The sequence below is a fragment of the Populus nigra genome, chromosome 5, assembly GCF_951802175.1.
Source record: "Populus nigra chromosome 5, ddPopNigr1.1, whole genome shotgun sequence".
NCBI classification, from domain to species: Eukaryota; Viridiplantae; Streptophyta; class Magnoliopsida; order Malpighiales; family Salicaceae; genus Populus; species Populus nigra.
The window spans coordinates 15,745,558-15,887,402 of NC_084856.1; the positions used below are offsets into that span (position 1 = coordinate 15,745,558).

The 141,845-nt window shown below is 32.6% G+C and overlaps 15 protein-coding genes across 23 annotated transcripts; 8 read left to right on the forward strand and 7 right to left on the reverse strand.

Annotated features, from left to right (window-relative positions):
* Positions 1–1,389: 1,389 nt before the first annotated feature.
* Positions 1,390–5,877, reverse strand: LOC133694074 (cell cycle checkpoint protein RAD17). 2 transcript variants are annotated; one of them, XM_062115496.1, is made up of 12 exons: positions 5,507–5,875; positions 5,277–5,334; positions 4,879–4,964; positions 4,744–4,791; positions 4,545–4,610; positions 4,051–4,153; positions 3,529–3,839; positions 3,088–3,442; positions 2,796–2,918; positions 2,425–2,623; positions 2,288–2,348; positions 1,390–1,766 (listed from the first exon to the last, which is right to left on the reverse strand). In XM_062115496.1, exons 1-12 carry the CDS (start codon positions 5,711–5,713, stop codon positions 1,533–1,535), a joined length of 1,851 nt encoding a protein of 616 aa, XP_061971480.1. In that variant the 5' UTR covers positions 5,714–5,875; the 3' UTR covers positions 1,390–1,532. The 2 variants fall into 2 exon arrangements, with proteins under 2 accessions (XP_061971480.1, XP_061971481.1); XM_062115497.1 differs by lacking the exon at positions 1,390–1,766 and adding an exon at positions 1,774–2,090 and having other exon boundaries at positions 5,507–5,877.
* Positions 5,878–9,810: 3,933 nt separating this feature from the next.
* On the forward strand, positions 9,811–12,904 carry LOC133694649 (3-dehydroquinate synthase, chloroplastic). Its single transcript, XM_062116270.1, has 7 exons — positions 9,811–10,452; positions 10,803–10,970; positions 11,082–11,308; positions 11,580–11,703; positions 12,200–12,262; positions 12,361–12,504; positions 12,590–12,904. Exons 1-7 carry the CDS (start codon positions 9,979–9,981, stop codon positions 12,719–12,721), a joined length of 1,332 nt encoding a protein of 443 aa, XP_061972254.1. The 5' UTR covers positions 9,811–9,978; the 3' UTR covers positions 12,722–12,904.
* A 3,504-nt stretch (positions 12,905–16,408) lies between these two features.
* Positions 16,409–19,451, forward strand: LOC133693560 (rac-like GTP-binding protein RHO1). The gene is made up of 7 exons (XM_062114794.1): positions 16,409–17,100; positions 17,636–17,723; positions 17,834–17,943; positions 18,069–18,132; positions 18,788–18,852; positions 19,000–19,065; positions 19,145–19,451. Exons 1-7 carry the CDS (start codon positions 17,002–17,004, stop codon positions 19,244–19,246), a joined length of 594 nt encoding a protein of 197 aa, XP_061970778.1. The 5' UTR covers positions 16,409–17,001; the 3' UTR covers positions 19,247–19,451.
* A 1,134-nt stretch (positions 19,452–20,585) lies between these two features.
* Positions 20,586–27,746, reverse strand: LOC133693559 (vacuolar protein sorting-associated protein 35A-like). The gene is made up of 21 exons (XM_062114793.1): positions 27,538–27,746; positions 27,337–27,433; positions 27,111–27,234; positions 26,002–26,187; positions 25,490–25,577; positions 25,244–25,300; positions 25,046–25,135; positions 24,817–24,939; positions 24,553–24,687; positions 24,122–24,238; positions 23,314–23,553; positions 23,172–23,234; positions 22,869–22,958; positions 22,599–22,688; positions 22,256–22,357; positions 22,093–22,161; positions 21,906–21,986; positions 21,698–21,805; positions 21,494–21,597; positions 21,123–21,236; positions 20,586–21,024 (listed from the first exon to the last, which is right to left on the reverse strand). Exons 1-21 carry the CDS (start codon positions 27,628–27,630, stop codon positions 20,814–20,816), a joined length of 2,382 nt encoding a protein of 793 aa, XP_061970777.1. The 5' UTR covers positions 27,631–27,746; the 3' UTR covers positions 20,586–20,813.
* Positions 27,747–34,886: 7,140 nt separating this feature from the next.
* Positions 34,887–44,020, forward strand: LOC133694539 (BRAP2 RING ZnF UBP domain-containing protein 2-like). 4 transcript variants are annotated; one of them, XM_062116081.1, is made up of 13 exons: positions 34,887–35,267; positions 36,088–36,278; positions 36,367–36,482; positions 36,565–36,673; positions 36,786–36,909; positions 39,624–39,721; positions 41,827–41,933; positions 42,040–42,286; positions 42,372–42,425; positions 42,615–42,758; positions 42,944–43,008; positions 43,430–43,484; positions 43,591–44,020. In XM_062116081.1, the coding sequence occupies exons 2-13, from the start codon at positions 36,090–36,092 to the stop codon at positions 43,753–43,755; spliced, it is 1,473 nt and encodes a 490-aa protein (XP_061972065.1). In that variant the 5' UTR covers positions 34,887–35,267; positions 36,088–36,089; the 3' UTR covers positions 43,756–44,020. The 4 variants fall into 4 exon arrangements, 3 of the variants coding, with proteins under 3 accessions (XP_061972065.1, XP_061972064.1, XP_061972066.1); XR_009842304.1 differs by lacking the exon at positions 34,887–35,267 and having other exon boundaries at positions 35,274–36,278; positions 42,615–42,832; positions 43,591–43,655; XM_062116080.1 differs by lacking the exon at positions 34,887–35,267 and having other exon boundaries at positions 35,274–36,278.
* Positions 44,021–44,351: 331 nt separating this feature from the next.
* LOC133693960 (heavy metal-associated isoprenylated plant protein 27) lies at positions 44,352–45,438 on the reverse strand. 2 transcript variants are annotated; one of them, XM_062115350.1, is made up of 2 exons: positions 45,281–45,438; positions 44,352–45,015 (listed from the first exon to the last, which is right to left on the reverse strand). In XM_062115350.1, exons 1-2 carry the CDS (start codon positions 45,359–45,361, stop codon positions 44,638–44,640), a joined length of 459 nt encoding a protein of 152 aa, XP_061971334.1. In that variant the 5' UTR covers positions 45,362–45,438; the 3' UTR covers positions 44,352–44,637. The 2 variants fall into 2 exon arrangements, with proteins under 2 accessions (XP_061971334.1, XP_061971333.1); XM_062115349.1 differs by lacking the exon at positions 45,281–45,438 and adding an exon at positions 45,099–45,259.
* A 3,349-nt stretch (positions 45,439–48,787) lies between these two features.
* LOC133694681 (uncharacterized) lies at positions 48,788–51,997 on the forward strand. Its single transcript, XM_062116321.1, has one exon. The coding sequence runs from the start codon at positions 48,889–48,891 to the stop codon at positions 51,502–51,504; it is 2,616 nt and encodes an 871-aa protein (XP_061972305.1). The 5' UTR covers positions 48,788–48,888; the 3' UTR covers positions 51,505–51,997.
* A 695-nt stretch (positions 51,998–52,692) lies between these two features.
* LOC133693959 (F-box protein At4g35930) lies at positions 52,693–55,681 on the reverse strand. Of its 3 annotated transcripts, none has more exons than XM_062115346.1 (6): positions 55,590–55,681; positions 55,263–55,288; positions 54,628–55,101; positions 53,509–53,583; positions 53,312–53,421; positions 52,693–53,198 (listed from the first exon to the last, which is right to left on the reverse strand). In XM_062115346.1, exons 3-6 carry the CDS (start codon positions 55,045–55,047, stop codon positions 52,937–52,939), a joined length of 867 nt encoding a protein of 288 aa, XP_061971330.1. In that variant the 5' UTR covers positions 55,048–55,101; positions 55,263–55,288; positions 55,590–55,681; the 3' UTR covers positions 52,693–52,936. The 3 variants fall into 3 exon arrangements, with proteins under 3 accessions (XP_061971330.1, XP_061971332.1, XP_061971331.1); XM_062115348.1 differs by having other exon boundaries at positions 54,628–55,074; positions 55,590–55,679; XM_062115347.1 differs by lacking the exon at positions 55,263–55,288 and having other exon boundaries at positions 55,590–55,679.
* Positions 55,682–67,636: 11,955 nt separating this feature from the next.
* Positions 67,637–73,866, forward strand: LOC133694476 (protein MID1-COMPLEMENTING ACTIVITY 1). The gene is made up of 9 exons (XM_062115995.1): positions 67,637–68,035; positions 68,150–68,224; positions 68,951–69,392; positions 70,302–70,717; positions 71,310–71,419; positions 72,066–72,137; positions 72,846–72,952; positions 73,392–73,485; positions 73,592–73,866. The coding sequence occupies exons 3-9, from the start codon at positions 68,985–68,987 to the stop codon at positions 73,642–73,644; spliced, it is 1,260 nt and encodes a 419-aa protein (XP_061971979.1). The 5' UTR covers positions 67,637–68,035; positions 68,150–68,224; positions 68,951–68,984; the 3' UTR covers positions 73,645–73,866.
* A 1,881-nt stretch (positions 73,867–75,747) lies between these two features.
* On the forward strand, positions 75,748–79,748 carry LOC133694452 (SKP1-like protein 1B). Its single transcript, XM_062115959.1, has 2 exons — positions 75,748–76,183; positions 79,338–79,748. The coding sequence occupies exons 1-2, from the start codon at positions 75,881–75,883 to the stop codon at positions 79,509–79,511; spliced, it is 477 nt and encodes a 158-aa protein (XP_061971943.1). The 5' UTR covers positions 75,748–75,880; the 3' UTR covers positions 79,512–79,748.
* A 3,037-nt stretch (positions 79,749–82,785) lies between these two features.
* LOC133693644 (pentatricopeptide repeat-containing protein At3g51320) lies at positions 82,786–85,115 on the reverse strand. The gene has a single exon (XM_062114897.1). The coding sequence runs from the start codon at positions 84,858–84,860 to the stop codon at positions 83,166–83,168; it is 1,695 nt and encodes a 564-aa protein (XP_061970881.1). The 5' UTR covers positions 84,861–85,115; the 3' UTR covers positions 82,786–83,165.
* A 4,783-nt stretch (positions 85,116–89,898) lies between these two features.
* On the forward strand, positions 89,899–93,941 carry LOC133694509 (F-box protein SKIP22-like). 2 transcript variants are annotated; one of them, XR_009842295.1, is made up of 3 exons: positions 89,899–90,055; positions 90,530–92,274; positions 93,182–93,941. XR_009842295.1 is itself a non-coding variant. In XM_062116048.1 (2 exons), exon 2 carries the CDS (start codon positions 90,582–90,584, stop codon positions 92,217–92,219), a length of 1,638 nt encoding a protein of 545 aa, XP_061972032.1. In that variant the 5' UTR covers positions 89,899–90,055; positions 90,530–90,581; the 3' UTR covers positions 92,220–92,431. The 2 variants fall into 2 exon arrangements, 1 of the variants encoding a protein (XP_061972032.1); XM_062116048.1 differs by lacking the exon at positions 93,182–93,941 and having other exon boundaries at positions 90,530–92,431.
* On the forward strand, positions 93,053–93,941 carry LOC133694510 (RING-H2 finger protein ATL57-like). Its single transcript, XM_062116049.1, has 2 exons — positions 93,053–93,533; positions 93,637–93,941. The coding sequence occupies exons 1-2, from the start codon at positions 93,147–93,149 to the stop codon at positions 93,871–93,873; spliced, it is 624 nt and encodes a 207-aa protein (XP_061972033.1). The 5' UTR covers positions 93,053–93,146; the 3' UTR covers positions 93,874–93,941.
* Positions 93,942–102,468: 8,527 nt separating this feature from the next.
* LOC133694164 (protein FD) lies at positions 102,469–104,258 on the reverse strand. The gene is made up of 3 exons (XM_062115625.1): positions 103,392–104,258; positions 103,194–103,270; positions 102,469–103,014 (listed from the first exon to the last, which is right to left on the reverse strand). The coding sequence occupies exons 1-3, from the start codon at positions 104,083–104,085 to the stop codon at positions 102,943–102,945; spliced, it is 843 nt and encodes a 280-aa protein (XP_061971609.1). The 5' UTR covers positions 104,086–104,258; the 3' UTR covers positions 102,469–102,942.
* A 23,489-nt stretch (positions 104,259–127,747) lies between these two features.
* On the reverse strand, positions 127,748–135,896 carry LOC133694256 (la-related protein 1C). The gene is made up of 6 exons (XM_062115749.1): positions 135,127–135,896; positions 133,145–133,682; positions 132,918–133,071; positions 132,716–132,806; positions 129,160–129,231; positions 127,748–128,932 (listed from the first exon to the last, which is right to left on the reverse strand). Exons 1-6 carry the CDS (start codon positions 135,592–135,594, stop codon positions 128,603–128,605), a joined length of 1,653 nt encoding a protein of 550 aa, XP_061971733.1. The 5' UTR covers positions 135,595–135,896; the 3' UTR covers positions 127,748–128,602.
* Between the last annotated feature and the right edge of the window lie 5,949 nt (positions 135,897–141,845).

Below are 141,845 nucleotides of genomic sequence, written 5' to 3' on the forward strand. Positions count from 1 at the left end.
ACAAGGGAAGAAAAACATGGCAATTGATGCTTTATCTAGGAAGATGACAACAGGAAGACAATTAGATTATAAGAGAGAGAATGATGACTTAGCAGCCATTACTACGATTACACCAACTTGGTATGAACAAGTATGTGAACCTTGTGAAAGAAATGAGTTGTTTAAAATTATCGTGGCAGAGCAGGTAATCAATATGGATAAATAGCCAACGTATGCATGTTCAGAAGAAGTCTTGAGGTATAACAGTAGAACATGATTCTCGAGCGGGAGGGCACGCTAGAATCCAAAACTCTTACAAAAGGTTTAAGACCATGTTCTACCAGCCTTCTATAAAAGCTCAAATAAAAAAAATTATAGAGGAATGCGATGTATGTAAATAGACGAAGATGAAAATAATGTCTTATTGCATTCTGCTTCAACCATTGCCTACACTTAAGGGTATTTGAAGAATTATAATAATGAATTTCGTGGAAAGATTGCCAAGATCAAGAGGAAAGAATATCATACTAGTTATTGTGGATAAATGCACATTTCTTGGCTATCACACATTCATTTATTGCTAAAGAAATTACTCACTTATTATTGAAGCATGGTTATAAGTCCCATGGATTACCTTCTTAGAAGGTTTTTACAAACCTGTTATGGAAAGAGGTGTTTAAATTATTGGGGGTGAGATTATTGATGAGCACATCCTTCCATCCAATGTGTGTCCATGCACTGTCCTAGCAAGTGGGATAATTGGCTAGCTCAAGCACTATGTTAGTACAATGCAAGCAAGCTACCATTCAGCTATCAAAACAACTCCCTTTCACAACTCCCTTTAAGGCATTGTATGGCTACCCTCCCCCTAATATTGAGGTTGATTCTACAACAACTCCAGTGGCAGCTATGGAAAGGGTCATTCAAAGAAGATAGCATGAATCAGTGGTTCAGGTTGCAATTGAAAAGCTCTAGAAATAGATGGTTGACAAGGCCATAACAGGAATCTTTAAAGTTGGTGGTTAGGTTTATTTAAAGTTGCTACTATGTAAACAAATGAGTTTAGCATGGAGAAAGAACATGGAGCTTAACCCAAGGTTTTATGAGCCTTACAAAAAGGTTGGGGAGGTTGCTCATACAAAGTTTGATCCCTTGACCTGTAAGTTCAACTGTTAACCGGTATCCCAATCCAGCAAGCTACGACGGAGTCTGGCAACCTATCATTGCAGGCCTGCTTCGGTTGTGTTTGATATTAAAACATTCATCCCATTAGCAATGTTTGGTGCCTGGCATATTTAGATTAACAAATATACACTTGCTTGTCAGTTATCAGTTCCAGCAGCATCAATAGCCAGAGTTTCCCTGACAGATCTATCTGACTAGATATATACCTCGACAAAAATCTCAAAATATGCTGAACCGCCAAAGACAAATTTACATTCCACTTTTTGGGAGGTAAAGTTGGAAAAAATTACAATACGAAGCAATGACTAGAATTTTACAATGGAGTACCAGCCTAAATTACTCTTTCCATCTGATACGCTCGCTATTTCTTACCACTCTTCTATTTCATCATCAGATATATCACTTTCTTTGTCATCTAAACTCATCCTATCGCAACTCTCATCGTCTGTCTTGTTGCAGTACACAAGCGCTTGATTATCTTCAAAACCAGAAGCTCTATGTTCAAGCCATTTCATCACAGGCATGTACTCAGTAGCTACATCTGACACATTACAAGAGCTGGATCCATTATAAGCAGTAAATCTCTGTCTTACTATCTCTTTCTGCAGTGACACATCAAACATAAAATCCTATATAAGTTAAATCCATCACATTAGCTATCAACACCTACCAACATCTATGCATATTGCAACTGACAATGTGATCATAAAACCATTTAAAAGATTTGCTTGAATGTTTGTTAAAATGCTTAAAAGGGCACACCTAAGTGGCAAAAGATAATATTTATGAGCAGTTCACACCTCAAACGATTATACGGTTCACTGCAAAATCAAAGAAAATAGGCTGTCTTCACGTACCCATCCAGAAACTTCGTAATCATGGTGTGTGTTTTAGCAGAATAAACTGCGTTTTTCACTAGATCCATACTGTAGCAAAGTAAATAGAACATGCAATTTCCATAAATAGTTACCAACTGAGAACTGAAAAACCTAACCCAAACTCTTCAAGCCGTACAGCATTGACTTCTTCATTTTCATTAAATTTCAAATGACAGATTGACAATCACAGATGACAGAAGGAAAGAATGCAGCAGCAGGAAGTGTAGAGGACCAGTCCAACCTACCTGATTGTGCAGCATTGATTTTTCAACCTGCCAGAGCTTTGGCTTCCGGATAGCATGCCATCTGCACGATAGAAAGATTTAGGATAACTCCAAGGTGATTTTCCTATAATAAACTGCTTCAAGCCTCTAATAAAAACCTGGGAGGTGAAGGATGAGAATTTCCAAATAGCACCCCACGAACAGCAACTGAAGCAGCAGCTGATTGGAGAACATTTTCTGCCTCATTATATCTAGCCAACATTCCTCGGAATGAAGAGAGAAGCAAGTCGGAATCACTAAAGTATGAAGAAACATGCAAGGCATCATCCATTGCTTCATCACTTATAAAATCCAGCACTGCAAGAAAAATACTATTCAGGAGCTGGTAAAGAACCCAAGGTTTGTCCAAGTTTCCATGAGTGTATATGTCTGCGCATGTGGAGAGAGGGAACGGAGGAGGGAGCAATGATAGGAAGTATCTGAAGAACCAGCACCCAAGGAAGGAGCATATGGTATATAAGATGGTTACCGTTTTCATGCAAGAAATCAGTGACTGGCCTGGCTTGCCCATGTGCTTGACAAAGAACCTTTTCTGGAGCATCCATTTTCAATGGTAACCTGGAGAAATTCTCCTGCACAAGGAATGCATCTCCTGCAACAACAAAAGAATGAACTCAGAAGAGTGCATTGTTGCAGAAGCATTTAGGGCAGAATCATCAAACTGTCTGATACAGGAGAAGTGAATGCCAGATGCACCCACTTTTCACAAGCACGTGCATCCATTAGATTTTAAAAAATAAGTATATTTCATAAATACATACCGGGTGTAATAGCATTGGCAACTTCAGTTTCTCTTTTGTTGTGCAGAAACTTTCCCAGTGCATGAAATAGAGAGAGAGTCTCATCTCTGCCAAATAACAATGAAATTCCACTAACTAAAGCATCAATACCATCTTCTTTTCCATACGAGTAACTTGGAGTAGAATAGGAACCATTGAGCACTAGATCTGGTTTCACACAAAAGAGCTGCAAAGAGGTAATTGCATGTCTTATATCACCTCCACTGCCTTTTGCTATCAGATCAAGTTGTTCATCAGTTACACTACACTGCTCCTGTCTGCATATTCTACTGAGTGTCTTCTTGATGGAGTTATTTGTAATAGGGTTAAAAGAAACCTGAAAATTTTCCCGAGCAGTTTAAACTAAGCATTCAGAAATAAAAGAATCTCAATTTTAACATTGAATTTGTTCTCGAAAGTAACCTTACAAGCCCCAGCATTCTCAAGAGACAACTGAAGTTGTTCCAAACGTCGTGCTGTATGATCTGCTGAATCTGCTTCATCATAATCTGATACCAGTATAGCTGTCGGTAACTGAGTTGATCTCACGAGATGAAGCAAGCAGCTTTGGAGTCTTTCAAAAGCAACTCTTCCATTCGTCGTAGGAAGGTCATCGATTAAGAGTATAACTGACGGTTTTGTGTCCTCAGATGAGGATGATGGGATTAATCCATACTTCCTGATTTTCTCGATGAAATTTACAAATTCATCCAACTTGGATGTATACTGTATTCCTGACCACAAAATGCCAACAGCATAATGCCACCATCAGGTCACAATTTTATAACCATATACAAAGATAGTATAAAATGAAGAATGACTGTATGGTTGGCATCGAATTTGAAGTGTTCTTTCCTGCTGTGGGGAAATAGAAAATTTATCTCAATAACTGACAAGATTAATCACAACGCAAACCATACATTTCACTCTGCAATAAGATTTTACCTGTATTGGTATTGTGCACATGTTCCTGCCAAATTGTGGGAGTAGGTGTGTTCCATTCACATAATCTAGCTCCAAAATGGGATGCAATCACATGGATGGTTGTCTGCAAGGTAGGAAGCAGGGTATCTTGCTTGTCAATGGCCCATGAACGAAATTACTGGTTATTCAGTAATACAGTTGAATATATTAAGAGAATTGTCAATAGTTGAATCTCTCAAGAACTGCAGCTTATCGAGCAAAAATCAAATAACAAAAAAGAAAAAAGAATGATGCTACTCATACGAGAACAAAGTCGCAAGAAATTCACACAGCCACATACGGACATATTTTACAGAGACACTATGTACATGGACACAAACACAAAACAAAAATTAAGCAGCCCATAAACCACATATAGAAGCACCTCGTGTCAAATGACATCACACCCAGAAATCATCCTTTGCCAGACAAACAGCAGGCTGGAAAAAATTAAAAACAGCAGAGCAAAAACTTACAGATTTTCCAACACCAGCTTTTCCATTGATGACAACAACATTATTTATCAAATTGCCCTGCAAATTCTGGAAAAAAAAAAGGGCATTAATTTTCACAATGGTAAATAGCAAAAAGAATGTTAAAAAAAAAAAAAAAACAAGTACAGCTCCTTCAAGGAAATAGAACAAATGGTAATAGCTTTGATAAATATAAATTTACCTTCGTAGTTTTTAATCTTTCTTCAAACCACGATTTAACTTCTTCAACCTGCAAATATCAGGAAAAAGAATAACCTTCTATATAAACATCTAGAAGAGTAGATAAGCTGAAATGAAACAGAGGAAATATACTGACCTTCTTCTTGTGAACAGCAAGTTCTTCCAAGGAATGAGGTTTATGCTTATCAACCCACAATTCCTTTACGTTGCTTCTTCCAGAACCTGGTATACAAATCTCTTTCCAGTTAGCATCAAGACGGCACAAATAAATACAAGAATTAAAATAACGATGGCGGTGCATGCAAAAGCACAGTCCAACAATGTTCAAGTTCAAAGGGAACATCGACAAAGAATATTCCCAACAAAAAAATTACAACCAAAGCTTTATGTATTTATTAAATCCTTAAAAGAAAAGGAGTGGCCACTCTCCATAATTTTGCATGACATAGAAAATTTAATTCAACATAATATCACCAAGAGCTAAAATGCTTGATAATAACAATCTACGCACAGAAAACCACAACCATGGCGTACCAGCAGATACCTTGGACCCAGAAAACAATTCTTCAAAATCTTCTTCAGGAAACCCAACCTGCATTAAAAATCAAAAAATAAATTCACAATACTCCGTAAAGAAATCACAGAATTAATTTACTCCACAACTTCAAGCACCTAATTTGTAAAATCAAGTTAAGTTTATGTGCTACATTTAATAAAAAATAAAGAATTAAGTGGCTAATAAAACAAAATAAAGGCATACATACCTCAAATAAATTAGGGGAGTCTCTGCTAAATCGAGACCGGGAACCTGAAACACGAGGCTTCTTTGGCTGTCTAGGGTTTGTACGAGTAATAAACGATCTAGATTTTGGCTTCTTTGTATAGCTTCGATGTGAGTTCGGTTTGTAATCACAATCGTCTTCATCATCTGATGATAGAATCATCAGATTAGTGTCTCTTGTCTTCCTCATCCCCAAAAATATTTAGGGTTTTGTACGGGTAAATGTGGATTGTATTTGCTTCCTTTCGAGAGAGTGGGAGAGCGGGTTTTTTTTCGCGGGTTTTTGAATACAGCAGTGTGGTATTTATATTTGTTAAAGAGGAGTACAGGAGAAGCTATTGGTGAATACTGGGTTTTTGAATATTTTATAGGCTTGCTCTCATGCCCAAATAAGTTCATCTATAGGTTGTGGTTTTTGTATATTATATAAAATAATTAAAAAAATATGTGAAGGACCTCAAATATTTTTAAAATATCTTTTGGAATTTTTAATCTTTTTCTAAATATTATAATATTATTATGTTATATTATTAATTTATTAAATGAGCTAGACCCGGCCTAGCTATTTGAACTGGGCTGAAACAAGTCTAATCTAGCTGGGTATGGCCGATTGACAGCCCAATAATCCTTTTCTTCTTCTTTTTCTTTGTTGGGCTAAACCTAACCCAACTATCTAGATTGAGTTAAAATGAGCTCAGTCCATATTCACTTGGTCACTCGCTAGGCCCACTGATCATGTGAATTTTTTTGCCTTTTGCATTTAGAACCAACTTTATACTTGCAAATGGCTCCCAAGTCTACAACCAAAGGAAAGGAGAAGAAGGTTACCTATCGTTTCGGGGCGGGGGGGTACTAGGTGGTGTTAGGAGGGTCGACATGTGTTTGGTGGCGATGCTGGCGATAAAGGTGCGGCAAAGGAAAAAGGGGAAGGCTGGCCAAGAAAGGAGAAAAAAATTAGGGAGAAGGGGCTAAATTTTTCCCAATTTTAGCCTCCAATTTCTTCATACTTGATGCCTGGAATCCACCCCTATTATAAGGGGTGGAAGGAGAATATTTTATCTTTATTGAAGACAAATCTTGGCCTTTATTTCAAATCGAAAGGATCTCAATCGTTGATTCAAAGTTGTCATCATGGACTGAAAACGTTGACAATTAAAGGCGCAGAAGTTAACCTATTTGAGTCAGCATCGCGGCGTTTGTAAAGGCAATTGGTCGGTGAAACCTGTTTAAAGGTGTAATACAATATCAGGTTATCATATTGATATATGATTTGCTTGGTTTATTGGGGAGAAAACACATTAAATGCCCCTGAAAATTAGCTACCTGAGCTTGGCCTGCCTTTTTTTATCTTCAAAACAACGTTGTTGTAGCTTTAGGATTTTAATTTAAAGATTTAGCCAAAGTTCAATGTAGTCCTTCGACTTTTGATTATTTCAATTTGTCTTTAATTGGCCTGAAATTTTAATTTTATGCAATTTTGCCTTTGTCACACTTCAACATCAGCCTTAAATTTCAACGTCTTTTTTATTTTGATAATTGATCTTGGATTTATGCAAATTGACCCTCAAATGACAAGTAAACTTTCAATTTTCTTCAATTTCATCCCTGATTTCAAATCAATTAATTCCCTAGAGTTTGATGCCTTTTTCAAAAAGGTTATTAGCTGCGAATTTCTTCAATTTAACCCTTAATTGACCCTAAACTTTGATTTTCTTATAATTTTACCCTTGATTTCAACCTGTGGATTTTGTAAAAATTAAGTTTGGTCCTCTAAAATTCTAATATTCTCAATTAAGCTCAAATTGGGTTTTCAAACTTAATTTTTCACCAATCAAGTCCCTAATAAAATTAATTTGTTCCATTTAAAGTATAATTAAGTCATTACACTTGATTAAATCCTTTAATTTGACCCAAATTAATTCTTAAACATAATTAAACTTTTAATTCAGCCCATGATTAAATCAAATTGGCCTATAAAAAATTTAATAATGACATTAGGCTTAATTTTTATGCAAATTTATCTAATAATCATTTAATATAATTTAGAATCTACATTGCCTCTCCAGTCTTGGGTACAATGGGGCACGATTAAGCTTCTAATTCCATCCAAAATTGTAACTTAATTTTTTTATACATTTGAAATCCTTTTTAATTTGCTTTTGCAAAATCATCAGTCTTCTTGTTATTATTATTATTTATTTATTATTTTTTTAAAAGGTAAATTTCAAGCGAAAACAAAAAATGGGTTATAACACCGTATTCTTGCAACCATCATTAAAATAGTTTCATCAGCACTAGTAATAAAATTTGCATCAAGTTGATGGAGGTCTTTGTGGACAAAGGTTGAAACGCATGTGTGGTCCTTTTAACTTTGTCATCTCAAATGAATCCGATCTTTTATGATATCCATCACGCAAATGCCACTTACATTTTGATGCCTACACACATTGTAATTGAACAAATATAGATTTCGACCGCTGAACTCGGTATTTAACTGAGTGTGCAATATGACACCATTTAACAACATTAACCAATTCATTTTTACTACTAAATGTTTGACCAACCTCCAAATTAGACCCTCTTAACATACGTCTATGACTAAGTGTCTAGTCATATGAAAAAACAAAACTAGACCTAAAAACATCTTTAATTAAGAAACATGAGGAATAAAATCATTATCAACAACATCATCTTTGTTGTCACTAGGCTCAAAATAGTCAAATCTATGTTGATAAGCAAAAGGATTGTCAAACATAGTATCATCTATCATTTGCAGCAAATCATCTGATAATAAACTATTTTTACCTCTACCAACTAAATTTGAAGAACCAGTAAAAGTTAAGACACACACAGATTTTGGTTGACTACTCACACACAACATCATCATTTTCAAACCATTTTGAATGAAATAATCACTCATTGTCTTAAAACTATCACCGCACACAATCGGTACAAGATAATACTAATGTTCACTAATTTGACACCTTCATGTTATTTCAACATTAATATTATTATAATTCCACCCAAGTTCATGACAAATGATTTATTTTGTTTCTATATATGACATGCCTAAATTACCAATTAACAACAAATTGCTCCCCTCATTATATGTGATATTATTGTTCACTTCAAGAACAATATTGTCATTATAATGACATAGTATAAATATGTTATTAGACATTTTGTAAAAAGAAATAATTGGATTCTAGTAAATTTGACATGATTTTAACTAAATTACATTACCTCAACTCTAATTGCAAAATTTATAGCAAATTCAATCAAACTCTCAAAATTTAACGTTAAATCAAACTTTACAAAATATTAAACATGATTAATGATACATTATCAATTGATATTTTCATGCACAATTGCATTAAATCAAATGCAAATTCAGAGAAAATTAATATAATTCAAAGAAAATACTAAATTCATCAATAATTCAACGGAACGTGTAATGCGTCATAATTCAATCGCATTTATGCTCTATTACATGATGTGTGTGCGTATTTAACTACATTATTAGTCGATTTCAACAATACACACGAGATCATTAATTCGGTAACTTAACCTAAATTAATGCAACACATAATTAATTTAACTTATTTTCATGTTCAACTATATCAAATAAATCCTAATTGGTTGTATTCTTAACTAATTTATCATTGATTCAATAAACTCTAAATTCACCATAAACTCTAAATTCAACCTAAACAATTATTTGATTTCAACCAAACTAAATATAATTTAATAATAATGTAGTATGTTTATCTTACTTATAAGACTAAAAGAAGGGTTGGGCGGCAACAGTGGTGGCAGCAAAGAAAACAATGAACTTTCAATACAAAAACTTCAAATGATATTTAGAGACTATGATGAATTTAAATTTTGGTTGTTTTAAAAGCAAAATCTAAGTGATTAATGAGTTTATTTGGAAAGGAATTGAGGGTGTCCATGATTTTATTTTATGAGAGAGAAACAATGTTTGTGTGTTGTTGGTGTTTGATTTGTTTAAATTTCAATTAATGTTGTGTTTGTGAAGCGCATAACATCTTAAGTTATCGTACTTCAAAAATATAACATTTAGATGATATCATGTTTTAAAAATATGATATATAATCATCACGTTTCAAAAATATAACAAGTTAAAACTATACCATTTCATTAAATTTTTTTCATTCCTCAAATTTTTAATTTTATTAAGGTATTTCTTTAAAAAAAAAAAAAAACAATTCATTCAATTATTAGAGGTGGCATGTGACCATTTCCAAGCCACAATCTCCAATCCACCAACCAACATCTCCCTATGGCCTTCGCCTACCTACCCTACTCCTGTCCTCTCTTCTTTCTCTCTTCAAACTCTCACCATGACTCACCAAACCCGCACACTTTCAAGATTCTGCACACCCGCAAACCTCTCTCCCTCTCTAACCCAAACCCGGATCCGCATCCAAACTCATGACTTCCACGGCCAACACCATCTCCCTCTCTCTCCCCACCACCCACAACCCCTCGTCTCTCTCAAAACCCAAGTCCCTCCCCGATTTTTACCTCCGGTTCCGTAACCAAAACCCAAAATTGACCCGGGTCGGAATCTCTGTAACAAACCCGAACAACCGAATTACAACTTTATCAACAATCCGTGCAAGTACAGCTTCAGTGATGGAAGCGAGTTCGAAAGAGAAAGCTTTGCCTACAATAGTGGAAGTTGATTTGGGTAATCGGAGTTACCCGATTTATATTGGATCGGGGCTATTGGATCAACCCGAGTTGCTTCAAAGACATGTCCATGGGAAGAGAGTTCTTGTTGTTACTAACAGTACTGTGGCTCCTTTGTATCTTGATAAAGTTGTTGATGCTCTAACAAGAGGGAATCCTAATGTTTCTGTTGACAGTGTGATTCTACCTGATGGTGAAAAGTACAAGAATATGGTGAGTGTAATTCTTAAGAAACTTAAATAGGCTTTTGGATATTGCAAGTAAAATTTAAATCCTGTTGCATTGATGTCGACTGAGATTTAGCCGATAGGTAGAAGAAGGTAAAAAAAAAAAAGTATCTTTTTTTTTTTTTACTTTTAAGTACTTCGGATTGAATTCATTTAAATGCAAATGCGCAATGAGTAATTCTACTATATTGTGTTTGACTGTGATTTAATCTTTTGTTAAGAAGAAAAGGAAAATTACCTAATTGGTTTTGAACTTTTGTTCCTGTATGTGTCTACATTTTTTTATGGTAGGTGGGATAAAGTTGAAATGTGTTTGTGTTTGTTTTTGTTTGATAGGAAACGCTTATGAAAGTGTTTGATAAAGCAATTGAGTCAAGGTTGGACAGGAGGTGTACGTTTGTTGCGCTTGGAGGTGGTGTGATTGGTGATATGTGTGGATTTGCAGCGGCATCTTTTCTTCGAGGTGTTAACTTTATTCAGATTCCTACAACTGTTATGGCACAGGTTGGCTTTTAATGTTTAAAGGTTTTTTTTGTAACGGGTTCTTTGGGTTGTGTGTGTTAAATGCGGATTAGACTTGTTTTATTTTTTTGTTCTGAATTGTTTATTTCGTAGGTGGACTCTTCTGTTGGAGGCAAAACTGGGATTAACCACCCACTCGGGAAGAACTTGATCGGTGCATTTTATCAACCTCAATGTGTGTTGATAGATACTGACACGCTTAATACCTTGCCGGATAGGGAATTGGCATCAGGGCTTGCAGAGGTTATTAAATATGGGCTTATTAGAGATGCAGTCTTTTTTGAGTGGCAGGAGAAGAATATGGCGGCCTTGATGGCAAGGTATTCAATGCTTATCATAGAACATTGATTAGGTTTTGAGACCCCTGCATTTGAATTCTTGTGTTTGCACTAGCAAGAACAACTTGACATGGAATTCAAACTATTGAGTCTAATTTTTGGTCTTAGGAATGCGTTTAATTAAATCTGAGCTGCCTTAGATATTTAGTGTGCACCATCTTAATAGACCTTTTGAGGTAATTTGAGTAAAAATGTTACATCTCATGAGGCTAAAGTCTTGCATGTTTTTGTTTTCGGACTTTGCCAACTGCAGGGATCCAAGTGCCATGGCCTATGCCATCAAGCGTTCATGTGAAAATAAGGCTGAGGTTGTATCCTTGGATGAGAAGGAAAGTGGACTACGGGCAACTTTGAACCTGGGTCACACATTTGGCCATGTAAGTTCTCGCTTGCGCAATTGACACATTTTGTGATTGCATATCTGATGCATGTTTATGTTTGTGTTTGTGAGTGTGTGAGAGAGAGGTTGCATTACTCACATGCTGGGTGATAAGTGTGGTTTGTCAAATTATTAGTTTTGAGTCGTAAAGAAAATTGCCAAGTTGCTGCCTTGGTGTTGATTTGCAGCTCACTTGTGAAATTGTGAACTAATGCTAGACACTCAATCTATCTAGCAAATTCTCAATAGACTTTTTTAGTCTGTCCATATATTAGCACTCTTCTCTCATCCTGTTTATGCTCTTTCTTTTGTGTTTGTGTGTGTTGGTGGGGGTGTGAGGGGTTTACAATCCTTCCTTCGATTTAAACTGTAAGTTTTGTTTGTGAGCTTGCTGTCATATAGGGGTTCTCTATTATCATAAACTAGTTCGTCCATGTTCATGGCCAAAAAAGCCCTCACTTTTTAATGGTTTCCTGTGGGTCTATTTTTCCCAGGCAATAGAAACAGGATTTGGATATGGTGTGTGGCTCCATGGAGAAGCTGTTGCAGCTGGCATGGTATTGATTTTGCCTGACCGTTTCTTATCTTCCACTATTGTGCACCAATCACTACTTCTCTTTGCTTATGCTTATCTTGTTTGGGTGCATGCTTTCAGGTCATGGCTGTTGACATGTCATACCGCCTTGGTTGGATTGATGATATGCTTGTGAAGCGTGTCCTCAACATTCTACAACAGGCGAAGCTACCCACTGCTCCACCAGATACCATCACCGTGGAAATGTTCAAGTCTGTGATGGCGGTAAGGGAGTTAAATGTCACTGTAAGGACAAGTTCAATTTGGTTTCTCTCATCGCTAAAGTGTCTGTATTCTTATCCTGTGGCAGGTCGATAAGAAGGTAGCAGATGGGTTGCTAAGGCTTATCCTTTTGAAAGGCTCCCTGGGTAATTGTGTGTTCACCGGTGATTATGATAGGAAGGCCCTCGATGATACACTTCGTGCATTTTGCAAATCATAATTCCCGTTCTCGCTGGGTTCTGGGCCCAGCTGCATATGATTGATGTACCACCAGATGTGACGTGTATTTTAAAGGGCTTGCCTGTATGCTTTGCCGTGGTGGCCTTAGTCGGCAGACCGACAAGTTGTAATATTAGAAATCTGTTACCAAGCAATAAAGCTGATTCTTATTTTCTTTCCTTTACCTTCTCTTTTTGTCCTCGCCTGGTTTAACCACAGAGAAGATCATGCCTTGTGTTTTGAAGGCTTGAAACGGGCAGCCAGGCTAACCTGCAAGTGAAAACATGAGGTGACTTGAAGGAGGTCAATCAAATTACTTAACCCAGCAAGGTTTTCTAATGAAATTATGAAAGTGTTCAATGAGTTTTACAAACACCTGGAATGTAAAGAGCTACAAGCCTTGCTGGTCACTGCGTTTGGTTTAGTGAACCTCTGTGGTGTTGAACTGGCACTGGTGACGTCCATGTCAGCGGCCATTAATGACCAAATGCTAGCGGCCATTAATGAGCAAACGTTGGCGGCCACTGTAACTAGTAGTGACGTATCTTTTTGCCATCCTAATGTCGTAACCTCCGTGCATGAATGTCTTCGCAACTCCTTTGGTGGATGGATCATTAAGGGAATGTTTGACATTCTAAAATTACGTAAAATCCCTTGAAGCCATGCTTCGAGGACTTTTTGAGAATTTTGTGTTATTATATTGTGCTTAAAAAATAAAAAATAAAAAAAATACCCCAGGCCTTAGGCAAGTGTTTTTTTAGCCTTTAAGGATATTTAAATAATCTTATTATGAGAAAATATCGAGTTGTCACTTAACAAACAAATGAACTCTATAAAAAAAAAAAACTATTTTACACCTCAATACCAGTTTTAACGAGTTTTTGGTCAAGAATAAAACCATCAATTTATAGTGAATTCAGACATATGTACAGATGATTTTCCTTGGGTTTCAGGTTTTTGTAATGTTGAAAGAAATGAAAAGAAAAAAGAATGGCAGTATTTTATAGGGATGGAGTGCGTGCTGTCATCACCTCCTGTTATCTGCAACAAGTTTCAAATAGGGTATCACTACGAACTACATTTATTTACTGGGCCTGTATCAGTATCCATTTCTCCTTCTTCTTCTCCTCCTCCTCCTCCTCCTCCCTCTCTGCTGTTCTCGAGGCAATCCTTGAAACATTTACAGCGTGACTAGAGACATGATCTCACGATATTGCGAGGTCATTTTTTTAAAATCATCTTTATTTGATTTTGTGGTAATTAGAATGCATATTTACAGGAATTTCAACCATTTAAATTCTCGGAAAAAATGTATTTTTTAGTCAATTTTTTTTTATTCATGCACCTATTTTATTATTTTGAAAAAAAGATTCTATAAGCAGCATGGTTTATTAAATAAATATTTATCACTATTAAATAAACATTTTAAATCATTTAAATTAAAGAGGATAAAATGTGTTTCTTTAGCCAAAACCCTTTTTTTTATTCATATATTTTATTTATAAAAATCTTATAAAGATGAAATAATTGGAATTTTTTTTTTAATATTAGTGTAATATTTTTTTTTTTAATTTAACGTTGGTGTCCGAGCCAGCTTGTGTGCACATCGACTAATTCCACGGGTCTTAAAATTAACGATCATATAAATCTCTGGTAGCCATCTACATATGAGCAATCACATAGCTTTTGAACCAGAATAATTTTATTTATTATACAGAGTTCTTGTTTGGCAGGTATGCACCTTAGTTTTCACCCTACCTGAATCCATGGAGCCAGAACAGAGCTCTTGTATGGCAGGTAATCTCAAAACCATGTACTTTACTAGTTCTTCCTCTTCTTTTTTTTTTGGACAATGAGATCTACGTTATTATCCGCTAGACTTCTGGCATATAATTATCTCAGAAATATTCTTTGACATTGTGATCCAAAGACTGTAATCAACAAATATTCTTTTTTTGTGACTGCAGGGTGGTCGCACAATTCTCGTCTAGCTTGATTACATTCCTACACTACGTATCATCACACAGGCTGGTACTTTTCTCAGACCTCTCCATCTTCTTGACTTATTGTGCTTCCCAATATTTCGATGTCTCGGTTACACATAGGTTGGTTGCAGAAGGGTGCAAGATTCAAGAAAACTGTAGTATCTGAAAATGTAAGGACAACACTACATGGCTGGTAAGGGATGGTGATTGGTGGAGGCCAGGAATAGTTCATCTGCTTCAAACCTTCTGGCTGTTTATCAACTACATCCTTGGATTCTTCTATGTATGTCAGATGGCGATACCAAATTAAGGGTTCTAGCTTGCATGGTAGGTGAGAAAAATCACTGCTGAAAGCATCAAATTGTTAAAAGAAATTAGAATATAGCAAGGCTGTAGACATCAGTTAATTAATGAAACAGGAATCATCACGCCTCAAATTGTTTAGGCCTGTGCAAAGCCGAAAGAGCACGATTTTCTTGCTATTGCTTGCGGTACAGTTACCATCAGTGTAACTAATTCCACAAGCACCAGATAAGATGGATTGGCATAGCTTGCAAAGCAAACCTCCACAATTTCTTTGCTGCTGGTTTCACGTCATCTACAATTGTGCCAATCACAGTACGGTCCATGAAATGAATGTGAAAGAACACAAGGTTGTCCTAAAATGGGAGAGAACTTCTTGTTTCCTCTCTCTTAAAATAAATATAGTGAAATTAAACTCAATGAAGCAGAAAGAATTAAGCAGCAAATAGGAGAGGCATAAGAGCACCTGTCGGAGATGTTGACAAGTTTTTCGTTGTTGTTTGCTAATACTGGCGATTGGGATCATGACTAAAGTCAATAACTGAAATTCGAAATTGGCGGGGCAGTGATTTTCTCTTCTAGTTGGTACAAAAATAGAAGGTGAAGTTAAAAAAAGAAATTATTAAAGCCATTGTTGGTATTTTGCTTACGCATCCCGGTCATCTAAATTAAGAGATCATGAATAATTTTCATTGGTGATGATATATTTCAAAAGGGTTGGGAATGGCCCTAGGATTTGTGGACCACAAGAAGAGGAATGATGCTACTCAAACCACCTGAAAATGAAGGCTTGTGGTTCTTGAAGGGCTGCTGCACAACTGCTCTGACAAAGCAATTTGGTGAAAACTGAAAATGACACAAGTATCAGTTGTGATGATGTAGGTCAAGAGGTTGGATAACTCTTAGTGATAATAAATATAATTAAACTGTTCATGTCATTAACTGCCACACACTTGAGATAAACGCCAATTTTAGTCTTGAATCCATCAACTCTCTCTCAATAAAGAAAAAGCTATTACAAGACGCCTAAATGATAATGTAACTGTCAAGATTCATGCATAGCAGACTCAAACTGTCAGAAACACATGTCCCATTACAAGACGCCTAATTGATAAACTCACTCTGGTTAAGATTAAGATGTTGATTTTATCACTAACGAACGCTGTATCGGGTTAGTCTGTGGCCACATCAACATAAACAAAAAAAAAAAGAGATTATGAGTTGAGGGATTGGACTGCAAGTATAGGATCGAAGGAATCTCAAAAATTGAGAAATTATTACATGTTTCCTCGTAAATGGGGTGGTGTAAGGACACCATACATTATCTTTTTTATTATTATTGCAGGGAGCAAGTAATCAGAAGAATATCGTACATAGATGCTTAAGGGGGGTGATATTGATAAAAAAAAAAGAAAAAGTGAAGTAGTTAATGTCCGAAATTAACTCCATTCTATTATTTCTTCATGTAATGAGTGGCATACCTTACGTACGAGGATAGGTAAGAGAGAGTTCCGTTTTTTAATGCGTATTTTTCTAAGGGAAAAAGGAAAGGAATACACCAAAAGAATCGGGAGGACAGGTTTTTGTTTGTTTTTTGTAGTGTTTGTTGAGTTGGCCAAGATTTTGGTTTATCTCCTCCTCGCCTTCTCAACTTATGAACGCTTCAACTGCATAATTTCTCGGCCACCTAAACATTCCCTCTCATATCACTTTTTTCTCCCTTGTCTTTTGGTAACCCATCCATCCATCAAAACAAAAGAAAAGCTCTTTCGGTCTCTTCATTTCATCTTCTTGTACGTGTCTTGGTTTTACGCTTTTGGGTTTCTTTCTTCTTCTTAATGAACTGATGGTGATGGCGTGGAGGTGCTGGGATTTGTGTGTGTGATCAGGAGGAAGAGGGTGTTTTGTCCTCAGGTGGTGAAGATCTGAGGCTTTTGCTTCTCTTTTAAAGATATTTTAAGATTTTCCATAATCAATCAAAAAAGAAAGAGAAATGAGTGCATCAAGGTTTATAAAGTGTGTGACGGTAGGAGACGGAGCTGTTGGTAAAACTTGTCTCTTGATTTCATACACCAGCAACACCTTCCCTACGGTAATTCAAATTCCCCCTTTCTATTTCTCTGTGTCTTTTGTGTGTCTCTCTCTGTTTTTTTTTTCTGTGAAAAATTGGGATGTGGGTTCTTGAGTTCTGGTGGAAATGATAAATGGGTTTCGTTTTTCATTGTAAGTGTGATGCTGAAGTGGGATGTGGGTTTTCTGAATTTTGGTGGAATGGAATCCATTTCATTTCCATTTAAGGGTAATGTTTTGATTCATTTTGCTGATAAACAATCATGGGAGATTAAGATCACTGTCGTGTTGCTGCTCTGTTTCCAATAATGGATTGATCAAAGCTGGATCTTCCAAAACAAGTGTTATGATTATTATTATGAAAGTTTTGATTTGTCAATAAAGAAATGGGGTTATCTATCCAAATTATTCTTCTTATTTTTCCTCTCCATTTCACGTGGCACAAAATTCCGTTCTTTTGGTTTTATTTTCATGGGATTCAATCAAACCCTTTGCAAGTGGGTATTATTGAATGTAATGCAATTGCCGTATTTTCTTTGCGTTGTTGTGATAAACAGGATTATGTGCCAACGGTTTTTGACAATTTCAGTGCAAATGTGGTCGTCAATGGTGCTACTGTTAACCTGGGGTTGTGGGATACAGCTGGTAAATCTGCATAGATCTTCATATATTTTCATGTACTTCGTGTGTTTCTTACCCCTTTTTTTTTTATGTGTGTTTATGCTTGGACCTGACTTCGTTTTTTGTTGTATCAGGGCAAGAGGATTATAATAGATTAAGACCATTGAGTTATCGTGGGGCAGATGTTTTCATACTGGCATTCTCTCTCATTAGCAAGGCCAGTTACGAAAATGTTTCTAAGAAGGTTGGAAATTAGATGGCACAAGATGCTGTCTTTTTTCTTTTTTCCAATCGTAGATAAACTATTCCTAGTGATTAAAAATTAAAAAAAAAACATGCTGATGATTTCACACTTGGCTTCATTTCCAGTGGATTCCAGAGTTGAAGCATTATGCACCTGGTGTCCCAATAGTTCTTGTTGGAACAAAACTTGGTATATTTTCTTCTCTAATGGGGTTTCTGCTGCTGTTTGCTACTTTTTTAGCATCGTCTCAAGTATAGTTAATAGAAGCTTTTATTGTCTATTGTGCATGATTGCCTGTAATATTGTTTAAGTTGCTGTTCAGTAAGTTCATTACTCAATATCCAATGAGTGTTGTCTGCAGCAACATGTCATTAGAAACTCTATATGGAAAAGGATTTACTTTTGACATGCCATTTTATTTTTTATCCTCTCGCTTTTTATGGGTGGATGATACTTAGAGTTCTGCTTTATGCAATTTGCTTCATGATCAATGGTCGCAGCTTGATTTTGTAAAAAAAATTCACGAGTATGTAATGGGCATGAGTGAATAAATGGATGGGTGTTACTCTACTAAGGGGGGAAGAAGTCAGTTGTCAAGCTGCATATCATTCTTATTGTCCCATAATTTTACTAATTTCTGTGTTCTTTTCTATTCTCTCATATGAGCCTGTATTTCCTTCGATAAAGAGTCATTAATTTGTGATTTGTCATGAGGTAGTCTATCTTTAATTTGTGATTTTCATTTCCTTGCAAATTTGTTTTTCATGGAACACTTTCTGAATATACATCAGAAGTGTATTTCTTAAGTTAGCCTTACTTTTTTTTCTGGTTTTTAATGAGCCAGATCTTCGGGATGATAAGCAGTTCTTCATCGACCACCCCGGTGCTGTGCCTATTACTACAGCTCAGGTAAAAATCCTGACTGATTGTTCATTTGCTCCAGTTTTGAGCATTTACCTGAATTGTTGTCCTCCCAATTTTTTTCTTAAGAAAAGCAAACAAATTCTTCCTATAACCACCCAACAATTAATGTTGTTGCCTTTGAATATCTAAAAGGGAGAGGAGCTGAGGAAGCTGATTGGTGCACCTGCTTATATTGAATGCAGTTCAAAAACGCAGCAGGTGTAAATATTTTCCTGCAGAAATTGTCTTCTAAATTAAATTATAAGGGAGTTTAAATTCGGTTATCTTGCGGGTGCAGAATGTGAAGGCAGTTTTCGACGCAGCCATCAGAGTCGTCCTTCAACCTCCCAAGCAAAAGAAAAAGAAGAGCAAAGCACAAAAGGCCTGTTCTATATTGTGATTGTAATAGGTGTGAAGAGCCTCTGTGCTACCCATGTTCCTTTCCCCACTTCCATTGCTCTCTGTCTGATAAGCTTAATTTATTGTCTTTCCTGACAGTAATTAGGATCTATGAAGCATCAGGTGGTTTGGTATTGGTTTTTTGGATTATTATGAATCTCTAATTGTTGAATTGAATTACATGACGGCGCACCTCCTGTTCTTTACTCCCGGTTTCGATATGTTTTATGTATTAATAGACTGGAACATCCCGACTAGGAAGATACATTGCTGCGCTTGGACTCTATCCAAGACTCTGTGTTGCTGAAAGAGCTTGGTTATGTTGTGTTACCAATCTTGCTTTGGTTTACTATCACATCACATGCTTGTTTCTGGTAAAAATCTATTCCTGTCATCAATATAAGCAGTGCTTGCAACCTTTTACTTGGATGTTGAATAGTAATCAGAAACATCCTCAAGTGAGTGAAAATAGGGGGGGATGGAGCTAGCTAGGCAATAGGCATTGAACGACACGGTTGCTTTGGTCGTTGGGAATTAAAACATGCACGGCGGTTTGTGTGGAAACTCCACATGCTGTCTGCAAACAAGTGCAGCTGAGCCAGATGGGAAAGGATGTGATGAAAGGATGGATATATAAAAACCCATCCATCTATTTGGGAAGGATATGATGGAAGTCAAGACTGCTGAAGTGGATGATACTTGGGTTTCCTTCCATTGTTCCAAACAAGAATTTATCAAAATCCATGCCTTTTCATCCATCCCTCATGACATACGATAGAAGGCATTTTTAAGAAAGAGCTTATGGATGTAGTATCTCCCAGGATCTCATCACCGACTACAATTCCTAGGTTATTTGTTGCAGATTTTTAGCTTGAATTATCTTGCTACTCTTACAGAGGAAACTTAAGGCTGAAACAATAGCTAGCAATACCAAGAGCAGTTGCTCAGATTCTTGCATTGCCTTGCAAATTGCAGTAGAAAGATCTAGCTAGGTTATAACTTAGTCAAGTTCATGCCTGAACCAGGCTTTTTAGCTAAGAGGAGAAGAACATAGGCTGTAGCTCGGATGTGGAAAGCAAATGAAACTTTTAGAAGTCAAAACTGTCTGCTACACTTTTTTCTTCTTTTGGAGGGGGGAGTCTATAATCAGGCATCCGTTCCCAATCTTATTCTCAATGAAATCAAACAATATCCAGAAAGAGGTCCATGGATGTTTACTCTGCGTTCTTAATCATGGAAAGCTTATTAGCAAAAATGTAACTAGACGGACAGGTCATGCAGCCCTGTAAAGATAACGACGGTGTCATTCACCAAAACCTGAAAAAATTGACAGGGTTGACTTTGTGCTAAAGAGTCAATTTCATTGACAATCAATAAATATCAGCAGGTTATGCAACATAATAGACCTTATAAACACACATGGTGTCACCATTGAACTGGTGTTAGACGCATCAAGCTCCTCAGACCACCAGGAATGCCAGATACGCAGCTCACTCCACCAAAATATCAACAGCAGTCACGTTCAAACCAAAAACATGGAAAGTTGTTCGTGGCATCCGGTCATTGTTTCACACCTTGATGGCCTCGTACTTTTCACTAATTGCACCACCTTTCTGTTTCTGGAACTGAAGGTATCTAAGTGTGCTGGCTAAGAATGCATCAGCAGCAGGATCTGGTGGACTGTTGTCACTTTGCATCTCAGTTGTAATCAATTCAATCAGGCTCTGGATTGCAGCCACTGTGATTTGTGGGTTTCCCTTCTCGTAGAAGTAAAGATACCTTCATGTAGAAGGAAGGTTGGCATTTCCATTATCACAGATCATAAGATAAAATACAGAGAAGCAAATTAAATGAGTTGATTGGAGTAGAAGAATTACTTGTTCAGAATCTCAACAAAGAGCAACACTGATCCAGTGTTACCCCGCGCCGCGTTGGACATTTGTTGAGCAGCATTTGCAATTCGCAAAGCACGCTTCAGGCAAATCAGAACCCTGGTTCAAAAGAAGTAGATAGAGAGAAAATTAATCATAAGCCATTAGGAAAAAGATTTAAAATGCACTCAGAAGCAGCCCACTACTCCCACAATTTGTCAAGTTAAATACAGCCATAATACTTCCTCTCCTACTGTATACTACAATAGCATGCAACCAGCCTGTCCAAGGCAACATCATGACAAGATACATAATAGAATATTGCTGTCCCCTTAATCACTATTGGGCTTTACCAATACTAAAAGCATGGCACTCACCTCTCTCCATCTTTCATGTTATCCTGATCGTCAACCCAGAATAGATGTGCACACCCATAAACCGCTCTACACTGATCAGGCTTCTTTAAAAGCTTAGCCGAATACTGCTCAAGCAAGGTGTCATATCAGCATCTTCACACAATTAGCTTCAAAAATGTGATTTGAAAAACTTTAATTATAGCAGAACAATGCTATAGGATTTACCCCAGTGGCCTTGTGGGTTAAAGTATCCCTATTCTCTACACCAAAAACATGCATCCTCTGAAGGGTGCCTACTATTAAATGCAGTGCCGTCACCTGTGCTTTTGAATCCTGTTGCAGCAAATATGCACGAGAAAAAACATGACTGATTTTGCAACTTTAAATAAAGCAATATAAAGGTTGAATATAGATGTGAATCAAATCAACTCACTGAGACTTCTTCCTCGTATAGAATATATGCTTGGGTGAAAAATTCATATGCAACAGGCTCTAGATCACAGTCATTGGCAGCCTGCTCGATTAGAAATCAAAAGTAATAAGTAAGAGAGGCAGCTTCATCAAATGGTCCTTGAGAGTAATTAAAATACCAAGTAAACTGCAGTGCCAAGTTCATGTACCTCAGCACACTGCAAGTACAATCGTAATGCCAATTCAGGTGCTGGAACAATTGACAGAGCCTCAATTGTCTGTAAGAGAATGGATTACATCGTCAGCTATTCTAATGAATGATCATTTAACCAAATCTATGTACATGATAGACAACTTTCAATGAAGCGCTACCTGATTCAAGAGCTGGAAAATTTTCTTAGGTGAAGTTGATGAATCATCTCCAAAAGGGTTTTCCTCCTGATCTTGGCTGCTGCCTTGAAGTCTCCTTACCAACTGTACACCACAAACAAAAGGCTGAGAATAAGTTGGGAATCCAAATTGGCATTTGTAGAAAAAGATAGGGCGGCCATCAAATTATGGATACTGGAAAAGAGATTAAAGCATGATTCACGTGATGTGACCAGCAATTATTCATTTCAGATGCCAAATCTGATGAACAATGACATTCTCATTCCAGAATGTGCAGCAGCAATTTTGCCAACTTCAAGGTTGTTAGCATTGGGCAAAAGCAAACCTTGAGAGACAAAAAAACAAGTGGGGGAACTGTGAAGGGTAGGCGCTTTGGTCCTCCTGTCATGATATGCTTCTTCACCGTACATATGATCTGCAATTTAGGGCGGATATAATATATAAGAAAAGTTCAAAACCAAAATACAAAATTAGGCGGAGGAAATCATTCTACTGATTAATCACCACCCACAATTTGCTTCAGTAAAATAAAATAGGTGCTAGCCATTTAACTCTTGAAAAAAGCTGACATGAAGATTTTGAAACGAACATGTACCTGAAACATTTCCTCTTGATCGTCATTGTACAGCATCTGAATAAGACGTGCAACGGAATTCTGCTCCTCTTTGAAATCATCTTCATCAACCTAAAGATAAAGGAACAAAACAATAATCACATTACACAATTCAAAGGCTTAGTTTCATGAGCACATTAGAGGAGAACAGGTAAATACTGTTAGCTGGATGGCAATAAGAAACAACCATAGCATATGTGGTTATCAGCATTAGAAGTTTTAAGAAAAATCAAACTTCTGCAGCACAAATTTCATAACATGAAAAGTGAAGTAATTTCAAATAACCTCTTCTTCAGCCCCATCCAGATCCTTGATAAGCCCTGTCATTAATTCAAATAACGCCTCAACCTACAGAATAAAATTAAACTAAGATTGAGTATTCAGAGCATGTTAGAAAGATTAGGATGCACAAGGGACAGAAACATACCTTGTCAGCAGTAGAGATGCGTGTGTTATTTTTCATAATACTTTGAATTATAACAGTTGCCATAATTTTATTTGTCTCAATATCAAGGTATTCCATTACACGAGGATAGTTTGAAAGCTTCAATGCAGTGACAATATCATTATATTTCTCTAATGGAGCACTCAAAAGAGCAACAATTTGTTTTGTGGCTTTGCTGTCGTCAAGCTTTCCTTTGCTGGATAGTTTCTTAACACATGCTCCCTGAATAACAAACAAAAGAATCAGCTCGCCTGTTAAAATATACAGCAGAACAAAATAATATAAATAGTTTCTTGTTTTAATAAATTAGTTTCTTGTTTTAATAAATTAGTTTTAAGAGAATCAACCTGTTTCGCATAATTGGAATTTCAATGCACATGATCTTTCTTAATTTCTTTGATGAAATTACTCATTGACTATTTCTAGAAACCTTTCATGCATAAAAATTTGTGTCCCAACCAGTCATGATTTTCCCTGTCAAATTTAATTTCTTACAGTGCTTGACAGTTCTCTTTTCAAATTACTAGGAAAACAAATCCTGCCTTCTCTTGGGTCAAGTAAAAAATTCATCCCAGTTAGAAAGCAAGCCCCATTATATGATGTTACATAGTGCGTGTATAGTTAATTCAATGCATCTTTAACTACTTTCTGAAGGCATAACCAGAAAAACAATAGAGGACAGAACAGAAATGTTAAGTGATTATATCTCTAATTGGTATATGATAAAATAAATTTTACAAAACCATGATGTAAATTGCAATGTAGAAGCATTTTAGGGAGTCATATATACCAGCACTTGATCAGCATAATCCAGCCGGTCAGGGTGAACATGGAGAGTAAATGTAAGAAGAGATGAATATAGAGTTACAGCTCCAAAAATTGGCATATCAACTTGTGCTTCTATCACCTGCATCAACACATTTGTATTACTATATTTCAATTGTTTTAGCATGCGCTATGTAGACTAATCACTGTAACTTAACATATGGAGTCAAAACAAATATAAGTAAGAATAGTCATTTTGAAAGGCAACATCAAAATCTCCTGAAATTTGTAGAGATTTCGAAATGGGAAACTTTTAACAGGAAAACAGCACTTCAACAATGATAAGCACAGAGACAGAGCATCATAAAATCCTGTACTCTTCTCAAAAAATGAAGTTACCAAATTCTGCTCCTTTTCTGGTCTAGCAATCTAAAAGGGCTGGAAGACTAGATTTACCTTTCCTATGGCATTGTTCAATTTAGAGAAGGCTTCTACTTGCAAGAATTCAGGTAAAACTTCTGCGCTTGAAGCAGCGTAATTTGATAGCCTCTCCATCAATCTAGATAACACTGTCTTGATGTCAACAGATGGCTGAGAAACACAAGTTGGAAACAAAGAAGCAGTTTAATCGTTGCATTTAAGCATTTATATCAGAGGAGGAGAATAACAAGCTAACATGTGACCATGTCAAATAGAAACAATGAGCACAAAATTACACACCTGAAGTTGGGGGCAAGCACCCAACAATATCTCAAGAGTTTGCAAATGATATTCATCAGGGAAGACTTGAATTATGCAATCCATCAGATAGAACTGGGCGATTTCATCTTTACAATTGACAACCTATCAAAACAATTGAAAAACAGGGTTCAGTTTGGGATAGTTGGCAAGCATGCATCCCATCCAAGAGCTCAAAATACAAGATTTTATCAAAGTGAAAAGGTCAGGCCTGTTCAAGAACTCTGGGAAGCACAGTATCTTTGTACATGTCAAGGTCAACACCCTCTATCTGGCTGAGGACATGCAGGTTCTTGCCAACCTAATAACATATGAGGGGAACAAATGCTAAGCTTTTTAAAACTGCAACCACATACTTCACAAAGTTGTATTGCAGTGAAATTAACCATTTACAGGTCACGGGCATTACAAGATCACGCAGCTCGCTCCTTTCTTTCTCCCGCTTCTCCTTTTCCCGGGCAGGTCCCTGCAGACCAGAAAGCCCGATACCAAGCCTCAACTCATGATCAGCAAAGAGTATGAATGATTCATAAGCACTATAAGACCTGCATGACCAGAAATCATGCCCTCATGATACATTTTACCTTTATGACATGCAAGCATTGCACATGCATGCTGAACATGAGAGCAGGTAGTCACATATATTTCAACCAACCTGATGTTGCATTCGCACCCATAGCTTGTTCATCTCAGTGAAATTTTGCAGAACAAATTCCACAGCATCCACAACCGTGTCAGCATCTCTGCAGGGTTTCAGGAAGCAACTCATTTAGTCAGTTCCAAAACCAATCCACCAACAGGATCATGGGGAAACAACAAAACTGACAAGAATACTTTCCATCAGCTTATGGTCAGTAACTTGAATTAAAGTGTTTGGATGCCACCATTATAAGAGCAAACAAAAGACTTATATAGCCATTCATTTTGTATAATCTCAATGCAAGTAAAGATGGATGCATATTTCATTGAGGATCTGGTCACCCTGGCTCCAGCCGTCACCTCAGATAGGCAGATACACTTTCAAGTATTAGCTATGACCTGATCAAAGTCAAGCCCAACCAGCCGCAATGGTCTCCAGACCACCAAATTTGCTCTCTATAACCACATAAATAAATGTCTTTCTCCTAAAATTAAATGGAACCCATAACGATCATCTCATATCCTTACCCTTCATACTCTGAACCGATATCAGGTAATTTATCCCTACTGACTTGAGAAAGGTAACTCCTTAAGAAGAGGCCACGTACAGGATGCTGAATGCCGCGACACATTTCAACAAGATCTTTAAGAACATCTTTTGCTGGAGCTTCTTTAGATTTAATGTATACAGATCCTACAGTACATAGGAGATACCTGGAAGGACAAAGGATTGCAGTAAAGCACAAAAAAATGCATACACAAACACTGATAATTTATGTGACTGAATGACATCTCTATAGTGAGAGCAGAAATGAAAAAAAAGTATCCTTGCAGCAGACTCCAAATAGCTTGGCAGAGTTCATTAACAAGAGGACGATCTGGTACGATCAAAGATACTCATTGCTAGCAGAAACCAATAAGCACACAGACGCAAAAGGAGAAATTATAAAGTTACAATTGAGAAGCTTCATTGTCATTTTCAGTCTTCTAAGTTCTCACTTGCAAAATATCTGCTACCTTCATGTTCAAACTTACAAAATACATTTTCTACTTCAAAAATATCAGACACACAAACTAAAGAAACAGCACAGACAGAACAAATGGTCTTCATCTAAAGATATCAATTTACTTGTTAAAGACTTAAAGGAATTGCATAATTTTCTGCTTAAGGACTTCCCCTCCTAACTAAATCGACAATATAACTACATCAGGCAAATCTATCAAATTATAGCTCTCAAGTATTTTCACATTGTGGGGAAGCTATTGATGAGTTTGTTGTTGGCTAATATACTCATTCATGGAGGATAACAGAATAAACCTTAAAGGCATCGAGGAACCTATTAAAAATGCATAACCCTCTGGTTTGAAATTCATGTTGGCATGACACCCATGTATCGAGCACATACTAGCAACAAGCTACTACTGAAACTCCTTGACTTAATGTTTAAACTACATCGCTTCTCTCTGATGGTTTAAGCAACAGATTCAATTCTCTCCGATCGTTTAAGCAACAGATTCAATTTAAAAAGCGTAAATTTAGCAAGTAACATCTGAAACCCTAAGCTTTCAATGGCAGTTCATCAATCAAAAACTAACCAAAAATACAAAAGCAGATCAATTGTGACATTGACACTTACAATCTCGGCAAGATGTTACCAGCATGCTGCACAAGTTCATACAAATCAATAATTGAACACCCACGCCGCGCCTCTTCTTTAAAAAACATCTCCAGCTTCCTCAATTCATCAAATGCTCTCATATCTAAGGAAGTCAATAACAAAAACACACAAATCACGCACAGTTTCTCTCGTTTCCAATCCTTGAAAAATAGATCTCAAGATCTTGAAGATTTGAATTGCTTACATAATTCATAATACTTATGAGGAGAAAGCTTCGAAGTCCGTAACTCCGATAACATCTGCGCTGAGTACTTCAAAGCATCTCTTAAATTATTCGAATCCTGAACCAAAATTCAACAATTAATTCACTCAATTGCACCCTATTTTAGACTAATTTAATCAATTTCTCTCAAGTTTTCATGTAAGTGACAAGTTAGGGTTTTACCAGAGCGCGATGCATGTAAAAAGCGTTTTGTTGAAGGCCAGCGATCCCTGCCGCTAACCATTTCTCTTCGTTTTCCACTCCGTCTGCGATCATTTTCTTTTCTCTCTCCAAGAAACACTCTCTCTCTAAAACGATCTTTATAAATTTTAACGAGGTTTGGTTTTGACTTCTCAAGTCTCAACCGACTGTCAAGTGTTTCATTTTTTCGTTTTTTGGATCTGCGAAATCAATTTAGGTACACGTTTGGCTACCGCTAAATCTAAACCGTCCTTTCTTGAAAGATAAGATCAACGGCTTATGATTCTCCACGTCATTTAAATATTTTCTACAGAGGAACCTCATTTAGTCCCTATCGTATACATTTTTATCGATTGAGTTCCAAAACTATAATATGTATCGATTGGTCCCGTCCTTCTTCGTCCAATTCTCAGAAACCATTCGGGTTCAAAAAAAATTAATATGGTTTGTATATTTTGAATCGTTTAGATGTATTGATATTAAAAATAATTTTTAAAAAATAAAAAAATATCATTGACATATATTTCGACATAAAAAGTTATTTGAAAAACAACCGTTACCATACTGTCAAATATACTATCAATTTAGTGCTTTTGTTTGAAGTTCTTATTCCATTTTTGTGTGACTTTCATTGATTTTATCTAAAATAACTTGTTATTTTTAATGTATTTTATATTAATATATTTTACATGAAAAATGTATTATTTTGGTATATATGAAAAATAATGATAAAAGGAAAAACTATATGATATAATGAAAAAAATATTTTCATCTAGAAATTATTTTTATTTAATTCAACTTTGTTTTTACTTTTACCAAAAAGATTTTTAGTTGATCAATTTTTTTCAAAGTGAGTCAAACATTAGAAGGTGAAGCAAATATTTCACAAAGGTAATTTTTACATACAATAAACATAGCTTAAGGTAATGGACATTTACAAGATAGAAAAATATAATGTTTGGTTAATGGAGATGAGGACAAAATTGAAAATTATATCTGCCTTAGGATCAAAATGAATGAAATTTATGTCTATTTTTAGGGGGCATGTGGGACAAAGAGAAAGATGAAAAATTTAATAATTTTTTTCTCAACTTTATTTTTGTTAAGTTTTTTAAAAAAATCAAACTCCTCCTTTACTGAACAATCTTGGGCAATTTTTACATACAATAAACATAGCTTAAGGTAATGGACATTTACAAGATAGAAAAATATAATGTTTGGTTAATGGAGATGAGGACAAAATTGAAAATTATATCTGCCTTAGGATCAAAATGAATGAAATTTATGTCTATTTTTAGGGGGCATGTGGGACAAAGAGAAAGATGAAAAATTTAATAATTTTGTTCTCAACTTTATTCTTGTTAATTTAAAAAAAAAATCAAACTCCTCATTTACTGAACAATCTTGGGTATTGATTATGTATAAATATTTTTGACCATTAGATTTTCTTAACAAATAAATAAATAAATAAATTTAAAAATATAAATATTTATAGAAAAGAAAAGGAAAAGAAAAGAAAGAAACTTGCCAAAAATTCATATACATCAAATTTCATAACCATTTTATCTTTGGAGTATGACGATTTAAATTTTTAGATCTAAAAGGTGTGTATTTAAATTTCATGTTGATTTTTTTGTTTATTAATGATTTTTTAGCTAAGATTTATGGCTATAAAACCTATAGAATTGTTTAGATGTGTATTTTGATGAAAAAGATGAGAAATTGAAGTTTTTTAACAATTTTACAGAAGCACGCTGAAATTTAATGCAAACACCCTAAAATTTGATGGTAACACGTAAGAAAATGTTTTTGTCGTAGCCCTAAATTTTCATGCTAGGGCTTGGCTTCGAGCCCCATAATTTTTATTTTATTTTTCTTTTGTTTATTATTTTCTAATTTTTTATAATAGTTGCTATTTTTATTTTATTTTCTGTTATTTATCTTATTCAGAAAAAATAAAATAGATATTACATTTTTATGTTTATTATGAGATTTTCTTAAACGATTATAATACATTACTTGTTTTTGTAATCTTTTAATTTGTGTTTATATACTATTATATTATATTATATTGAAGAAAATTATTAAATGAAAATAAGTATAAATTTATTGTGTATTTTTTCATAATTTAATTCAATGAAAAAATATCAGGATACACAAAAATAATAATAAAAAACATATATAATATATACAATTTTCTTAAAAAAAGCTTCATATCAATGTTTTAATTATTGAATAAACAAGAGTGTTTATAAGAATAATTTACCATTTGGAAGTATGGTTGTGATTGCTTTTCAAAGTAAATTTTACTCGAAAATACATTAAAATAATTTTTTTTATTTTTTAAAAATAATTTTTAATATCAGCGCATTAAAATGATTAAAAGATACTAAAAAACTATTGATTTAAAGCAAAGAAAAAAATAAAAAAAATCAAAGTTTTTTAAAAACATTTTTGAAACGCAAAAACAAACAAGACAAACCAGTTTGATCCCCCACACTACACTACAGGATAAAGTAATTTTTTCTCAATTCAAAAAAGCATGTTGGCTTTGTTAACATTTTTTTCCATTAAAAATTGTTGACTACAAACTAAAAAGTTTATATATATGTTCAATAAAATTAATTAAAAATTATATATACCAATTAATAATAATAAATCAATTGATTATAAAAAAACAATTAAGTTGGAAAGTTTAGATAAATATATTAGTTATTAGAAAGAAAAGGTTAAATATTTTTTACATTTTGAAATTGGGCTGGAAAAGTTTTAATTGGTTCGAATGAATATAATTTAAGTAGAGCATTAACTTAATGTTGAAGTTTATAATTAACATTAAGAGAGTATGATATAAACTCAATCGAAACAAAACATCAAACTCAATCTTTAGTCAACTTAATGTAGAAGGTTTAAATTAGAAATAAAAAAAGTTAAGTGATAAAAAGAAAAGGAAATGGAAAATATTAAGAGTAATTATTGCAACCAATTGTGAATTGTGTTTTTCTTCTATGTTTTACTTCTATTATTTTTTTAATATTTCTTCCATCTTGCATTGCCTCTTGTGTTTATAATTTAAAATACCATTTTATGATTTATTGAGTATCAATTTTGTAAACCCACACTATAATTGTTAAATAAAAAGTAAAAGTAACCAGTAGAAAAATACATGATCGAAGAAAAAAGGTTGAAGTTTGTTAAATGGGAAGTAATACGGCACAATTAAAAAGAATACTTGAATTAAAAATACTTGATAAAAAAAATGACTTGAATGAAAACATAGAGTTGAGATTGTTGAAAAAAGGGGTCTAATAAAAAAAAATGACTTGAATGAAAAAAATAGAGCCGAGATGGTTTGCTATATATGAACAATGTTTTTAACAATATAATGTTTTAATTGAATTGATAATTGATTAACATAAATTAAATTGTATGGGAAAAGTATCATAGCAATGAATAATATTTTTTCTAAATTGTCGCCTCACTTACCTAGATATTTATACGAACACATTTATCATTGGCAAATCTATTGAGGTCAAATTTGACTTTTGACTTTTATTATGAACAATGCAATGATTGAATTAACATTAAAACAAAAAAATATTAACTTGCATCAAGGGACCTTTAAGATAATTTTATTTTTTTAAGCATAGTAGAATTACTTAACTGTCAAATTAAATGATATTTCTTTTTAGGAGCCTTTTTGTATTTTTAGTTTGGTAATTTTGTTATACTCATGTTGAATTAAAGCCAATTTAATCTTTTGATAAATATAAAGAATTTATATAAAAAGAAAAGTTGTCGAAGTATGGGAGTGTCATATCATTTGTTCTTCACATCCAATATGGTCATCATTTTTATATAGCTATTTGTTTTTTTATCTCCATCTATTTTTTTAAAAATTTTATCCCTCATCATTAGGTTTCATTTTAATCTTGTATCAAATCTTGTAAACCCTAAAAATTTCAAAATTACATAAAATCCTAAAATAAGATAAAATTAATTGGAAATGAGTAAATGAAAAATAAAAAGGAATCTAAATGAGTAGTAAATGACATATAGATGGTGAACTCTCCGATTCATAAGTATATGAATTTAAAAATAATAGAGAATTTTGCCTAAAGAAAACATAATAAAAAAATTAACAAATAAGTACAGTAAATTAGAAATAAAGTTTTTGGAAAATAAGTTAAAGATACAGATAAAATTAGACAATTTCAATAATAAATTATACAAAAAGTTTAGAGAATCACCTGAAAACAAATAAGAGTACTAGTAAGTAGTGAATTTATAGTTAAACAAAAAAATTATCTTCCCTCCCTATATATATGGCTAACAATAAACTTATAGAAAAAAGAGAGTTTCTTCTTGATTTTCTCTTAAATTTGTCAGAGGTTTTAGGGTTTGAAGGGTTTTAGGATTAATTTATTGTAAAGAGAAACACTTCAATACTAAATTGAAGGAGATTAAGGAAGAGGGAAAATGAGTTCTATAGAGAAAGACAAAACAAATAAGAGGGGAAGAAGATGAGAAGTGTGTGGAAATTTGATTGGAAGCAATTTGAAGCTCAAATAATTGTATGGTAAAGTGCGTGATACTCATTTATACAAATTTGAGCAGGGTTTAGATGATTTTGAATAAATTCATGAATCTTTGAGTTTGGGCTCTTAGTAAAATCATAAAAAATTCAAATTTGTTTGTAATTTAATTAATTGAGTTGGAACAGGTTGTAATAGATGCCAAATCATGGAAAGATTAAGAATAAATCATGGCGGTAAAAAGAACTTAATTGTCGGCCAAGAGATGAAGATTGATTATGAGTTGTTTAATTTGAGTAAATATTGTGAATTGTATACTATTAATGTGTGTTATTATGTGAAAGATGAATTTAAATGAATTGAATTATGCTATCCAATTAGAGTTGAGATTTTAATTATGTAGAATTATTTTTTTTTTAGAAAATTGTTTGGAAATTAGGTTAATTACTTTTAACTCTTGTAAATTAGTATATACTAATGTTGTAGATGTGAGTATGATGATTTGAAAAGAATAAAAATAATATATTTAGAGAAAGTTGAATTTCTAATGTATTTTGATTTAGGATTTGATGATATATTGATGATATGAATAATTCATGGTATGTTTTGGGTTGTATGTGTGTTGAGAGAAAATAAGATTTAGGGTCACTTATGAAAGAATTATAAGAAAAATAGAAAATTGTTGTGGAATATTATAAATGTGATTAACTATGTTTGAGAATTTATTTTTGAACAAATGGTTATATATATATATATATATATATATATATATAATTTAGTAAGATTTATGTTAGAACATGTAAGAATGTGCATAAAAATTGTTTATACAGAGAGTAGTTTTATTTCAATTAAATCACTCTTTATAATTTAAGTTTCATTAAATTTTCATTTCAATTTCTCATTCAATCTTTTTTTTTTAGTTTCATCCTGAAAATAAATAAAAAAACTTTTAAAATACTTGCACATATACATGCATACACAAACTTTATTTTTACAACCTTTACCAATTTGGTCTTACATTAATAACAATTTATAAACAAAGTAAAAACTAGTTAATTTTCAGGTAACTTAATTTAATTATTCAAGAACATTGTTTTTTATTTAAATCATAATTGAGATTATAAAATTTGTTTTTGAACGTCGCTTATTTGCTCAAAAAACTAAAATACAACACTATATTTTTATTGAAGGGAGGGAAGCCCAATTTTACAATTTCCGCACCTGAATTGCCTATTATTGTAACTCGTCAAAACTATCCAGTACAGTTTTCAGTCTGACCTCCCTTCAAAGTTTTATCCATATCTAGAGTTTTAAAATTTCGAATTAAACAAGGTTAGTTTTGGTTGAACACTAACATCTTTGGCTATAATTTCTATAAGGAACCTATCTCAAATTATACTATTTTCATGCTCTAATTCCATTTAGAATTTAAGAGACAAAACTATCCAATTTTCATCTACAAGTTTAATGAACAACCAAACATTTCTAGTTGGCTTCTCACAGCTCAAAACAACAATTGCCATGTAATATATCATATAACATCACTAAATATAACTTTGTAAAACCAATCAATCTAATTCACATTAACAATAACATAATCAAGATAAAATAGCATAATCAAGATAAAATGTACATGTTCCATTACAAGCTTTCATTTATATATTAACACATATCAATTTATTCAAAATCAAAATGCTCTTTAAATTAATCAAACTTTCTTTTTCCAAGCATATTGTGGTTGCCACCTATCATTTCAAATTATTTTTAGTTTTAGGCTATTTCAACTCTACACTGACTTAATTTTATCATTTTATAATTTCTCAATATTCTTAAAATTCACATAAGAACCCTGACACAAAATTCATGATTAAAGCATCAATTATTGATTGAATTCAATTAGGTTTGCATATTCAACAAATATGTGGTTATAATTGTACAACATATAACGAGATGTTACAAACTTGGTTATTATTCGTTTGATTTTTTTTATCCTCTAATTAATTAATTTTTATTTTCAATCTCATCCCTTAACATTACATTTCAATTTATTTTTTATGTTGGATTTGGCTTCTATTCTTTTTTATAGTAGTTTATTTTATTTTGGATCTTTTTTTATTATGTTTCTTTTTTCTATTTCATCACTCTATATTTTTTTTTATTATTATTATACGAGTTTCAAAGGTTAACACAGGTTGACTTTAGTCTTTTTAAGTCTTTTTTTTAATTTCATCATTTAACATTTAATTTTTTTTCAGAATTAGTTCAATGCTTTTGTTTTTTCACTTTTCTTTCTATATGGTTATTTCAATCCAGTGTCCATGGTCGCATGTTAGTGAAGTAACTCGAGTTGACTCAAAATTCTTTTTTTCTTTTCTTTTAGATTAATTAACTTTTTAGTTTTATCATTCACTTTTGAGTTGTATTATAGTTGAAATTCACAATTTGATTTGGTTAGCTTTCGTCAATGGTTTTTTTTTATTTTTTATTAGAATAAATAATACTTTGAATAAATAATAATTTATTCTAAGAAATATAATTATTAAACATAATTGAGTATATGATTTCTATTGTAATATCTTACTTTTAGTTATCTTTTTATCAAATATTAATTTAGCTAATTAGATGTGTGTATAAATATTTTAATTTATGATCGAGTTTTTTTTCTTTTAAAAAAAAACACATTAGAAAAGCACGTGTAATTGTAATACATATTGTTTTAATTTTGTTCAATCTTGCTTTCTAAGAGTAAAGATAAAATTTTTTGTCACGTGTAATTGTAAACCGAACCATATACAAAACGACCTCGCCCTCTACGTGCCGTCTCTTACTATCTCGTCTCCATAGTTCTACCCGTGTTATGTCCCCTCACCGGAGTTAATATTAAAAACCACCGCCATCTGACCCAATCAACAGACACCTTCACCACAACATCACCACCCATCTTCTCTCGCCACCGTCTCCCTCTCCTGCTTTAAGAGATACAACACACGATCACCACCACGCACCTCCATCAATCCGCTGCCATACCATCACCAGCTTCGACATCAACTCTTCCCACAGCCACGATCCAGTACCGGTAGCATCTCCAAACAGATCTCAAGTCTCTTTGGGGTCAAACCAACCTGGTTTCACGAAGGCTGTTGATTTGGTTAAGGCTATCAGAGTCGGTCTTAGGAGGTTATCTCCTTTGCTTAAAATACACGAGTTCATATGTGTCTCTGTTTTGAATGTCCTTGATGTATTTAAATGCATGTTTAGGTTCCGTTTGATACATGATGAGAACTCTTATAGGACTTAGAAGGGTCTGAAATGTTTGCAAAACTATTTTAATGTTTCCCATACATGGTGTGATTTTTCTATTAAATACATGGAACTGGTCCTCGTGGTAGTGAAGGATCGAATTGAGAGGTCGTGTTCTTTGTGCGATTCTGGGTGTCGACAGTTTTTATATATATATATTCTGTTAAGTATATGAAGTTGGGTTTCTGCTAAGGAGCTAAGGGCTGGGACTTTGAGTGGAGGACATGCCTCTGATTTTATTTTATTTTTACAATGCAAAAGGTTTGAGTTTTAATTAGTCTGTGTTAGGCTTTGATAGTGCCTAGGTTGCTTAGCATGGAAACTATGATAGCCAGGGTTTGGGTTCTTGAAGTCTGCTTAGCATGCCAAAATGTGCTGATTTTTTTGTTTTGTTTGGAATAAATCTGCTTATATTGGTGTTTTTTTATGGAAATGGAGGGACATGAGGTTCTGGTTTTCTTCATAGTACCATGATCATTGCTTAAAATACATGAGTTCATGTGGTGAATGTGGAGGCAATGTTGTTTTGAGCCTCTAGTGCCTGATATTTTGGTTAAAATTCGTAAAAAGTTGAGGTTTTTAATTGATTTTGAGCTATGCGCGGCTGCTATATGTTCTTTCTTGGGTAATTTTTTAATGTTTTAGTTTTAGGTTGATGGTTGATGATGACTACTCCTGTTTTTAATGTTTTCAACAGGCATGTCACCTAGTTCAAGCGCTGCTGCAGTCAGCGGGGCCACACTGAATGACCACTTCTGGCAACCAACAGCCGAGGAATCATCATCGTCAACTAATGAGGCATTTCCCTTCTCCTCTGGAAACCCTAGGATCGAAGAGACACGAGGCGTTATGCACCTTTTCTCCAACAATGGCATTTCAGATCTCCCTGTATACCATGCTATCAGTTTATGTTTGTTTGTGTGTTTGATTTTGATGATGTGATTAATGGTTTTCAATTTGGTTGATAATGGTATAGGTCGAAAGGAAACCTCTAGTGGCAGTGGTTGGAGTGCCAAACCACATGACTTATGCTGACTTCTGCCAGTTTTGTGCTTCTTTCATTCACCACATTCTGGAGATGCGAATTGTTAGGTAATATTAATGACTTCAATAATTATTGAAAAAATAATTCTTCTATTGTGTCAAAGTACTGATTTGTTGCAATGAATGCTAGGTTAGATGGAATGGAGGATCGTTATAGTATTCTTATAAGATTTGATACTCAAGACTCCACTGATAAATTCTATCTTCATTTTAATGGTAGACAATTCAATTCTTTGGAGGTAAGCATCGTTTTCTTCAACAATTTCTATCTTGTTGCTCTCCTTATTTATTTATTTCTTGAAATCAGTTATCTCATTGTATCATTACTGAGTCATTTTAATATTTCTACAGGAGGAAGTTTGCCGGGTGCTTTTCACTGTTGATGTCCAGTTCACTGGTTACAGTGGTTCACTTGAACACACAAAGCCATCTCCAACAAGCACAACTGAGCAGCCTTCTTGTCCGGTTTGTCTTGGTATGTTGAGTTATCATTGTAAAGCTATTCTTTGAGAATGCTTCATATTTTGGAATGAAATTTGAAAGAATTATAGAAATTAGATGGATGGTATAGGACATCATAAAGGCATTCTTGATAAGAGATAAGATTGCTAGAAAAGCAGATAAGCTTTACTAAAAGTATCATCTGTCCTTTTTTCTTGTTTATATACTTTGGAAGCGGTAATCTCTTTGCTTAGTGGACCATACATCTATCGAGTGCTGCATGGTCTTTGTTTAATCATGAATACATTTTAAAATTTACCCCATGACCTTTTTCTTAGAGTTCAGTGGCTAAAGGGATTTCTGATAAACATATTCTTCTCTATAAATTAATTCTGATGTTTACTGGGAGAGAATGAGAGAGGGTTGGTGTTAAGTTGTGATGGAGGCATTAATTAGGTTGTGAGAGGTCATGAAAAATTCTGTCCATGTTGCATGGTCCAAATATTTCTCAAGTATTTTTATTTTTGCCACTTGTGTTCTATTTTGATTCCAATTTCTGTAAAACACTGCTCCTAGTGGTGGTCCTAAAAAGAATGTACTAGATCATAAATTGATGTAATCAAGCAGGTAAGGTACATACATAGAAAGCAAGTGGATAAGTCAAAGATAGACCTTCACATGGGTTCTTTCACTTTAGAATTTACTCTTTATCTGCCTTCCAATTTACCTCCACTAAGATAATTAGACAACCTGAACTATTGTTTGCTATGCTACTATGAGTTATACTAGTAATTTGAGATCCAATGGCTGGAAATGGCTTTCTTGCTCATTTTCATGTCTTTTCTTCTTTTCATTCTCCTCAATTCTATCTTGAAATTGCTAAGACATGAAGGTTTATGTTATATAAGCAACTACATTTTCTAGCCTAGCTTTGGATGCTCAAGGAATTTGTGATTCCAAACTTATTATAAGTTCAATGAGACAATGGAGAATATTTTTGTTTTTGCAAAGCTTGTTTGTTATTTTGGATATGCTATCCAAAATGAAACTAACACATGATATTGTAATATTAACAAAAAACTCTGAATCACATGGGAAAAACAATGTATACCTAGACACAAAAAAACTATTCATTGCCATATTGAAATTACTTTTTTGCCCTTAACCAACAAAATTGGATTCACTTATCTTTGGAGGTTAAATGGTCTTTTCATAGGGTCTATATGTTATTCTTGAATTGTTAAGGGGCATCTCAATCTTTCCACAATTTTTTACACAATTAAATTATTTGATTACCCTTAAAAGCAAAAAAAAAAAAAACACTTAACTATGGTCTAGGGGTATTTTTGATATTTTACTTTTTTAAGCACAATGGAATGACTTTATTGCCCTTAAATTCGAAATTCTAAAAGCAGGAATGCAGGGGCTTATTTCATAATGGTTTTTTTTAGTAACAATCACTTGGTCCCAGGAGCAATGTCATATTTTGATAAATAAAATAAATGAAAAAACAAAAAAGCTGCGTATGTGTGTGTTTACTGGTGTTAGTCATTCCGTTGCCTTTAGGCAGCGGGTGCAGCTGTCTCCATTGGTCGAAACTGTTTGTTTCACCACCTCATTAGATTCTTCTCGGGGTCCTTTTCCTCCCTAGGAGATGCATGCATGGTGATTCCATCTAGTTTGACACCATTTTGATTTTTTTTCTCTCTCCTCCACCTCAATCTATGCTGCCCCTCAAAGAATTCACAACAACCATTCAATTTCTTTTCCCTTTAGATGTGGTCATTATTCTCTTAATTGCAATTTTTTATTTGTAAAAAATATTTCAAATTGGAAATTATTTTCAATTTCATTCTCCTTCAATTTTTTCATCTCTCAAATTTGATCTCCTTTCTTTTTATTGCTATTTTTTATTTATTTAAGATGATTTATAAAATTTATTTTATTTTTGCGATTCCATTGTACTTCATTTTTTTTTCTATCAAGTTTGTTCATCATTCTTTTTATTGTTTTTTTTTTCTACCTTGACGAGTTCTTTAGATTGGTTTTTTTTCTTATATTCTATCTTTCAACAGGAAATTGGTTGAGGATTAGGCTTCTTGATTGAGCCCAGTCTGAGATTTCACAGGTTATGATTTTGAAAGATCAACCTAGGTTAAGGAGATTCACCCGGTTTGCTTGGTTTTTCATGTTATTAAATTAAAGTTGCTTTTTTTTTCTTATATTATTAAATTAACCAAATTTATCTTTTGAGAAATTCTAGCATCATCTTAACTTTTTTATTCTTCCGTCCAAAAAAATTTGCCCCGACCAACAATGTTGTGCTGACCACCTATATAGGTTTACTTGAGTCATCTTTTTGGGTCCTTTTTTTAAATTTATTTTTTTCCCACTTTCAACCTTCAATATTTGGTTCATTATAACTAGGCTTCATAATTTGTTTTGACATGAGTTCCATAATTTTATCGCAATCTCATATCCCATATCATGGTTTTCACAGGTTAACCATGGTTGACATGGATTGATTTGATGTGCTTCGACCATTTAAAAAAAAAAAAATGTCATCCAATACGTCAACATTTATGTATTTTAAAAGTGTTTCGACCAGCATGCATCACATTTTTGACTTCCTAATATCCTTGTTTTTTTTTTTTAAGTCTGAAAAAAAAACCCAACCTGCAGCATAGTGCGGGTAGTGTCAACACTAAAATATGTTGTGGGTTATGGTACTAATTCGTCATGATGCAGAGAGGCTAGACCAAGACATGGGTGGAATTCTCACAACTATATGTAATCATTCTTTCCACTGCTCTTGCATTTCAAAATGGACTGATTCTTCTTGTCCGGTGAGTAATTCTGATTTTTCTTGCGCTTTATTTATGTGCTGCTTGTGCACGTGCAAGTTACAGGGCCCAGTTTGAAAGTAAAGTGATATGAGAATATTTTAACATTTAGTATTCAAATCGTTTCAATTCTGTGACTTGAGATGCAACTAACTTGTTCTTATTTGATGAAGTATTCTTGGGTCCTTTTAGTGGACCTCAAAAGGACTTGAAAATCACCCACTCTCTATTGGATACAGTTTGTCAAGATATCCCCTTGATTGTTGATCGATTAATGCCAAAAGCAAATTATTAGATACGTAAAAACTTATGTAAGGTCATTTGGTGCTCCTCTATCTGTGAATGCACTAACTATGGTGATCCCTAAGCTAAAAGTTCCAAATGCTGATTTTTCTTACACTTTATTTATGTGCTGCTTGTGCTTGTGTAAAGTCCATGGCCAGTTTGAAAGTAGAATGATTAGGAAATATTTTAAACCTTTGGTGGGTTCAAATCCTTTTATTCCTATGCCTTGAGAGTAACTAACCTGTTCCTATATGGTGAAGTATTTTGGGTTTTTTTAGTGTACCTCAAGAGTACTTGAAAATCAACCACTTTCTTTAGGATACTTTGTGTCAAGATATCTCATGGATTGTATTTCAACAATTAACGCCTGAAAGCACATTTAAGTTTGACATGTAATGACTTATGTAAGGTCTTTTGCTGTTCCTCTATCATTGCATGCATTGACTATACTTGATGCCTAGGCTAGAAGTTCTTCCAAATCCTACCTAGTTTCTATATTGTTTATGTAGTGTAATTTGTCAGAGTAAATGCTGTTTTCCTGATATGTCTTTTTTATGTGTTGTAGCATGTCATAGTATCCAAATTCTTAGAGATGAATTGCAGATGAGTCTTATAACATCGTTTTATTAATCAATCATCATTTTATGGTTTAATCAGTAACATAGGTTTTGATTTCATGCTCTGAGACCCTTGTATATGCTGTTTGTATATTGTAAATTGTAAATCATTAGATTACATGTTGTCTTACTGGCATTTGTTGTTTGTATGAGTTGTCACCTGCCATACTTTTGTAGTTTAATATAGAAGAACTCGCAAACCTGCAACATAGTACCAATGATTCAAGTGCCCTAAAACTTTTATTTCCTCCTTTTTTTTGTTGTCACTGAAGAGGCAAGCTGGTACTGGATATAATCCAAAATTTTAAAACATCATGCTATGTTTGATCTGGAAACAAATATTTCAATTCCTTTGGCACTGTATTTGGTGGCAGTTGCGAAAGTTACCAGTCATTCATTTTTTACACGCAAATTCATGGATTGGAAAAGTATGAGAAAAAAAGGGTTGTAAAAGTTAGGGCTAAATTTTGATAATTATGAAAAATAATCATGTGATGATTTCTGAGCTCATCATAGTCTAGCTGAAACTTCATTTGGTCACTCACCACCTACCGAATCAAGAAGTTCAACTGATGCTAAGAGCCTTGCCTGGCATCTTTGTTGTTGTTCTTAGGCAATGCTATGGTTGAAGCTGTAGTTTTGGCCACTAATGGCTTAAATCACTTATTAACAGAAATGCATCATTTGCTGAGACTTTGGCAAATTTTGGATTCCAGAAGCTTAAAATCCTAATTACAATGATCTGCTTGGCTTGTACAATTTTCCACAAGTCTTATTGGTTCCTCCAAAATTCTAATCCACGGCTTTTTGCTTCTATGTCCCTTGTTGATTTGATTTTCTAGAATCTTCCTTTTCTTCTTATTCATCTAATATAAGTTTTATTTCTAAGAATTTGGTAATTTTAATTAATTATATGATAGCTGATTTTAGTAAATAATATGATATAGTGGATTCTATAGAAAATGCATAAGCAGATTTGTTTTCCCCATTCTGTATAGCTTTTCTACTACCATTTGCTTATGCTAACTTTAGATTGGGGGGTTAAGCTTGCTTAGCCAGTAGACTTGTGTGGCTGCAGTTCTTTATTGTTAGGATTTGCTTCTGCATTCATTATTGTTTCTGTGGTTTTTATAAAGTTTCCAAATGAAATTAGAAGGAAAAAATACTTCGAAGTTTGCTAACCAGCTATTTACATGTCACTTTCAGGTTTGCCGATATTGCCAGCAACAACCTGAGAAATCAATTTGTTTTGTATGTCAAACTTCTGAGAATCTATGGATTTGTGTTTTATGTGGTTTTGTTGGCTGTGGCAGGTAATGATTTCAGTTTCCTCTTATGTCTGGAGTGATTTATGTTTTTTTTATTCTTTTCACTGTGTCCTTCAGTCTGTCATTCTTTGAACAAGAAAAACTGGTGCAGGTATAAAGGAGGACATGCTATACGACATTGGAAAGAAACACAACACTGTTATTCACTTGAATTGGACACACAGCGTGTTTGGGATTATGTTGGTGACAATTATGTTCACCGACTGATTCAATCAAAAACTGATGGGAAGTTAGTTGAGTTGAATTCCCACTGTGTGCATGCTTATGATGGTTGTGGAGGTTGTGAGTGTGCAGACTCTGGAGTTAGCGAGGCTCTTTTGAAAAGCAAAGTTGAAGCAGTAATGTGTACCATGTTACTTAGAAAACATACTTGTAATTTTTCCCGCTTTTTTGTTCAAATAATCTTATTTAAATTTATTACAGATTGTCAATGAGTACAATGAACTCCTTGCCACCCAGCTTGAGAACCAAAAGCTTGTAAGTGCATTCTTCCGCTTTTCCATATTGAATGAACTATCTTTTTGAGCCTATACTGGAGATTCAACAGAATTTTCATTATGATGTGGCCATTGTGTCTACTTTGACCGTGCCTTTTGGTCTGTTACATATTATGCTTTATGCGGGGCTTTTTTCAGTACTCTGGAATAATATATCTTCTTTTCATAGTATTTTGATACTTTGCTCGAAGAAGTCAAAGAAGAAACTGAAAGAGAAATTTCTGAAGCTGTTAAGAAGGCTATTGCTCAAAAACTGCAGAAGTTGCAGGCCAAGCTGGATAGATGTATAAAAGAGAAGAAGTTTCTTGATGATGTGAGTCAGTATCTGGTGTGCAATTGGGCTTATATAGGATTTTTCTGATCTCTTCAGTTAGGATGATTGGAAATGTAATTTTGTCTCTCTATCATTGTCAGAGATAAATTTCCAATACCAAGTACTAATGCTTTGTTTACTTCTTATGTTTGTTAATTATCACCTTTTTTTCTCTCTTCTTGAAGCTCAATGAGAATCTAGTGAAAAATCAAGAGATATGGAAAGCAAAGATATCAGAAATCGAAGAGAGGTATGTTTGGTTTATAAAAAAAGCCTTCATCCTGTGTCTGGACTTTGCTTTATTGCGTTGTATTCAACTAATGTTCTTTTACATAACGTGTGATGTGAAAGTTAAAATTAGTTAAGTCTCTGCTGTTGGGTTAACAATAGATGTTGTCCATGTTTTTAAAATTCTCTATACATTAGCTCCTATTTTACATTTTTCTATGGTGGCCATATTTGAAACAATGGCAGTGCTGAAATGCTAGGTGGATTGGTAAGGAAAGCTGTAAACTATCAACAGTTATGGCCTTGCTGTAGGTCACCTCAGTCCGTACTCGCTCCATTTCCTACATTTTTTTTTTGCCGGCAATTTAAATATTGAAGCATCTTGAATTCCTATATTCCAATGGAACTATAATTTGCTGGTATCGCCTTCAATTTCTTTTCAGGGAGAAAATGGCTTTGAAAATAAAGGACGATAAAATTCAGGACTTGGAAGAACAGGTGATTATTTTTATTTTTGGACATTCCTCGTATCCTGTTCTTACCATGACAAGGCAGACGGATCTGCAATCTCGATTAACATTTCTATATTTCCATGCACGTGCAGCTTAGGGACTTGATGATGTCCCTCGAAGCAGGGAGGAAAGTGGAGCAGCAGCTATCTATACCAAATGAATTGAAGGATGGAACTGTATTACCAATATCAGTGGAATCGTCTTCAGGGAAGGGTCCCAAGGGACGCAAAAAGGCTAATAACCCAAGAGAGAGCTAAGGATGGGGGAATTTGTAAGTATCAACTTGGCTTTCTATGTTTCATGTCAATCCTCTGATTTTGCTAGTTTAGGGGCTCCACATTGGACCAGGCCTGGCCATTGTAGTGCAAGCCTTCATGTGCAGTCCTGCTGTCCTAATTTGCTATTCGCAGCATAATTACTTGTGGCAAAACTAGAATAAATGGGTTTGTATAGCTTGTGAATGTGGATTTGGAGGTCAAAATATGTGAAATAGTGTTATTAACAGCAATTTTATTTTTTTAAGTCGTCTCTTTCTTCCTCATGAAAATGTTTTGTTTGTGAATGTGGAGTTGTAGATGCAGTGTGTTACATTAATGATTTTTTTTTAGATTGTTAAAGAGTTAATTATAACTTAATCCCTGTAGTTATTAAAATCACATTTAATCTCAATGTTTTTCAATTTAGTCATAACCAAATCTCTCATGTCAATTCTATGTTTCTGTTTTCTTTATTTTTTCTCCTCTTTACTCAAATAATTTTTTTTATGATTGAATTGTTTTGATGTAATATCAAAAATAAATTTTTTAAAAGTAAAAAAATTATTATTTTAATGAATTTTCAAATTAAAAAATAGTTTGAAAAATAAAATATATTTTATTTTATTAAAAGAAAAAATGCCCCGGCACTACAGAAAAATCATCAATTAGACAACCTTATCCTCAAATTTTATCAATTAAACACAATTCACAATTGGCAACCTTGAAAAATAAGAAGGGAAGGTAATTTTTCAAAAAGAAATTTTGGTAGGGTTAACGGTAACATAAACTCTTCCATGAAAATTTTACACCTATTTCACACACACCACACAACACTACTCGTCGATCACAGCCCAGATTGACTATATCACAACATGCAATTAATCACATTATCACACAAGCATTTGGATTATCATCACTGAAAGCTGTAGTGGTCTTCACCTCGAAAGAACTGGAGGCCGGTGGGTCCTCGAGCTGAAGCGGATTTCGGACGTACCCAGGTGGGGCTTTCTTATCATACACTCCAGCGGAGTATGGGAGAGGGACTACCTCAGCCGGCACATACGGCCAGAACTCAGCTTTCTTTCCCGTTCTATACCTCACACGGTGCAAGACCTCGTCCGGGTCCACGTATCCGGTCACCGTCAGTTTCTGTAGTTTGCGGTCCACTTCTACTTGGATCACTCCTTTCATCCCTGTCACTGAGTTTCTCACCTTTGTCTCACACCCTTCACAGTCCATTTTCACTTTAATCTCCACTGTCTGTACCAGCACAAGACAGGATATCACAAGACAGGACATGCATGTTGGTAATTAATCAAAATAATTCTACGTGAAAGCCCTACCGGGACAAGAAAACCTTCTATTAGACATTGCAAAACAGACATTCTAGCCTTTCCTAAGTAAGCAGGCCGTTCAAGCAGTAATAATAAAATTGGAAGTAGACTGGATACAGAAGAAAGACATGAGAAATATGAAGGGGGTATTTCATCATTTCGTATCATAAAGATCTGAGTAGTAAATATACCTCTAATGGCTCGCGTTTTCTGAGTCTCGTGCTATCATGGGGCCAGTGACAGAGTTCGGAGACGCGATCCAGACACCCCATGTGCAAGTGGTCAAATGGCTCCACCTTGCAACGTGTCTTAAAGTAAAAACATAGACGCTGCTAGAACAACGAGGAATGTGCCTGCCCTTTCTTTCTTCTTGTTTTTTCTTTAATAGCTGCCCTGCCTACGCTGCTAAAAATTATTTCTTACGTGTTTCTGTTGTGGATAAACACGTGTAAGTTTGTATAGGTGTGGATGACACAAGTGATTCAATTAAAAACAGGCACGTGAATGAAATGATCACGTGGGACCATACGTAAAATACTAGATTGATGGCTCGGATTCACCGCGCACCAGGATAATTTCTTTGCAGTTCAAAAAAATGATGTCAAATACTATCATTGTATTCAGAGCAAAATAAATCAATGATTCGATATAATAATAAAAAAACTAAAAGAAATAATGATTATCAAACTTTATAAATCAAATTGTAAAAAAATAAAATCAAGAAAAATATTATGAAAAAAATAAAATAAAAAACAAAGCACTAGCAAAACCAAGCAGCTTCGTCAAACCTGACGAGTAGTATCATGTCAAATCTTAAATATAAAAAAATATTGTATTGAAGGATAAAATTGAAAAGAAAAATAAAATTCACAAAAAAATTCAAAACAAAAAAAATAAAGAAAATTAATTTTTAATAAACTCAATGATGATGAATGAATTTTTTAAAAATAATTGAAACAAACCCGGTCCAAAAATTTATAACACAGATCATAAAATCAAATCACAATGTAAAATGCAAATTAAAAAAAAAATATAATTTTAAACCAACCAAAATAATTAGGAATAAACATGAAAAAAACAATTTAAAAAATTGTAGATTTAAAAGAAAAAAAACTAAATTTAACACAAAAAAATCAAATCATAATAGATGAAATTAAAAAATAATTTTAATTAAAAAAAGGATAAAAATAACTAAAAATAACAATTAAAAAATAAAAAATATATTTGATATAAAAATAAAATTTTAATGGTAAGAATCAAGAAAATAATTCAATAAAAGATTCTGTCAGCCGAAAGCGAAAGGAGGCTTAGGATTGCGAAAAATGCATACCATGGATAAAACTTTTATAATGAAGCTTGGATGTGGGTGCTCAATGACTGGATAATTTTATGAAATTCGATTTTAAGAAGGATGTTAGATCAGGTGGAGGTATTTCCCAAGTGCAGGCCAAAAGAACAGACTTGCCTTTATAGAAAGCTAGCAATTTGTAAGGTGTGGCCTTAGGTTACTCAGGGTGTTTCTTGGGCAGTCAGGAATGGTAGAAAGGCGAGGTTCTGGTCAGATGTGTGGCTTGAAGGATATGGTCCTTTAGCTGACCATGCATGCAGTTCAGCCCATTCCAGAGGAGGGAGATTCACAAATTAAAAGTGGCAGACATGGTTACTCCCATTCAACAATGGAGATGGGATATTTTTGCGCATCTTTTACCTAAAACATGGAGATTGATGATGATATAGTGTTTCGGCAATATTCTAGCAGTGGCGTATTCATGGTATTCACGGTTAAATCAGCATACAAGCTGGTTCAATATTGAACCAGCATCATCAATTGGGACCATTATGGAGGTTAGTTTGGGATTGGAAAGGCCTTGAGAGGATAAGAATGCTCATTTGTTTACTCGTTCACAATAGATTGCTCACGAATGGACATATATAGAGTCGACATGTATATGACTATCAATCCTCATTGCCATGCGTGTCCATCTATTGTTGAATCAGCCTTGCATGTGTTGAGGGGTTGTAGACTAGCCCACACGACTTGGTAAAAGCTAGCTAGGTTGTGTGCGCGACAAGCAAGCCATCTTTGTTGATGGTCTGATTTCGTGGTTATTGCATAATTTGAAGAGTACTGAAGTTACCAGTGAGGGATGGCATTGGGCAGTAGTCTCTGGAGGGACTCTTTGGTTTGATGTAGAAGTCTAGAAACAATAGGATTTTTGGCGTGGCTGCATCTGACGAAGCTAGCCCAATAAGGGCGATAAGAAAACTGGTTCGAGGAATTGAGGAAAACGAGGCTGCTGGATGGAACCAGGAGCTTGCATGGTGTCTTGGGTTTCGTAAGATTATTTTGGAATCAGACTCTTTATTGGTTGTGTCATGGACGCTATTTATGCTATGATTACTAGAGCTCGACTCCTAGTACTGAGCAGAAACTGAGAGGTTCATATTCAGCATATCTACAGGGAAGCAAATGCTGCGCAGGTTTTTAAACAAGAATTGACAAGAAGAACTATCACCTTTTTAATGCGGTACTGTGATGGAAAGAAAATGCAGGGGCGGGGGAGGAGGAGTGTCTATAAACTTGGAAAACTCGTCATCTTTCAAAGAATCTGGCTATTGACAAATTAGGACTTCTTCCTCATTCTGTCAATAGCTAGCAAGCTCATCCGCTGGTGCCATTATTATGGCATAAACCTGTGCTATGAGCCTGTGAGAGCTTGGTGGTTTAATTTAGCTAAAACAGCCAGAGACTTGCAGATTCCCATTTGCATTTGCAAGCAGATTTTGTTCCTGTTCATGAAAGCATGATGAAGTCACTTTCATGTTATCCCTTGTACAAGTTACGCACCACACTGTAAACAAATCTGCTTCCTTGACCAAAACACAAAGACAGCGCATCATTTCTATGAGGACATTACACTCCTGGGTTAAGAGGATATCTGGTGCCGCTTATAACGGGACAGTCTTTGCTTCTTCTTGTTTTTTTTTTTTTTTTTTAAAAAAAAAAAAATCACTACTCTAATGTCTAATCTATATTTATGAAACTCGTACTTACCTGTTGTGTTGACTCAAGGCATTCATCGAATTTTAAATCACAAAAACTCATGTTTATAACTAGCACGGTCAAACTCGAGTAATTTATCCGGTTAATCTAAACTTGGAAGACCCAATGGTAGATTTTTTATATAATTTTTTATTTTTTTAATAAATTTTAAAAAAAATACATAATTAATCTATATATACTTAACTTCACAATTTTTTTTATAATCTATATTTATATGAAATTTTTTATTAACTTTTTGATGTAAAATAATTATATATAACCTATGTTTATATATAAAATATTATTTTATAGCGTATATTCATATACATCGATAACTTATTAGTTATTTTTTTTGTAATGTATATTTATATGTATTGTTTCAAAAAAATTTCATATAAATATAGATTATAAAAAAAAATTGTGAAGTTAAGTATATATAGATTAATTATGTATTTTTTTATTTTATGATTATTTTCAGATATAAAAAATAAATTTTAAAAAATAAAAAATATATATATATTATTTCAATATATTTTTAACCTATAAATCCTTTAAAAAATAATATTTACCTGATGACGGTCACTTCTCCCAAAGACTTTTTTATTATAATTGCAATTTATATAGAATTCTATATTTTGAATATTTGTCTTGAAATAATATTTAAATTACACACTCAGTTTCCTCCTCCTCCCAAAGAAGTTGTTTTTCAAGAGAAACAGTCAACACCGCCACTTCAAGAGACCACTAGTCGCCGCCATGGCCGACCACCACCACCATCACCATCAGCACCGTCCTAACCGCCTATCCGTCCCTCCACGAACCGCCACCACTACCTTCACCTCCATCTCCTCAGCCACCCCCACCAAATCCAGACCCTACCCATACACCTCGACGACCCCAATCCCAACACCATCAAAACACCGACTCTCCTCCCTTCCTTCCAAATCCTCTTCAAATTTCTCCTTTTACTTCCTCTTCCTCCTCTTCTCTCTCCGCTCCCTCTACTCTCTCCTCCCTTTCCTTCAATCCTCTCCTTCCTCCTTCAATATCTTCCCTTTCGCTTTCCTTGTCTGTCTCCTCTCCTTTCTTTTATCCCTCTCTTTCTCTTTTTTCTTCTCCCCTTCCTCCTCCTCTAAAACCCCTTTACACTTCAGAACAAACCCTAACCAACCCATCTTTTCTCTCTCCTCAATCTCCCAATCACAACACAGGCTCTTGTTTTCCAAATCTCTCCTCCTTACTGTTGTTTTCCTCATCAGATTCCAAGCGCTTCGATATTGTGGGACTGCTGCCATGATTCTCGCTGAATTATCCGGTAGTGTTGCGGCCGCTCGTTTTGTTACTGATCGGAGGAGAAAGAATAATAATTTTAGTGTAAGCACCCATAAATTACCTGGGTTTATTTCCCTTTTTTTCGGCTTGTTTTTGCTTTCAATAAGTTGGGATCGGATTGATTGTTTCCCATTTTCCATTGGTTTCATTGATAAATATGGGATTTCGGTTTTTCCTAGAGAGACTTGTTTTAGGATTTGGCCAATGGTGTTGCCTTTTGTGTCTGGTTTCTTGGGGTTTTATGAGCGTGTTTCTATGAATTGGGGGACAATTAGAGCATTAGACCAAAAACGGGTTCGATTGATTTCTTTGTTTTATACCACAATTATACTGTTTATTCCTGCTGCTGTAAGCTTTATAGTGTTTGAAAGTGGTAATGGCGATGGAAAAGGTGTTTCTATTGCGAGTTTAGGTTGGCCTCTGGCGAATACTGTGGTTTTTGGGGTTCTTTTGAGTGAGAATTGCAGTGATGATGGGAAGTTAGTGGGTTCTAAAGATTTCCGGAGAGAGTTTTTTGTTACATTTGTTTGCACGGTTGTTTTGGAGCTGTTCTATTTCCCTGAGCTTTCTCTTTGGGGGCTTTTGATATGTGGTTTCTTGCTGTATTTTGGTGTTAAAAATTTGGACTCTATTCATTCACATTATCCTGAATTAGGAATGGATACACCTCCGAAGGTATTTAGTGGTTTTATTATGAAGCCTATCCGCCACATTCTGAGCGAGAGAAAGTCCCGTAAGATTGCACTTTTCCTTTTGATCAATACTGGTTATATGGTTGTCGAATTTGTTGCTGGGTTCATGAGTAATAGTCTTGGATTGATATCAGATGCTTGTCATATGTTGTTTGATTGTGCTGCTTTGACAATTGGTCTATATGCTTCTTATATCTCCCGGTTGCCTGCAAATAATCAGTTTAATTATGGTCGGGGAAGGTTTGAGGTTCTGTCAGGATATGTTAATGCTGTTCTTCTAGTTCTTGTTGGAGCACTAATTGTATTGGAGTCATTTGAGAGGATTCTGGACCCTCAGGAGATATCAACTAATAGTCTTTTAACTGTTTCGATTGGAGGACTTGTTGTGAATTTGGTTGGTTTGGTCTTCTTTCATGAAGAGCATCATCATGCTCATGGTGGCTCTGGATCATGCTCCCACTCTGACTCTCATGCTGACTCACATGCTGACTCTCATTGTCACCACCATCACCACGATTCACATGACCAAGAAAAGCATGATGAACATGCCTCTGTTTCCCATGAATGCCATGAGAAGTCCTTGGCTAGCCATGATGAACATCATGAACACCATCTTTGCGATCACCAGAGCATTATAGACAGCTGTAAAATCGGGAGTTCCAACAGCCATGATCCCCACGATAATGCTCATGACCATGACCATGACCACTCCTCCCATGCTCACCATCAACATGAGCACTGTGATCATTCACCTGATCACAGATGCCATGACCATCATCATCATGCCAATCCTCAAGAACTTCAATATTTGGATTCTAAAAGTGATTCTTCTTTGGGAAAGAGTGGTTCCCAACAAAGGACACCAGTATCTGGACAAGAGGAACCAAAAAAACACCACCATCACCACATTGACCACAACATGGAGGGAATCTTTTTGCATGTTCTGGCAGATACGATGGGAAGTGTTGGTGTTGTTTTGTCTACTCTCCTAATTAAGTACAAAGGATGGCTTGTTGCTGATCCTGCCTGCTCAATATTCATTTCCGTTTTAATCGTATCTTCAGTCATTCCGTTGCTCAGAAACTCTGCTGAGATTTTGCTTCAAAGAATTCCGAGGGCTCATGAGCAGGATCTGAAAGAAGCCATAAATGATACCATGAAGATAAAGGGGCTACGTGGCATTCAGAACTTGCACTTTTGGAGCTTTACTAACACAGATATTGTTGGTACTCTGCATCTTCATGTCTCAGACAAAATTGACACAGAATCTGTGAAGGCACAGGTTTTAAACACTTTTCAGGATGTCGGAATCAAGGATTTGACAGTGCAGGTGGAACGTGGCAAGTAATTACATTGTCAGCTGTCCCCGAGCGCTCATCTTTTTGAAGTATTTAAGAAACGCGTGATTATCTGGCAGTTCATGAATTCCAGATGAGATCTTTTGGGCAGTTCATGTAGTGCCAGCAGCAGGATGCGCTAGTGTTTATTGCCTTTAAGACCAGCATGTCTTCCAATTGTGAAGGATACTGAATTTTGTTGAATTGGTTAGCACACATGTATTCTAATGAGCCTGTGAATTTTATGGTTACGTTTTAGCTAAAATAACTGCAGTGATAATGTTTGAGAACTAACCAGTAGAGGGGCATAAGCGTGCTTGCAGTTGCAAGGAGTCCCTGATCTTTCAAGAAATTGTTGTCGGTCATGAAAGCAAGCTGAAGTTAATCCGGGTGACCCTTTCCTTCCATCGCATACAGTGATGTTATTATTTTACAAAACATTACGAGTGCAGTGTATGTATATCATGCTCAAAGAATCTATATAAACACCTGTTGCTGGTTCAAGAGTCTGCAACTACTTTCATTATCAGTTTATCACTTTCTATCTTTAGTTCCTCGACGACAACCTATATTATCAGTTTATCTGTACTTGTTCATGAAGATGAACTTTTTCTCAGATAAGTTTTATCCTTTAATTCTTTTAAATACCCATTTATATCAAATGAGTTTTATTAACCAGGGTCTATTTCTGGTCGAAATACATGGTTCTTGAACTTCTGGAAGTTTTGTTTTTATTCCATATTTCTCTAAAGAACAAATTTTTTTCTATACCAAGTTAACACATTTTAAAATAAACACTCGTTACTTGATAAGACAATAGAAATAATATCCAAGAGTTACTTTTGTATATCTTATAAACATACATTTATCACATTTTGCCCATGCCTTTTTAGTTATAATATGCTTCATATAAGAATTACATCCTCAAATCTTGATAAGTTTAATATTCTATCTTTTTAAATATTATATGGAATTTTATCAGTAAATTTTATTGAAATCCTATTTAAAAGATAAGAATAAGTGTGCAAGGTAAAGGTATAGCTCTATGAAAAATTTACATAAGAGAAGCATATTCTCTTTGGATATTATTGAAATTTTTAGCTTAAATATTCAGCACCTAAATATTACTGATATTCATTCCAATTTGTTTTCAAATTTAATTTTAAATTATTTGAATATTTTTATAGAAGAAATCCAAATATCATTGCAAACATATATAGGAATATATACAAGTATCCAGTTTCAAATATATTATTCCAACAACCACAACCTAAATCTTTGGACTAGTGCAAATCTGAAGTCCCATATTACCTGTCACCTAATTTGCCCCAGAAAACCTACAAAATTGCATACCCCTCTTTCAAACTATAACTACCTAGCTATAGGATGGAAACAAACTATACAAATGGAACACAAGGCAATGGGAAAGAAACGACAATGAGATCAACGAAGTTTATTCTGAGCAACAGCCTGGCATAACTCCTCCTCATAGAATAGAACCCTGTTAGAAGCCACAGATTTGCAAAGGGGCTTTGGCAGGGTGGACGGCACCATGCATCTTGAAGACAATGTTGAATCTTGGAAAAGAACCGCAGCAATACTCTTCATCTCAGTTATTTTGATGCGAGAAGGTGGCCGGGGACCATGCCTTGGAGCTTTTGGGGTATGTGGAGTTGACATGAAAATGCCCTTACCACTCCCCTTGCTGCAATGTGCAATGGTCATTCAAACATCGCAAGTACAAAACTGGATGAATTAGCAACTTCAAAAATAATTATAAGAGGAAAAAAAAAAAACCTTGTGCTTTTGGATGCCTACCTCATAAAAGGCCAGTGTTCAGTAGGCCGTGGGGTCATTGTCAGTAACATCTCCTGTCGAGAGCGATCTGGTGTTGTGTAATTGAAATGAAATTGCCTTGCAAGCAAAACCTGCTCTCAACAAGCATTAACAGGTTCACTCTTCAATTCAACTCTAACATCAGTGGATTAAACACAGAGAGAGAAAGAGAGACTTACAGCTTTTCTAACTCTCTGAGAAACATGGAAAACAGCCCTCAGTTGGTCATGGTGCAGGTGACAGAGTATTTTAACCTCAAAAGAAACAAACAAACAGGGATCAATATACAAATAATGAGGCGTAAGAAAACATTTGAGAGGAATTAAGGGCAAAGCTGTGTGTTCAGTAGCAGGTATCAAACAAAATAAAGTGATCCATTCTTTCTTGATTTAAGAAGGATTTCACAATTCCTATGCAAAGAACATCCATCCTGTCATCAACATAATTTAAGCATGTCTCAGTCATTGGGTTTTGGCAGAATTCGTTAGTGAATAGCCCAAGGTATCAAAGAGACACAGAGAAACAGAAAAGCTCTCTTGAACTGAGCAACAATTAAGTTACATATATACAACAAACAGATAAAAGACGAACCATGATAAATGACAGGTGGCTGCATAACATTTACAACACTTTGGGAAAATTGATAGTATATCCACTTTCACCCTCATTGAATTTCAATCTATAGCACTGCAATTTAAGATGCCTACCATCCTATTGGCTGATCATTTGAGCATCAAGAGTTGAATTTTTCTTTTTATAAATCAAGAAAATAGAACTTCCATAAACTTGCCTCTCCATTACAGTTTCAGTGACAAAATAACAACGAAGCACATAACAAAATAGAAATTATTCTCTCCAAAGCATCTCTAAACAACTTTATAAGATGCCAAGATGGCACTTCACATATACATGCAGATGCTTTCAACTTACAAATGTATTAGCATTAGCATCTATAAAAAAAAAAAACATCTCGCAAATAAAGAAATATGATGTGAAATTTGATAAGGTTTTATCTTTTTTTTGGAATCTATAAGATCATACCTCCATAGCACATCCAGCTCTCTAAATCAAATATTGAAGTTCCTTCATGTTCCTAAATATTTCCAGGATTTCCAACCTACTTTAATTTAATTTAACTTTCTAAAGGGAAACATGCAGGGTAACATATTCATATCTGTACTATTCTAGATCTTGATTTTCATAGTGTAATTACAGAAGCATATCCAAGGATTAACAAGTCCATAAAAGCTAAACAAATAGAAATTCCTCCATATACCATGCTCAGGAATGAGTATTACCAGCAACTCCATGGGAAGACACTCAAGTCTAGACTCGGTATCACAATCTTCAATCCGAGGGGTCTTTGGTGTCCTCGCTAAATGATTTTGTTTGAGCAAATCCACAGGTGATAGCATCAAGGGGCTTTTATCAATAGTTGGATGATGCTGTTTACACAAACCCACAGGTGATAATAACAAAGGGCTTTTATCCATAGCCCTGTCTTCGACCACCAGCTCATCATCATCCCCCACCTTCTTATTGCCAAACACAGCAACCCTCTTTTTTCCAAGATCGGTACATGACTTCGCTGCTGACGCCTTGCTATACTGAAGCTGAGCAAGCGCACCTGGCTTCAAATACCTACTGCTTGAGCTCCGTAACCGCCTTTTTTGCTTTGGGGTCTTCAAATTTCCATCCTTAGGAGACACTTTACCCATAATAAACCCTCTTTCCCCTTCTCAAATCTGTTTCCAATTGTTCCAATTTATTCCCTTTAATGTTAACATCCAATAATGAAATAAAAATAAATTAGAAATCCATCATTAATCAATGTCTGAAAAGACAATTTGAATTAATCACTTTAATAAGCCCGCAGGATGAGACTAAATACCAAAAGAAACAATTACAAAATGAGCATAGAAACTGAACTCACATAGATTAAAGATTAATTAACCAAACCTGTCAATAAAGCACCATAAACCTCGTTAAAAACCCTGATTGACCAGAAATACATATTCAACACGGACAAAAGCCCAGGAAATGAACAATAAAACCATATATAAATTGCTAAAAATCACATTAATCATGGCAGAATAAAGAAAAAACTTAAACAGAAATATTAACTTAAAACCCTAATTTACTGCAGTCCGTAATAAACAAAACATAAAAGCCAAAAAAGATCAAATGTAAATCTAAAAAGAAAATATCAATCAATAAATCAAGAGAAAAGAAGAAGAAGAAGAAAGAAATGCTAAATAACCTGAAACTCAGAAGAGGTCACAATCCATGGAAATAGAGAGACCAAAGCAGAAATGAGAGAATTAGAGAGAGAGAGGGGGGGGGGAAGGTGAGGGAGAGGGAAAACAATTGGGGCCGCTAGGGTTTTCTTGGTTCTTTATTTGAATTTTATTTTTGATTGCCCGCCAAAATTTTCAAGTGGGAGATGTTAAAGCAACTCGAGTTTCATGAAAAGACTGGTGGTTAAGTGTTAACGTGGCAAGTTATAGTGTTGGGGTGATGGAATATGAGTGTCTTGTCTCTTTGATTTTAGCGGTGTCCTCAAGCGATAATTACGATCTCTTGGATACTCTGATTAGTTGTTCTGTTTTAAGTTTTAAAAAATGGATTTGATGATTAATTTAATATATTAATCTTGACAATTTTGAGAAAGCGGGGCCCACGTAATTTAAGAGATTAAATGCTGTAAAGGACAATTTAAGCCATCCATGTATCCATTAAATCTGCGTGACTGGCGCTCTTCTGACTTGAATGCAGAGGGCGTTGAAGTACTTTGATATTGAAATCTTTTTGAATAAATTAGACGGTGATCTAAAATAATATAGAGTGGGTCAATGCCTCAAGGGCCTATTGACTCTCCAATCTATGGCCCATCAGGCCCAATTCAGTTTCAACAATCTCTTGGATACCCTATAACTCCTTTTATATTATGGGCTTGGTTGTAAGCCTAGACATTGATCATTTTGATTACCACCATGAAAAACATTGCTATTTTCCCATTTAATTAACAATAAGTACATAATTTAGTGTTCCTCTTCTTTGAAAACATAAGTGAGGAAATAGATTTTCTATGGGGAGGAATATTTTGAGTATAATTTAAACCAAATCTTTTAAATAAATTGCATGGGCTTGAGTTTTTAAGTGAATGTACTTGTTTCATGTTTCTATGGTAATATCTACTGGAAGGACAGATTAAAACAAGAGTTACATATTGAAAACAATTAAATTTATAAGAAAAGATTTGGGAACTCGTTGTAAAAACGACGACGGCTAGCTGAGCTGATTTCTCAAAAAAAAAATGCACTACAGGGTCAGGCAAGAAGACATGGTGGGCACTTGAGGGCCTAGCTGCTGTGGTCAATCGTGTGACTTGTTCCATCCCCGTCCCGGGTTCGATCCTTTATATGCACGCCTGTCATCCCCGCGGTGCCTAACCTGCCCCTGGGCTTGCAGGATGTCCAGTGGGCTGTGGGGAATAGTCGTGGTGCGCGTAAGCTGGCCCGGACATCCACGTAAATCAAAAAAAAAAAAAAAAAAAGACATGGTAGTCAGGGGCACGAGTGGGTGGAAGTAAAATGGACCTTATCTTTTCCCTCTAGATGTAGGCTTTATTTTGTGATATCGATTGATCAGCCTCTCCATTCCAGACAGTGACGTGTAAAGGAAACAAGACAAGTAGAATTGAAGTATTTCGTTTTCATAATTAATTAGTTCTTCTAAGAATTGGATTCCTTAATTGGGTCTTCATCGTATAAGAAACAAAATGGTGCTCTTTTTAAAAGATAATTTGTCATTCTTGTTAACAATCCATGATGATTTTGTTTTTCGTTTTCTACAAATTTTAATTAATTTTTTATTAACTTCATATCCTTTTGATTTTGATGTAGTAATATTAAAAATAAATTTAAAAAAATAAAAATATTAATATATTTTTAAATAAAAAATATTTTAAAAATAATCATTGCTATGATCTTAGATATTATTTCAGCCCGGTTTATTCTTTTGTATTAAAAACATTTTAAAAAAAAATTAAATTTTTTTATTTTTTTCTTTCCTTTAAATTAATATTTTTTTAGATATTTTTATATCATTTTGATATGTTGATATAAAAAATTATTTTTAAAAAATAAAAAAATATATTTTTTTAAATAAAAAATAATTATAACTACATCATTATACAATCCCTTCACGGGGAAAAAAAAGATTCCTTGAGATACCTCATTGAGGATTGTCAAATACGAGTACCGGGCCTTTTTCCCGGCCATTGAAGGTGTGGTCCCCGGCAAGGAAAGCTAAAGCTTAACTGCCGGGTGGGGTGGTAGCTTGGAGGCCGGGATTTGCAAGTCAAAGGAACTTGTCAACTCTGTTATGATTAAATGCAACGTTAAGCCAAAACTATCTTCAATTTTAAACAACAGCAACAAGCAATGGTACCAAACAAAATGCTCTCTCCCTCCCCAGCATCATGACAAAGACAACTAATAATATCTCATTCTGTAGTCTTTAGCTTGTGTATTGACACAAGTATAAAACAGTACACTCAATGCTTCGGACAACGATAAATGTACCTTGCATTTCCAATCCGTGAAAATTATGCAAGACCTTCGGGTTCTTACCATCAATAGGATAACCGGTTGACAATGATACCCTACCAAAAAATTATTTAATATAAATAAAAAGGGTTATTGAAAAAATATTTATGTTGATTTGCACAAGGAGAATTCTATGTTCTTTATGAGATCAAGATAAAAATGATAATTTGATCAACTTCTAGTTTCAATAACATGCAAGAAGCTGTAGATAATAATCGTAATCGTTATAAGAGTATGATTATGGATGCAATGAGAATGAATCAAGGTCATGCAGGTAAATCACAGTAAATTATCAGTCGTTGCACATGCGTTCACCATCAAGTTAGATCATAGGCCGAGTGAGGTCAGTTATATTGGAATTGTCGAATGAGCGACAAGCATTTTACCTAAAAGAATTAAGTTTAAAGATAACTTTTATGTTATTAAATCCATGATAAAATTCATTGCCCTAGAATACCAGAAAATTAACATGTGTCCAAACTTTTGCATGTTGTACTACCTTAAAAATGTAGATTCGACTGAGTACATAACTTGTGGGCGTGCTCATTATAAACTCAAAATTGACAAGGAAAAAACTCTTATCACGGATAAAAAACTGAAATACTTTATAATCACACCTAAATTGTAAAGGTTATTCATGTATCCAAATATTGTTGAACACATAACATGGCATCATTCATATTATACGATGGATGAAGTCATGGTGAAGCCTGGAAATAATTTAATAGGATGTATCCTTAATTTTCAATAGAACCACAGAACATACATGTTGGGTTATATACAAATTGATTTAATTTGTTCGGGTCATTTGTTGTATCTTATTCTTGTTAACCAATGATACTCATGGTTTACAAATTTTCACTAGAGATGTGTGTGAGGTTGAAGTTCATGTTCTTATCCACGGTTATACTTGGTCCTAATAATCCAAGTAGAAATATAGGTGTTTATCTTCGACCGTTGATTGATGAATTGAATCAATTGTGGTCATTCAAGACTTTGACATATGATGTCTTAAGGAAATAGAATTTTTAGATGAAGGAAACTTTAATATGGACTATCAATGATTTTCTTGTGTATGCGATGGTTTTTAGTTGGAGAACATATGGAAAATTAGCATATCCATATTGTATGGAAAATAACAAGGCCTTCCCCTTAATAAATGGTGGTAAAATGTCTTTTTTTATTGCTATCAGAGGTTCTTTCCAACTGATTACAAGTAGATAAAGAACATAAATAATTTCTTTATTGGTATAATTAAAAAGGATGTTGCACTATCGGTACCGTCAAGTGAAGAATTGTATGGCATGGTATCATAGTACAAGGGCATTGTGTTTGATTTTTAATTTGGTAAATAGAAGATTCTTGGTTTTGGTGTGACCCATAATTGGGTAAGGAAAAATATTTCCCTAATCTTCTTCCACATAATCTGGTTTCATGCATATAAAAAAAGAATGTGTTTGAAATTTTTTTTAATATGACGATGAACGTTAAAGGAAAGACGAAGAACAACATGAAGGCTAGGTGATATACCATTGTTTTATCAAATAGGTGGGAATGTTAGTGGTAGTTTGAATTTACTATATGTTTGGGTCCTAAAAGAAAGGTCAAGTTTTATAATAAGTATTTTGTCAATGTACATGTCTTTTATATCGAAGAGTATGGTAAGGGTAGAAAGTTCTAATAGTGGAGTTTATGTTAAGATATCAATTTCTAATGAGTTTGAAGTTGATTATCAATGCAAAGTTAGAAAAGTTGACTGAATTGCAATATCATGATGAGCATAATAGAGTTTTTTTATTCAAATGTTATTGATATGATACTACCGATAAAGGAATTAGAGTAGATCTCCACCATGGTTTGGTCAAAATTAAAATAAACAATAGCTGATAATTTTTTAATAATTAATTTACTTGAACAAATAAAATTTCAGGTTTACAAATGCAGAAATTGCTCGCACGATAACATCATCAATGAAATCGGTGATGAAAGTGTGTTTGTTTTAGCGAAGTCAGGTTTCTAAAAATATTGAATGAAGGTTTATGATTGATGCTTGGTTCAGAAAGTTTAAGGTCACAATGTCGTTAGGTTTCCAAAAATACATAAATATTTTTAATATTTAATTCAATTAATTTTTTAATTTTAATAAACTAATAATTTTATGAAATTGACTTGTAAGAAAAAAATTTACTGGGATGAGGTTGACAACGTTGTTGCCAGGAAAGTATGGAAAAATCATAATGTCATTACGTAAGATTGAATTTAAATTGTGATATTTTTTAATGTTAAAATTTTGTTTCTTATAATCTTAACTGATACATTTTTTCTTCGAACCAGGATGTGTGATTTATGGTACAAAACCCAAAAAAAAAAAAGAATTATGCAAAAGAAAAGGGTCTTCTGGACTAGGAAGACGCGACCATGTGGAGGGATTTCAGACCTCTGCACATCTTAAAGGGTATCTATGATACTTATATCCAACACGTGATGTCTGAGCGTTTATTGTAGCGGTCACAGTCCGGTGCAGAGAACCAAACCAAGGAGATTCATGGTTTCATTACCATGCATATCATCGAATCCATTCTGTTAGTTTTGCATGCAAAACAGATGGTAAGATTTTGTTTTATAAGATAATATTTTTAATTGTTGTATTATATAAAAATTTTTAATTAACAATAGCTTTCTTTTGTAGGCTACAGTTCTTGGATGCAATCCAAAACCGTTGTAGCTTTTTGCTAAAAGTCACGTGCGAAAATGAGGATCGTTGGAAAAGGGTACAACAACTTGTGGATAGCCGACCTCAGAAATTCATGGTAAATTGGATTTCAACAAATTTTTTATTAAGTTATTATTTTTAAAAAAAATTGCTAACTTGTTTTTTTGTAGAAAACATATAACATTCATTTACATCGGAGATATGAGGACGATCCCTTAACCCATCTGAAACTTAATCTGAATTTGTGGTTGAAGGTTGGATCATCTTATGGATATAATAGAAATTGGGTTTACGGTATCTCCAATACTATAGTCGAGGATATGCGAATGGTTTATAATGTATCGACCATTGGTTCCTTGCAATCAAGATCGAGCTAGCAATCTTAGGGACCTATTAGCAACCTTCACTATTACATATGGCCAGCCTTTTCGCCCTCCTGGTTCCAGTAAAGATTTGTCTTTGCCTCCTCTTCAGTTTTTGTCCATTGGATAAATTGTATTCAATAATATTTTTAAAATTAATAATATAAATTTGATTTTTTATTTGATTTTATTTCTTTTGTATTTTTTATTTTATTTTATTTTAAAAATATTAAATACAATACTGGTGGAATAACCGATGGAATTATAATAACTGACAGAATGACTAAGTCCCTCGAAGAGTTCTAGAGAGTTGGAAAAAAAATTACAGGACTTTGTTACTATTAGATGTAATTCTATGATGGTTTAATTTTGTCGGTAATATGCATATGATCACTGATGGACTTACCAACGATTTATTTTGTCAGTAATATGCCATAATCACCGATGAATTTACCAACAGAATCAATCCCGATAATTTTTTTGTTTGGTTCAATATTTCTCTCTATAAATATATCGATGGTTATATTACCGATGGAATGACTAGCAGAATATAAATCACCAACGATATGTTTTTTGATGAAATTTGTTCTTATATGATTCCGTCGATTTTTTTTTTTTGACTGAATTAGTATTTAAACACCAACAGAATATTGCACCGGTGTTATATAAAATCCCGGTGGTGAAATTTTAGTAAAATTATGGATAGTAGAATATGAACTCAAGGAACTATATTTTTGTAAATATTATGAGAAATATGTTTTGGTTTCTCAATTTACGCGTCTATACACTAGAAACGTTTGTATATTTCAAAAAAACAAAACACACACAATTATTCGCGCAAGGGAAAGAAAATTGTAGCAATATGTTGTTATATATGTGCAGGAGGATGTGAAGCGAAATAATTTAGGGTTTGATCGCTTGGATGATGTGGAATCACGTTCACAGCACTAATAACAGGTGCCACGAAATGTTTTGCAGAATCATTGCTGCTGCCACAACCTGGATTCTCGAACTGATTAAACACTTTTGTAGCACAGCCTTGTTTTATATATCTCACCAACTGCCGTCCATGGTCTTGACTCCCATGTAAATAATGCAAAGTTTTTAGTGCACAATATTCCATAGTTTTATACTGTCAAATGGTTTTTTGATTTCTGCTTTCCAGCCTTTCATCAGTTTCATGCCCGCACTCGTTTTTGTTTTCTAGCAAGGGAGCTCCCATGAACCTCTAGCAGCTTTCTCCAATCTATAACAAAAACCAAGGAACAACTCTTCATTCATGGATTCCAAGTGCACCAACCTTGTAATATAACTTAAATTGTACCTCCCTTGCATATGCACCAAGAGTTTTAGTTCTATAACGAATTAAATACACGAAGGTTGCCGTGGAGCCAAGTATCGGTCTTTTTTAATTGAAATTATTCCCACAAGACAAGCTTGGGGTTTTGGAACACGGGTTAATTAAGCAATGTGGAATTGGATGGTTCTCGACTGGATAGCAACCAGTGGATTTAACCAAAAAAAAAAAAAAGTTAACGATTTAATACATAGAAAAATGTGAGATCATGCTCGTGAACAAGTACCCGTGATGTTAAGCAAATTGGCCCGCAAATTCTTCCGCTTAAAGAAGTGGAAAGCTTTCCTTTCGTTACATGCATCTATCCATCCACCATCTCAATATGATGTTTTTTTATATCTTTAAAAAAACTATATTTTTAGATAATTTTAATATACTAATATTAAAATTAAATTTTAAAAAATAAAAATATATTTTAATGTATCTTAAAATAAAAAACACTTTACAAATAATTACTATTGCAATATCAGATACCACCACACCTAATAATAGTTTCTATCTCTCTCCTCTCTCATTCTTATACTTAAATGTGATCCATGCGCGTCAATCCAAATCTAGACTAGATGAAAAATGATGAAAAAAAAAGTATTAAAAATAAATTTTAAAAAAATAAAAAATTATTTTTATATATTTTTATATAAAAAATACTTTAAAAATAATCACGCTGTAATAGCACCGAATAACAGTTTTCTCTCTCTCATTTTTATACCTAAACGTGATCCATGAACGTGAATCCAAATCTAGACGAGATGAAAAATGGCGGAAAAAGGGAGGCATACTCATGAACTCACCACATGCAAAGGGAGATAGGCAGTGTAGATCAATGAAAGCATCACTCAAGCTTTCCACGCGAACCATGTAATTTGTATCCTAAGAAATCATTTAGGCGAGGTCATCGCAGGGCTGCTTGCTTTTTCTTGGAGGGGGCCGGTTGAATACAAGAGAAAACCTAATAATTGTTACCCACGTGTGAAAAAGTCACTGTAAGTCGAGGATTACTGTACAAATTCCTGTAAAATAAATTAACCACCCACCCATCGCTTAAATTGATTGATGGGCTATCTTACTGTTTATGCCATCCCCGCTTTTACGCCACTAATCAATCTCACCTAACTGAACCTTTTTGTCTTTTTACTGTATCGGAATTGAAAAGGTAAAAACAGCGGGGATAAAAGAGATGAATACAAAATTATATCTGTCGGTAATGCAAGGGATGAAATGATTGTTTTTTTTTATTTGGTTATGTAGGTAAAATAGAATAAAATATTAAAAAATAATATTTTATTATTTATTTGTATTGTTATTAAATTTATATATTTAAAAAAAATTAGATATTATTATTATTTACTTTAATTTATTTTGAGTGTTGAAATCCAAGTCAAAATCTAAGTCAGCTGGGTTGACCCTCCTGACTCGTGACTTGAACATTGTTTCAAGTCGACTCTCAACTCGGATTTTAAAACTATGAAGATACCTGTTTTTATCTATATGTTGCCTCAGTTAATCCGTGTTGATCCTTCTATCCCGTAATCTAGGCCTCGCCCCGATCGATTCCAGGTCGAATCCTGCTTTAAATTATGATAATAACCATTTTTATTTTATGTCAACCCTCTTGACATATGACATGGGCTTTATTTTGAGTCAACTCTTAAATTGAGTTTTAAAACTATAACAATAATCATTTTTATCCCTGCATCGACCCGGATCAACAATCAACCTTACTCATAACCTATGCCTTGCCCGATTCAACTCTCGAATCGGGTTTTGAAATTATAATAATAATTATTTTTATTTTTATATTGACTCAGGTCAGTCCAGGTCATCCCGAGCCATGACCCAAGCCTTGACTAGTGACCTGGGTTTTACCTCAAATTGACTCATGAGTTGGATTTTAAAACTACGATAATAATCTTTTTTATCATTATATGTTTTAATTATACAATTTTAGAATTAATAGTTTTTTAAAATGATATTTTAGGAGTAAATAATAATAAATATTATTTTTTAATGTACACTAGTAACCAAACATGTTTTTATTTGTGTAACATTTCCACTAGTCTGAACTAATAACGGTGATGATGGCAATCAATAAACAAAAAACGGTAATGATAGTGATAACATAGCAACATACAACTATTTCATTGCATAAAATGGCGGAATGGATATTTCCAAAGCATACAGGTGAGAGAATTTTATTAGGAAAAAAGGTATTTTTGAAAAGAAAAGAAAAACTTACTAAATCGAGGATAGTCAAAGATAGCCAAGGGACAATTTAACTATTTTTTATAATAAACTATAAAGATTAAATTAGAACTCATTAATTTCTTTGATGAAAACATGATATCCTTAGCACGTGGGAGTATCGAGTGAGGTTTGAATATAATTGGATTAGAAAAATAGATTAATATTAATATATATCTTGTCAAACTGCTTAACTAGTCTACTAGAAGAAATTACGTTCGAGAGGCGGTAATCTCAAGGAACATCAAAGCACGTCCTAGAACGAGGCCGTTTAACCTCGAAAGGCATTATGCCATGTTACCAACCTACCCACCACTTTCTGTGTTTTTACTTTTTACCCATTGGGACAGCGAGAGTCACGCAGGGGTTTTTCTTGCCTAGTTGTGTTCTGCTAGGTTTCTGTTTCTTTCTTTTTTGCCCCTGACTTTTAGGTAGATGATGAGCCCTTGACATCTGGCTGTCTGGTTTGGGTCACTTTTCAACTCTGCCACAGTGCCACCCCTTGAAAGGAAGTGGACCCGCTCAGGTCCATCTCCACCTGCTAAACAACAATGAGTGCTCGCAATTACACCCACCTTAATAAAAAATAAAAATAAATAAAAACAAACAATGAGTGAGTGCTCGCAATTGCACCCAGATTAGTATTCGTGTTTTTTAATTACATGTCTTTATTTACTTTTTAAAGCTATAAAAGAGTATGGTACCAGCAAGCTAAATGCCAATTGCTCTGCGCATCGATGTACGGCCACCATCACTTTAGATTTACGAGTTCAACTCACAACAATGAAGATTTTTTTACAATGCTACAAGCCAAATTATCTCATAGCATGACGGTAGACGTGGACCCGCGTTATGATTTGGGGCTTTTTTTTTAAAAAAAAAAATGATGTTAAAAAATTATTTTTTTTACCTTTTAAAAAAGATTAAGTTAATTTAGATTAATTTATCAAATTTATAATATAAGTTATGAAATTAAAATAATCTGGTAAAAAAATAAAAAAAACCATGTAAAAAAACAATATAGAATGATGAAATAAAAAAATAAGTAAAAAAACGACATCAACCAATATTACATTTTCAAACTCGTTACCCTCGTTATTAGATTATAAATATCATATCTAGAAAAACCACAAAGTCCAATTCTCTACCAATCAAATATTAAATGATGAAATTGAAAATAAAAATTCAATCACACAGAAGGATCAAAAACAAAAGAACAACAATTAGATGACGAGGATAAAATTTGAAATAAAAAATAAATTAGAAGACAATTACAAATATTTGATTATAAGGTGAAATTGAAAAGAAAAATCAATTTAACAAAATGATAAAAAAATAAAACAATCAAAAGAATGATGACCAAATTGAAAAAAAACAATAACATGCACAAATTAAAATTGAAGGTTGAAATTAAAAATAAATTTGAATTTTATAAAAAAAACTGCAAACAAAAAATAAAAATCAAATGAATAAAGATCAAGTATAAAATCTCAGTAAATAAGAGGACAAGTCTTAATTTTTACATGATAATAGAATTTTTTGAAGGAGGTGAGAGAAGTGGGAGAAGAAAAAAAAGACCATTGGCATCACATTGCCACCCTAACACTGTCGTGTGTTGCTCTGCTAGAAAAATATCGAAGGATGCTTGTGCTTTTATGTATGATGTTAATGATGATGTTGGCTCCAATCTACCATATGATTAGCCTGTCGAGATGTATTGTCTTATATTTGGATCAATAGTTTTGTAGTGATTTTTGTCATAAAAACAAGTTTCTTGAGAAAAAAATTGGTACATGAAACTTATAAGTTATAAATCCTTCTACTCTCTTAATTGATATGAGATATTGATATCATCACAACTCTCTTCTCATAAGAAGGTTTAGGAGTTGAGAACAAGTAGCTTGTGTTTTTAATAACAATTCCAATAATGATGTTGATCCAAATCCATTACATGATTGAATTCAGAGAAATATTGTTTCATGTTTAATTTTATGGTCATGTAATGACTTTTATCTTAAAAATATAATTTTTGAGAACAAATACGATACTTGATATTTATAAGACTGAAAAATCCATAACTTCTAATTAATACTTGATATTGATATTATCAAGTTCTATAACTTCGCTGTTTATATTTTTGTTTTATTTATGAAAATAGTATTATTAGATTTAGATTGTATCAAAACCAACCAGGAACATTATTCTAATAAATTAAAAAAAAACAGAGAGAATTAGCCACTAGACCGTCCATGTCAATCATGTTCGTGTGATACTTTCGTATACTTAAAACATGTTCCCGTATGTGTCATGCATGGTGATTGAAATTAAATAATCTCGTTTTCAAAACGGAATATATTTTATGCACTAACCTGCACAAATGGCCAATAAATTGATTCTGAAACCGTCAGACCCGCCTCGCATATCTGTATAAAATCCACTAACATCAATAGACATCCAAAAGACAAACAATTATTCATTGATAATGAAATTTGATTTTTATTATATGGTCGCGAATGAAAATGGAGACGAGTGGAAAAAAAACATGGGGGACACGTGTGATGGATGGCATGTGCGCTCTATCATCCTCTTCTACCATAATGGGTCCCACATGGGAGTTGCCAGAGAATGGATGTTGAAACTGAAAGCTGCATTTTTTTTTTGCTGCTCCTATGTTTCTTGTTGGTTACTGTTTTGACGCTAATCCCCCCCTTTTCCTAACTCTGTTAGTTTTTGCAGCTAAATTGTTTCTTAAGAGTTTTTTAATTTTTAATTATTTTTTAGTTTTTTTTAATTTTAATATATTGTTGTTAAAAATAAAATTTAAAAAATATATTATTTTGTTGTATTTTTTTTTAAAATATTTTAAATAATATGATATGATGTTGAAAATCACAGTATAGCAGATTCGAGAAGAGGACACCCTCCATTACAAGGACAACTGCCAGCTGGAGCTCGTTAAATCTCAACAGTCAACAGCCCTGTTCCATTTCCGAAAATAAAAGTGAAATTGCTATTCCCTTCACCCTCCGTCGTCTCAAGAAAGGAAGTGTCCTTTCTAGTAATATAAAATTCTCAACGAGGGCATTTCTGTACTTCAAATACTCCACTATCCAACCCAACTCCTTTCGTACTAGCTAGCTAGCCTGGCGTGCTTGTGTGGTTTGTCTGCGTGCACTCAATACTCACAACCTCACAAGACAAACAACACCGTTACTGTGAGCGATTGAAACATTGACACACACAGAAAATCTCTTCTTTCTCAGAAGAGGCCAAAAACTCATTCACAGGAAGAAGAAAGAAGCTCCTCTTTCTTCTCTTTTCCGCAAAGCAATGCCTGTGATCCCCAGAATTCAATGCTTTCTTTCTTCTTCTCACTGATTTTCACATTTCTCAAAAAGAACTAGCATTTGCATGGAGAGGAAGGTGAGTTTTTCCACTTGCATTTTTTTATGTTTTTTTTCTATGAAAGTGTTTCTTCAAAGGCAAGATTTCAGTTTTTTGCAATGCGATTTTGAAGCCTTTTGTTTTCTCTTGCAGGCTTTGAATTCCCGGTGAAGTTTTTCTTTTTATTTGCGAAAAATTAGAAGAAGAAAAGAGAGAGTTCGAAAAAAGGTGGGTCAATGGAGATTTGAACATTCTTTTTTGTTTTGAAAAAGAAGAAGAAATTGATGTGCTATTGAATTTTTATTTCTTTTTTACTTCCTTTGAAAAGTGACTCAAGAAGCTTAATGTATAATAATGCTCTTTTCTCTCTCTCTGCTTTATCTTTATTTATTTATGTATTTATCTTTGCTGTTTTTGCTTAATTTTGTGGCGGTTGAAACGGTCAGTTACACCGTTACTCTCAGCTTTTAAAGATCTTGAACGGTCATGCTGTTTGTTTCTAAAATGGAAGATCTAGTAAACAAGTCTAGTATTTGATCTTGATCTGGCTCCAAACCAGATACTCTCTGCGTAAGAATTCTTTGGCAGCTTCAATTTGGTATAAAGCTTGAGATTGTAAACGAAAAAGAAGGTGACTAATGTGACTATTTGTACGAGCACGATTAGATTTGGGGTGGTTGAGTGGTGAAAATGAATTTGTTGACCCATTTCGAGGAGATTGATTTCATTTTTCTCATTAGCATTTTCATGTGAAGTTTGGTTTTTTTCTTAAAAAGAAATATTTTAATTTGAAAAAAAAAGGGGTTGAAAGAAAAAACTTTGGTAGCTTCATTTTGGTAATAATGGCGTTGAGAAAATGCAGTCAAGTAATTTCAATTTGGTAACAGTTTTGAGTAATGTAGCTGAAGATTGAAAGAAATATATTTGGAGTGGTGATAGTGAATTTTTCTACAGGTAAGGTAGGATTTAGGTTGCCTGAGTGGTGAAAATGGCAACGTGGGAGCATCTTGGGGAGGTGGCAAATGTGGTCCAGCTGACGGGCATTGATGCAGTGCGGTTAATAGCCATGATAGGTAAAGCTGCAACTACAGCACGGATGCACAAGAAGAATTGCCGGCAGTTTGCACAGCATTTGAAGTTGATTGGGAACTTGTTGGAGCAGTTGAAGATCTCGGAGCTTAAGAGGTATCCGGAAACGCGGGAACCGTTGGAGCAGCTTGAAGATGCTTTGAGAAGAAGTTATCTTTTGGTCAATAGTTGTCAGGATAGGAGCTATCTTTACTTGCTTGCAATGGGGTGGAACATTGTGTATCAATTTAGAAAGGCACAGAATGAGATTGATCGGTACTTGCGGCTTGTTCCTCTCATTACTCTTGTGGATAATTCTCGAGTCCGGGTATCATTTATTGTTCTTATTCTTTTTTTTTTTTTGGCTGCCGTGTTCCTTATTGCTGTGATATCTGTAACTGTCTCCATCTTTTGTTGCTTTGATTATATATGTCTGGCTTGCCTACTCGTCATTCTTCAAACTCCTTGGTTATTTATTTACATCTAGCCTCTAATGATGGGAGAATGAATTCATGAAACTTGCTTGTTCCTTTTCTACCATGCTTGCTTGTGATCCCTAGCTTTAAAGCTCTGTTAATCAATGGACCTATTTATCTGTCTTCTTCCCAGTGCATGTATTTTTGGTTCACTGTACATTGAATCGCTAAAACACGAGTTATTATCTTGTGGCAAATGGTGGGAATTTTGGATTATTGAAATGGCTTCAAAATTTGGAAATCTGTTTTATAGAGATGGAAATTTGAAATTAAATTCACAGTATGTGCTAGTGTTTTCTGGTAAGCTAACCTGCAGTGAGTATTTTATTCATTTTCTGTGGGTATCCATGTTTCTGTTTGGGAATGATTGAGAGAATGAGGATTGGATTTCCACAAAATGGTTCCACTTGTAGGGCGAGGGAGTCTTTGAGTTGAAAATGCAAGACCTTCCTTGTTGAAACTTGGTTGGCATGTAGTTTTCCCGTCTGGCTCTATTTTGACTGGTCCAAACAACACCTTCCCCTGCACCCAATCACATGCACACTGAACAAAAATTCTGTCTCCCTCACAAACACACACAAAAAAAAAAGCAACTGCATTTATTCTTGCTTCCCCTAGAATTTATGATAGTCCACTCTCTGTCTCTTATCCATAAAGGAATGGGTTAATATTTTCATTTGCTCAATGTTTCATGTTCCTTTATAAAATATGCTACAACCACAAAAGCTCTCCTGAGCGGATTTTTTTTCACTTGTATGCAGGAGAGACTGGAAGATATTGAAAGGGATCAACGTGAGTACACATTGGATGAAGAGGACAGAAGGGTGCAGGATGTTATCCTGAAACCAGATTGCTCAGGAGAACACACCACGATGTTGAAAAAGACTCTCTCTTGTTCCTATCCAAACATGTGTTTTAATGAAGCACTAAGAAAGGAAAATGAGAAGCTTCAGCTGGAACTACAAAGATCGCAAGCACATTTGGATGTGAACCAATGTGAAGTAATTCAGCATTTGATTGAGGTCACAGAAGTTGCTGCTGCAAGTTCTCTTCCGGAGAAGAGTCCATCAACAAAAAGTTCTAAGAAACTGGAGCCTGCATATTCAGATGCTAGTGAGAACAAACATTCATTTGATGACAGCTATAGTACAAAAAGTGATTCTCACAAAACTTCAAGGTTAGATATCTTTAAAATTTATGTTTGTGGAGTTTGGGTGAAATTGTTGTTTGTAAACAGTCATGCATTAATGTGTAGCCCCAACCTCTATTCATAAACCAAAACATAATCTAAGCACATTGAGTTGGTTTTTGTTTGGACTTTTCATTTGCGAAAGGCTGATTTGGTTTGAATTGATATTTAAGATAGTTCCATTGCAACAAGCTTTGCATGTTTTTGGTAAAGAGCTTTGCTTATGATGGTTTAATAGAAAGGATTCAATTTGATTGCAACATTATAAATTGATACCATAAATATGTACTGAAATTTATATCAATTTTCAAAATTGTCACCAGGTGTGGTTTTTCCAAGAAAACTGAATTCTCTAAATTCTATAAAGTCCCGAAAGATTGACACTAACAAGTTGGAAATGCTAGAAAGGAATATGGTTTCAGTTTTTCTTTTCCTTTTTTTTTTATATACATCTCCCTTCGTGCCATGGTATTTCCATGGTCATTGTTTGAGTGCTATATGAAATATATAACCTTCACAATTTCTGTAAACCAAGGGTAGTTCAGAGAGTTTGATAGCAATGGCATACTTTTTTATGCAGAAACACTTCCTCAGTTTCATCAAGAGATGATCTGCTGTCAAGTAGAGGTTCACATCAGCATGAAGAATGGCATGCAGATTTACTCGGTTGCTGTTCAGAGCCGTATCTGTGTAAGTCTTATTAGGCATTCTGTTTTCTTTTGTTCTCTGCTAGTGAGTTTCATGCAGTAGTGAATCAATGATATATTACCTTTTTTCTCCTATTCAGTTTGGATGTACTATTTTCATCATGCTGTCTATCCCTCTCTTACTTTTCATATTCATATCAATGCAGACCAACAATTCTGTGCTAGAAAAACCAATCTCTTTATTATATTTTTACTTTCCTTCTGCATGATAAGATAAATTGCAACTAACTTCTTGTTTATTTAATTTTCATTCCTGTTTACTGCGATGTTATATTAAAATCTCTTCCTTTCCTACACGAGTGATCACCAAAAATGAAGAAAATAAATGAAGATTTAAATCCTGATTGTTGTTGATGGAAAAAACTGGTTTTGGTTTCACAAACTGTTAACTATTCAAGACATGTAATCAATTTTCAAGTGTCATTCATGTTTTGGGACACCTTACACCAGGTGTCTAGGTTGCATCTCAAATCTTTCAATTTTACTTATTCAGTTCTTCTGGACTTCATGTTCTCTTGTACTTTTGCTGAAGTCGTCTCAAGGAAATAATTGTCAAAAATTGACTGAGCTTGATAACAACCAAAAGACCTAGCAAATCTTTTACTTACAAGAATCCTTTTCAATTTCAGGTATAAAGACTTTATTCTATCCTTGTGGTACATTTGCAAAGATTGCTACTGTGGCAAAGAACAGGCATATATGTAAGTGGCTTTAATTTTGTATTCAGGATCCTGTTACATTTGCCAAGTTGTATTGGTCACGACCATAGGTTTACTAAGCTATTTTTGCAATGGTTTGGAGAAACACAAAGGATGGCCAATCAAGGGATTTGAGGGGAGACCTTTTGGTAAACTTAAAGAGAGTTGGTTTTCCCTTCTCTCTTCTAATGCTGGAGGGTTCTGCATAACTTCCACATGTTAATTTACTCTGTAGAGTTGTTGTGAACAAAAATCCCAAGTGTTTTCAGAACTTTTGCTTCCAACTCAACTGTAGGGGGAGTTTACAAAGACCATATATGGGAGCTAATGCTCTTGACGTTGATTTTGTAGCCCATATACTTTATGTGACAATTGGTTTTAAGGGAAGAAAATATTGTCCAATATTACTAAGTAGCTTGTGGACTTGCAGACATAAGGTATATTACAATATTACAAAGTAGCTCAGATGTATTAGATTTAAATAGCTTGTGGACTTGCAGACATAAGGTATATTACAATATTACAAAGTAGCTCAGATGTATTAGATTTAAATAGCTTGATGAAATACAGGCTTTGAATGTCAGATTTGAAATGTTTTCCTTGTCTTCTATCAACTTCAATTGCAAAAACTATTGGAAACTTGAAATTCTAAATCATTCTTTGGAAAGTGTTTTGAAGCTTCTCTGGTAATTTTATTTTCATGATCATCAGCCTCAGCGGAAGCTTGTAATGAATTGATGGCATATTCAATGATGTTGTCGTGTTGTTGCTATACTTGCTGCGTTAGAAGGGAGCTTCGCAAAACATTGAATATCACGGTAATTCCTACCTTCCTGCTGCATGGTTATGATATTTTTTCTTTGGGTATCCCATAGTTTACAGAAACATGCACGTTGGATGATGAACATCTCTAGTGTTTGTGTGTATATCGTGTAACAATAGAGTGAAATACAATGCCTTTGTCCAGAATTCTAAATGCAGTTCCTGGCACTGAGCATATTTTGTAAGGTGATGCTGATATTAAGTGGTTCCAAACTGTCCAATTGAAAGTTTATTAAGCCATCACATAACCCTGAAATCATCTGCATAAAAGTAAAAGTAATACGCAAATACCAGATCCATTGACAACCAATGTTTTATGCTATAATTTTCTGTTTGTGAGTATCTCCTGTTGTTCCTACTTCCTAGCCAGTCTTCATCTTGAAAATATAGATCTGTTTAAGAGTTGCCCCTCACTCCTACCAACTTCTTTTGCAGGGAGGGTTTATTGACGATTTCCTCTCGCATTTGATGTGTTGTTGCTGTGCCCTTGTGCAAGAATGGCGAGAAGTGGAGATTCGTGGGGTTTATGGCATGTGTTCTTGGAATCTGTCTTGTTAAACTTCAATTAATAAGATGTGGACTGGTCCTGTGCAATTGTGCTCATGTGATGTTTGTCATGAAATCTACTTTTGCAGGTCCCGAGAAGACAAAAACAAGCCCGCCTCCGTCTCAGTTCATGGAATCTTAAGAGATAATCTGAGAGATTATTTAGCTGGTGGTTGGATATTATATAGGCAATGGGCCATTGCCGCAGCTATATGGAACTTGTATGGGATCGCGTTCTGCCATGAGTGTTATCCAATATGTTGAGTCACCTATATATGTATAGTAGCTTTCATTCCTTCAATATCCACTCGTGATGTGCCATAAGCTATATATTTTAATTGATATATAGTTTTATTTCTGTTAATTAGTTCGCTCAGTCTGTCTTATTTCAGTAACGATTGAATGCATGCTTTTCTCGTATTATTTTTAGTAGGGTGTGAACTCAAAAGGATGTTTTTTTGGACCCAATTAAAGGCCTATTTAGAAGTGGTGTTGTGATAGATTTGTGTTACAAAATGTTTTTTTCAGAAATATATTAAAATATATTTTTTTAATTTCTTAAAAATATTTAAAATAATGTTTTTTTAAAAGATATTTTTAATATCAACATATTGAAATTAAATGATAAAAAACATTAAAATAATTAATGTTAAATAAAAATAAAAATAAATTTTAAGCGAGCAGTATTTTGGCTGCCGTGAAATTGCATGCTAGCTCAAGGAATATTTGAGCAAAAATGGGTCATGGATCTCAACAACGTGTTAATTAGTCTAATTATTCGCGACTAGCCAGCAAATGGGGAGTGCTAGAACTTAGAAGGGACTATTTACATGGCCCAAACTTTGTTATGGGTTGTATCAATAATTTTTTATGGAAAAAAAAGCAACCTGTAAAGTGCTTTTTAAAAGTAATTGGGAATTTAAAACTTGAAGCATGCGTTTAAGAAAATTATTTTGAGGTTTTTATGCATTAATAAATATATGTTAACATTATTATAGTGTTGTTTTTTAATTAAATACTTAGTCGGAAATTAAGAAATAGATATAGATGAAGAATACTGGTTTTGTTTTGCAGGGAATTATCAATTTTATATGATGATATTTTTTTATATATAAAACAACAATAATTTAAAATTTATTCAAACAAAATAATTTACTTATAGTGATATTTTTTATATATAAAAGAGTAATAATTTAGATTTTATTAGAACAAAATAATTTGCTAGTATAACATCTCCTTCTATTATTTATATATATTACCTCTGCAAAAAAATAAAAAAAATTGTGGTTCAGTCATTCAAGTTTATCAAGTTTAATAACATTGTCTTTTAAAATTTATTTATTCCATTAACAATCTAAAAAAATGAGGGAGAGTCTTAATTAAAATTTAAATAGAAAACATGAATACTAAATAAAAATACATGAAAAGAATAATGGTTTGAATTAAAGTTTTTTTTAAAACAAAAACAAATAAAAAAGAAGTCCCGAGTTTTCATGAGTCTAGCTTGACAAGCCCTTGTGAGTGGCAAGATAATCAAAGGTTCAGGCGCGTCTGGGCTGAAAACCTGAAAGCCAGGCATGTGGGTTGATTTTTTTTTTTTTTAATGTATAGTAGTAAATGATATATTATCTGTTTTTTTATAAAAAAAATAAATGATATGTTATTTGAAAACCTGTAACTTTTTGGACCCCAAAAACCCATCATTCAACCAAATCCTCACGCAAAAGTTATTCCTAGAATATCATTAGGCACAAAAGCGAAAGAAAAGATTATCAAGTTGAGCAACTCGTTTGGAATATTAAAAATTGAATTTAATTACCATGTTTGGAATAAACAGCGAAGTAAGGAATTTGAATTTAAATAAATAATATATTTTTTAAAATTTATTTTTAATATCATCTAAAAATATAAGAAAATAAAAAATTTATAAATATTTTTAAAATATAAAAATAAACATGCTCATTCATGATTGAATTGAATTTTTGATGCGGAATTGTTTACAAAAATGTTTCCTTCCCAAGACGGCACCACCTGTTCTGCCGAGTGCAAAACGATTTACCGCCTTCGGTCCCACCTCTAATCCTCTCATGACACATGTCAAAATATCATTAGCTAGAGAAATAACATTACCCAATCAATGCTTGCCACATGCACAATCCTCTCCTCCACCCAAAAATGTTTGACTTCATGAAGCGACAAAACCAAAAGCTATAATACGGATTCCCAATTTATTTTTCAACGGTGACGTTTCACCACATTGAAAAAACAATATAAAAATACCCAACCCAAAGCAGGGTCTCTCTACTCTTGCTGTAACTTCTATTTATTATTGCAGAGAAGAGGGAGAAACAGAAGCCACCACAAACAACTCCAAAACGATGTCGTCTGGAAGGAAGATATCACTCAGGAGCAGCGACGGCGAGTCGTTCGAAGTCGACGAGGCCGTAGCTTTAGAGTCACAGACTATTAAGCACATGATAGAAGACGATTGCGCCGATAACGGAATTCCGTTGCCGAACGTAACAAGCAAGATCTTAGCGAAAGTTATCGAGTACTGCAAGAAACACGTTGAGACTCCGAAATCCGAGGATCGAGGAACTAACAGCGGCGATGATGAGCTTAAGAATTGGGATACTGAGTTTGTTAGAGTTGATCAGGCTACACTTTTTGATCTTATTTTGGTAAGTCTTTTTTTGTCAGATCTGTTATTACTTTTTGTGAGATGCTGAGTTTTTCAAATTGATATCAATTAGGGATTTTAATTGTTGATTAATTCTGAATCCTGCAGCGATTAAGGTTAGTTCTTCTTATGTATTTTAGGTGCTTTAATTAGTATTTTTTTTCTTTTAAGAAAACTTAATTAGGTTTTATTAGAAGTTATGTGAAGCAATTTTTTTTTAAACTGAAGAAAATTAGATTAACTAGGGATTTAATGGTTGATTTTTATTAATTAGGGTTAGTTATTGTTGATTGTTCATGTATTTTAGGTGGTTTAATTTGTTTAGCCTAAATTATACTCTTAGGCAGCATAATTAGGATTGTTATTAAAAGTCTTTTAAGTTAGATGTAAATAAAAAATACATTGACTTTGAGACCAGGGATGGCAAGTCGGGTTTTGGTACTATCCATACCCAAAACTGAATCCATAACTAGTATCCATATCAGACTTATTGCCCGCCAGTTTGAATTTTGGATACCCGAAGACTTGATTGGGTTTTGGGTATCCATTACATGAACACATCTATAATTCTTAAAATTTTCCCTGGTTTTCGACCCAAAAAGAGTTTAAAAAGCATGTGAAATGATGCAAATTCACGTTCTATTTTGTAAGAACTCTATACATAGATCATATTTCTGGAAATCAACTGAGACCCCCAACATCATATGCAAAAAAACCATATCCTGAAGAGATGGTCATCACTGAATAAAAGATGAATTCTTTACTGAAAACAGCCAATTGAAATATAAGTGGCCTCCAAGGAAATTTGGAAAAACAGAAATAATCAATGGCCACCGATATTATAACCCAACAAGTATTCCAACCAGTACATAATTGATTGATACAGAGATTAACAACTGACAATAGTAAGGTACAACGTTGTGGGGAAATCATCCTATTCCCATTCACTCATCGAAGAACCAGGAGGTTCAAGTCGCATCATTTTAATCATCGTACTCTCCCATTCACTCAATTAAGGACCAGAAGGTTCTAGTCGCATCATCACATCACTACCAAAGAATTCAATGAATGTTCATAAATCTGCAAATCCAAATATATGGTTCAGAGAATTAGACAATAGGCAAATGTCCCACCTCTTTATCTTCACCCCCACCAGTTCTTGTAGAGGTTTCCATCTTCTGGTCTTTTGTCAAAATAAAATCCAGATAAGTCAACTGTCCACATAAAACCTATAGTATACAAACATCTGTAATCATATGTGCACAATGAAAACTCATGTTGGAAAAGTTTCAGGTTAAACAAGATGTCCATTAAAAATAATGTAACCACTATGATTTCTTAGAGAGAATCTGGAGCATTTTTGTACTTCTAATGTCAAATAACCAAATGTATATAGTTTTTAACTTGTCCACTGGCCATCACTTTTGAATTTAGCTCTGCCCATTTGATTTAGTAAGATACTACTAAACCCAACAGCTCCAAGTTAAAAAATGAAATCGTGAAAAGTCCTTGCAATGAATGTAACATCTAAAATTCACAAACCTTGTAATGGGACTGCATCTAATATACCAATTTTGTCATTTATCTATATACATAGAGAGGGTCTAGTGAGAATGGGATTTTAATACATTTTAGATTGAGTATACTCAATTGAGAGAACAAATCAATATTATTTATCTTAAAATAAAATGGAATTGGCTCGTCACAACAATCCCCAAATTCAATTAATCTAAGCCCAAAATAGACCAAATGATTAAGAATACAGATCCATGCATTGAAGAAATGAAACCACCTTAGCAAGGAAGTAGTTGGAAGAAAAGCAGAGAGTATTGGATGACATGAGGATCCTCTTCCATGGCTCTTGTTCATGGCTTCTTCTCTGCTTCCCTTTTTACCATTTGTGGTTTCAAAGTAATATGGGATGATGATGAGCTATTGCACTCTATTGCTGTAACTGCTGTACTTATCTATTCAATTGGATTGTTAGTGTTAGGATTCATGATTTCTAATGACTGATATAATCCTCTTGTATTTTTATATGTTCTAATGGGAAAGAGTGGGTTTGGTTTGGTAGGCTTTTTTATTTATGGCCTGACAGTCACTAGTGTGGTCAATGGTCTTTAATCTTTCAAAAAATTCTGGGTGGGGTTTTTAGGTTGGGTAGAGCAGCATCCATTACCTGCCCGAAACTTGGCTGTCCTTACTATCCATACCTGAACCCAACTTTAACCTGAATTATCCATAAAATATCCTACTGATTTGGGACAGTTTAGGTTAGAATCCATTGGTTTCAGGTGAAATCGCCATTCGTAGAATCTAGTGTGAGCTTTTAGGAGCTAATTCATGAAGCTCTGTTTTTGCTCAAAGGCCTTGGATGTGAAAATATTATGTTCCTTTTGTTTTTGTTTTTGGGTTCTTGTGGATGTTTTGGAGTTCAGGTTAAATAGTGTATCGGATGCCATTGGATGGGAGAGAGAGCGACATAAGCAGTTATATTTGGTTTACTGGAATAAGTACTGTATGCTAATTGAGTGGTGCTGTTTATGTTGGATATGAGGTAGTAATTGTTGGAGCAAAATCATGTCTGAACCTTTTTGGTACTCGGTGATTTTATTTAATGTGTTAATTTAGGTTATTGATTTTTAAAATGGGGGTTCATTGTTAATGATGTCTGCGTTGATATTTTGTTGTTTCTTGATTGTTGAATAATTTAGGTGCTGAGATTGTGTATTTTTAAAATGCCATTACAGGAGGTATAGTGACATAGGCAGAGATATTGAATTTAATGGAATAAGTTGCATAGTTTGGGAAATCCTTTGTTCTTCTTGTTTATTTTCAATGTGGTAGAAGTTTCTAATTTTACTTGAATAGTAGCTCGCATTGCAAGGAACTGATTCTTCTTTGAATAAAAATAGAGTAGGCTGCTTCAATCAATAAAATTATCTGTACAGAATCATTATATTGTCTTATATTCTGTTTTCTGGCTTACATGATAGGTACGGCAGTTGAATCTGACAGTAATGTTTTCACTCTTATACTCAGTTGATTGTCTTTTTAATTTGATGCGAAAATGAAATGTCCTCTCTCAAAATTGCTCAGGTTGTGTGGGGAATTAAGGCTAACCAGTAACTTTGTCATTCAATTGTGTTCTGCAGGCAGCCAACTATCTGAACATCAAGGGCTTGCTGGACCTGACATGCCAGACTGTTGCAGACATGATCAAGGGAAAGACTCCAGAGGAAATCAGGAAGACCTTTAACATCAAGAATGACTTTACACCTGAGGAGGAGGAGGAAGTTCGCCGTGAGAACCAGTGGGCATTTGAATGAAGTGCATCTGATGGTTTCATGGAAGGAATGTTGTTCTAATGCCAAATGAATGCTGTGGGTTATCTTAGCGTAGACAAGACTTTATGTTTCTATGACTTTATTGTGAACCTGTGAGCACATTGACTGTAAATAATACTTGTATTCTGGGGAGGGGATTGGTAGTGGTTTCCTGCAATCAATCCTCTGCTTGTGGGCAAATGTTATTTGTTGCAGACTTGCAGTGATCCTTATCTGTTATATCTGTTTTCCCCCCGTGTTCCTGCCAAGTTTGTTTCTTGGACATAATCATCTAGTCTTGGTGTCTCTTTGTTACTTGATCTGCCTGAAACCTGAAGCATGAATTGAATTAGGTACCGTTTTGCTTTATTACCTTGCAAGTTCTTGCTCCTCATTTGGTTTAGCGGTGCCCACTAGTTGTCTCTTCAGGTTGTTGTGTATTGTTGAGAATTTGTTTTTGAGTTTAACGTGGGTGTTTGGGTCAGTTTGTGTATATTTCGACTAATCTTATAGGTTTTGAAGTTAACGATCATATAAGCTTTTAGTGACTATTATATAAGCAATCATAGAACTCGAATATAAAATTATTGAAGGAGTAAACTTCTTGGTTTTAAGTTTTTATTATTGGGATATCATCTAGATGATGGTTGAGAATTTTATTTTGTCGTGTCATGGAATTGCTCGAATGCCTCCCTGGGGTTTATGTAATGGAGATGTACTTCGGGGGTCATCATCTTTTAGTGCAGAGAAGACTTCGATCTGCTGCTATTTTTCCACCTATACGATGCGTGTAACATGTTTCAAAGAATAACTAGCTGTGTAAGGGAGATGTACTTTGACCGTGTTCTGTTACATGCCCTCTTTTTTTTTTTCAATAAAAAAATTAAACATGTAGGTTTTTTTTTACATGCGTTTTAAAATAAAAATATTAAGTATAGTTTGAAAATTTATGCAATTATCAATTTTTCTTTACATAAAAAATATTAAATATAAATTAAAAAATTAATAAAAATATCTAATTAAACAAATTAAGAAACATCCATGTCAATAAAAAAAAGAAGAAATCATTAACAATAATTAAATAAGTATATGAAAAAGTCAAAAAATAGATATAAATCAAGATATTTAATCTCGTAACACGGTTCATTTACTTGATTATATTCGATTACTCTATTTATTAAAATTATTTTTTTTATTTAATCAAACGATAATAGAAATAAATACATTTATAAAATTGATTGAATAAAAAAAATATATCTTGCAAGATTGCACTTGTTAAAAATACTATCCATTTTTTTTATTATTTTAAAAAATAAAGTTTAATTATATAAAACATATAAAATAATTATAGATGAATTAATAGAATCTCTTCAGAAATAAAATATATACAAAATAATTAAAAAAACAACCACTATTTTAAAAAAGCTAAATATAAAAAATAAAGAATCCAAGAGAAGGGGTATAATTTAAATATAAATTAAGAAAATATTTTAAAAAACATATATAAAAACATATATTTTTTTTAAAAAACAAAATCACAAAAAAAAAGAAAAAGAAAGAAAGAAGTTACGCGTTGCTGGGCTTGGTCTATTTGGAAATGACCTATTTTTTTTAAAAAATATAATTGGGATAGTTGACATGTTATTCGCCTCAATAATTTTTGGAAAAAATATTTCAGACGACGCGTTGTCTGATATTCCCTATATTCTAGCCATTGTTGTGGTCGAAAAAATGAGGTCTATGTTTTTTATCCAAAAATCTATTTTTGATCTAAAACACCTGGAAAAGAACATAAACATCTTTTTTTTTAAAAAAAAAAAATCCATAAATGGCCTTAAAAAACAAGAATAAACCACACAAAACTAAAATTAACCCAAAATAAAAAAATCTTCCTGAGCTTAGTAATAATGTTTTAGGCAATTTCAAGATAAAAAAACATCTAAGTGGAACTCTCCTCATTAAATAAAATCTTTTGACATCAAAATCAATCATTTTAGTGGCTAGAATTGGTGTTAACATCGATTTTTTCTCTTTGTCGCTGGAATCCGATAATCTTTTCCTCTCACCCTCAAACTAAAGACTAAAATGTAAAAAAATAAACTTTTATACTAAAAGTGAATTGAAAAAATATTGGGGGACTAAATATGTGTAATTTGTAAAGCTTAAGAACTAAATTAAATGTTTTGTATGAATTTTGAAACCATAACCTATTTGTGTTGCCTTTTCTACTTTGATCTTCTATTTTTCAATTTTATTCTTAGTCAATGAATTCAATTCAATTGTCCTTGAACTTGGCTAAAAATAAATGCAATCATACAAAAAAAGTATGAAAATCAAATCTTTTTAAAAAAGCAAAATTTTAAACAGTGAGTCTATAATGAAACGTGAGAATGTGAACAATGATGTGTGCATAGTGTTCTGACCATAATGTTTAGAGTTTTGTATAATATAAATCATATTTTTATCTTATATTCTAGCATCCCCTCACTTGTAGCTTATCTTCTAAAGTGTATGTCAGATTAAATTAGAGTCTGTTTGAAATTGTGATAGAGATTGCTTTTTAAAATATTTTTTGTTTGGAAATACAATAAAATAATATATTTTTATATATTTTTTAATTTATTTTTAATATCAACATATTAAAACAATATAAAAATATAAAAAATAATTGATTTGAAGCTTTTTTTTTTTCAAATTTTTTTAAAAATACAATTGGACCTCAATCTCAAACAATGACTAAATAGTTGAGTATGAGTTCTTAATTTTCTATATTATTCTATGTTTTTGTAATTATTTCATGTGAGATAGGTTCTCTTACATCTTTTTCCAGTAACATGTAAATTGAGTTGCATGGCTTTTGCTCAAAATAGAGTAGGCAAAAACTTGCATCATAGGTTGTATCTGCGCTCTGTTGAAAGAGATTGAATAAACTGTATTCATGAACAATCCCATGCTCCTGTTTGTGATAAATTCGTGGGGATATTGCAGGGTGGGCAAAGGCTGATTTGAGCGCTGCAAGTTGGCTTGCCTTCCTTTTGATCAAGGCTTGTGTTATACAATAAAGATGTTTGACTCGATTAAACACTGGGAATCGAGTTATGCCTAAGCCGCCTGGCCAATGATAGAGTAATAGTGAGAGAGTATTACTCTTCGAAATAAGCAGATCACCATTCACCACAAGCGCATTGCCTGATTGCAGGCGAGGCGTGCATTTGAATACCCTGACGGCAGCAGACGAATTTCCATTCGTGTAATGAAATTTTTTCTAAAATACCAGTTTCATAAATTTTTTGTTAATACTGCAAAATATGATGATGCACATCTCATAACAAAATGGCATAATACCTCTCATTCAACTTGTTAGCCATAGCCCACTGTCTTCTAAAGTTAAAGACCAGAGTTGGCATCTCTCACCACTCAAAGCAAGAGTAAATATCTTTTCATCCTGTATAAAGAACTGATCCTGCAAAAAAAATGAAAATTGGCAAGCACTTCCTTGCTCAGCTAAGCTCTCACTCTCTTTAAGCAATCCACCTGTCATCTTGTTCTATTAGAACTTACTCCATGAATGTGTAGCAGATGCAGTACCTTTCCTCCTCCCAGACGGTGTCTTGTTTAGTGGATGCTGATCTGAACTAGCAATTCATAAACTGGGTCTCACGGCCATTTCATCAACTGTGTGTTGAGTTCACCAATCCTCTCTGGCAAAAGGCGTCCAACTTCGTAGTTGTGAACAATTTCTTTCAAGTCCACAAGATTACATCCTGGCGTTCTGCCCTTCATCTTTGTTTTCACCAGGTCTTTTACCATAGCAACATCATCCCATCGACCTCCCACAGCATAAACATTCAGTAGCAGCCGGTAATGCAAAATATTCCAAGGTTCCATATCTATCAATGAGTTCGCAATTCTTTCCCCCAAAGCCACATTTCCTTGGAAACGACATGAATTGAGCAAATTAGCCCATACCAAGGATTCTAACGGCATATCCTCCTCCTCCTCCTGTGTGGTTCTTAATATATCCTGCGCCTCTTGAATTAGTCCAGCACGAGCATAAAGATTAGCCATACACCAAAAATGTGCAAAATTTGGCTTTAGACCGTGGTTGTAAATCATTTGGCTGAAAAAACTCTTTCCCTCAGTCAACAGTCCAGCTCGAGCACAAGCACACAGCACCCCTATGAAAGTAACTTCATCTGGATGGACAGAGTCACGTTTCCCCAACCCTGCCCGATCAACCATATCTTTAAATAACTCAAGTCCATCATCTGGATTCCCATGAAGGCAATGCCCCAAAATCATTGCATTCCAGCAACCCAAATTCCTCCTTACCACTTTATCAAAAATTCTCCGTGCCATTTCAACCTTATGGCATCTATTATACATATCTATCAATGTAGTCTCATGAATTACATTCATACTCCAAAACTTCTTAACAATAAACCCATGAACTGAACGTCCTTCCCTCAATCTAGCTGACCTACCACAAGCACTAAGCACGCTGACTATAGTCGAATCGTTACCTCTAATCCCATCATTCATCATTTTCCTAAACAGCATTAGCACGCAACCAGGATTATTACCCTTCAAGTACCCACTAATCAGGATGTTCCAAGAAACCACATTTCTCTCAGGCATTACCTCAAACAATCCATGAGCAATACCCAACTCACCAAGAGTAGCATACCCATCAATAATCGAATTCCACGACACCAAATCTCTATGCGACATTTCATCAAACACCTTCTTAGCTAACCCCATATCCCCACAACAGCCATAACAATGGATCAAGGAATTCTCTACTGGCAATATCCTATCAACCCCATTTTTCACAGCTTGCCCATGATACTTTTTTCCTAATTTAGCACATCCGACTTTAGCACAACACCCAAAAAGCGAAACAAAAGTGTAACTATTTGGACAAAACCCACCCTTTAACATCTCAAAATAGAAAACAAGAGCCTTGTTCGGCTCAGAACTAAGCGAATACGCCTTAACAACATTATTTACAACAAAAGTACCCGGAGAAGCAATAAATTTGAAAATGAAAATAGTGTAATCAATATCACCAAAATCTGCAAAATGTTTGAGCAGTCTAGGAGACCATAAGGAGAAAAGGCCACAAGTAATCAATTGAGCTTGGATTTGGTAAAGATGAAATGGGTTTAAAGTTGAGTATAAGAGTTCAAATCTGGGGTTGTTGTAAGAAGTAATTGGCATGTCTTTTATAGAAGCGGAATATGAAGATGATGGTGACAAGAGGGTGATTTGTTTTGGAGTGGGAAGGTAGGGGTGATGGGTGAGAATGGCGTGTCTGAATTTAAAGATGTCTCTTGTTGAAATTCTTGCCATTCATTTGTGAATCTTTGAGCTTGTTGACTTTTGATGTTTGATCCATTAATGCATGCTTTCTGATCTCTTTTTTGTTCGTCTAGATTTCGAGTGAATGTTGTTCAATGGCAGCTGAATAAGGGCAATTTGATTCTTCTGAAATGACTTTAGGATTTTGGTGGGAGAAAAGGAGAAACCTTTACACAGCGGCGGCTTCAGCTAAACACACCCCTCTCAAGCATTTGCAAACACAACCTTCACTTCAAAAGAAAGTTTCTCAATTATTAAAAAGAAAATAAAAAAAATGCATGACTTCCTTTCCTCGAAACATCAGGGCTATGCCACGTCATTTTGATCCGGTTGTAAGCAGTGTTATTTAACCGTGACTCAATGATTCATTCGCTTATTCGGTTAGAAACACATTTTTAATATAACATAGTAAATACAAATAGTAAATATTATATATATAGTTCAAGCTCCTTAAAATAATTTAATTAAAAATTTAAATATAGTTTAAATGACTTAAAAATACAATATAATTATTTATATTTATAAATTTTCATTAACTAACAATTAACAAATATAAAATAATTAATCTATTGATGTGTCTGTAAACTAAAACTAGCTTCATTTTCTTTGTCTTCTTTATTATTCATAAGACATTCAGTAAAATCATTATTATTAAAAAGATCATTAGTGTCACTGCTAATACCAACAATAATATTGTAAGTCAAGCTTAGAACTCGGATTGCAAACCTTTTTAATTTTGGACATTCATCCCCGTAAAAATCCCACCATTTAGCTAAAGGTTTTTTTTAATCCCTTATTATCTTGGCAGCCTCAATGCCAAACAAACATTTAGTATCCTTAAAAGATTCAAGTTGTAAGTTAGTTTTGCACATTTCACCTGCATCAGACACTTTTTTTGCTAAGCATTGATATAATTCAATTTTAATGTTGGGATTAACCTTAAAAGGGGTTATAATGATAATAAGGATTCAAATAATAAGTTGTTGCATGTAAAGGTTTATGGAATTGAAGTTTCTATTTTGCACCAAGAATATTCCATATAGGTATAATAATAATAATAATAATTTATGAAATCATTATCATTTTTAACTAATTATACATAAACTTCCAGCTAAGTAATAAATAACACAATTAAGACAAAAGTAAAATCAATATAATGAATCAACTAGTAATAGTAAGTGAACAATTAACAAAATAGATGATTAATAGTTCAATATCTTTTTTCATAAAACCAGAATTTACATGTATCTTCTCTTTTGCTTAATCCATTGCTTCATGTATAAAACTCATAGTTGGTTTCTCATCTGAATCAACTAATCAAAGAACTTTAATTAAAGGATATGCTGTCTTAAGACTTATAGTAACATCATGCAAAAACCTGTTATCCAAAACACACATTTGAATTTGCTTCTCTTCTTTTATTCTTGAAAACCTATTTGAGCTCCACTGTTTGGAAGTAAACATAGTCATCGGTTGTATTCTATAATTATTCAAATATTCTAGGGTCAAATAGGCAATAGAAAACTGAGTAGCAGCATGCCTAATCAAATCTTTTCCTTTTGTAAAGTGCCTTAGCATGGGAATAAGAATAGTTCTTGAATAAATATACAAGGTAATTCCCCTTCCCTTAACAATAGTTACTTGATAGATGTTTAGCTTCTTCTCAAAATATTCTAATATCAAATTAATACAATGAGCATCATATGGTTTCCGAAACAACCTTTTTCCTTTTCTCATCAATAATTATCCTATCGCCTTATAATTTGCAGCATTATCAGTGATTGCTTAGATAATAATTTCCTCCCCAATCCTCTCCACAATAGCACCCAACATCTCAAACACCTTATCAACAGTCTTAGACCTATTAAAGGTATCTACTGACGATAAGAAAAATTATCCTTTTAGAACTATTAATCAAAAAGTTGTAAATATAATGTCTTTTCTTATATGTTCATCCATTATATATTATTAAAAAAACATGTTTTTTTCTTTTTTATTCTAGCTTGTACTTAAGAAAATTCATTGTCTGCTCTATTTCTTGTTTCAAATACTTCTTTCTAATATCATGGTAAGATAAAAGCTTGAAACCTGACTCATGCTTTGCAATCAATTCAAGTGCCTTGAGAAAATCAGGGTTTTTCACACAATTAAATGGAATCACACCAGTGTTGAAAAACCTTAAAGTCTATTAACATGCTTTTCTCTAAGATCTTTTTTTAGCAACTGGTTCATAGTAGATTGTGTACTTCCACTCCCACTAGTTACACCTTTTTCTGTCTTTTGAGCTAATTTATTTCCCTTCATCTTTATTATATTTTATAATACATTGAAGAACCTTTTTTTTTTCATTTGCTTCTTGATTTCTCACCAAAACATCCAAAATCATCTTCTTTATATTTTCTGGTACTTTATAACATGACTCCACATCCTTACAAGTGTAAGCCAAATAATGTTTGAAATGGAAAATGCCTCTACTAATAATTTTTTTGATAATACTTACACTAAACTTTTCTTGAATTCTTATCAATATTTATACCATGTTGCCATCACACATTAAGCCTATTACAAGGGTACCTTTCCATAAATGATGAGCTAGTAATCATTGGGGCGGTTGTGTTCAAAGACCTAGGCCGAAGAGTATACCAATTTTTCTTTTCTTTTTAAGAGTATATTATTGTTGATAGTGACTATAGATCCATAAGTCATCCTAGAGGAGATGACAGGTTATGGGTCTTGAATTACTCTATCATCGGTGCTGTGACCATGGTGTTGTGAGAGATGGAGATGAAGTTTGGATCATCGATGAGGAGGAGATGAACAATTAGGTTTGTTAGGATTGCGAGGGAGAGACCATGTATGATGTTGTTATGATAGTGAGGAATCAGTTATTTGAGGCTAGTGAAGAGGCTATCGTGGAAGGTGAAAAGTCCTTGGTTTTTACAGTGAGACACACTTACTCTTATAATGAAATTGGTCGTTAGTATATTTCCAATGAAAATTTTAAACCACTATTATAATGATGAGTTTACTAATTTTACTAAGTTAGAATGATTTTGGTCCAATTTTAATCAGTTTTTTAGTTTTAAAATAATTTTGCATGATAAGTATATGATGACTTATAAAATTATACAATTTTACAAATGAACTCATGATCTTAACAACCTTGATCTAGCTCTTAATTTGATTTGGATTTCAAATTCAACTAGTGTGACCCAAACTTGGAAGGTCAACCTACAACCTAATTAAAATCGATTTGACTTTAAAAAATGAATTTCAATGCAAAATTGTTTTAACTCTTTTATTTTTATTTTTATTTTAAAATAAAATTATTTAAGATAGAATGAGATCAATATAAGTTAATCTAACTAACATATGATCTAGACTTTAGAATGAATCATGAATCAATCAAGTTTAATAATGACTTTGGTTGAAAGAGAAGGTTATAATAAATTTTTTTTTTATTACCTTACACATCTAAAATAACTAGGAAATATGATGGTGCTTAATTGTTCATATGAACAATGAAGCACTTGAATTAATTTTCATTTTAAAACTTTTTTCTATCAATTACATTCTTTTATTGCCTAATTAAATGAAATTATGTAAGTTATTTTGGTAAAAAAAAATTACCAAATTAAAAGAAATGAGATTGAATTGTAAAACACAGAAAAAAAAATATGGCTAACCTCAAATCCACAACAATTTTTATTTTGGTATACACGTTCCTTTTGTTCAATTTTTAATCTCTAAGTTAGAGAGAACAAAGAGAAACTCGTTGAAAAATAATAATAGAGAAAGAAAGTTATCAGTTGTCACAATTCAGCCATTCAAAATAACAAAGCATGATGTCAAATGGTTCTATGTGATGAGAGGAATTCATTAATGGTGATTTCGGACTTCATATTACTTGAAACAATAAATTGGACTTGAGAGAATTTTTTTCAATTTGATCTTGTGTTTTTAGACCCATTTTAGGTGTTTTGAGCTGAAAGATTAATTAATTTAGGGTTCTAAGATGTTTTTTAGGTGTTTTTTTAATGTCAAAAGAGGTTAAAAATAAATATTTTAACTCAAAAACACCTCAGTCTAATTTTCCAACCACCACCCATGATCGAAATTTGGGCTGGTAGATGATGTGTTGTCTGCCATCACAGACAATATATTCTGTGTTTTTTGTTTTCAAAAGTGAATTCTATTTTTAACCATGTTAAACTTGAAAGGTAAGTGAATTATGATATTAAACAATTTTTTTTAGATTCCAAAAAAAAAAAAACTGGGTCAGGCTCTGAAAAGAAGAAGGCGAGGTGCACTTTGGGTCTATAAGTAAGGCCCACTTATCTAGCCTTGTTTATTTTTATTTTTTCAAGGGACGAATGACATGCATAATTTTTTCAATATTTTGCTCATTAATATTACAAGATAAAAAAAAATCTATATTTATTCTAATTCTTTTTATTTTTCATCAAATTGATGACCCATGACAAAAAATATTTTTTTTTATAAAAAAATATATTAATATATTGATAAGAAAAGTTTTGTAATTTTCTTTCAATAGAGTTTAAATTAATGTTCTAACAAAAAAAACAATTGATGAGATCCTCTTAATATAAGATTAGATATCTTATTATGTATTTTATCTCAATTTTTGACTTAATTTTTTTGTTAGAATTAATATAATTATTATAATTTGTTAGAGTACATAATTTGTTTAATATTTTTTTAATCTATTTTATTAAATGTAAGTATCGACTTTTTATTTTTTAGTTAATTTTTTTCTTGATGGTAGAAAAAAAAGTTAACCATGCCCACATATTTATTATTATTTTTATTTTTAAAAATAATAAGAATTATTTACAATGCAAGTGAGAGTGTAAGAAAGGAAGACAGAAATATATATATATATATATATATATATATATATATATATATAGAAAATAAAATAAAATGTAAAATAGGAAAAAAGAAAGAAAGAAAGAATGAAAGAAGGTTGGGCCCGACCCTGGGTGCGCGCAGGCTTATTGAACAGGTAAAATTATTAGCAAATTAAAAAACGGTATCATTTAAGGGCTCTATTTCTTGAATCTTATCTTCTAAGGATTGATTGAGAAAGAAGAAAGCAGCAGCAGCAGAAGCAGCAAAACTCTCTAAGAAATTCTCGTCTGCCCACCCTCTAAACAACCCTCAAGGTCTCTCTTCACTCTTTTCTTTCAATAGTCCTTAACTTTGTCTACTTTTATTTGGTGGGGTCTAGGTATTGCAAAGAAACAAATTCGCTTATCAGTGATTCTATTGGTGTCTCTTTTCCCGCAAGTTCTGTTTATTTCTTGAATAATTATTATTACCTTGCTTTGTCTTTTTATATATATATATATATATATATATATATATATATATGTGTGTGTGTGTGTGTGTGTGTGTGTGTGTGATTTGTGTTGTTATAGATAAACGAAGGAATCCCTTGTTTGGTTCCAATAGAAGGAAAGATGATTGAAACAGCTGATGACCCAAAAATCTGATCCTGTTGTTTATTCATCTGCCGCAACAAATAACGTGTGATTGATTACTAGGTTGTCTTTAAGTTAGAGAGAAAGTCAGTGTCCTTTTTTCTGTTATTTTGTGATCATTGCTGTTGTTACGATTGTTGCGGTTTCGTTTTTCAGATCCAATTGTCCAATCCCAGAATTATTCTGCATTGATTAGCCGGTTTTAGCTATGAAGCTGAGATTGAGGTCTGTGCAATCTAAAGAAACTGTGAAAATACAAGTGCCGGATTCTTGTACTTTGCAGCAACTAAAAGAAACACTTTCTCGAGCAATATCTTCATCTGGCTCGTCTCTTTATTTGTCTCTTAATAGAAAGGATGAGCTCAATACCTCATTGCCTGAGGATTCTTTGCAATCACTCGGTATTACGTCTGGTGACCTTATCTATTTCTCTGTCAATCCCAAAGATTTCTCATCCTCAGGTCAACCCCTATGTTTAGGTTCTAGTTCCTCTATACAAGAACAGGTTCAAGGTCATCGGGGTAATGTACAAGAGCCTATGCCAGATCAATCGATGAGTTTTCAAGAGTCTAAATGTTCGGATTTGAATATGCTCGAGAATCAAGATTTGTTCGTACAAGGGCATGTTGGTGTTCAGGCTAATGATACCAATTCTCGAGAAACCATATCTGAAATCTCTCCACAGATGCACTTGCTAGGACAGAAGCATGAGATTGCAGAATCAGATATGAATGGTGCAGTTACTGAAGGACATGGAGCTCTGGGTTCAAAAACTCGGATCAGAGAAACCTTAGAGACCCAAGAATTGACCAGTGTAGAAGCTATGGATGTTGATCCTGGATCTGTAGATGTGGGCAATAAGAGGTTCTCTGAACCGTATTTCTTGAGGAGGCTATTGAGGAAAGAATTGGGTGATGATGGTAGCAACTACAAGCTCTTGGTTATTGCTGTTCACGCTGTTTTTATAGAATCTGGTTTTGTTGGGTTCAATTCTATATCTGGGATGCGAGTTGATGGATTTCACCTTCCAGAAGAGCAGTCATCTAGGAATTTGGCAGTGTCACTTTGTTACACTCTTCCTGAACTTTTGGACAGTAAAGTTATTGCTGAAACAATTGTTTTGAAGCTCCAAAGTTTAGGCCATTTTGTTAATGTCTATGGGAGTTTGTCCAAGGGTGGATCAGGGCTGTATCACGCATGTCTGGATATAAATAAATTTGTGCCAGCTATAGATTTTGTGTGGGAAAATGATAAGAATGATGGGATGAATGGAAGTGATAGGTCTTCCATTTTGTATCCTGAAAATGAAATTTTTGAGTTCTGGAAAATTGTGAAGGATGGTCTTGCTTTGCCATTGTTGATAGATATTTGTGAGAAGGCTGGCCTGGTTCTTCCTTCATGCTTGATGCGCCTCCCAACAGAGCTGAAGCTCAAGATTTTTGAGTTGTTACCTGCTATTGATGTTGCAAAAATGGAATGTGTTTGTTCAGAAATGCGTTACTTGTCTTCGAACAATGATTTATGGAAGCAGAAATTTGTGGAGGAGTTTGGAGATGGGACAGCAGCACATGGAACTCTCAATTGGAAGGCGAGGTTTGCTTCATATTGGGAGAATAAGAAGCGGAAGAGGGATTTCAATGCATGGCGGGAGTCTCGGCAATTTCTGCCCTTTCATGTCCCGATCAGGAGGGACCCTAATCCATTATGGTGTCCTTCAATTATAGGTGGTGATTATGACCGTCTGCCAGGGCTTGGTATTCCTCCTTATCGGCGTCCTGGTCTAGGATGGCCCCAACCTCGTCATAATTTTTCACCCAATTGTAACCTGGGGGGATTCAGTTCCTAGTCTGGGCCTTGAAGGCTTGCTCGATGACGGTGGAATGCAATAGAGGCTTTTATGGGTCAGTTTATATGCATGATAAATAATGTGTTTCTGGTTGTAGTGCTTTCGAAGTCTACATTACAATTTGGAAGGTTTTTTTTTGGTTTTAATGTTTATAAAACGTTGTTGAACTCTCATCTCTTTGTTCTTATTAGCTATTGCCACTATTTTGGGTATATTTCAGTGTATTTTTAGCTTTTTGGTAGTTGGCATATTAAATTTGACTACCATGACGTGAAGCCTGGATATTTTCTTCATGCTAAAAGAAGAGGGAAAATTATGTTGGGTGGGGCATCAAGGAGTTAAAATATCTACGTTAGAACGCAGCAAAATTATCCTTACAGCTTGTTCTTATTAAAAAATTATCAATCAGCAGTGATCGCATATTTTCTTTGTTCTAGCTAACTGCTACACTGAACCAGCGTTTTACCAATTTAAAAGAAGATGGAGTTATGAATTCGAATCTTAAAATCTTCACTTTAAAATATGGTTTGGGTTTAGATGTCCCCCCCCCCCCCCCAAGAACAGCAGATAATTATGTTGATGTAGGAGCTAGGATTATCAGTTATATTGACATGTATTATGGAGTCGAGGGTGAATAATAGGTATGATCATGCAGCTGAGAACACGTTGCATATAACCTTGCAAGTTGCAACACGAAGGAAATGGTTATTTGCCATTTTCAAGTGAAAAGGTCAAGAGTAACACTCATGTTTAGGTGCAACCGCTTTTTTGTTGCAAACTCAAATTCTGCTCTTTTGAAGCTAACAATTCTTACAGATCACTCAAAATAAGTAGACAACAAATACGACCGTCCAATATGCGCTTACTTTCATTCAACCGCTTGTATTAAATATCTAACAAGAGTGCTAATCCTCCATTAAAACCAAAATGGTTCTCAAAAAATTCGTCTCCTTCGTGTACAGCTTCATAGGCCTCAGAGGGCATCCGAGGATTAAAGATGCGGCGGCAGCTGCAGCTTGTAGGAGAATCACAGTGGATGTGCCGGGCAACGTCAAGCAAGGCGTGCTTGAATCTCCTGTCGGATCAAGTTCATCCGAAATCATAGAAGCTGAAGGTGAATTCTGTTGTGTTTGCTTGTCGCGATTGAAGGCAGATGAGGACACGAGTGCTTTACCTTGCTTGCACAGGTTTCATAAGGTATGCATAGAAGGATGGTTTAATAATGTGTGTCGAAGAACTTGTCCGCTGTGCCGGTCGTCCATGGGGGGAGAAGAGAGGTCTCATAAGAGAGAGGAACAGTTCACTGAAGAGATGGTAATATGGTTTTCTTCTTTTCATGTAGCTGGTTTTTGAGTTTCAAGTTTCTGCACATTTTGACACCTTGCAATTAAAAAAAAAAAAAACTATTTTTAAGTAGGTCGAAGCTCATAAAGAGAATTGCCTTCCACACAAGTGGGAGAAAAAAATTTCAATAACTCCGTTGCTAGAATCCAACCCAGGCCTCCTGGGTCTGGGTGAAAGCCAGACAAATGGCCGCTGGACGACAACGGAGCTGTTTCATGTTGATGGCTGCAACATAGTACTAACTACGCCTGGTACCTCGCTTTGCTTTGTACCAATCAAAAGTCAATTATTGTATAAAAGAAATATGTGAGCATTGTTATTTTTTTTCTTGCTTGTAATAAAATATTTGAAATGAGGATAAAAAAATTATTTAGTGTATCACATCAAGTTAATTGACCACCTTATACCTTAATAAATAAAAAAAGAATCAACATGATTTGTTCGACCTAATAAGTTAAGAGCGAATTGTTATATCATTCAATCTTTAAAAAAAATTAACATCTCTGTTGTTTTAATCTTTACCTAATATCTCAATTTAACCTAACAAGTCAAGAGCGAATTGTCATCCTATTTAAATAGTGATCTAGTTTTTTTAAAAAAACTTCATATTTTTATTGTTTTAACCTTTACCTAGTCCCAATTTAAATGTGAAATAATATACTATAAAAAGATTATATCATAAAAAAACACTTAGAGAGTTTTTATAGAATAAACTTGACCAAAGAACTTGATTGCAAGCTAAACTTGATAAAATCCAGACTTGCATAAATGACAAGTCACCTCAAATACATAATAACAAACTAAAGTAGTAGGCTTGAGTAGTTCTGGATATATAACAATAACATGAGTGATGAAATGAAGATATAAAAAGTCTACATGGTGCAAGATTCTTATAACAAGAAATGAAATAGGGTGAGTGTGTAGTTACTAAAAGTTATTTTGAACCTTTCAATTTAAAGAAGGATGCAAGGTAGAAGAAGAATAAAAAATCAACAACAACTGCTTTGTAATTGAAATAAATTTTCAGGAACTTCAAAACATGTTTATTAATAGGCCTGCAATCCCGTAAAGGATAATCAATAGGAATATAACTTGTAAGCAAATAGCTTGTTAGGTTATAGTTTATAGGCGATAATTAGTAGATTTGTAATAATAGGCTTGCAGTTTCCATTTCCAAAAAAGTAGAAAATATTAAAAATATATATATTAGGTCATGTTATTTTGTCAAGGAGTTCCTGTGCATGTTTGTAATCAATTGAAGAATCATCCAATAAATATAAGCTATTTAATCCTAAGCTATTATCTTTTTTTATTCAAAACATTCAAGTTCTTTGATTACTCCACGAGTTTAACTTTGCTTTATGCACATAAAAAAATCATAAAATTCTAAATTCACATTTGAGAGACATTGATATAAGTTTGGAACAACAAGTTTGGAATTATAGAAATAATGTTTGGAATTTAAATCGTTAACATTAAATTTAAAATCCAACTTTGAAATTCAATGTCTTTTTATTCGAGGCAGGTATAAAATAAACATGAGTAAAATGAAAAGATGGAAACACATTGTATTGACCCGAGTTAACATGTAAAATTTAAGACCTTGATAATGGACACTACCATAATGATTTAACCCAATTGGACAAATCATGTCTTTTTTTTTCCTTCTTTTATTCTCTTCTCGGTTGGGTCTTGATTAAGTCTTAATTGACATCAGGTCGAATTAAATCTGGAACCAAGTTTAAGAGTTATAAAAGAATAGAGATGAAATTTAAGAAATAAATAAATGATCAAGGATGAAACCAACAAAAAACATAAGTATAAAAAAAGAAAAAAAAACAAGCAAACTTAGAAAAATCTCCTAAACTTGAGTTAATTATCCAAACTCGCAACCTGTGAAATTGTTGACCTGAGTTCAATCAAGAAGCTCAATTCCTAAGCAATTTAACACTGAATGATGAAATTGAAAAACAAAATACCAAAGTAAAACAAATAACTATTAAAATAATAAGGACTAAATTTGACATTAAAATAAAATGAAATCAAATGTAAGGGATAAAATTGAAAAAAAAATCCAATCAAGAAAATGATTCAAAACAAAACAAATAGCAGTCAAAAGAATGGAGATCAAATTTGATAAATGAAAATAAATTAAAGGAGGATAAAATTGAAAATATATATATAAATCATTTAAAATAAAATAAATAGTAATCAAAATAATAAAGACCATATCTAAAAGCAAAACAAACTGAAGGGCTGCTTTGAAAATTTGGAGGTTCAGATATGAAAATCGAGCAAGAGAGAGAAAAGAAGGAAAAAAAGAAAAGAAAAGGTTACTAGCACCAAACTAGAGGTTTGTACGCCACACACACACACACCACTCATAGATGAAAGGGCCTCTAAGTTGATTCAAACGCTACTCCAGAAACCATAATTTGGTCGTGAAACGCTGCCTTATGTGCAACCCAAATAACATGGAGGCATTTCACACACTACATGCACCAGCTATTTTTTATAAAATAATATTTTTTGTTTATTAAATTACCAAATCTCCTTATTTCAACGTGATTATAGAAAAAAAAAAACCACGACAAAAATATGAAAAAGCCCTTAGACGCCAACTAAAGAAATTTTGCATTTAAGGGTAATTTAGTTTTGTTATTGTGTTTTGAAAAAGGTTCTAGATGCTAGTTTTTTAAAAATTACTTTGAAGGGTAATCTAGTCATTCCATTGTGGTTAAAAAGGTGTAAAAGACCGACTGCCCTTGATCAATGTGATATTGACTAATGAACCTTGTAAAAAGACCAAATTACCCTCAATAGCATGGCAATTGATTTTTTTTTGGAAGATAAGTGATGATTAGATCTTAGTCAACTTAATATATATGTAAGAGGGGTTTGATTCATCTGCTTCACGAGCTTTATTTTTTTATAATGCATAGTTTTACGCTAACAAGCATAATGTTTTATCCCACTGTTGGATCAAGCTGAAATTTTACTAGAAGATTTTAGAGGTCTTGTTTTATATATGGTTAAAATTTCATAATAATAAGATATTAGAAAGGCCTTTCGATGAGGTCTAGAAGCTACTATACGGGATTTACATTAGTTTTCTAGTTGGTTTAAGATTCCTTTTCCTATTAGGATCAATACTTTTTTTTTAATATTTCTTTAACCTTGTTTATGAATTTTTTTACATATTATAAATAGGATTATTTAGTTTGTATTTAAGGTTTTGTTTTTTACAGAATTTTATTTAAGAATAATATATGTGCGTTAGAGAAATTCTTTTAATTTGGTTTTTCATTGAAGTACTTTGACTTATCGAAGAATTAATCAAGCTTTGAGGCGTCTTTCATATTACTCGTTTGCGTCTCTTTATAGGTGTTGGATGGGGGATTCAGTTTCTATAGTTTTGGTGTCTTGGTATAGGTCATTATTGTGTCAAATTAAATCACAAGTCTAAATTTAGATTTCTTATGAAGGATCGATTTGATTGTAGATTTCTGAATCTTTATATCCATGTGGTTCACATTAAATAATGATATGTTTCTAGGGAAATAGTGAATCTCCCTTTCATTTTAGCTTTTTTTTTTCTCTTAATATTATATATCTTATAATAAACCTTTGTGTATTTCAAATCTAACATGTTGTTGAGAACCTTTTCCGTGTAACCGACATAGTGCAAAGTTTATTGACTTCATTAGGGTCTTGACTCGATTAAATTCAAACATGTGCTAAAGATAGTACCAGTGGTTAAAACGATTTAAAATAAAAGATACCATGAGTTCAAGTCTTTAACCCTAGATAACTTATAGGTTTTTGTTTTTCTTAACTCACCGCAACAAGTATAATTTTCTTTTCAAATAAGTAAGGTTGACTCTCTCCAACATGACTCAAATGTTAAGTGTGAAATTGTTCCAATCAATGAAGATGTGTTAAGTGTGTGTGTGTGAGAGAGAGAATTTCTGGTTTAACTAAATAACATGTTGCGGCCCATTACAAATTAATAGCCTCGTTAGAGTGCAGTCCAATGAACCTAATGCTATGAATTTAGGACATGTTATAGCCAATTGGCTTAATTAGTTGTAATGATTTTTTGCACTAGTTCCACAGTCATATAATTAAGTATTACTTCAAAAGTCATGTGTATTTCACTGTGTAAGGCTCTAATGTTCATCCTATCACACATGACTGTGGATGAGTTGTGCAAAATTTTATGTTTTTTCAATTTGGTCTTCAAACCTTTTTTTTCCAATGATTTAGTCCTAATTGAAGACCAATTGATTTTGATCTCTTATGAAAAGGTGGGATTGAAAGAAGAGGGACCGAAATAAAAAAAGGGCTCAAACATGAGTGACATGCCATAAGTTTTGCAAAAGATGTACTTTGGTCCTTGAACTTTAAAAATCATGTAAATTATAAAATTTCAGTTCCTCAATATTTCTCCAATTCAATTTTGGTATAAAAGTTTATTTTTGTCATCTTTTAATCCTTGATTGAGAGAGAAGAGAGAGGTCATCAGATTTCGACGGTAGAGAGAGAAAAGTATTGTTGACATGAATTATGGGCACCAAAACGGATGATATTTATGTCAAATGATTTAATTTGATGATGGAAGTTCATATTAGGTGTTTTTTTACTTTTAAAGTTTGTGAAAAAAACATATCCGAGCTATGGTTGATTTTTGGATTCGGGTTGATTTCGGTTTTTAGGGCGGCTCTTTTAGGTTTTTTAAGGCAGTGAATAGGTTTATCACGATTCCTACTGTGTTTTATAGGTGTTTTTGGTCAAAATGGGTTGAAAAACAAGTTTTTAAGTGAAAAAACTTAAACCCCAATTTTCTGACCATTAAAGTGGCCATAATCTGGGTAAATCAGACAATGCATTGTTTAATTTTTTTTCTTTCAAAAGGTCATCCACCGCATTTGCAAACAAAAAAAAAATTATGAGCCCAACAGCACGAGCCCTGACAAAATAGGCTAGGCGGACTAGTTTGGCTGGTCAAGCCTAACAACGCCTAGCCTTTGCTTTTAATTTTTTTATTAATGGTTTTTATGGTATTTTCTATAAATGTTTTTAATTTATATTTAAATTAGTACCCCTTTTTTCTTTTATTTTGTTTGGATAGTTTTTTTAAATGACAATTAATTTTTCAGTTATGCATTTAAATTTTAAGTGTTTTTCTGATTCATCTATAATTATTTGTTTTAATCTTTTGTATGAATGAATTTATTTTTGAAAATAAAAAAAATTATTTTCAGATAATATTTGTAATATGTGCAGCCTTGCATGATGTTTTTTTTCTCTTTTATTTTATTCGATCAATTTTATTTGTGTTTCTATTTCTATTATCGCTTGCTTAAATAAAAAATATTTTAATAAATAAATTTAGAAAACACAACCGGGTAAATATCCTATCTTTTGAGATTAAATATATTGGTCTACACATGTTTCTTGATTTTTCAACTTCTATTTTTAGGTATGAATAATGATTATTTATTTATTTATTTGCACATGTAGTTTTTGATTTATTTAATTATTTGTATGCATAAATTTTTTAATTTTAATTTTAATTTTTTAAGGTACTGAAATACATTAAAAAACATTCACATATAATTTGTTTTTTGGTCAAAAATAGCGGTGACATAACTAGTGATTAATAAATGCCGACCACTCCAAAGACCAAACGACTTCAACTGGCCCACTCTCGTAAACAAAAACCAATCAATTTCTTCGGACAAAAATCATTCATAAGAAATATTTATGAAACTGATGAGGTTATCTCTAAGTTGGACCCATCCACTACTCCACTTCCTTCCAAGTATCTAATCTAATCTAATCTAATGTATTAATTGCATATTTCGTCGTCCCTCCTATACTTTTTGACGTTCATCTTGATGAAGCCTCTTCATTTTTTTTCCTTTTTTTTTTTGAGGGGTCACTTTCTTTTCTAGAGATGATTTTTTTAAAAAAAATTATATTTAATATTATCCTATCAAAATAATAAAAAATATGGTTTTAAACAAAAAAAAAAAGAAAGAAAACTTTTAGAAAATATATTTTAAACAGCTATTTAATATAGTGCCTCTATCTTACTTCCTCCGATTCATTATTAATATCAGGAAGCATGTAGAAAAAGAAGATAATTGTATCGAAGTCAGATGGAGGAATCATTTTTATAAAAAAGACCATTAAATGGAAGAAAAATACATCAAATTAGACCAGAAAATCTGTATCCACGACACCAAAATACACTATAAGATGCTTGCTGCCTAACCTAATACGGCAAGTGGACCCAATTATTTTTTTCACTCAAAAGTTTATAAAATAACTGCTGTCTCTACTAAGGTGAAAATAGGAGATAACAGAGAGAGATTTATTTTACTGGTTATAAATTTAAGTTTCGCCACTTATTTTTATTTTTTTAAAAATGATAAATGATATATCTATATCTATCTTCACTCGGGTAGTATTTGATATTGTGATAGCAGTTATTTTTTAAAGTATTTTTCAATTGAAAATACATCAAAATAATATATATTTTTTAATTTATTATTGACATCAAAATAATTCAAAAATATAATTTTTTTTTAAATCATATTTTGTACAAACACGCGACCAGTTGTGTTGCCAAATATGTTCTTAATGAATCCCCTCATAAGAATTATAATACAAGGAATGCTTGATTTTCATTTGCAGGCTATTTAGAATCAATTATGTATTATAATCGAATTCAATTATTATATCCAATATGAATTTTATTGATAAATAAGTTAAATTCACATATTTGATAGAGATATAATTCAATTTATTTTGTTTTATAATAAACTACCCTTGTCACTCTCATTTTATTTCTTTAAATGTTTCTAAAAAAAAGATAAATAAATGGATATTTTGAATAATCTAGTTTTAACATTAATTTCTCTTTTTTAGTGTAGTAAATTATAAGAGTTGACATTTGATTTATTTTTGTATTATTTTTAGATATTGAATTTCATTTTAAATTCAATTCTTGACATTCAAAATGTTACCAACATAAATATAAGATTTCATTAAAATTTTTAAATTGAATTCAATTCGAAAGATTTTAAAAATTATGTTAAAAACTTTATATATATATATATATATAAGAATTATGTGATGTATTTTCCATAAATCTCGTTTCCATGCTATTTTGTTTTTTTTTTAAAAAAAAAAGTACTTGGACGATCTTTGAACTCTATAGGGTATGATTTCCATTCTTCCAGGTGCTGGATTGTAGTTTAATGGACAGGTGATATTAGATCGTTTACACCTATACTACTACTTTTTTTAGTTAAAGTTTAGCTAAAATAACTATAAAGTCATTTTAACTAACTAAAAATTATATTAACATTTTATGCAATTTGAAATTATTTTATTATTATTTTCAGAAAATCTCAATTTTGTATTGATGGCCAGTATGGTATGGTAATAAAATCAGCTCCTCCTGGATCATTGACTTGTGTAATGCTACAAGCTGGGTCAAATTCTTCTTGAATATAAAAAATTTATTTAGATATTGCTATTGTTTTTTAGTGAAAAAAAGTTTAACCATGTAAAGGTTGATTAGATGTGATCCGATCAACTTTGCGGGTCCAAAAACAACCTGAAAACCCTTAAAAATAACTCAATGTTTTTTTTTAAGATGACATCTTTTTTAAATATTAAGATAATAATATATTGGGTTGACTTGAGTTAACATGTTAAATTCACAACTCAAGTTATGAGATTATAATAATCTCATAGAAATAAATTAAAACAAATTATAAATTTTAATTTCCAATCAACTCAATGTTGAAGGATGAAATTGAAAGGAAAAAAATCAATTAAAAAGGAACTTAAAAAAATTACTTGAGTTAATTTGTCTAACTCACGAATTACATCATAAAACCAAGATAATTTCACAGAAATAAAATCAAAAAAATTATAAAATTTAATTACCAATCAGTCCAATGTTGAAGGCGGAGATTAAAAAAAATAAATCAATTAAAAAAAATATAAAAAACAATCCAAGTTAATCCGTCAAACTTATAATCCAGGTCATAAAATTTCTTTTTAATTGAGTTAATCTATTCTTAGGTTATGAAACTTAAATAACCTAATAAAAAAATAAATCATGAAACTTAATTTTGTAATTAACCAAATATAAAAGGTGAAATTAAAAAAACAAAAAGTTAAATAACAAATAAAACTTTAACCAATTGAGTTAAGCAACAAACTCATGATTTGAAGTATAAAAATAAAATAATCCTATAAAAAATAAATATAATATTAAAGTATAAAAAAAATATTAATTGACATTTTTTTTTATTTTTAAAAAAGTGTTTTTCAAGGGACACACCATAACCATAGGAAAGTAATATTCATTGTTAGTACTTTCCGCCAACGGTTTTAGTGGCTGGTTAATTAATAATTAATCATGTCAATGACCACCACCAAACACCAAGAAACATGCTCTTGCACAATATGAGAAAACCCAAGAAGATAAAAACAACTCAACACAAATCGAGCTCAAAATGAAATCTCATATTCAAAAATTAAATTTTATCTCTAATAGCCACGAAAGGAAAAACACTCAAACACAAAATTAAAGGTCCAAACTTTAACCATTTTACCTTGTATAAGAAACAAAGAAACACTTGGAAGAATAAAATAGGCCTTTTTCAGAGTGAGATTGGTTCATAGAGTTTGTATTGGACCGAGGATTAATGCTTTCTGTATAAAGTAAAACATCGTCCTCTTCACAATATGAAATACGCGTGTTTTCACCATTGATCGGGGGGTTGCAAAGACCCACTGACTTTTAACATACGAGATCAACCTCCAAAGTAACTAGTAACCATGCTTTTAGGAGGAAGAAAAAACAAGAAGAGAGAGCGCGGGGGCAGAATGACTGTTAATGATAAGGAAAGAGAGGGAGGTGCTGTACAGATGGACCCTAGATAGAGATAAAGCAGTACAGAGTTGTTCAAATTGATGGGCTAATTGCTTAGTTTCAGAACAAAATGTCCCATCATTTTTCACTGTACAACTCGCAGGGGCTGAGTCCAACATCACAATATTGTTTCCCAAATTTACCCCTTCAACCCCATGTTTGCAGGACAAGAGAATACAAAGCCAAAACTAAGACCCACCACATTAAGCTCCTACCTGTTTGGAATGCCAGAAACAACATCGGTTACCTCCTAGACACTTGTTCTTTCCTAAAACAACAGTATTTGCTAGAGCTACACCCTTTCTTGCAAAAACATCAATGCTTTTCCCCCTCCTGCCCCAATAGGGAGATAGTACTGTGGTATTAGGGTAAAGAAGCACAAGGTAAAAACTAAAAGCACTGATACATCAACACCAGTTCTCAAAATGGAGCTGTTGATGTTCTTTGTAGGGTGTGCTTTTTTGGTAGTTGAGCTGCTGCGGCCAAATATAGCTGCCCAAAAAACATAGACATTTACATCAATTCTATTGGAAACAACAATGTAGACACTTACCAGCACTCCATGCTGCATTGACTAAATTAACAGCTAATGGTAATGGTCTTGCGGTGTAAAAAATGCTAAAGTCAAGAAATATCCCATCCAAAAACTCAACTTTCAGTAACTTAATTACCTCTTCTTGTTGTCTCTTGAGTCTTGCATTTTCTTTCAATAACTGTTCAACTTCATTCTCCAATTCGTTTGTGTAAGCCTGTAAGAAAAACAACATAAAGCACAAGCACAGAAACATGTCCCGTCAACAACAAAACAAGAAATTAGCACCAGTTTATGTACATGTAAGAAAATGAATCTTTAAAAAGAAAGGGAGATTCCTGTTTTCTAGCTCTAGAACGAGCTGCAGATTCTCGATTCTTGATCATTCTTTTGTGTCTGCGATCACCAGAACTACCATCAGATTCTTGAGTTCTTTTCTTACAAAAAGAAGGCAAGCCGGGAGATGAATCTAAACCCTCAAAAGGACTAGTGAATGAGGAAATATTTGAGATAGGGTTGCTCTGTAATTGCGAGTCAGGCCTCTGGCGATGATCAGAGTTCTCAAGAAAATCAAAGCCAGGGCCAGAGTTCAAACTCAAAACAGTAGCAGGAGGTGGCGCTGAAGAGCCAAAAGGAGTGCTGTCTCGAATAATAGAGACCATTCTTGTTGGTGGGTCTTTGTTGAAAGGCCTAGCTAGAAAATCTTGAAGGATAAAGTTAGGGCTGTTATTATTATGATGATGGTGATGATGACGATGATGATGAGAAATGTTGTGAAGTCTTGGGGTCATAGAAAGTTCTTGATCTGTAGAAGTGTGGTCATGAAGAGAAGCAAGACTTATGTCTTTCCACACTTCTTCCATGGTTTCGGCCTTCTGTTGGGCTTGACAGTGAAGATTATTGGAGGGTGAAAATATTGAAGGAGATGAGGAAGTGGAGGATGATTTTGAAGATATTGATGATGAGACTTTTCGGAGACTCTTTGTCTTATTGTTGTAGCTGGTGCCTTCGCAATTTGTTGGCGACAACATTTGGAAGAGTCGCTTAGCTAGATAGCAAAGCAACTGAAATGTTCACACAAAAAGTTAAACGGCACAAAACATTGGATGCCAACAAACAAGTATTAATACCCAAAATTTTCATATTAATTTCAATTAATTGTTCATGTTTATGACATTATGTACAGGAATACAGAAAATATTATCTTCCACCCCACTAGCATAAAAAAAAAAAAACACATCAAAACTCACACCAAAGTATAACAGCAATAGCATAATAAAGGGTTATGGCAAAACAAACCAGGAGGAGACAAGTGCATGGCTTCTGACTAGTTGTGTTGTTAATTAGAAGTAGTATTATTAAAAGGGTTCGTTACATTCGCCCTCATGGTTTTATTTTTTTTTTCATTTTTTTTTAAAATTACATTTTACATTATCATTTAGACATCATTTGTTTGATGAGAAGTGGTTTTCTTGAAATCACTTCCCAAATTTTCCTGTGTTTGCTTGTCATTAAAAAAATTGATCAACAGAAAACACTTTACAGTCAAAGAAAAATTTAGCTTAATTTCTAGAAAAGTGTTTTCCTTTTATTTTGAGGGGAAAACATTTTCTGGAAGTTGTGAAAAATTTAAAAATGTCATATTATTTGCTGATTATATCAAATTTGATCCTCAAACTTTTGATTGCTATATATATATATATATATATATATATATTTCAATTTCATCCCTTAGAATTTGATTTTTATATTAACTTTGGTCCTTATTTTTATAATTGTTATTTTTTTCCCATATTATTTTTTAATTGAAATTTTTTATTTATCAAATTTGATCCTCATTCTTTTGATTGTTACTTATTTTATTTGAAATAATTTATGAAATGATAATTATTATTAATTTAATTTCTTCATCTTTTAATTTTTTATTTGTTAGATTTGTTCTCTATTATTTTGATTATTATTTATTTTATTTGAGATCATTCATGAAATAATATTTTTTTCAATTTCATTCTCATTCAACTTTTTAATTTGTAAGATTTGTTCCTCTTTATTTTAAAAAACTTGAAAAAAATAAAACATTAATAAGTTATTTTTCAGCTCATTTTCCATGACATAACCAAATACTAGAAAATATTTTCAAACTTATTTTTCATTACACTACCAAACATCGAAAAATAATTCACTTTCCCGGAATTCACTTTCCCAGAATTCACTTTTTAAAAGGAAACTACTTTCTAGAGGCCTTAATAAAAATCTTTAAATTAGATAGATGAAATTACTATATATATATATATATATATATATATAAGAACTTGCAACTTGCATTTGCACAAAGAACAGCTGGTGCACACTCTCGTTTAAAACTAGTTCCCCCTCTCTTTTCTACAAACAATTCTAAATCAAAATCAATCTGGGTTTCTGTTAATTGATTATAATATAAGTTGTTTTAACTCAATTTAATCAAAAAATAAAAATTTCTTAACTGTTGAAAAGTTAATGCTAAATCGTGAAAAACCCTATAAATAAATAAATTCAATATTCTCTTTAATATCGACAATATTCAAAATTCTATACATGTTTTAGCAATTGTTTAACCAAATTAGTCATGTCTTATGGGAAACCATAAAAAAACCCAAAAATAAAAGCTTACGAGTTACTGTTTAAAGAACTCTAATGACTTAATTTGTACTTAAAACGTGTTTAATTTATGTTTAACCCTTCTATAACCTCTTATAATTAGTCATGTTTATTTAACACCCTAAAAAAACCCAAATTAAAGCTTATAGGTTATTGTTCACATAACCCTAATTTTATTACATTTTGTTTAACATTGATATAACACCATGTAATATTGTATTGTACACCATGAAAGGTTACAAAATGCCATTTATTATAGCTCATCATGGCGGTTTGTCATATGTTGAAAGAGGTTGCTACTATGATTATATGGCGTACTTGGACATATTAATCGTATGCAAGCAAGTCTTTGACGTAGACTTGTATGGCCTTTTAAACCAGGGATGATAAAGGGAATGAGTTTTTTGATGATGCATCAATGTTACACATGTTTAATTTAGATAAATATGAAAAAAATATTCATCTTTATGTTGATGATGATCTCATTATTGCTTTTCTAATATAAAAAATACAAAGGTGTTATTTAGGTAAACTAAATGATAATAGGCCATCTAGAATAAAATGCTTTTAGGATATTGATAAAAGCAGTATAATGGTGCTATATTTTGATAAAGAAGATTTCTATGATAATAATAATGATGATGATATTGATATTGATAGTGTTGGCAGTGTAAGAGTAAATGTTGGCACTATTAGTAGTGAAAAGGTAAATGTTTATTGTGTTGGAAGTGAAAGAAGTGAAATGATTAATGCTGCTAGTGTTGGAAATAAAAGGGTTAATGTTGGCACTTTGGGTGTAAATAAGAAGGGTAGTAATGAATATAAGGAAGATGAGAAAGATGATCAAGAGGAAAAAGATGATTACATTCTTTTTGATGAGTAAGGGTTTAATTTTTTTAACAAAGCTGAAGATGAGTGGATTGACAACTAAAAAGGTGATGTTTTTTTGGTAAAACTTTAGATGATGCCTTATACTTTGAGAATAAATGGAAGATAAGTAATATGAAGATGATGTTGATATTAAAGATAGTGTAAAATCTAACAATAGTAATGAGGGTGTTGAAGATGAAAATGATAGGGTGATAAAGAAACAAAGGAAAAAAAATGTTGATTGAACATCTAGTTTTAGATGCAAGACATTTAATATGGTAGTTGATGGATTAATTAAATTTGAAGAATGTTAGATTTTTACCAATATCAATCACTTCGGGAATGTTTTAAGAGAATACAAAGTGAAGCATGAATATCACGTGAAAAAAATATATTAATCAAGAAGAAAAAATTGGAAACACATATATTGATGTTGGTTATCTATGAAGGATATATGTTTCTCTTGTTTTTGGTAGTAAGACTTTTATGGGAAAAAAGAAATTATCAATAATAAGTCTTGACCCATTCATTTCAAATAAAACATTGGATATAATTTTGAATGACAAATTTGGGATTATACCATACCTAATATGAATGCGGAGAGCTCGAACTAAGGCAAAAGGGTTTACTGAAGGAAGTCACAATAAGTCTTTTAAGATACTCCTTAGGTATATGTAGTTGTTGAAATAGTATAATCCAGGTTATGATGTGTATTTAAAGTTTGAAATTAATTTTAATTTGAATGTTTATTTACCATGAAGTTTTCAACAAGTTTACGTTTGTTTAAAAGCTATAAAAGAGGGCTTCATTAATAGATGTAGACCATTCATTGATATTAATGAATGTTATCTTAAAGGTCTATATAGAGGTATCTTATTGTAGACAATGGGGTTGGATGCCATTAATAGATTATTTAACACTATATATGTTATTGTTGAGGCTAACAACAACAACATATGACGATAGTTCTTGTATGTTTTATATGGATCCATCAAGATTAGAGTATATCAGAGGTTGTTTTGCATCATGTCTAATAAACAAAATAGTATATTATCCTTTATATTTTGTTATATACAACTCTTGCATTTTTTTCATGTTTTCTCTCTAATTATTAATATTTTCTTTTGCCTTTGTATAGTATACTAGAAATTTTTGATAAGATATTCCCAAAGGTAACATATAGGCACTGTGCAAGACATATTTATATCATTCTAAAGAATAAAGGATTTCATGATTTGGAGTTGAATATTGAATTTTAGAGTGCCTCAAAAGCTTATATGAATCTTCATTATAACATTTATTTGAAGGACATCAAAGATGTCAATAATGCAACCTTAAATTAGTTAAATAACATCCATATTGATACTTGGGCTAGGTATTTGTTTGATAATACAGTCAAGGTTAAAAATATAGTTAACAATTTGGATGAGTCATTAAACATTTAGGTCGGGAAACATAGGAGTATGCTAATTGTTATGATAGATTTGTCTAAGTTGTAAATTGATAAACATATACCACATCCTATGTTAGGAAGTTGTTGGATAAGTCTATATATATATATATATATATGAGAATAATTCCATCAAGTTCTAATGGATATCAAGTTTTTGAGGTCTAAAGTAAAATTTATAGTGATTTGGAGAAAAGACAATGCTTATGTGCTAAATGGTTAAAGAATAACATTCAATACAAACATATGATTCCTTGTGTGTATCACAAAAGAATTGAGTTAGAAGATTTATGTCATGCGATTACACTGTTGAAACATTTAAAAATATATAAAATGAGGTTGTACACCTATTACTAGAAGCTAATTTAGATCCTAAAGAATGAGATATTATTCTACCTCCAACCTTAAAAGGATTGTGAGTAGATGTGAAAGAATAGATAAAGGGAACAAAGAGAAGATAAACCTCGCACTATAAAAAAAAAAGAGTTCTCACATTTAGGTGCAACATCTACAAGTAATATGGCCACAATTATATGACATGCCAAAGAAAAGGTGTTATAAGAGGATTTACTGGTGTTTTTTGGGGTATTAGTGATGTTGGTAATAGTTCCAGTGGTGTTGACAAAGTTTTTAAAGGTAAGAAAAATTTACAGATATTATAGAAAAATGGTAGAGGTGGTGGGAGATCTGCCAATCCATCTATATTTCTACCCTCAACACAAACATATGTGAGTCTCTTTTATATATATATATATATATGATGTTCATTTATTTTAGTGATTACTTTATTGTTAATCAATGTTTTTTTTTTTTGAAATTATAGACTAATGTTGGTACTTCCTACTTTCAACACTCAGTCCAAAATAACTGCATCGATTGATAGATATAGAAGAACCATTATATGGATTTTCTTTTAACTGTTTGAAACTAGTAAGAGCATAAATATTATGGATCATTGTTGTTGTTATAACATGTCTAAATTATGAATTTTACTTTATTTTAATGTGCAAGCTTCTGTTATATTTGATATTAATGTTTCATGCATTTTGTTTACTAGGGAATATATTTATTTCATTTCATTTGTTCATGTTGAACAATATTGTAGTTAGAAACATTAACATTACATACGCTAAATTAGCTACCTACAACAACTTTACACTTGCAAAGCTAGCCTTTATATTTCGATTCTTGATCGAAACTCTACTATTCATCTTTCATTTTCTTCACTTCATTTAGTATTCAATCGATATCATTAACACTTCATCCCTTTCCTGTAGTTAATTCAGTTTTATTAATGGGTTTGCACCAATCAATGAATATATTGTCACATAACTTGTCATCACATATTTAAAATAATTTATTTTTACTTGCTTCTATTTTTTATATCATTAGCACCTCATCCCTTTCTTGTAGTTAATTTAGTTTTATTAATAGGTTTGAATCAATCAATAAATGTATTATTACATGACCTGTCATCACATATTTAAAATAACTTGTTTTTACTTGTTTATGTTTTCGATATCATGACAACTACTCTTTTCCCCATATCTTATGCACTTTATATTGTTGAACTTTATTCCACCCAAGATATTGTAAAATTTTAAGTTATTAGCATTTGATGATTATAATGACATATTGATAATACGTGTTGTTGTTGTTGGCAATAAATGTACTATAAATTTGGAGTTGTTGGTAGTATGTGTTTTGAGTTGTTGATGGTTGTATCTATGTTGATTTGATATGTGTGTTTGTTAGAGATATTGATTGTGTTTGCCTATATTTTGGATAATGTGTTGGTTAAAAATGTTGGCTATGTTTGCTAGATTCTTAAAAGAGGTGTTTGTAAGAAATTAGGATTTGTCTTTGCTGGAAAATGTTGGTTGTATATGCTTGAATTTTGAGCAATGTGTTTGCTAGATTTGTGAAAATGTTTTGCTAGAAAGTTTATTGAGTTTTATGCTCAAATGGTATGTTTTTGTTGATAATGTAGCTGCAATTTGTTTTTGCTTAAAATAGTGAAGAATTGTTGAGAAAATAGTGTAAGGAAAAAATAAAAAACTTGATGTTTATATGGTTAGAAATGGTGAGAGAAGAGGGAGATATTTTGTTAAAAACATGGAAATGATGACATTCTTGTAATTATAAAACATTAACAAAATCTGATTTTCAAAAAATTTCCGATGATAACTTTAACAATATTTTTTCATTTTAATACAAAAGAGGCTATCTAGTTATAAATAAAATATAATGATAATTTTATAAATAAATCAATATTTTTTATATTTTTTTTACACGCCGGCATAAGGATGTAAGATGTTATGAATATATAAACTTCATGATATAATGTATATATATTTTTAAAACAGAGGTAAAGTGAAAAAATAATCAAATTATAATCCTTATTTAAACCATCATTTTGTGTTTTTTTTTTTAATTATAGTTCTATTTAAAAAATAATGTACCACGAGATAAATTACATTGGTTTTTATTAAAAACAACATGCCCTCATACTTTAAAAGTAAAAAAAAATCTAAAAGAAATATTATGTGTTTTTGTTCAAGTAAAATAGAATTTACCCAAACATTACTTTTAGATTAAAATGAAATAAATATAGTATAGTTTTAAAAATAAATCTTATAAAAATGAGTAAAAATATTCTTTTAAAGGCAAAGCAAGAACCAAACAAATATTTTGTAGTCCAAAATTAGTGGTAATTAGGCAATTAAAGGGTTAATGATTAATAGTCAACAAAGCAGGAAAAATGATTTTGGGAATTATTTTGCACCACAACCTAAATAAAGATCTAATTGCCACCATAAAAAGAGTTTAAGTGCTTACTAAGCCATCTTTTATAAGGCCAACAAAATAGAGTACTCAATCCTTTGAAAGCATATATCTAACCCGTAACTTGTTGCACAAATACACGGATGGATAAGAGAATAAATTTAAAAATAAAAGGGGCTACTAAAGGTGTAAAATATGATTCCAACCTGAACTCGTTTGAAAATAAAGGATCATGTGTCTAATAGTTTTAACTCAAAATTTAAGATAACTTGAACCTAAAAAACCCTAGATTTTTTTGTTGGGTCAGGTTGATTATGAATAACCCATGATTCGAGCATTATATAAAATTTAACTTTACAAAATCCTATGGGAAAAGAAGTCTTTTATCCTCTCTAACTTTTTAAAAATTTTCTTTCCTAGATTGGATGATAAAAACCCTAACATATGAATACTTTATTTTTTATACTCTTCCAAACCTCTTAAGTTTCATGTCTCTTTTTCAAAACTAAAAAAAAGAAAAGAGCACCATTATTTCTTATAATGCCCATAAATAATCATTTCAATTAAAAAAATATCTTATCATTTTTATTTAAAAGTAAAGTTAGTTTGATTATATGATAAAAACAAATATAATATTAAAAATACAATAAATCATAATATAAAATTATTTTAATTACTCATAAAAATACGATAAACCATGGGCTCACCCTAAAGAAGGAACCTCACTTTATGGTCTCATCCAAATGTAGAAGCCCGACTCCATGCGCTCACGTGTGTTTAATGTGAAAAATCCATCATGTAACCTTTTAGGGGTCTACGTGTGCTTGATACAATACTTTGGAGCCAAGCTCCATCAAAGTGTTTAGTGACCTTTATGCCAAGCTAGTAGCACGCTTCAGCATCAACATACCCGCCAAGAAAATCTCTATGGAGCTATTTGGCATTGCCCAACAAAAAGGTGAGTCTACCCCAGACATATTCAAAAAGGTTCAATGGGGAAATGTTTAAGGTGGAAGAATTGCTTGAGCCAGTAGCCTTAGAGGCTTTGATAATAGGGGTAAATGAACTTACCTTCTAGAGAAAACTTTATGCCTTACCAGACAAAAGCTTGCTCAAGGTAAAGCAAGTCATGGAAAATCATATACAGATGGAAGAGGTCAATTTGCTATGACATGAGCCTCTTTATTTTTAGAAGGACAACCAACATAAGGGATCTTCCATGCGAAATCATTCTCTTAGTAGAAATAAACCATGAGGGATCAACCCATGAGCAATTGGTATATCCAGAGGATTTATAACTCCCTTGAATTAAAACAAGATCACTCATTTAAAGTTATCAAGGCAATCAAAGCAAACACCTTTGCACCAACTTCAATAAATGTTCCTCCTATGAACATTTCATGTCTATCACTTAGATCACCTTAGAATAAATAATCCTCAATAAGAATATAAGTTTATTTTTGAAATAAAAATAATGTATCCCTAACACGTATTTTCTATCTACAGATCTTTAGGGGTGGACTCCTGACCACTCTCATTGAAAAGAATTGACTTGGTCTCCATAGAGCAATATCCCTACAATCTCCAAGGGGTAGGAATGAAATCTCTCTATTGTAATGACACATTCTTCAGGTGATTCCTAAGAGTTGATCTTGAATTTCCTATTCTTTAATGCAGTCTCAGACTGACACATTCTCCAGGTGATGCTAAAGGGTCTTTCACTAATTCATTAGGATTGATCTTGGATCCCCCATTCTCAAGAGTGCAACTCAAAAATTAAAAAAATTATAAAGGTTTATGTATTGGGAACAACACTACATTCTCAAACAATCAAGTGTTTAAATTTTTAACATTCAATTGTTTGTGAAGGTTGTGTTGTTATAGCAACCAACATTCATATATTATTTTTATTTTAAAAACCAAAAATATGTTGGAAATAGACTTGTTGAATTGAAACCTGATTTGGATAGAATTTAAAACTAAACCAACCAAAGAGTTGACCTTAATAGACTGATCAAAACTTGATTTACCTGATTAACCTAGTTTAACTCGATTCAAAATTGATAGGTTAGTTGTGGGATATATATATATATATATATATATATATATATAAAGAAAAATCAAAACATCGCTTTATTCTTTCATGAAAACAACTCAATAGGCTCATGTCACTAGTTCATCGTGTTAACCCATTTATAGTTTCTTAAGGAACCAAATAGAGTTTTAGAAAAATTAAAGGCCAGAAAAGGAAATCACACATACTTTGCAATGCTTGTTCATAAAAATAACTGATACTAGAGGATATTGAGAAGTACATCGACAACTTATTATCTAACAAGAGTTGTAAAGAAAGGAAATTAGACCAAGAAGCTTACTTAGAGATTTTAATGGGGAGGGGGAACTTAAAGATGGCAAGTTGGGCTCACACACTAATGATAAACTGAGAAAGATAATACTTTAGTAATAAGAAAAACTATATTGCATAAGTATAGTAAGCGGTAAGGATAATGAAAAAAGGTGAAAAAGCATTGGTTAGTGTGTTTTTTTGCTTGGTGTAAGAAAAACAAAGACCCAAACTAGGTGAAAAGTTTGAAAAAATAACATTTTAATTTTTTTTCAAATCAGGTATTGAGTTACCGAATCTATTTTCAATATTATTTAGTTTTTAAAATATAAAAGAATTGTGAAGGTTGTTATGTTGGAAACAACGCAACCTTCACAATTGTTTCTTTTTAATTTTTAAGGTTTTTTAGGTGGAAACACCATAACCTTAAAAAATATATAAATTATGTTGTTTGGAACAATGAAACAATATATTTAAAAAATATGGGTTGGTTTATTGGAAGTAATGTAATTTAATTGTTTGTATTGTTATTATAACATAGCAATTTAATAAATTGCATTGTTTCCATCAACACAATCCATGAACTTATACAATTTTTTAAAATGTTTTTTGAAACTAGCTAATTTCATTAAAAAAAAGTTAACCAATCCTTAAAAAAAACTCAAATTTTGAGATAGTTTTTTATATGTCTAATCATTGATTTTCAGTAGTTTGAACTGTAATCAAGAGAGATTAATTACCCGTTTAGAATTGAAGTTAAACTTGTTTTTTTGTCAAAGTTAGAATATTGTTTTGCTTTAAATTAATTTCTTTTAGTGTTTTTGGATAGTTTAAATGTGCTGATGTCATAAATAAATTTTAAAAATAAAAAAATATTAATTTAATATATTTTCAATCAAAAAACACTTTAAAAGACAACATTTACCACACTTGCAACAAACTCCCAAGTAAACGATAAAGGGAGAGAGGGAGAGGTGCTACTTAACAAAGTAGAACTGTGTTAGATTTGACTCTATGATTTATACAAATATTTTATACATATTTGAGAGAGAATACAAGAATTATGGGTACGATCCTGCAGGACTTATAATGTACCATATATTTTAAAGTGGAAAGGAGGAGGAGGAGGAGGAAGAAGAAGAAGAAGAAGAAGAAGAAGAAGCTTTTTCGTCTCTCTCATTTATCAGATATCTATTAGATTTCAACACTTGTTTTGTTAAATTTCATTTATCCATGCAACAATTGGAATGAAAAACTATACTTTTTAAAGCTTTTTTTTTTAATTTTAATTATAATTTGAAATACGACATATTGAGAAAAAATAAGCTTCTTAAGGTATGATATTTTTCTTTACTTTGTTTGTTGTTCACTGCTTTTGGATATTCTATCTCTTGAGATTTTTCATCAATTTCAATAGCTACATGAGTTTTTTTTTCCCAAATTAACATAGCTAGAAAAAAAATTGAAACTATAGTAGTTGAAAAAATAATTCATAAAATATCCCTATTAGTTGTAAAGGATTGAATGCACAACTTGAGACGCATAGGTCTCACTTGCACATCTCATATGGTAAAACAATTTACTTTTTTTTTCCTAGCCTATTCCTTAATTTTTTATATTTATTTAACTTTAGTTCATTATTATGATTATTTTTAGAGTTTCTTGTGAGTCACAAACCCCACCTAACAGCGGCAACATGCTTAACTACTGGCGTGCGTAACACATACATCAACAATAAGAATTTCATCCATTGTGCGTAACACATGTATCAATAAAAAAAACTTTATTAGCGAGTGTATCACATGTGCCAACAAAAAAAATTGGTCCCGCTGGCGCATATATCATTCATGCTAGACACACAAAAAAAAAAATTATTACTGGCAAGTCATGCACTTGTAAACTCCATATCCCTATGAACTGTGCTCGTTTGGGAAATTTTCTTCAAATGCAAAAAAAACCTAAAAGTATGAACCGAACCTTTTAATGCAAACCCTAGCAGAATGTTTATTGAATCCGCAAACCTATGATCTATCTAATTCAGGCTTGAGATTGATAATTGAACTTAACACAATGGACGATTTATCTTAAGGAACCAATACTATACCCAAAATAAACCAAAAACTAACTAAATAACTTGAAAATAATAAAATAAATATTCTGAAATTTGTATCCTATGGTTCTGCAACTAATAACTAAAAATAATACATGAGAAATAATTGTTTGGATGTAAAATCCCTCCATTTCGCCACTTCTCTTTAAGAAATAAACTAAGAATTTTTCTTGTCCTAATACTCCTAGTTTGCTGCCACCTTAGTGTCCATAGTGGAGTAGAATTCTCCTTCCAATTAAGTCTCATTGATAGATTAGACTCTCATTTACCAAATATCTTATGATTTCCTTGATGGATTAGGAAACACAAAATATTTGACATAATAAGCCCAATGATGCTGAAATTTCTCCCTAAGTCGTGGCCTATAGTCCTCAAGCTCATCTTAAACATGAGTCCAATTTATTAAGGCTTGTTCTTTTTGGGTTGTTGCTTTTTTTTTAGTCAAACTCAACTTATGTGCCTTACAAAAGCCTATTAAAGGCTTCCTTGAACTTCTTTACCCTAGCCCTTGCGATTGAGCCTATTAGAACAACTAATTGATCCTTTGTTATGGGCTTATCATTTTTTTCCTTTCATAATAAAAGACAAATATTTTGAATTTGGGTATGAAAAGTTATTTTGATTAACTTGCTATGAGGATCTTGAGGTATTGAAAAATCTTTCTGATATTTCATTGATGTCCAATTTTGAAAAATAAAAATTGGTTTTGTTTCTTCAAAAAAATTGGAAATGAAAGGACCCAATTTGACATTATGCCTAAAATTAAGGGTTTTTTTGTTCAAAACATGAGTTTTTGACATTTTTTCGCATTTAGAATTGTTTTGTTTTTCATTGTAGTCCCTTTGTTTTTGTGATTTTTGTTATTATCCTACACTTTATTTTGTTTATTTTTCAATTTCTAGTTTGAAAAAAAAAGGAGAATCATCGAAAAATGGTGAAGGAGAGAGAGTTTACGATTGACTAAATTCTAGCAATGAAACAAGTCATCATTGATGTCAACAAATTCTATTTGGCAAGAAAAGTTCTATTTATGGTTTTTTTTACCATTTATCTTATTGAAAAAAGTAGATTGGGTTTGACAAAGATTTTGTTTTTCAAACTTGATTATTTTTTCTTTAACAATTTAAGGGTTTTTGAGTTGAGAGATTGTTTTTCTTAAGGTTATGATGGTGTTTTTAGGTAAACATATGTTGAAAAATCGACTTTTAGGTAAACAAAAAACTCGGGATCAGTTTTCCGACCAACTCTTAAATGGTCGAAAATTAGGCTTTTAGATGATGCATCATTTAATTATTTAAAAATTAACCATAAAAAAAAACAGGCAAACAACCTTAGCCTTTCAAGTCCAAATACATGGCCTTTTCATTTTTGAGGTTGGGTGCCTTGGCCTAGGTGCGAGCCTTTTTTTACCTTAAGTACTTTTTTTTTATTTTTTTTATTCTATTTTATTACTTTATGTAGAATGTCTATTTTTTGTTTCATATAATTAAATGAAATTAGATTCTAAAAGAATATATTAAACCCAAGTAATTTCATTATTTAGGTCACGGGTTTCGTTAGTTAGCTAGGCTAACCCATTTCGATTCAAAACATGGTCGCCTCAATATTTTTTTTTAAAAAAATAAGGAAACAACATCATCTTGAAACGTTTCTTTTTTTTCTCCTCTCTCTCTCATTCAAACCATGTCTTAATTTTTTAAATTCATTCATTAAAATAAATTAATTAAGGATATATTTGGGATATTATTTAATAAAGTCTAATTCAATTTTTAATAGGATTATAAAATATCTTTCTAATATTATCAGGTGTTTTTTCTATACAAGTTTATGATATTTTTATTTTTTTATTAAATTTAATCCCATTCCTTTACTTTGGGTCTCTATTTTGGTTATCATATAATTAGATCAAAGCCTCAATTCCAAAGAACGAAGTTATTAAACCTAACGGGTCTATGGCCCGTAGGGCGGGTTTGCGGGGCTAGCTTAGGTTGATAAAAGCATCGTCTTCTCATAAAAATATAAGAAGAATTTAAACAATAGTAGGTTGGATTTTTTTAGTCAAATCAGGTTTTAAACAAAATTATTTTTTCTAAAATGATATTGACCTATAATGAAATAAAAAAATATCAAATAGCATGACATGACATGAGATCATGTTTTTTTAAAAAAAACTTCTCAATTTAAATTTAGTGCGTAGTTATCATTAATGACTTTTTTTATCATTTGTTGGTGCATAAAATTATCAATTGGTTTTATTAATCTCATGCGTAAAGTTTTTAATTTGAACTTAAAACTTTTCTTAGTTGAAAAAGATTAACAACACACATTTTTTTTTTATCATTAACTCTTGATTAAGTCTGTAGTGGAGCGCAAACACCACCGGGACTAGTAAAGAAACTAAAAGAAGTAATCCTTTTATTGTGGATTTCATATTAATTCTCTAACAAGTAACTATTCATAAGCACTATTGCATTGCTTAATTTTCTCTTTTATCGCTCAAGATCGTTTTTTTTTTTTTGTAGATTCTTTCAATTTAGTTATCAAAAGTTCTTGTTTTTTTCATAATTTTTTTTTCTATATTTAATGTTCGCGCTTGCCCGAGGTGTCATAAATTGTTTTAGATATTTAATAACATGTTGATTATGCATAAGAAAATTTTAATTATAATAAAAGAAAAAATTAAAAGCATATAGACTAAATCTAACATTGTCAATAATTGAGAGGCCTTTTCTTGTGTTTACTGTTATAAAAGGAGCGTAAATCTACACTTTAGTCCCTTAGTTTTTGTTTTTCATTTTATTTTGGTCCCATCTATTTCTGGATTTTTTTTTGTTTCAATCCCAAATTTTTTTGTTTTGTATTTTAGTCTCGCAGTTACAGAAGAGAGAGAGAAAGAGTTACCAAAAATCTCCAAAGAAAAAGCTTTTATAAGGTTAGATTGTGGTCATCAATAACTTGGGTTTTGAAATCTATGGATTTTAAGAGAGAGAGGAACTTGGTGGGGGTGGTTTTCACCTTTATTGATGTAAAGATAGAAGAAGATAGAAGCTTAGTAATTTTTTTACTTAATTTGATTTTAATTTTTTAGGCTGACTAGAATATGTTTTTTTTTGTTAGAAATGGGGTTATAAAGTTTTATGATATATATTAACCTTGATTTTTTACTCAATGGTGACACCTCCATAATCGAAAAAACTGACAAGCCAAGAAAAAAAAATAGTGAAATCAAGGCGTGTGAGACTTGGTTTCATGTAACATGTCCATCCCATGTTTGCCCAACCCTTCATTTTTTTATTATGTTTTTTTAATGTTTTTAATTGAATTCTTTTAATTTAAATGACATTTAAATAATTATCAAATTATTCCATTATTCCTATATTATATTAGTGACTTTCATGGTAATATAAATAATTTCTTTTTGAATAGTATATATAAATCTAATATGCTTAATTTTGTATGTGCGGATGCAATATCTATTTTGTAAAATTTCTTATCGCATATTTTTTTCTATAATTCTTCTCAACATTATTATTATTATTTTATTTTTAATATATTATCATCAAAATTAATAATTTTTTATTTTTTTATTTTGTTTTATTAAAACCTGCTTTTGAGATTATAATAAGTTTTTATCGAGGAAATTAAAAAAAATATTTTGTCAGAAAAACTAAGAGTGCATAAATAAGTGAAATAGATTTTTTTTTATTAAAGAGATACCTCTCTTATACTTATTTCAAATCATTAGGATTTTGTTTATAATTATTTTAAATGCTTATAGATTTTATGCAATAAACAACATAGCTAAAGGAAGATATATATTTTTTGTTAGGAAACATATATTCATAATATAAAAGAGAATTTATACTAACAACTATGATTCTTTAAAAAAAAAATTAAATGGTTACAATTGTGATGAAAATTCATTTTTATTGCCATATAATTAAATTAAAGAAAGATTTGAAGAGCGCCACAAATTACGATATCAAATATTATCATATACATTTATCTTTCATTTTCTAGATTTAATCATTAATTAGCATTAATAACCTTTGTTTCTAATTTATTAATCCATAGGACTTTTATTTTATTTCATTAAATAGGTACATTAACTTTTCAATTCTAAATGCAAAAAATGTATTTATGATACCAATACATTCTTCTCTTGCTTTAAAAAATAACTTTGAATCCCACTCACATAAGAATGGCAATCTTTTACTTGGTTTAATGACATATGGTTCCCCTATTTATCATAAATATTCCAAAATTAATTAAAAAATGTCATTTTAACTCTATGCGCCATTAAATTAAATTAAAGAAAAAATAAAACTTGTAATGTTTTCCCTGTACATGCACTGTACCGTGCAAGTGAAAACACTGTAGTTATAAATTATGCTAACTTCTTTTCCATCTATTTTTTTTAGTTACTATTTTTTTTATCTTGTCCTTTGCGTTGATTAGGATTGGACTAAGTAATTTATTTTGATATATCTTCTATCGGGTTTTAGTGTTCTAAGAAAAATCATGACATTTGTTTCATGCTTTATATTTTAAAAAACAAATTTTGATTTAGTTATTTGTTAAAAAGTAAAAAATAGCGCATCAAAATTTTAAAATGAGTGGAAAATGAAGGATTTCTTTCGCGTAACATTGTTCAATCAATGTTTTTTATTTAAAAAAAAAAGCCTTGATATTTTTTTTTATTTTAATCCCTTTAATTTGACAAGTATATGTTTTGGTTACAAACTTTATTTTCTTGACGTTTAGATCCCAGGATTCAAGGAAGGAGATAGTGAATCATTGATAAATGAGATATAAGAGAGAAAATCATTTGTTATATATATACATTTTAGTGATAAAAAAATTCCACTCTTGATATCAATAAGTTTAATTTGATGTGAGGAGTTTCATTAATGTGTTTTTTACCCTTTATATTGTTGGAGAAAGCATATAAGGGTTGAGAAATAAAATTTTTATTCGATTTGATTTTTTATTTTTAACCGTTTTAGGGGTATTTTGAATTGAAAGATTGATTTATTAAGGTTCTAAGAGTGTATGTAGGTCTTTTTAAATAAAAATGAGTTGGAAATAGTTTTTAAATCAAAACATTTACCCTAACTTCCCGACAACCTTTTCAATGGCTGAAATATGTATTATAGATAACACGGTGTATGTGGTGTTTTATATAGATAAATGACAAGTTATTCTCCTTTTAACATTAAAAAAGACTTAGCATGTAGGTCATTCCTCCTATTTTATATATAGGACGGGCACTTAGGCCAATATGCTTATATTTTGGTCATTTTAAAGAATTTTTTCATGGATTTTTAATTTGAGAATTAAAATTGGATTTGGTTAAGAATTAATTTAAAAAATTGTTGGACTATTAATTTCTTTACTAAGATCATAACTTTTATTATTATTATTATCATTATCATCATTATCCTAATGTAAATATGTATTAAGATTAAAAATAATCATGCTGGAAACCAGCAAGTACATGTATACGTAGAGAAATGAAGAAAAGGTAGAAAATGGAACAGACTTCTATAAAACCAAACTGGATATAGCCAAACCATTTAATTGCATAAGCTAACCAGAAAAACAAAAGAAACAACATATACACATAACAAAAGGTGGGATAGGAACAAACTCTCAATAAAAAATGGTCAAGCAAGGCCGAGAGAACAATTCTTATTATTATATTGGTAATTGATATTTTTAGATTTTATTAATATTGTTTGATTAAATATCATTTGATTTTTTTTGTTTATTTTTAAAAAAGTAATAGTATTACTTTTATAATATTAGCCTATGTTTTTTTTTTGCAACTCTTCATGCTTATTTTTTTCATTAAACTTTATTATGTGGCCATTATTATATAATTAAATAAAAAAATATTTTAAAAAATACTAAGTTCTTATTCCACTCGAGCATATGAACTAAACTGCAAGTTTGATAAATTAATTTAAATTAACCCGAATTAATTTAAAATATTATCATCTTAATATAATAAAAAAAGATTAGATAGATGCCTTCTTAATTTTTTTTTCCCTACATATTAAACCTTTTTTTTTTTTGTTAACTAAATCACATTAAAATTATCACTCGATTCAATTTAAAATTCTAGCCAAGTAAGGGTCCAGTCCAGGTTGGGAGGTCTCTGTTTTAGCCCGCCAAGCATATAGCTTACTCTTATATTTTTTATCCGACTGCGGCCGAGTTTTTTTTATAACTTACTCGTGTTTTTTTTAAAAAAAAAATGAAAAACTTAAGTATTCAATTGCTGACATCTGTTTCTGTTCAATTTACTGCATGCATACTTTCTCAACAAGGCTCTACAATATATATATAGGGTGTAGCCCGGTAGGAAAACCTAATCTTGCCGATGGCTTACAAGAACCGACGGGTCTAAGGAGAAACCAGAGTATTAATTTTTCAAGTCATCAAGGTGAGCTAGCTAAGGACTGAAGCGATGGGGAAGTTGATGAAAAGAGAGAATCAGAGCGACCCAGAGTCTAGTCTTTAAGTAGACAGCTGTCAGCTCTGCATTACACTGTTCAAGGAGTTAGACCATCTTTTACAGTAAAGTCCATTATCTACATGCCCCACCACTCCATTTGCTGTTTTTTCACCTGCTGTATGCACAACATCAAACCTTCCCATGAGTTCTTTTCCGCCTAGACCTATTCCCTAGCTGGGGAATAATCCGCACGAATCTCAAACAACCATGTACAGTTACTTGCCCCTTTCAATCAAACCCTGGATAATTAAGTACCTTCCACTCTTTCTTGGTAGATTTGTGTGTTTTTTAAGTGATCAGCTTTTGGATGTTTCATCCCAGTTTGTATCTCTAAGAAATGGTGTGTGTGTGTGTGTATTGTAGAAAAAAGAAGGAAGGCTAAAAAGAAATCGGAGGAGACAAGTCTTGCAAAGAACCAAGGATGGCACTTTTAATGAGATGCCATCGTAGAGAGGACACTTCCTCTATTAAGGGTAATATCCATTATTCAATATGATAAAGACCCGTCTGGCATCTCTATATTTGAGCTTTTCCAGAGGGAAAGAAATGATGTTTATCAGGTTCTGATCGTTTTTCAATCTCTTTGGCGATGCCTGTCCATTTCAAGGCTATGATCCATCGGGTATGAACATTAAAGCTATGTTAACCGTCGGTAAGCACGTGTAGCAAGCGCTTTAGAGGACAAAGGATAGTGTAATTGGTGGGTCCTATCGTATAGTGAAGGGTAAGCTAGGCAAAGGACTGGCACCGCAGCAACGAGTCCTCTTAAAAGTTAAAAGAAACTATGCATCTTCCATTTCTACCAGCTCTTTTCATGTGCTTTGCCCACTTTCAGTTGAACGAACCAAATCCACGCAAAATGTTTCAATTCTACTATGTAACAGTGCAATGGTTTTTGCCGTACGAGGGTGACCCTACCACCCTGCTTCACGCTAAGCTCAAATCTTAACATAAGAATGGAGGTTCCAATTCTTATTCCCATGTATGATGTATGGCATTGCATGTTCATGCAATGCATTTGCTTGTGTTGCTGGCATGGTGAAACTATGAATATACTTTCTTATCAGTGACAATTTAAACTGCAATTAAAATATACTTACAATGTTAGTAAATATATCCTCCGATCTATGCATGTCCTACAGCCGCACAACAAATGCATCAATGGAAACGAGAGTAAACTACTAATAATCCTATCTCCACAATGCGAATCCGATATGGGCATACCAAAAACATCACCCATATTATTTGGATGGCCCCTATGAAGAAGAACCATCACCTTGAGCATATGAATGCCTTCCATGTGATGCCGAAGCACCACCTCAAGTACACGATATCCTATGTAATCGTACTTATAAGACATAAATTATTGTCTATTAGTATAATATAATAATAACAAATAACATCCAATACGTAAACTTATAATAACGAGAAATCTATGCTGTTTTGTTGGACAAGATTTCCTATTATGGCCTTCACCATTGCATGCCCCTCTTTTATATACATCTTGTTACACAAATGAGTGTGCTTTTTCTGAATTAAATCAAGTTTCCATGCAGAAGGGTTTGGTTTTACTCACACCAGAATAATCATTTTAGTGTAACTCGTCAAGTAAAGAATAGAATGAGATCTCGTATATAGTTTTATAACTCTAAACACAATAAAAACTATTAACAAAATGAATAAAATTAATACGATTTTTATGGTAACATGCAAAAACGTGTGAATATGGTCAGTAAACTATATTCCATTTACTATCCCTACACATTCATTCAATTTGATTGTCCATTGAATATCTTTTTTCACGCCATGTTTTGGATGGATTTACTTGCAAAACTCTATATTAGATGTTGCATAACATTCCAGTATAATCTCTCAATCTATCCTTATTTGTTCTTAGTTCAAACTATACAGGTAGAAGCCATATTATCCCATATATAATGAAATCAAATGCATGTCTTATCCATTTGGCAAAATAAGCATTACTCTCGTAAAAGGTCAATTGCATGTGCACATTTCAAGATGTGATTAAAAGTTTTTGATATATTGATTATTGTATTGTTATATTAATTACCTCCATTACAAGATAATGTCTTTTTTTTTCCGGTTCGCGCTCGAACTATTATTTATATGTTGGGTCTATCTTGTATATATTTGCAAAACACACATCAAATTTAAATCTTGAAGCTTCTTAATATATCTTCATCAAACCTTCTTTGCAAACAAGTCTTTAAATTTGCTATTGAAGTTGCTTATAAAGTGTAAAACACAATACCAATGATATTCAAAAGGCTCATGCCATTTTTTTTTCCATTTTATTCTTAATACTTGAATGTTTGTTTGATATTATACATATATTGATATGGTCACCAATAATGTATCACACTACAAGCAAAGTAAAATCATCTCCAGTTGTAATTATTTCCCTCTTCAACCAAAGAAAATGCTAAAGAGAATGTCCTCTTATTTGCATTAAAATCAATTATAATCAACAACTTCCCATCAAACATCTCATATACATGTGTGCTGTCAATACTAATAAGTGACCTACAAGACTTGAACCCTTCAATCACAAGTCCAAATGACTAAAAAAAACCTCTCCAAAAAACAATTATTTCATTATCAAGATTTTAATTATGATCCCTCACAATAACAATGCAAGGATTTTATTCTTTGATTGCCAACAATAATTTAGACAATATTTCAAATGACTTCTCATATGAATTGAAAAGTTACTCAAACACTTTTTGTTTTGCATCATATGCCTTATCATAGAAAGTTTTATACTTGTAATGCAATTTTATTTCATCCAGAATGCTCGTCATTGTCATGGAAATATTAGCATCCACAAGTGTTGAAACAACATTAGCCATAAATTTTGCATCTTTGACCTTTTATAACACCTCCCATGTAAGTACCATAACATTTTAGTGCTTAAACATGTTGTAATTGCATAAAGGTTGTTGCTGAACATTGAACTTTATATTAAATTCAATGTGTAAATATTACCATTGAACTGCATTCACTAAATTATTTTTAATTTTGAAAGTTTATATGACCACCAAATCAATAAAAACAACTAAATGTTTATGACTAAGTGCCCAATTATTGCAAACTATAGCATCAACTCCAATACCATCCCCAATTTCAAGAACATGAGGTCTTATTATCTCGTTATCATCATTATCAACTAGCTAAATTGAACCCATCATATCATTATCTTTATTATTATTGTGCTTGAAGGAGTCGTACCTATATAATTTAGCTTATAGATTCTCAAACAAACTTTGATCACCCCTTTACAGCATATCATGCATCAATTACAAGTTTAATCCACTCCTTGTTGTCCTAGATGAACCAACAAATTATGATGTTTTTCTTTTTATTCGAGTAAATATGGAGACGAAGACAAGAGTTAGATCATGCTACATAATAAAAAAGGAGATGATTTGTTTAGATCAACTACCAACATATAACTTCATCATGTCACCTGAAATCAGTACAAGATAATACTAAAACTCCCCAACATAACACCTAAGTAATATCAATTTCAACATCATTATAAATCCACCTAATTTTTTGATATATAAATTGTTTAATATTCACTACAGATATACCTATAATAGCATTCAACACATTGTTTTCACCATTAAAAGTAATATTGTTGTCCAATTAAAGAACAATAAGACCAGCATGACATAACATAAATATGTTATAAGATATTATATAAAGCAAGAAAACCTATTTTTTATCAATTAAACATAATTTAAATAAAACTCTATAAAATCAATTATAATCGCATCAATTTATAGCTAATTTAACACAATTAAAACAATGTACTAAATTACAACAATTGATTCTAAAATTCAACGCAAATCCTAATGGATCTAATTTCAAAATAATTTATGATATTTTCATGCTCAATTGCATGAAATAAATCATAATTGCATCAATTCATAGTTAATTTATCACAATTAAAACAAGATGCCAAATTACAACATTTAATTCTAAAATTCAACACAAAGCTTAATGGATCTAATTTCAAAACAACTAATGTTACTTTCATGCTCAATTGCATAAAATCAATCATAATTGTATCAATTTGTAGCTAATTTATAAAACAAGATACCTGATTACAACAATTAATCCCAAAATTCAACACAAAGCCTAATCAATCTAATCTCTACCTAATTAATGTTATTTTCATGCTCGCTTGCATGAATTCAACCTAATTACATCAATTCATAGCTAATTTATCACAATTGAAACAAAATCACCAATTACAACAATTAAACTCTAATTGATCTAATTTCTACCTTATTGATGTCAATCATACCTAATTGTATCAATTAAATTCTAATTTATCAAATCAACAAACCCTAATACATCAAACTCAACCCTAAACAATAATAAAATGAAAAACTCAAACAATAATGAATTAACTATGAAACCATAAAACTAAAAACTAAAAGTGATATAAGATATTTACCTTGATTTATCAACTAGAGAGTAGTGGCATTATAATGGTTATGAATAGGGAGTGGTGGCAACATTGGAGAAATGGTTTTCAATTAAAAAAACAACAAAAGAAAAGCTTTAAGACGAACAAATCTTTTAGGTGTGATAAAGCTACAAATGATTGATTCATAATGAATTTTGGGCTGGAGACTACAACAAATGATGGAAGAGAGGGTGCGAGCGTTGGGGATGAGGGGAAGGGGGTGCATGTTTTTACTTGGTAAAATGTCATGGTTCAGAAATATAACATTTTAATTTTTTACAAATTGACTATAAACCTCATAAGATTAGAGTAACATAGGATGTTCATCTTGATTTATCAACCAAGAAATGGTAGTAGTGTAGTGGTCGTAATCGAGGATTGGTGGCAATGGTTTTTGGTTAAAAACGATTGAAGAGATGCTTGAAGATGAAGAGAAGTTTTTTTTGTTATGTGTGATAAGGTTGTAAATGGTCACTTCACAATGGTTTTTGGGCTAGAGACAACTACAAAAGGTGAACAAGAGAGTGTGAGCAAGGGAGAAGAAGATATGCGAGTTTTTAGTGGTAAGAAATCTCGATCACGGCATGTACCAGCTATATTATTCCACTAAAACTTTTTTAAAATAAGTCATTTTGCCAAAAACAAATTATGAACAGTGCTACTTATAAAAATAAAACAAAGGAAAGTCTAATGATGAACCGAGAAAGCTAGCTCTAAGGTTACGAAATATAGAAATGCAGATAGGAGAAAGGGTAGACACGAAGTTCGAAACATGATGGCAACTAGTCCCTAAGTTTCCAAAAAGATCTCGTGGTTTTCTAATCAAGGGGGAGACGCTGGAATCCTAATAGCTGATCTCTGGAGTTGAAGCCAGAATTTAAGGAAGCCATGACTCATCATCGTCTATTTTCCCCGGTGGCCAAGAATTACGCCATGGTTCCATTCCACGCTAACAAATCATAATAAGATTTTCCCGATTGAAACAAACATGGTCACCCAAATAAGCAGCAGAAGACTTCTAAAACAGTATTCCAAATGATTTGTGAAGTAGCATTTCAGCAAAGAAATAACACCGCCACAAACATAACCTACGAGTACTCGAAACTGCTAATTCTCGAAATATTGAAGACACTCTCGTAACGTTCATAAAACTCAATTCATTGACGTTCAACGAGGTCAATTCTTTTGACAACAAATCATGTTAACTCCATCAAAATCATACCAAACCTCCATAGGCATGCCAGTCACAAATATATCATGGGTGTGCTGAACAAAATACCTAGACAATTAGGTATACCACAAAGACGACCAAAATTCAAACTCATTTTGATTATATATTTCAATCTGGACCATCGTCCAAGGGGGTTTCCTGCCATGGCCGAACCTAATACATAACACAACATATAAGATCAAGGACATCAAGCAGATACGCCCAGGATTCTGCCAGACAATTTATTATCTCACTCAGAAAACCAATAAATAATAAAAATGGGTTTAATCAGAAAACCAGAACATCTCAGATTCCACAATCTCAGTCTTAAATGAACATGTAATGCCAACCACGTCCAATCCACCACTGGATATTTCAATGGCTTCTCACTCAAGAGGACCAATTTATGCGGTGAAATCTTCAAAAGGTTTGAAGAAAAGGGTATACATATTAATGCCAACTCTAATTATAATAATATGCGACGAGAATAATAATAATAATAATAATAATAATAAAAAGGACATCCCGTAACCAAAAACAGAGCAATAGTAGACGGCGTAGCATGAGCTTAGCATCCTGCAAAAGTCACCCTTCACTCCCCCCTCACGATATGCAGACACAGATAGAGCATATACTTACTGCCACAAGTCAAAAAATCATGTTTCCTCCTGAAGTCTGGAGGTAATCTAACCCCAAAGATTTTAAAAAAGTAGCTGAGGGGCAGCAAGGGGAAGTAAAACCAAAACCCCCCCTCTTAAGAACAGCAACGTCATGCCACCACAAATAATTATGGGATAAAAAGGAACACTCCCATAAGAACATACATATATCCCAACAAACTCATGCTACTAGCTCAAAGTCATGAAGGTTCTCTTTTTTTTCTTTTTCTTTTTCCTTTTTTTTTCCTTTTGATTTCTCCCTTCAAGTTATTGTTATCTTTAAAAAGTTTTTTTTTTCCCCTCCTTTATCACCAACTCACTTCCTTTTAGCTGGACAGGAAACCATGTTTCACTGTGCCAATGCAAGACCCACTACCTTCAACAAAATCCAAGACATCCACCAGTTTAATCAAAACCCTCAGTCCCCACTTTCCTCCAGTATTTCGTAAAATGCGCAGCACACATTTTACTTACTTGAATTTCTTGATGAAGTGGGGAGATCCAAATCTCCTTGAAATCTGTTTTCATCTATTCCCTTGCTGCTAGACAGCTGTGACTGGCTATTAAAATCCCCAGACAATGATCTACCAAGAAAAGCTTCAGTACGAACATCTGCTTGACTCCTCACATTGCTATGGCCAGCAGTCATCTCCTCCAGAGAGATGCCTTGGACATTGGCTGCCAGCATGTCATGGCCGGACTTCTCACCAGACTGAGGGCTGGAAACATTAGGAAACTGAATAGGAGTTGTCATGATCCACCTCATCCAATCATTTCGCTTCCTCACCTTCTCGCCCTAAAATACAACACGAAAATAGAATTAGTGAAGGTAAGACATAGATCACATTATTAAATTCTGATAAACTTGGTATGTATATCTGAGTGCCTAAATCATGCGCTCCTAAATGTGACAGGGTTCAGAATTGAGGACCGGAAACTAGTTAGGATGGGAAATCACAAAACCATTATTTTGTAAGTTGAAAATTTCAACAACAGCAGATTTCAATGTACAGAAAAAGGCACCTGTACTTCGACGACACTTGAATTTCTTATAGCATCCAGTATAAGTTGGATATTGTCAGTCAAAAGCAAAACCTGAACCATAAGCCACAAGAAGATATTGTTTTTAAGTTAATAGCATATGAAAATACAGTCACAAAATCATGACACCATTACCTGTACAGCCATTAATAAATCATTAGTGGGTTTCAGTGTCTTAATGGGGAAAAACTCAGAATCAGCATTGTATAGATATACACACAAGCATACAAAGATAGCAAACAACCAAACAGTTCACATGCTGACAAGCTCAATACAGCAATGGAGATATTAGAATCCCTCAAATTAATTTAAAAGACACGCAAGAATGACAAAGGAAACAAAGTATGTAGCCTGACCTAAATCCCAACAGATCAGAAGCTCATGACAGCAATCCCCACATAGCATGGAATAATCATTCAAGTTTATTTCACAATTTATAGATCTGAGAGTGCCATCATACAAGAAAAAAAAAAAGGAAACAGAATGCCATTATGTCTGGAAAGCATAACCATTACAACCTAAAGATTAAATTTATAATGTCAACATCCCAATGAAAACAGAACGACATATTAAGCACAGCACAGCACTGATAAATGGTTCTAACTAGGCATGAATCTAAGCAGCAAATAATTACTTCAACCAGAAATTATGGGTATTAAAAATTATATTCCGATAATGCAGAAACTCAGACACAAAGAAAGAAGCAATTGTAAAATAATGGAAAACTTTCTACAAAATTATATCTGCATAGCTTGTGTAATATAGGAAATTATAATTATGCCTATAAACAAATTATCTATTAAGGTATTACATGAAGCAATGCACACAAACCAAGGTCAAAATGATGTAAAATGTAAGTTGTGACTCAAAAAAAAAAATACAATGCTATCACCTCATCCATAAATTAACCTTCAGTACAACATATCTCAAGACAATAGACAAAAAATGAGGAACAAATATAATGATATACAGAATAAATTAAGTGCAATTTACTAAACTAGGTAGATTTTGAAGAATAAGGTTGGGCCTCCACGCAACAGTAATATTGTTCTGTCGTGACCTAGAGGTCATGGAGAAGCACTGTATATTTGACTCTCCCCAAACCCTCCCACAATGCAAAAAGAATTGAGAACTAAGGCCGCCCTCTCTTTTCAGAAAAACAACAGACAAAAAAAAGATTTTGAGCAAAAGAAAAATCATAACTATATAGTTCCATCCGCTTGACAAAATTTTCTATTATCGTCCATACACCAATGCTCTTACAAGTGGATGAATATAGAAATTGCTTTGCAGATGACAAGAAAAGCAAGTTGTTGTATTTTTATGTATTTTTGCATACATGGGTAATTCTGTAATTTACACATTTGCTCGAATATTCTACATCTAGGCTTTTATGTTTTGTTTCAGTGTCTTATTAGCCCTTAATTACATAGGTTTAAATAAGAAGGACCTCTACATAAAGTTCTGTTATCGTTCACTAGAGAATCAGAGTTTATGAATAAATTTTCCACCTATATGCTTGCAATCTATCATGGGTGTGACTTCTAAAAACTTACGATGCTCTTTTTCCTAGGTGTTACTCCTAGAAAACCTACAAGTGTCAGCAAACCTATAACTTTCAGCAAACAAACCCTCATATATCTATATCCAAATTTCAATTTACAAACTCCTAAACCCTTCTTCAATTTAAACTAGTAGGACAGAAATTCCAGAAGTTGTCTTGAGTCACCATTCATCAATCCCGGTGAAGTTTTAGTGGAATTTCCTTTGGCATTCCTATAATCTACAGACCAAATTACCTATTTCATAGCTACCTACGTCCGAATTTCCAGCTAATGCTAACTCCGGGCACACAAAATTGATGCTTGAATTATAGCATAATAAAATCACCAAGGAAAAAAAGGACCAACCATGCAGCATGTAAGAGATTGAACATGAATCTTAGAGAATATTGACTCTTGGAAGAGAATAGGTAACAGAATGATATTAGGGAAAACCAATTCGTCAGCAACAAAATAGATAATCTACTAGTTCTTCTCAACCTTTCAATGCAGAATGAGAAAAGAGACAGAAGATATATATCAGAGTGAGAACTTAGTATTTAAACTACCATGACACTAAAAAGAATATAATTCAGACTCCCAAAGAGTATGTCTATAAATATTAGAAACAAGCACATTGATACTCTAAAACATGGCATGAAAATTACACAAAAAAAGTAATTCAAAAGAAAAAAAAGCTTCTAGAAACAACTTCAGCTTTTAGCTAATTCAATCAGATATTTCATCATTGATAAGAAGACATGACCTTCACATGTATACTCTAGAGAAATGTATTGGATTCCTGGTCTGAAATGCATGCTGTAAAAACCTTATACCACTATTAACTGTCACAAAAGAAACCAGGATATCCAAAGAGAGAACAAAATGCAGGACATATTTAAATAATTAGGAAGTGGTTATCAGGTATAGGTAATTTCATCAGCAACAAAATAGATAATCTACTAATTCTTCTCAACCTTTCAGTGCAGAAAGAGAAAAGAGACTACATATGTATCACAGAGTGGGAACTCAGTATTTAGACTACCATGACACTAAATAGAATATAATTCAGACTCCTAAAGAGTCAAAACTACTAACCCAAAGTGTATGTCTATAAATATCAGAAACAAGCAAATTGATACTCTAAAACATGGCATGAAAATTACAAAAAAAAAGTACTTCAATGGAATAAAAAAAAAGTTTCTAGAAACAACTTCAATCTTTAGCTAATCCAATCAGATACTTCATCATTGGTAAGAAACATGACCTTAACATGCAGGCTCTAGTGAAATGTATTGGAGTCCTAGTCTGAAATGCTGGCAATAAAAACCTTACACCACTATTAACTGTCACAACAGAAACAAGGATATCCAAAGAGAACAAAATGCAAGACATGTTTAAATAATTAGGAAGTGGTTATCAAGCATAGGTAATTCATCAGTAACAAAATAGATAATCTACTAGTTCTTATCAACCTTTCAATGCAGAAAGTGAAAAGAGACAGAATATATTTATCACAGGGTGTGAACTCAGTATTTAAACTACTATGACACTACAAAGAATATAATTCAGACTCCTAATGAGTCAAAACTACTAACCCAGAGAGTATGTCTATAAATATCAGAAACAAGCACATTGATACTGTAAAACAAGACATGAAAATTACAAAACAAAAGTACTTTAATGGAATAAAAAAAAGTTTCTAGAAACAACTTCAAACTTTAGCTAATTCAATCAGATACTTCATTATTGGTAAGAAGGCATGACCTTAACATGCATCCTCTAGTGAAATGTATTGGAGTCCTAGTCTGAAATGCTGGCAGTAAAAACCTTACACCACTATTAACTGTCACAAACAAAACCAGGATATCCAAAGAGAAAACAAAATGTAGGACATATTTAAATAATTAGGAAGTGGTTATCAAGCACAGGCATAACCAAGAGAAAAAAATCATCATAAAAATGAACCAATATCACGATTACCCAAAGCAACTCACTTTGTTGAAGCTTGCTATCAGTTTAATAGGCACCCAGCCTTGATCATCCATGTTCTTCCGCAAGTATATATCTTTAATTAAATTTTCATTACTGCAACAAACATTTATGAGGAGAAATTGTTAACTTCCCAATAAAACCCATTGTACTGACACAAATAAACCACAAGAACATGTGTACAGAAGCAAAACAAGAAAGAAGCACCTGAAATAATAATCTATCTGACGCAATATCTTATTATGCAACTGGGGATCGGAATGGAAAAAAACAGCATGAGGCGGTATTGGTGCCGCAATAATAGGCACACCTCTCATAGAATCTGGATGCGGGGCAACATAATACAGCGGCGATCGCATATCTGGAAATAGATTGAGATATTAGAGCAGACCCATGTGTTAGCCATAACAGAACTGGAAACAAATATGGTTTACCAGGGAACCCCATGGGGCTGAAAGGCCGGACTGGTGGGGGTGCAACAAAAGTAGTAGCAGCTGCAGGTGGTGGTGGAGGTGGTGGTGGAGGCCTCATAAGCCTTGGGGAAACTCCTGGTGATGGCTGCACATGGCCACCATCCCGATTAAAATTTCGATGAGCATTCCAATCTTGATTTGAACGATCTTGATCATTTCTCCTGCCACCATAACTATGATGATGAGAACCATCTCCTCGAGAATGTGGCCCACCATTACGGTTCCTGAATGAATTGCGTTGTTGGTGTGGATGATCATTAAAGCTACGGGATTGGGAATTCCTTTGCCCGTGGTCCCCAGAAGAAGAGTTATTTGAATGTCCTTCACCTGTCGCGCCCTGTGATCCTGGTGACTGAGGAGCACCACCATTAGAAGTTGTGTTAGCACCACCACGCTTCATTGACCTTTGGCGTCCTGGCACTATATGGTTTGAAGTTGAATTAGTGTTTGCACTATTGACTACTTGTTTCTGTGAAGATGAGGATGCAGTTCCAATTCCCTGCATTAAACGAAAAGCACATATTAAAACAAGCACTCATGTATGAGCAACCAAATAATTGAACTGGGTATATATTAAGCACAAAAATGCTCCATTTCATAGCCGAGTTCAAAGAGAACCACAAGTTTGCCTTTTGTGTTTCTAGTTATAAAGGTCAAAAACCCACTCATTCATATCAAATTTTTAATAACCCCAATTTTATTGAGGAAAAAACAAGTTTGTTGTTTTGGTTTCCCCAACTATTTTCGGATAGAAGTTCAGTTGCTGCTGCTGCTCGTGTTTTGGTATCTATAAATTCAACAATGCAGTAAAATTAAGATAAATATTTAAGTTGTGATTACTTTCAAAAAATAGTTTTCTTGTTTCCATATGTAGTTTATTATTTATTATTAAAAAGACTTTTCCATTGAAAATCAAGCAAACATATTTATTAAGTACAAACTTTCCAAAATAGCAAACAAGGGCTTTGTTTGGCACAAATTGAAAATAACAAAAAGAATGATCATAAAACATTAGATGAACCAAACAAGACCCCTTATTTTTATAGTGGAGAATTTGGAAAACAACAATTATAGTGTTTTCCAATTTTCTGAAAAAGTAAAGAATTTGAAAACACATGTTTAAAGGAAAATAATTTTCTTTTTCAGTTAATAAAAGTGTTTTCTTTAGTTTTCTATTTCTTATAAAAAAATTCTAAGGTTTCCACAAGTAAGCGCAAACTTAGGTGCCTAAAGACTCCATTTTAATTTCTTTCAAATAATATACACCAAGCTTAAAAAAGTAGACATATAATCCAATCAGTCCAACTAATCACATTTGACTAACATTTCCTTGAGCTTGCAAAATAGAGATCAACGATGATAAATCAAATATAGCTCACTTAGAGGTCCTTTTTTTTTCCTAACTAAGAGGAGTTACTAACCATACCAAAAATTTAAGCAATAAATCCAATAATACAGTTTTTTTGGTCCCTCGCGCTCTACCAAAGTAACCAAGCTCATAAAAAAGGAGAATTTTTCATGTTTTGGTCTAGACAGCTCATATGAAAGACAGAAATTCGTCGACTCACATTCTACACCAATTTTGTTTCTAAAACTTAATACGCTACGCTAATCTGAGTAGACAGCTAATAAATATTTTAAGAACAAATATAAATCTCGCATCCATGCCAAGAATTCAAGAAAATACCCCAGATAGTACATTTTTCAATGCACCTCAATTAATATAGACAAATAAATAGCAAAAAAAGTACCTATACATTATTTTTCTTTCTAAGACTTTACACATTAATCTCAACTAAATAAAACAAAATTTTCCACCAGGCAACCAAAACAAAGAAAATCAAAATATAACGCCAATCCACTACTAGAAAATTATAGTACATTAAATTAACAAATATTACATTTACTTAACCGAATGAAATGAAATTAATTTCTATTCGAACCTGTGAAACAGAGACGGAAGATGATGATCCATCGGATAATGAGCCCTTCAAAGAATCAGAAGATGATTTTGTCGAAGAAGAAGCCCTAGCAGCTGACTCAGATAAAGCAGGCCAAGAATCAGCCCCCATAACATTCCCAATCTCCACAGGACCATTACTAGCTGTCAATGGCTTGTTCCACACCGGTCTCTTACTCGCATTATTCTCACTCTCCACACTCTCTTCCTCCACCAATAAAACCGCAGCCGCTTGCTCCGCCACCGTTGAAGCAGTAGAAGAAAATTCCGATTCAGCACCGCGCACGATTCGTGCCCACGGTGGAGAAACCTGCTTCCCGGCTGCCCGTCGCGATTGTGGACTGCTCACCGGATTACTGCTGCTACTGATGTTATCGGCGGCGATTGTGTGACGTGGAGAGTGATCGGCGGCGGCGATGCTGTTTGGGTTAGAATTAGTTAAGGTTGCCATAAATTAAATTACTAAAAAACAGGCAGTTAGGGTTTGTCTGTTGCTGTTAGTGATCAAACTTTTGTAGCTGATCGATTGAAAAGGGGCAAAAAAGGAATTGGATTGATAAAAAAAATTGATAAGTGGAGAGAAATTAGGGTTTCGATTATTCTGATAATGTGAGAAAGAGTGAGATTTTTGTTTTTTTTTAAGAAAAAAAAAATTGAAGATTGAGAGAAATCGGAAATAGAAAGATCGCAGTGAGCGAGCGTGGTGGCTCTCTCTCTCCCCCTCTGTTTCTTTTTTCTTCTCTTTTTATTTTATTGCTGTTTTGTTTATAAAAAAAATTATTTTGTTCCTTCTGTCAAATTTGTTGTAGCTGGTGGCCAAATTGTACTTTAAATCCTTGTAATTATACAGTGCTTCATTTTGGTCTCTTTTCTGAATACTTTTCGATATAAACCCTATTTTTTCGAAAACTTGCAACGCAACTCAACTCTTCACAATAAAGCAACTAACCGATAATATTAGCTAATGATAATGGGTATAATTATTTATTGTTTATTTTTAATGATGTATGAGATTTATTTTTTTATGATTTATGAGATTTTGTAAGACTAAAAATTTTCAAGAACAAGATATATTATAAAATCGAGATATATATTATCTTTATTAATTATTTAATTACAAAATAACATTTTTAGAGCCTATATATGTAAATAGATTTTCTATGAAATGATCAGGAAGATATTTAGTCTCAGGGTAATAAAATAAAGGTGTTCCAAATTGTGTTTAACTAAAAATCAAAGTAGAATATTGATAAATTCTGAGGGACTGAATTGTAATGTGCCATTGCTGGTTTGTTTGGTTGGTTGCTTAGCTCTGGGGGGTTCTATCAAGGTGATCTCATGGATGCGTGCTTTTCCGTAAATAGCCCTAATTTTAGGTTGTTTAGGACCTTTAGGTGTGTGATTGATGTACTGTTGATGTAGGGGTAAAATACGTAAAAGTAAAAATTAGATGCTGCGTTCTCTTGTTTAACAGTAAAATAAAAATTAGATCACGTCAGCTAGCTTGAGTAACAGTATACGGTGAAGTTAGATTGTTTTTTAAAATAATTTTTGTTTAGAAATATATTAAAATAATTTTTTTTTGTTTTTTAAATTAATATATTAAAATAATTAAAAAATATTAATTTAAAGTAAAAAAAAATTAAAATACTTATAAAATGTAAAAATTCGTAATTTTTTATTTATTAAAAATATAAAATATTTTATTAAGTGAGTTACAAATAACAATTTCCCCTGTTTTTTTATTCAATATTATATTTACTGTCTTGACTATGCATTTGTTGTCAATGAGGTTAAGTTATCTTTTAGGTTCGATAATATATTTATTGTCTTTTATAAATATTTATATTTGCTAATACATTTCTTTATATATTATTTGTTTTAGGATAGAATGAGTCTTATGCATTAATATGAATTTTAGTTTGATGATTTGTTTTTTTAAAAAGAAGATAATGATAGATACCTTTTATTTTATTTTATTTTATTTTATTTTATTTTATTTTATTGAGAGAGAGAAATATATATCTTTTGGATTTTTATTCTGTTTTTTTAGAATAGATGGATACTTATTCTTATAAAATATGATTTCAATTGTCTAGCTATTATTATCTCCTATAAATAATTAAATAAAAAAAATGGACAATAACATAATATTAATTTTTTAATGCAAATTTTTCTACAAAAATATGATATTAACATTTTAATTAAGAGTCCATTTGGTATTGTAGTAGCAGTTATTTTTTAAAATATTTTTGATTTATAAATATATAGAGATAATTTTTTATTTTTTTAAATTTATTTTTAATATTAGTATGTCAAAACTATCTAAAGAGAAGAAAAAATAAAATTAATAAAATTAATTTTTTTCAAGTTTATTTTTTAAATAAAAAAACAAACAATTAAGGTTTTTTTCTTATTTATTTTTTCAATATTTTTTTTTTGTTGGTAACCTGGCACTTAAGTTGCAATTAGAGTCCAATGGCAAACAATGAAACGCAACGTATATGCAAGAGTTTGAAGGGAAAATATTTTGAATCCCCGTAAAGTTTATCACGCACATTTTCATTGTATGAAAACAACACCCTTGGAATAACTTCTCAATGGGGTTGTTGCTTTCGGATATGCTTAACATGTGTGCTATGACGTGGATAACATGGAAAGGTTTTTTTTTTAGTTTTTTTTATTAATATAAATATTCGGATCAGTTTGTATGCATCTTGAATAATTATTCGGGTCTAAAATTAACGATTATATAAGCCTATAATAATCCTGAAATTTACAAAACTCAAAAAAAATAAATCTATAACAGTTTCAGCTTCAGCTATACTCTTAAGAATTATATATATATATATTGATTGTTGGTCCTAGAAGAGGTTGTTTTCCTCCAACGCCAGAAGAGTCCATTATCATTCACCTCCAGTCCTGCCCATGCCCGGCGACATTTCTTTGATGATGGCTTGACAAAAAGTGTCATGAATCATGAGAAGAATGCTTCCATTGCGTGTTAAAATATATTAAAAGGAGTCTTGCTTTTACTGTTGCGTTTACATAGATAGATACATGTGGCTTTTAGGAGTAACTTTTTTTATATTTTTAATTTAATCACCAAACTTTTATTTTATAAAACCCCTAATTTTTTAAATCAAATTAATTAAGATTTAATCTTGTTATAAATCTCTCTTACTTCTTTAAATACATAATCATTTTCCAATATTTTTTTTTATGTTAAAGAAATTTAACCTGACACGCGATATTACACGGGCCATTAATCTAGTGTAACTCTATTTATGATACTTAAATGTTTCTCGTAACTATAAGACTGGTTTATTTTTTTTATTATTATTATTAGCATATTGTGGTAGATATTAAAGTATTATTTTAATTTAATAGATTAAGCTGTTAACGAGGCTTGATTTATATAATTTTTTAATAATAAAATAGTAGCTGATACTGTTGTTTTTAGAGGCAGCTTGAGCCTAGACAACCACTCACATGTATGTAGCAGAAGAAAGTAACATTTCGCATCACTGCATTTTGGTTAGATGAAGTTATATCAAAATCACAAGATTTTGAGAATGCAGGGAGGGAGAAGTATTTAAGGGTAGACGGGGCTATTTAAATGACATTTAGTGCCTTAACCAGTCCTATTGGGAGGGTGACTGTAGTAAGGCTGGCTCACAAGGATAGGTAGGTGGCTAAGGTCCCTCGGGTTGTTCTCAAAGAAGAACCTTCATGGAATGTAAAGTCGGATTAAGCGTAGACAGGGCTGCTAAATGCCATTTACAGCGCGCCTTAATCAGTGTTATTGAAGGTGTGACTGCAGATAACCCTATAACTTCATAAGGATAGTTTGGTAGAAAAGGTCCCTAGGGTTGTTCCCAGAGAGGGGCCAAAGAAGACTGCCATGCAATGAGGAAATTAGAGGAAAAAACAAGAAAGAATTTCTATCTTTTCACGTTCGAGCATTTTCCCAATGTTTCTATGAGAAAAGGAGTTGGTTTGGTCTCCTTGCTTGCACCATATATTCAACGACCATTCATTAAAGTCAGTAATAGCACAAAAAACTCCCAACAATTTGGTTAGAGAAAGGCAGATCAATCTATAATTGCCTAGGAACTTTTACCCTAGCAGTGGTCACCAAACCTTTGTTGAAGTTTTTGGCATGTTAACGCTTGATTTAGATTTAACGTAATTTTCATGAATATAAAAACTAAAGATTATTTTTATATATATAAAGTGATTTAACAAATGTTTCAGCACATATATACAAATTGCGTAATGATTTATAGGTTTGAAAATTATTAACGAAGAAGCAAGCATGAACACACACACACACACACACACACATATATATATATATATATATATATATATATATTAGATTAGTGAGCGAATATATTTAATTTATCATCACAAATATATGCTAAACAAAAAAGATCTAACAAAAACCATACATGTTTAAAACTATAAACATGTAAAAGCATAACTAATAAACAAATATGCTTTCAATATAAAAATAATAATAGAATACTATTATGAATACTAAATATATATTCGAACTTGCAATTAATATAAAATAAAAAATTCTAACATGCATACTAATAATAAAAATTAACTATGTTTAAATTAAAATAAGAAAGATATTTACTTGTCGAAACACTTTAAAGTAATAAATCTTTTGTTATTCTAAAAGATAAATCATTTGTCCTTAAAACTTTATGGCTTCTCATCTGTGCAACTATGACATTTACAATATGTCTTCTAAGATTCTAACAACATCACCTTGACTTAGAGATACTTCTAAATAAAATTTTTGAACCAAAAATTATATAACTCAAATATCTCTCGACAATATGAACCTAAACTCTAGATTTAGAAGGAAAACTAAATCATAAAAAAGAGAAGAAAAACACTAAAAATAAAGTGAGAAAGAATATGTAAAATAAAAAAAATTCAAGTTAGAAACTCTTTTATCACCCCTTTTTTTATAATGAAATTTGAAAGCTAAAAAGTTGAAGAATTAATTTTCACCATTATAAACTATTGATTAACTACCATAAATCAAAAATTAAATTTAAAAAGACCAAGAGTTCTTTGAATAGAAATCCAAGAATTCTTTGAGATTAATTTCTTATTCACCCATAATATGTTTATTCAAAATAAGTTTCCAACAAAAATAACTACAAAAACAAAGCAACCTAAGCTCTAGAATGACTAAAGTAGACATAGAAAAAAGGCTAGAAAAATATAAGAGAAGAAGGCAAAAGAGTTAATTACTACGAGGTGTGATGAATATCTTCCCTTCAACCCATTTTTATACTAATTTTTTATACTAAAACTTGATGTAATATTAATTTTGAATGGTTTTTTAAAGATTAGGTTTTGTAATTTACTTTGTTTTATTTTATATCGGCTTATCTGGATCTCGAATTCGATCTCATAAACTAACTTGTGAGTTTAGCGAGTTAACTCAGATAGGATCGATTCTTTTTTTGGTTTATAATTGCTACTCTTTTATCCTTTTGTATATATGATTTGTGTTTTTTAATTTCATCATTCAATATTTGATTAATTAAAAATATTTGAGCTTCGAGTTTTTTTTCAAATTTAGTGTTTTTGGTCAAATAACAAGTTTAATATGTTAACATAAATTGACATTATTTTTTTAGGGTTTATTTTTTTTTTATTTTATCATTCAACATTGTTTTTTCTTCTTATTTAAAACACGCTTGCATTGATTAAACAATTTTTTTTTCTCAAAAATCTTTTTATCCGACCTGTGGTGATATGTGAGTCACTCAACTAGTATTATTCTAACAATAGATGGATCCTCTTAGTGCAATTAAATTGACAAATAAAATTACTACTAGACTATTAAAAGAATTGAGGGTTAGTTTAACTATTTATATGATTAGTGAACTAAGTTAATATATATTTTTAATTGTTTTATAACAATTTCATATTATAACTTAGTTGGTTGAAGAGCGTGTGTCAATGGTTAAAGGTTACGAGTTTAATTCTCGCTAGCAGGATTATTTGTTTTTAGGCAACAAGAAGGAGCAGACAACAAAAAAAATACTAGTTTAGGCCTGCGAATCTTTCTAAGGTCTAAACGCTTGAGCTTTGTTGCTACAGGCCATTTGAGTTTTTTATTGGACTTTTAGGTTTTTTTATTCCCTCTTTGTTTTTTTTTTATTTTTTGTTTATTCAATGTGAGCTTTATATTTAATTTTATCTTTCAGTATTGAGTTTATGATAAATTAGTTTTTGTATTTTTTATCATATAATAAAATAAAAAAGTTAATTCGATCTAGTGGAGTCCATAACCCAAGTCGTGAGTTTACCGAGTTGACTAGGGTTAACTTCACCTGGTTTCTTTTTCTTTGATTTTTTTTTTTAATTTGTCCGGTCAATAAGATCATATCGAAGCATTTCGGATGCAATATCTATAAATGTGTGGAATTGATTATTTTTCTGATATATATATATATATATATATATATATATATATTGTAGAATTTGGAATATATATTGTAGAATTTGGTATTGGAGGCTCATTTAGATGTAATTATCATATTTTTCAGGGTTTTGAACTCATCAATGTCTTGTACACCAAATCTTCGCCTCACCTCCTCCTACACGATAGTATAGTACAACTCGGTCCAATACAGTCTCTTCCAGTGCCATTAATTTGCTCAACAA

Excerpts from the sequence above, each read along its gene's own strand:
- LOC133694074 (XM_062115496.1), bottom strand. The coding sequence starts at position 5,713 with ATGAGGAAGACAAGAGACACTAATCTGATGATTCTATCATCAGATGAT. Across the intron at positions 4,154-4,544 it reads AAGCTGGTGTTGGAAAATCT|ACAACCATCCATGTGATTGC; the intron begins GTAAGTTTTTGC and ends CCTACCTTGCAG. Across the intron at positions 2,919-3,087 it reads TGCCAATGCTATTACACCCG|GAGATGCATTCCTTGTGCAG; the intron begins GTATGTATTTAT and ends TTGTTGTTGCAG.
- LOC133694649 (XM_062116270.1), top strand. The coding sequence starts at position 9,979 with ATGACTTCCACGGCCAACACCATCTCCCTCTCTCTCCCCACCACCCAC. Across the intron at positions 10,453-10,802 it reads GTGAAAAGTACAAGAATATG|GAAACGCTTATGAAAGTGTT; the intron begins GTGAGTGTAATT and ends TTTGTTTGATAG. Across the intron at positions 12,505-12,589 it reads TGTTCAAGTCTGTGATGGCG|GTCGATAAGAAGGTAGCAGA; the intron begins GTAAGGGAGTTA and ends ATCCTGTGGCAG.
- LOC133693560 (XM_062114794.1), top strand. The coding sequence starts at position 17,002 with ATGAGTGCATCAAGGTTTATAAAGTGTGTGACGGTAGGAGACGGAGCT. Across the intron at positions 17,101-17,635 it reads CCAGCAACACCTTCCCTACG|GATTATGTGCCAACGGTTTT; the intron begins GTAATTCAAATT and ends TGTGATAAACAG. Across the intron at positions 18,853-18,999 it reads TGCCTATTACTACAGCTCAG|GGAGAGGAGCTGAGGAAGCT; the intron begins GTAAAAATCCTG and ends AATATCTAAAAG.
- LOC133693559 (XM_062114793.1), bottom strand. The coding sequence starts at position 27,630 with ATGATCGCAGACGGAGTGGAAAACGAAGAGAAATGGTTAGCGGCAGGG. Across the intron at positions 25,301-25,489 it reads GGGTGCGAATGCAACATCAG|GGACCTGCCCGGGAAAAGGA; the intron begins GTTGGTTGAAAT and ends TCTGGTCTGCAG. Across the intron at positions 21,237-21,493 it reads AACATGAAAGATGGAGAGAG|GGTTCTGATTTGCCTGAAGC; the intron begins GTGAGTGCCATG and ends CTTTTGAACCAG.
- LOC133694539 (XM_062116080.1), top strand. The coding sequence starts at position 36,075 with ATGTTTTCAACAGGCATGTCACCTAGTTCAAGCGCTGCTGCAGTCAGC. Across the intron at positions 42,287-42,371 it reads TGAAAAGCAAAGTTGAAGCA|ATTGTCAATGAGTACAATGA; the intron begins GTAATGTGTACC and ends AATTTATTACAG. Across the intron at positions 43,009-43,429 it reads ATATCAGAAATCGAAGAGAG|GGAGAAAATGGCTTTGAAAA; the intron begins GTATGTTTGGTT and ends ATTTCTTTTCAG.
- LOC133693960 (XM_062115349.1), bottom strand. The coding sequence starts at position 45,257 with ATGATACGAAATGATGAAATACCCCCTTCATATTTCTCATGTCTTTCT. Across the intron at positions 45,016-45,098 it reads TAGAAGGTTTTCTTGTCCCG|ACAGTGGAGATTAAAGTGAA; the intron begins GTAGGGCTTTCA and ends GTGCTGGTACAG.
- LOC133694681 (XM_062116321.1), top strand. The coding sequence starts at position 48,889 with ATGGCCGACCACCACCACCATCACCATCAGCACCGTCCTAACCGCCTA.
- LOC133693959 (XM_062115346.1), bottom strand. The coding sequence starts at position 55,047 with ATGGGTAAAGTGTCTCCTAAGGATGGAAATTTGAAGACCCCAAAGCAA. Across the intron at positions 53,584-54,627 it reads GTCTTCCCATGGAGTTGCTG|GTTAAAATACTCTGTCACCT; the intron begins GTAATACTCATT and ends GTTTCTTTTGAG. Across the intron at positions 53,422-53,508 it reads CTCAGAGAGTTAGAAAAGCT|GTTTTGCTTGCAAGGCAATT; the intron begins GTAAGTCTCTCT and ends TGTTGAGAGCAG.
- LOC133694476 (XM_062115995.1), top strand. The coding sequence starts at position 68,985 with ATGGCAACGTGGGAGCATCTTGGGGAGGTGGCAAATGTGGTCCAGCTG. Across the intron at positions 70,718-71,309 it reads GATTCTCACAAAACTTCAAG|AAACACTTCCTCAGTTTCAT; the intron begins GTTAGATATCTT and ends TTTTTTATGCAG. Across the intron at positions 72,953-73,391 it reads GCAAAACATTGAATATCACG|GGAGGGTTTATTGACGATTT; the intron begins GTAATTCCTACC and ends CTTCTTTTGCAG.
- LOC133694452 (XM_062115959.1), top strand. The coding sequence starts at position 75,881 with ATGTCGTCTGGAAGGAAGATATCACTCAGGAGCAGCGACGGCGAGTCG. Across the intron at positions 76,184-79,337 it reads CACTTTTTGATCTTATTTTG|GCAGCCAACTATCTGAACAT; the intron begins GTAAGTCTTTTT and ends TGTGTTCTGCAG.
- LOC133693644 (XM_062114897.1), bottom strand. The coding sequence starts at position 84,860 with ATGGCAAGAATTTCAACAAGAGACATCTTTAAATTCAGACACGCCATT.
- LOC133694509 (XM_062116048.1), top strand. The coding sequence starts at position 90,582 with ATGAAGCTGAGATTGAGGTCTGTGCAATCTAAAGAAACTGTGAAAATA.
- LOC133694510 (XM_062116049.1), top strand. The coding sequence starts at position 93,147 with ATGGTTCTCAAAAAATTCGTCTCCTTCGTGTACAGCTTCATAGGCCTC. Across the intron at positions 93,534-93,636 it reads AACAGTTCACTGAAGAGATG|GTCGAAGCTCATAAAGAGAA; the intron begins GTAATATGGTTT and ends ATTTTTAAGTAG.
- LOC133694164 (XM_062115625.1), bottom strand. The coding sequence starts at position 104,085 with ATGTTGTCGCCAACAAATTGCGAAGGCACCAGCTACAACAATAAGACA. Across the intron at positions 103,271-103,391 it reads TTCTAGAGCTAGAAAACAGG|CTTACACAAACGAATTGGAG; the intron begins AATCTCCCTTTC and ends TTTTCTTACAGG. Across the intron at positions 103,015-103,193 it reads TCAAGAGACAACAAGAAGAG|CTATATTTGGCCGCAGCAGC; the intron begins GTAATTAAGTTA and ends TTTTTTGGGCAG.
- LOC133694256 (XM_062115749.1), bottom strand. The coding sequence starts at position 135,594 with ATGGCAACCTTAACTAATTCTAACCCAAACAGCATCGCCGCCGCCGAT. Across the intron at positions 133,072-133,144 it reads CAGCCCCATGGGGTTCCCTG|ATATGCGATCGCCGCTGTAT; the intron begins GTAAACCATATT and ends ATCTATTTCCAG. Across the intron at positions 132,807-132,917 it reads CAGATAGATTATTATTTCAG|TAATGAAAATTTAATTAAAG; the intron begins GTGCTTCTTTCT and ends TGTTTGTTGCAG.